A 115076-nucleotide genomic window follows, 5' to 3' on the forward strand; every position below is an offset into this window, starting at 1 on the left:
GAACATTAACAAATAATAATAGAGGAATTAATAGATTAATTAAGTTGAAAACATGTTTTCATTATGTTGAATTGACTATTATTAATTTTCTAAATCACAAGAAAAAATAAAATAAGGTAGGCATAAATTTTTCGTGTATCCATAATAAAATCTTAGCTATTCTATACCAAGGTTAATTGAAAATATATGATACTACTTAACTAAACTAGAGATCACAATATGTAAGTGTATAAAATCAATTCAGTACCCTTTTTTATTTCTTTTTAAGTAATACATTAAGCAATTTGCATACATTAAAAATACGTTCTAAAAATATATATTAAATTCGATTGTTTTCGACTATATATATAAATATACTTGAGCTTACAAAGTCTATTATCAAGAGTACAATTTATTTCTATACAAAATGTAATGGAATAATAAAGTAGAAATATTTTTTGTTAGTTTTTATTCAGTTAAATCCAAGGAATATGAATTCTGGTCAGTAACTAACTGCAATTTATCTTCTTTTATAGTCTTCTTTGTTGGAAGAAGCTTACGTTTCCGTCTGTTTGTCACACCCAACTCTTCATCCATCATACGAACAATTTGAGCAGAGTCAGAGAAATCAATTGGTGCTATTGATATGTCTCTTACTGCTCGGAACTTACCACAATTGTTTAGATGTTCATTTTCTAAGCGGAAGAAATTCCATACAAATCGTCTGTAAAAAAAAAATTGGTTGATACGCAATACACAATGCGGATATTTTATAAAATTTGATTCCTTACCTAAAGACTTCAAGTGGTGATAATAAAGAATTAGCCATTTCAGTAGTTAAAATACCATGACTTGTAAGTAAGTATTGTGGAACCCATAATAATCTAATCACGAGGTCTTCAACAATTGCGAAATAATAATAACCCTAAAAAAAAATAATTGTATTTTATACGGTAAAATATTAAAATAATTTTTTTTAAAGTTACAATATTGCAATAAAAGACAAATGTCATAACTTAAATGTATTTAAAAGAAAAAAAAACCATACTGAAATATTAAAAATAAAATAAAAATTATCTCACTGTATTATCATATACAATCTCTTCCCTTAAGAATGTATATTCTCCAGAATTGTTATTGAATAAACCCCAGTCCATTTTTACATCCCAGGTGTATGTATAAATCGAACTTATCACAGAACATATGATCCAAAAAAAAAAGAATGGATTGTCATAACTACTTGTATAGTTACCTATAACAAAATAAAAAAATTCTCACTCATCTGAGCATAGCTAAAAGAACTAAATATACAGTTGAAAATATTTATTACTTTTTGTTTGTTTCAACAATGTTCTTGCAAACACAACAAAAAATGTTGTTGAATACTTCCCAGCATTAGCTAAATGTGGAAATGTTTCACCAGTATCCCTGTAACGTCTAATACATTGAGCAAACCGAATCCAAGCAGGAATACAATTGACTATCATTTTTGAAATAAAATATTCTTCAACATTAAATTTAACCTCTAAAATTATTAAAATACACAATCAACACAGACCAAAAGGTGTAAATATTGTTCAGTCCAAGAACAATATTTTAAATATAGATTTTGCCTAACCTGAAGTTTGATACCAATTGTTATTGTAAATGTAAAAGCAAACCAAATAGTGAGCATCGAGCAGAACAGTTACCAAACTGTTCAATTGATCTGCGAGCCAAAAGTCAGCAAATCCAACATAATAAAATGGAGCACAAGCCATTCGCCACTAAAATCAAATTTTTATACTTTCCAAAAATAAAAAAACAACATATATAATAAATACTCATAAAATTAACTTACTACTATACGTAACAGCCAAAATCTTGCTTCAAAGTAAAATATCTTAATTGGGTTAATCATGAGCAGTGTAAATAAAATTATTAAGGACAATGGATTTATATATGCAGGTATACTCAGAGCATCAGAGTATAAATAACCTAAAATACTAAGAGCACATACAACACCAAGAATTCCTGCAATTTCAAACAGGTGTTGTTCAGTGACATGCTTTCTTGGATCCAATTCGAATATCAAAACATGATTAACACCAGAAGATCGCCATCCATAAACATTAATGCCCATCAAAAAAAGGAACTCTATTACAAGGAATGGTCCACGATATAAACGGAATGCTTGTTTAATGTTGGTATTTTTTTCAAAAGTAGCTATAACAAATTAAATATTTTTAAAAATAATTTGGGTAATTTTTTTTATACTTATAGGTACAATGTACACTTACCAGAAATGAAAATTGCAACTAGCAAAACAATAAGACATCCTAAGTATAATCCCACTTTAAAAGTGGTCCAAGGACTTTGTGTTTCGCCCAGAGGTGGAACTCTAAGTCTTTTCATAGCTTTTTGACGATCGCCAGATTCCAGATCGTGAGTAACAGTATGTTCAGTTTCATTAATTAAACGTAGTATGTCTTTATTTGTATAAAAATGAGATATTTCTACTTGCTCTTGACGCCACTTTGCACCACTTTCTTTATTCATCAACTAAAACATAACATTTTTTGAAACTTAATAATTCAGTAAGTTTTAAAGATGTATATTAAAAATAATAAAATACTTTAGCCACAGTAGTGTATCTGAAGCTTGATAAAGATGGGGATAGGGGGCAAAATCATTTAATACAACTCTTAATATTCTCTAGATTTCCTACATTTATTAATTTATCAAATTTTTATTTATAATAATATTTATTTTTTATTGTATTCTAATAAATACAACTTAGGGGGAATAGCGGTGATCCATTTGTCCAACTTAAATATGCTTTTGCTTAACCATTATAAAAATCCGTATTTAATGACAATTATATTTTTTATAAATTGCCTAATATTTTCCAAATTAGTATTGTGGCTTATGGACTAAAGAATTATAAAGATAAATGTATAACAAAAAAAATAACAGATTTATATTTTAAAAAAATTGTTGGATTCCAAGTGTGTCTTAATATTGCAGATGGTTAACCAGAATCTACTAATCCATATCTATACGATATTCAACATTAAATATGTGCAATAAACTAAATAATGTATAAGTTATATAACTTAAATATGTATATTATATTATAATTATGTATATTAAGATTTTTGTTTTTGACTATAAGATTGTCGAGCTCTTTTTTTGTTAAAATATAACTAAAAAAGACAAAAAAGAAATTAAATTAATTTAATAATTTTAATCAATGTATATTGATCCATATTATTATTCATTACAGAAACCTATGATAGTACCTATTAAGAATGTTATGTCTAATACAATATGCAAATATTACACTTAATATCAATAGTTAATAATAATGAAAATATGAAACATGACACAAGACAGATAAACCAATCGAAGTTAAACAAAAAAAACATTTTGATTGAGTTTTATAATGGTTTAAAAGATAAAATCTAAGGACAACTATTAAAGTTACTGTTACATAATGTATTTAGACTTATTTAAGTACTAAAGAAAAAAATGTGTAAAATTTAAAATGAGTGATAAATGTATTAAAATATAATTGTTTACTCTGGATAATAATAATAATTAGTTATTAAAACTGTAATAGTTTAATGTATTAATATATTTTAGTGTAAAAATCTATAAAAAACAAATGTAATTAAAATTAATTTAATATAAAAAAATATCTGTTTTGAAGATTAAATAAAATAACTCAATTAGGTATTGAGGTTTATTATATAATTTAAAACTTGAATGAGACACATAGCTGCATAGATGGTATAACTATGAAAATATTTGTGAATTATGCGGATCTTCTTTAGAAAATAACAACATAACATTTTAATTCTTAACCTATTATAATAATTTAAATATGTAAAAGTATTTATTATCTTTAGGAAAAAACCTGTTGATTTTATAAAGTTTAAATATTACAGCTACAAAAATGAGTCACATATGATTCCAGTAATTTCATCATATAAATTATATTATCATATACAATACAATACAATAATAGTATTGACAAAAAGTTAAGCAATTGAAATTGTACAAATGCAATTAATTAGTAGATTAATTTATCATTGACATAGAAATTAGATTTGTGTACAAATAAAAGATTAGACAATAACTAATGATTTGTATTATTAAATATAAAAGGAATGTCTAAAATAAAAAATACTGATAAGGCAGAATTTGAATAAAACTAATTCATCATAAAATTTGTTAATCAAATAAAGAAAGGCAAATAAAAAAAAAAATAATAAATGGATTAAATTTTAGATTGTAAGAAAGTAATTAATTAGAAGCTAAATTATATGGTATAATTGGGTGTATACAAACTGACGGCAGAAAAAATATTGGAGATCACAGTTTATCAATTTAGTACCTATCAGATTCTACAGAATAATACTACATTCAAGCACAAGAAATAAGAAATATTTTTTCACAGGAAATTAAACTATATGGGTAGTATTATATATTATGAATTAAAAAGGTCAAGTTAATACCTCCTAACTAAGATATTATTTATAAAAATACAAACCTTGTCATGTTTTTTCAAAATTTTTTTAAAACCCGTATAGTTTAAATTTTGGTAATTCTGCAAAAGTATTAAGCTCAAATAAAACTCGCTGAAAGCTAATTTGAGCTCTTGCACTTTGCGTTGAGGTAAGTTCAGTTTATTGGAATCAGACTTTTTACCATAATCTTTCATTTTTATTGCAGTGGAAGAAAGCAAGTCAAGCTCATTCTTTAAGGTTGAAAACTTACGCATTGCTTCGGCAAGTTTTTCTGAAAAATCATCACATAGATAAAAAACAAGTGAATGTATATTTTTACTATTCAGCATTACAAACCAGAGTAGAAAACATTGATTTTAGCCAATTCCTTTTCGCAATACTGCAAAAAGTGTTCGTCGAATTGAATGAAACGGCGGTGCAGGTTTTCGGGGTCTGTGGACTCTATCGACGGTGCTTCTTCTACGATTTTGTAAAGCATCTCTTTCATGTCCTAGATGAAAGCAACAGTAAGATAAGTGCGAACCGGACGCTGTGCACTCGCCAGTGGGTTCTCGGTGTACATACCTCGTAGTTGATGTACTGTTTCCGCCATTCTGGCGTGATGTGGGCCTGGAGATGTTCTGCGAACTTCATTTCGGTGTAGACAATAAGAGCGTAGCTTGGGCGGGGCGTTGGGACAGGAACCGAAGACGACGTGAAGCGAATGCAAATAAAAAATGAAAATAGTAAGAATGTAAACGAGGAAAAATGAGGAAAAAGAGGAGAAAAGATGTTAAGTACCTAAGATCACAGAGTGTTCAAGTCATGTGTGTAAGTATATCGGAAGTACTAACCGTCGTAGCACGACCGATCGTGTGCAATGCTTGACGGCCGTCGCGCCAGTCGATGACGGAGTACGGAGATAAGGAAAGGATTTTGAAGTGGTGTTTTTTTTTTCCGTACCGTCCGCGATAACCACGGCTGCCGCGCTGATTACGATATTGTACTGTATAGTGATGATAACCGTATGTTTTGCGTGCACGCGGTCGACGCGGACAGAGCGCTCGTGCGGACGAAACCGCAACCGCGATAACCGTCCGCGTTCCGCCGCCGCGCCCGCCCACGGCGCAACCGAATGCGCCGCACGCGTGGCGCGTCCGGCGACGGCCGTTCTGTGTTTTTGTCGGCGGCGCGCTATCGTTGGCCGTCCGTCGTCGAGCGCCGTCGTTTTCCGTCGGCCGTCGCTGTGTGCGCGTTGGTTTTCGCGTCCGTGGCCCGTGCGAGATAACTGCGAGTCGCCACTCGCGACAGTTTTGTTGCGCGCGCGCAGTGGGGGGCCCATGTGACGTTTTGAATTATTTCCGTTTTTATTTTCGTTCGCCGGGCCGCCGCGCGCCGTGGGTTTTTGCGGAAGTCTACGCTGTCCGCGCTCGTCCGTCCGGGACCAGGAGATCTATATTTAATCGCATTCCAGCGGGACAAGTCACCGGAGTGCCGGACGCGTTTTTTCGCTGGACCGTTTGGCTTTGGCCTAGTTTCAAGAAAAAATAACAACACGCATAGGTAGGTGGTGTATAGCTCTATACATTATCGCACGAGTTGTAATAATAAATCGTAAAAGGTCGACGACTTGGGCGCGTGTGTGTGCGAGCGTTTATGCACCGCTGCAATCGTCCCGCGTTTGTTTATTGCCCGTGAAACGACGACGGCGACGGTGGTTCTTGTCCGGGTGTTACAAGCGCGCCAACACCGGAAATGGAAAGAAATCATTATCTGTCCGGTTCGTACGACGGTCTGTCCGACGGCGACCGCGACCAGCACCACTACCAGCGGCAGTACTTCAAGAGCTCGTTCGCCAAGTCGATGGCGCTGGAGACGACCAAGTCGCTGAACTTTGCCGACCTGGACTTGACCGGCGGCGGCAACGGCCGGTACAACACCGTCGGATCGCAGCGGCAGGTAATAGTTGTGAAAAATCTGAGGAAAAACCGGGTTCTCCCGATTTTCGTCATCCCGGTCGGGATTTCGATGATAATAATTTATCATCGAAATCCCGACCGGGATGACGAAAATCGGTGGAGAACCCGGTTTTTCCTCAGATTTTTCACAACTATTACCTGCCCGCTGCGATCCGACGGTGTTTGTACCGGCCGTTGCCGCCGCCGGTCAAGTACAGGTCGGCAAAGTTCAGCGACTTGGTCGTCTCCAGCGCCATCGACTTGGCGAACGAGCTCTTGAAGAACTGCCATTATTATTATCCACGTACGTGACGGACAGACCGAGATGGGTTTTGCCCGAGGCGCGGTGCGATGTTTACCTGTGTTGACCGGTTGCTAGGGGGGATGGTGTTAATTGGAGCTCGGTAAACATTTTTCGTCATTATTGCATAGGAGGTACCCAACGTTCCGTTTTGTTGCGTCGAGAAGAAATATGTATTAATACGTGGATAAATGTTGATGAGCTTGGTGGAAACGTGGTTAGGTAGTAGGTTTGGCACTACATGTGCTGATATTAAATTTTTTTTCGCCGGACGTCGGTTAATAAAAAAAATTCAATTTCCGGTGGGTATATCCACTTACCGGCATGTTTATTATAATTTTTTCGCGAGTCCCGTCCATCGGGTGGAGAGGGGAGGTTGGTTTACTCGTGTTCCTCACGATCTCCGTCCGCTATACAACAACAACTATCGTATTATTTATACCATTAATCATTATTAATATTATTACAATGTCATACTTGTGTTATAAAGTTATCGGTTAAGGTTCATGGTTTATTAAAAAAAAATTACATTTCATTTTTCTGTGCGTAGATGTGAGTCCCAAGTATCCTTTTATACCATTATGACTAAAGTACACAGCGATTCTCGTCGTGATAAATTTTAATCTTAAATAATTAGAAACTCCTAATTCTATTTTTATCAACGTATTACATAATATTTTGTTCAGTTTTATATACCGAAATATTATTATTGTCATTATGTTTTACGACATTTCTTAATTACAATAAAGTTTAGGAAAATGTATTTTAGTATGTTATCTGAATTATAGATAAGTAAATTAGAGGCCTTCGAAATGTGGTGGATCACAAAATGCTTGAGATTAAATGGACTGGAAGAATAATAAAATATGAAGCAGTATTAACTAAAATGAAGGAAAAACGAGAATTGTGGTGCCGTATTAAAGTTAGACGAAATTAGAAGACACTAAAATGATACTTACTTCGCCATAATAATCCAACGAAAAGAGTTATGGAAGCAAACACGTCGTTTAGGGGGGACATGGTGCTAGGTGCTCCCAGACATCATAAATTAAATTACCTATAAATAAAAATTTCTTTCAAAAATCTGTATAGAAGTTCAGAGTGTTTATAAGTTATAATCTAGACAAAATTTATTTTTGTTGGATACGTGTGCTTGTCTCTTTATAGGCCTACGTGGATAACAATTTTGAACCTAAAAGGATACCCCTCCCCCCTACGAGGACGAATCAAATCCGCTACTGTATAGATTATAAAAACGTAGAGGGCTATATTGGAAGAGGAAGACTAAGGATGGAATACATGGGACAAATCATGATAGACATGGGAAAGGATAGCTATAAAGAGCTGAAGGAAATAAGTTACAAAAAGGAAACACTGCGGAAAAACAATCAAACGATTGAAAACGCAAAGAAGAATAATATGAATTCTGAACTTTTTTAATATTTTTCCATGACAATCTATCATTTTAAACGAGGTTAAATTTAAATTATGAATGTATTGGGTATTATTATTATCAGTCAATTTATTCAGTGGTGGACCTAGAAATAAAAAATCGGCAGGCTAGAGACGTGTCTCGATATATTATGAACAGTGTCATATAAATGAATTAATAAAATAGTTACTCTTAACTTAAAAAGTTATAAATATTAAACGTGATAAGTATAATTGTACCTATTATACAATAAAATGAATTTTTCCAATAGTACCTACAGTGAAGTCTCGCTGTCCCTTGTATCCGCTTTTGTATTTATTTACTTTACTTAATAGTGATGTAAAGGGTTGAATCTTGAAATATTGTCGAAGATGTTCGATCAAAGAACCATAAAAGGCTTGATTTGCTTTACCATGAATCAAATAAAACCGGTTTAATTCACTACCATTTTCTATGCGTAGTCACAAAATATAAATACTTAAATATTATGAACGAATTATTGATATATCTACCTATATTTTTAAAATGTTGAAGGTGTATGCAAATGAATAGGTTATATTATTTACATAACAATATTGTTAATAACCGGGAATTATTTATAATAATTTTAGTTTTTGATATTTATGATGAACTTTGGTCTACTCCATAAACAAAATAAAAAAAGACTGATTTGAGATTTTTTGATTTTAGATAATATGGTTAAGTCGTTATAGAATCCAGTGTTAGTTTGTAGAGTGATTCCTGTTGAAAATAGGAGCTTGTTATATATTATACAGTATATAAGTTCATTACTAATAAGTACGCATATAATATAACATAGGTACTAACACTAAGTACTAGTTTAAAAATGCATACTTTATGAACACTAATGTTTGTACTGTTTTATAGTGAATACGTATAATATATAATTTTATAATATGAGCCATGAGATCTTGAATTAGAAAGTCCATGGAGTGTAACGGTTTAAAGGTCAATTTTACATTCGGTTATTGTGTCAAAAAAGTTAACAACGATATGGACACTTAGGTACAATTATATATTAAAAAAATGTTATTTGGTACTAGGTAGGTGGTGTATGGTAGTTACTACTTACTAGTTTACCTACATTATTTCATACCTATTATTCATAATATTTTAGGTGGTCTCTTGTGTGTACTATGTAGTAGTTACCAGTTTTTTGTCCCTAGTATTTTTGAACATTTTTCCCCAGACTTACCTTACTATTTCATTTGTCATTCAGTACTTGTTCACGAATTGATTACGTTTGCAACCTGGCATACACAGTAAACTATGTAAATATAATAATTAATAAAATAATTAACGATTTTCGAAATAGGTACTTTAAATTATTGATAAAATATTGTCTCTGCCGTCAAATAAAATCATAATATCTGCATCAATACTTACAAAATTTTTGCTATGTTTTTAGATTAATGAAAATAATATTGTCATAAATTAGTGGTTACTCATTTAATCATTTCGTTCTGCCCATAACGAATTTCGTATAACATCCAGAGTGGCGTACTAAACACAAAAATAGAACCTGTTTATCATACGCTAAATATTAATATTTTAGTATACCTTATGGCTTATACCTACCAAGTATAGTTTTATTCCAAATTTTCGACCTCAAAAATTAGAAATATTCATGATTTCAATTATTAAATCCAAACAAGATCAAAAACATTTATCTAAATTTAAAATTGTATTGTTATAAATTAAATTTAATAATATTATGTTGTTACTTTCTAGTTAGCTGATAAAAATAATTCCTATAATTTCTCAGTGTTTGCCGAATTGTATTAATATTTGTATTATTATTTATTATATTATTAATATTAATATTATAGTATCGATGTGTTGTTAACATTATAATATTATTTTAATTTTAAACTAAGTATTACTAAATTTTAGATGGATTAAACACAAAAGACCCATCCAATCTTGAATAAATTTATATTATAAGAGAATTATTAGAAGTGGTGATTTTTCTGTCTTTGTCATTCGTAAGTTTTAACATCGAAAAGTAGACGTTTTCTATTTCCAACGTACCGATTGATCTATAGTAAAGCGTTAAATATTCTGAAAACACATTTAAATTTGTCGTTAAGTCTACTTAAAATCGAATTCCCACTTTTTTGATTTTATCCCCCTACATTTTCTTAATGGGTTTTGTCTGGGATCGTTCATATTAGTAGCGTATTGTCGGATTATTTTTACCTACTCTACTTTATTTGGGTTCAATTTTAATGTTTAGGCTAGTAAACTGAGATGAATTTATGACGACACATTTATGCACTTACTTCATATAATTCATATAGGTACCGTTTACGTTTGTACAGAGTTATATATTTTTATTTTTCTGTAGTTATATTATTTTTAAGAATTAGAACATTTAAAATATTATGTTGTTAAATATGTAACCAATATATTAATGTACAGATAACGTTAAAATCATGAAATAATCGAACATTTTTACCAAAAATACAACGGGTGGTGGTATTAGCGGTAAAATACAGTGGGACACAATAAAATTGTATCAGCACCACGGCAGTTTGCGAGTTGCTTTTTTTTAAATGTATTTAAAATCTTGAAACACTATCCACATAATTTATCGGTACTACCCAGGATATCTTGGTACAACTATTATTATTAGAACGGATATAAACTTAAAATAATCGTATTCCATGGGAATTTTCTAGCAAGAAATACCGTTATAGTAAAATTCAATTTGAATTAATATAATATATAGTTGAAAATTGTTACTAACATAACTACCTTAAACAAAACTACGATGAGTCAAAACTTAAAAGTATTTAGGTAAGTTTCTTACATATGTTATAATAATTGTTGGGTTTATTTCGTTGTTTCATTAAGGTTATCTCGTTCTCACGAGTCACGAGTACTTAGTTTATTCAAGTTTTTTTGCTGTGGTAACACTACAAATATGTTGGTACCTACGCCAAAAATATATTTCTTATTTAATTAGTAAATGTCGTGGTAGTGTATGTGATGTATTGAGTTGCGTAATAACTAATAACTAACAAGTACAAAATATATACAATAATTGATATTATGATCACGACAGGATCACGATGTGTTCGAGGTCTATAATAGATTACAGGTAATATGCCGGTGTTTTGAAGTGTTAAGAGGAACCTAAGTATTATGTAAATATAATAGAGTACATTATAATACACGCAGAACAAGTAGCGTTTACACATGTGAACAGTTATCCTCTAGTGTTATTGTTATACCCATGTACAAAAAAGCACAATAATAACGATAGTCATATTATTAGCCGACTATAGTAACTCTGAATGAATTAAAACTTCAAATTAAAATGCTGTTACTTATATAATCTTTACACTCTATATTTATTGAAAACTGTTTAATACTTAAACTGTTTTCTTTTTTTTTAATTTCTGTAAAAATTATTAAATTATCTTTCGTTCCCGTTTAATTAATGCGATGAATAATTAGACCATAAAATTATCACAGTTTTATTTTATTATTATTTTTAACGCGTTTTATGAATGTGTTCAGCCCGCAGAAATTACTGACGCGTCCTCTAGTCTAAATTGTACGGACAGTATACTCTGCGACCTGCGTGTATTCATTTCCACGCTAATTTCCTATATAATGCCCGTATGGTGTATATTATACAATTTTCTTCAGTAAGAGCATAATTCAAATACCTATGACATACAAATGAATAGTTGATGAAATGTGATTGTTACGTCAGACTAAAAAACTGTTAATACTCGAATCGTCTTTACCATTGTAGATTATTATTACTGGTATTGAAATTATTTTGTAATAATTTAGATAACTTTCTCCATAAAAAACTGTCAAGTATTCTCTGTACTATTCATATTTCTGGCGCTACTATTAAAATAAATTCCATTGTTGACGGTATATATAATATTTTGTGTTCCTACCTACCTACCTACCTACATAATATCCTATTTTATTTAATATATTATGTTAGTGCATTGTAGATATTAAATATGTATTATATGTACCTATTCTTTATAAAATATTTATTTTTTTAATATTGATATTTGATGATTTATGTTATATGAAAATATTGTTCTACTGAATACAACTTGATTAATATATGAAATATTACGATTTCTAGGTAAATAGAAGACTTTCTCAAAGGTTTGAAACAAATGAAAACAACGAATCATTCGAATTTATAAGAAAAGAATACAAACATTTACAAAATGTAAGTAGCTTCATAGTTTGTTTATAGTTACTTAAAAATATTTTATTACCTAGTTATCCAATGGATATAAGTAATTTTATGTTATTACCTAAAAAATATTTATTTTTTTCATTCGCAATAATGATATAAAAAATTGGAAATCCAGTAATCATAGATACTTGAATGATATTTATAAATAAATAGGTTGAGTTTGTTTTTTTTCTACATAAATCCACACTAACAAAATTATTTTAAAATTACCTGCGCGAGAGAACAGTTTTTCATTCATTTATTATGCAAAAAAAATCTAGATTAGTTACAAAAAAAAAAATCGTTGGTAAAATCTCTAGCTTTCCAATTGTACAACACATTTGTTATTTATATTGTGATTTAGGTATATTATACAAAAAAATAAGTACACACATGTATTGATTCAGTAACGTTTTTATTTGTCTGAGTATAATAAAATAATAACTGAAATAAAAGAGGTAATATTATACTAATAATTGTGCAATCTGGCCAATTTGTGGTAGGGGGAGCTGGGAGGTCCGTCGGTGTGCGGAATTTCACAGAATTCGCCATAGTAGTAAATATATTTTCTTATCGTTTATAATCAAAACAAAAAAAAACCTCGAACGTACAATATGACCATTGTAAAAATTGGATTTTTAACCTTCGAAAATTTTAAATATTACATTAAACCGAAAAATATGTGTATTAGTTGCTGCATGAAATTACACTCGACGAATTAAATCAATAGGTATATGCGTTTCTTTGAAAACTAGAACACTATTGAACAATCACCAACAATTTCCCATTATTTATCACTAAAGTGTAACTTTTTCTACTTCTGCATTGTACTTGCTAGTCGATATTAGCAAGGTCTGTTGCATCAGATCGTATTATGTTTATCTGGCCGAAAGTGAGATTGTTATAAAATTAATAATTATCAGATAATATTATAACAATAATGGCACATTAGTGAAAAATAACTTTTCTAAAGAAATATACTTTCACTGAATATTATTGGCTCTTTGTCAATTGTTATAAAAAAAAAGGTTATAAAATATAGCCTACTTTTGATGTTGTTATTGTTATTGCGGAATGCAACTTGATCAATATTTCTGATTTCAAAGCGTGAGAAATTAATTGATCATAAAACAAAACAATTTTGAATAATACTTCAGAATACACCTGCCGTGGTGTGGCGATGATTATTACTATTATTTTAATTATTTTTGTTAAAGTAAAAAAAAAAAAAAATGCTTTCTCTCTAACGTTTGATCAATTGCCCGACTTGCATGGTTTTGTTACTCATGATGTCAGTCTGTCACAAATTTCATGTTCATGCATATAGACTATAGAGTGTATATAATTACACGTATAATACAGCCAGAGCATAATTCCTTTAAATGTTGTTTGGCCATTGTTGTTTCATAATAGTACGCCTCAGTACATGGTAAACCATATATTATTATTGTGATTCATTATCCGTCAAATTCTTTGTGGTTATTTTTTTATATGTTTTGCTGCAATGTCAACCGTGTTTCAACATTTTTATTAATGGTGGTGGTTAGGTGAGTTTTTGTCGGGCTCGTATCTATCTGTTTATGATACTTAAAATGGGCATTTTATTATTTAAATTGATTCCAACGATCTCGACATGAAGGTAATCTTCTTTAATCCGCATACCTTTTTTTTTCGTCTTGTCTGAACTAATTTGAAATTATTGATCTAAAAGCATTACATTAATTTTAATATTTATATTTATCTGAGCACTTGGAACAAATACTTTTTGTTTGTTGTGATAAATAAATATGGCAATGGCCAATAAGTATACTTCACTAATTAATTAGTAATTTTTTTTTATATGCGCACTTAAATAAAATATTGTACACTCACGTGATAATCGTACTATCATAATATTATTTTATTGTGTACTCGTTTTAGTTAGAATATTAATAATACCGAGTACCCTATATTATATTTTTAAGAGAAAGTCACGTCTATTATATCATAGATCACGTGCTCGATATTAGGTCAAGATTATTATTCATACTTAAGCCATTTCGTTATATTTTATCCTACGTCCTATAGCATTAACTAAAATTTGGATATTTTGCGTTTTGAAAATTGAGTAATCTGTTTAACATTTTGTGCGCACAAGTAGTAAACCCAGTTTCGGGACGGTACAGGATTCACACATGGTTTATCAACCATGACTGCCCGATGATTTTGTCTTTTTTTTATTCCTACATTAAACAAAAACTAAATATGTAAATAATTCGTCGTCCTGCTGTATAATCGCCCCTCGAAAACCATTATTGTTAGGTACTTATCATGTTTCCCCTTGTTTATTTATAATAAATTACCATTTGGCCTTTTATTCTTGCTAGCTTTACGACGACTTGCGTTCAAAACATGAGACACTGATGCAGAAAGATGCCAATGACCACCAGGCGCCTTGCATCGAGTTGACATTGGCAAAATCCCAAGTAGACACTCTTCAGTGGCAATTGAAGCAGGTGTGTGTTATATACATTTATTATAATATATTTATACATAAATTTTTTTTTTCCATAATCGCATATATTTTTTTGTTACCACAAATAACTTTTGAAATTTTTTTACAGGTCGAGGCTAGTAATCAAATGTATAAAGCAGTGTTGGAACAAGTGTCTAAATTCTTGGAAAAAGCGCACACGTCTTTAAACACGAACCACGACAAACCTAGTCTACCCATTAAGAATAGGTAAACTATATAACAAAAAAAAATTAAATTCTTCAACAAGACAACATGTCTATATTAATACCTATATCTTGAATAAATAATGTTAGCATATTATTCTTCATTTTGATATTCCTGATTTTATTTATTTATTATTATCTTCGTCTAGAAGACCATCACTAAAGAGTAACAGAGGAGAATATACAGAAAAGTTATCGCTAGAAGCATATAGATTGTATCGCACCGTTCAGTCTATAATTCATACCAAAGAACCAGATCTAGTCCAACACTTAACACCATGCTATAGTACATTGTTTGAAAAGAACAGCAACTCTTCAGTAAGTGTTTGTTTGTCACTTGAATGTAACATTATTGTTTTTCTCATGTTCATAACATTATAATTAATTGTTCCCCAATCCATAGCTTTGCAGTTGTGATTCTTTACCGGCCGTTTGTAATGGTGTGAAATGCTTGGAAGTTTCTAGTAGCAGTTCAAACCACAGTGAAACATCTATTAAGGGATCAGACTTTTTCAAAAAAGAAACTAAGCAGAAAAATAATGTTATTGAAGATGAGAGTGGTTTCTCATCAATCAGTTCACACGATAACAGTAATTCTCCTACTTACCCTGAATTGGGATTGCCACCAACCGGACATTTTCCAATTGATAAAGTTTCGAGAAGGTGGAGTTCTGTGTCCACTACACCTATTAATCAATCATTTAATTACCACACGACTGGAAGTTCAAACACTTCGCCGCCTATTAAAGTTTGTTGGGTATAAATTTAATATTAAGTGTACAATAACATATTGTACATATGAAAGACTTATGTATTCAGTAATTTATTTTTATTTATTGTTTTCATTAATTTGTTTGAAAGTATTAGCTGTAATTGGCATTCTTAAATTTTTATATATCATGTTTTTCATAATCTTAGTAGTTAATTTCTAATGACTGTCACATTTTTTATTTAAATTTTTTATTTTGCCGTTCTAATTTACATATTATTATAGCTTTATCCTTCACTGTGTTTGCTTCATAATTTATTATTAGTTAACCCAGTGTAATTTTATATTTTATTTTCATGATATAATTTATTTCTTCTGTTGTACGCAGGATTTGTACATTAATCAATAATTCTTTTTTAATTTAAAATATAAATATAATAATATTATGATGTATAAACATATAAATATAATATATATATATATGTTCATATATATATTCATTTATGAAGTGTATTATTTTTCTTTTTTAAATTATTCCACGCAATAATAGTTTTTATATAAAATATTTAATAGGTATTCTTTATATCTGTACCACCTACTTTTTCAAATTAAGTATGTTATTCGAAACATTGCTCCAATAAATATTATTCAAAACAATAAATTAATAAATGAAAATTGTTTGCTTTTGTTATTTGACTTGGAATTATTAATCCTAAAGAATCCTAACGATTTCTAGCAAGTACTGGAAACATTGTACAGTATACTACATTTCTTCTATTTATCATATATTTATTATTATTAGTATTCAGTCTTGGTACAATTATGCTCCAGTCCTACTGTAAATTATTAAAATATCTGTTAGATGAACACTAAATACTAAATTTGATAATGATTTGTGTATAGTATAGGTAACAAATAACAGTACCTATAAAGAACGAAAAAAATAACTAATGTTGGACGTTGTTTGGTTTATCATAATTTTCCTGTTATTTCGATGGGTTAAAATTGATGCATATCAATGTAAGCGTTCTCGCCGACTTCGATATTTTACGTTCTCTATTATATATTTTTATCATGATGCTATAATTCGTCCGTCTCTGCGATTTACACAGTGTAATGACTGTTGTATATTATATTTTCCTCCTACGCACTGCATTATTATTTCGGGTTAAAGCGTTCTCCGTTACATATTTTATACGCTGATGATAAAGTGTGAAAACTATTTATGTTCGATTTCTCCCCCCTCCATTTGCGACCGCAAACAAAAAAAAAATCGTGTACCAAACATCATCGCGCCGAGCCTTATGCGTGTTTTCCTTCTTCCGCTCTCTCCGTTTCTGACGATCAATCGCCGCGTCCGTTTGACCACTGTTTCGTATTATATGCGACTATTCAAATCTCCATCATAGACAATACTGAAACAACCGGCTTGCTCTCCGTCCCACATCCACTCGTGTCCATCGACGACCGTGACCAAACGTAAACGAAAATACCGCACAATAACTGATAAAAAAAAATATATTATATATATTTTTATATACGTAAAAAATTATATTTTTTAAAAAAAATGGCATTATTTACGTCCCAGGTTTTTCTTACATGCGTTGTAACAGGTATATGTATATAGTAATAATGAAATGTATAGTCATATTATGTGCTATATAATATACGAAGGTGTAGATTGATTGACTAACCCGTCGTTAGGCGACAATCAGACTTTGTTTGTTAAAAACCCGTTTTCGAAATTATTGTTGTGGTTGTTAAGTGGAAAATTTAAATTGGATGACTGTTATAACTTGGTGCTGGAAGAGGATACGGCGTGCGTATGCGGCGTGCAAGCCCGTCATATCATGTTGCAGCGGCGGAAACGTCGACATTATGGATCACATCCATCAAGTAGATTTACCAACAAGAGGTATATTTACGATTTTGCATGTTTACCTAATTATTAACTATTAAGACTTATGGTTTTGACGTCGGCGAGTTGGTCTACTGGCCACACTATTTTTCTGAGCCAATTTTTTAAGTCCCTGCAGTTTGCACGATTACGCCATTACAATTTTTCAGAATAATCCAATTTATATTATGATGGACAAATAACTTTTAGACTACGTGTAGATTTGTTATTTTAAAAATCATTTGATAATGATTAAAAAAAATCGAACTGCTTTTGATTGTTACCTTGAAAGTTCATATCTACAACCTACTGTCAGAGAACAATACTTTAACTAATGAAATTACCTATGTGAAAAAGAAGATAACAATCATATTCTTGACAGGTTTTTTAATATATTATATTTTTCTTATTTTAAAAATTTTAATCTTAATGGTTTTGCACTCTTAACTTTTTTTTGCGTATTAATTTCATTGCGCCGAAAAAACATTTATAAAATAATAACTAATTATCGTAGTACAGTACACCTTCTGACAAATTCGTACAAGTCGTACAACTAATTCAAACGACAGTGTTTAAAATTGTAATTTCATTATAATAATATGAAGTAGATCCATATTTCATGACATCGATTAAATTATGTATTATATATTTAATATATTATAGCTTATTACTATCATTCATCGTTTGTATCTATATAATCCCAAAATGATATCACGTCAACAGAACGAATTCAGTGGCTTATGTTATATTTTTTGTTGAATTATGATTTTTGACGTGTAATATATATAATGTATGGTTATTATTTTATTATGATTACCGTTAAAATAACGATAAATAAAAATAATAATATTCAACTAAACAACATCAATTTTAACGGTTTTCTCTGTACACCCTTGAAACAAGCTACGGATTTTTAAACGTTTAATGTTAGCTGTGGTATTCAATCAAACCTCAATAAATTGTTACTTCATCTCGTCAAATATTAATATTATGTTATACCCGTATCATTTTTCGATTTATAACATGACAATCTGGCTGCAGCAATTTAATTTTGTTTTAAATGTCACATAAAAATGAATTCGGTTCCAGACATTTATTATATCAATCAGTTCTTACTTGTCTTATGAACCGCTAAGTAGGATTAACGATCGTTTGACAAAGTTCAGATATAATTAAGTAGGTAAGCATCGTAATATTATATACAACTAAACAGATATTAATAAATAATATTATTATAATAGGGTACTGCGGAACTGTCGTGCTGTCCAGCCTTGTACATTAAACAATTGAGATTGATTGGTCGATTAAACTATTAGGTCTATAACATTTAAATGTAAGCGATATAAAAATTTTAAAAAAAAAATTGGTCGGAAACGTTTGATACCTATAGGTATACCTAAATATAGGTCGGGTCAGACTATAATTTATAGGACGCGCATTATATCTAATCAATGTAGTTGGTCACACAGTGGTTTATGCTCGCATAATATACGGCGGATGACGTCTTCGTTGGTCTGATTGAAATATAATGTCTTTGAACTTGAATAATAATAAAATGGGTAATACGGCCGTATACCTAGGTACTATAATATATTATAATAATATAAGATACCTACAGTTGTACATGTACGATAATATAGAATATTATTACGTAAAGTCACTCGCCGTAAAGTCTGCGTTTGATGTAACAATGCAACAAGTGCGACCTATGCCATACGCATTGGATCAAAACGAAGCAATTATAATCGTACGCGTACACATTTTGTAGAATGTTTTATACGATATCACAATACGTATACGAATATTATAAATTATGATGTACCTACCTATAACTAGGATTCGACTCGTGAACGACAGGTACGTTCAGACACGAAAACCCTTGAAAGTTGAAGGCCGTGTGCTAATTAATTCCGGTTTATCGATAAATTTATAGCCTCGGGGTATATATGTTTTGTACACGCGAATGTGAATTCACCGATGCCGTTACATCTGTGGTTCAATCGACGCTGCAGCACGGCCCTGCAGGCTGGGTTGATTTTCATGCAAATTCTGGACACAACTTAACCACGCACGTTTTTAAATTATTGTTATAATATACGATCATGTTTATTATGTTAATAGATTATATCATAATATTATTATCGAATCGGTATGGCATTATCCATATTAGGACAGTGGGTATATCCGATATTCATTTCGCCCCATAAATTATTCATTTTCAACCAAGTGCCCTATAGGCTATATATATTACAAGATGGGTACTTAACGTTACACACACGATTTCCCTGTGGTAAATACATCATGACCACACAAAATATTAATAAATTGAGTTTAAAGTATAGCCCTATGGTTTTTGAGAAAAAATTCCTATCATAAAATCTAAACAGTGCAATTTATAATAACTACTTATAATTTATTAATAAACCAGCTTTCAATTTTATATTTTATTATAATATTATTATTTTCTTCTTAGTTCTTAGTTATATAGGAAACGAGTGGTTCCGAATGTACGATCCGTAACTATAAGTAATAAGTAATAACTTTAATAACTTTTCATACATAAGTAGGTGTATATAATAGTATAATAATAATAATGTTATTGTAGGGCGAGTATGTATAGTTGATGTAATCGTATGAAAAATGTGTGATTGGGTAACTTTAATGTTTTATTTAGTTTTAACTTAAGTAGGTATGTATGGAGGAGGCAAAACCGTTTTAATTTGACATTTTGAATTGATAAATGATAATAAATTGATGCATTAAAGTACAGATAATATTATAATCTTGATAAAAAATATACAATATAATATTTAAATATGTCTAATAAACACATTGATTAGGAGAGCCACGAGCAGTTTGCTAAATAAAAGTATTACCTTCGGTTAGTGATTTCAGTATCTATTTTTTTGGTTTACTTGTGAACATAAGAAAATTATTTTAATATAAATTATTTTATTGATATATATATATATATATATATAAGTACAAACAATATAATAATACCAAATAGCAATTATTTTTATTCTTTTTTTATATACCTATATGTATATATGTGTATATTAAAGACACCACATTAGTCATAAATCAAAAGTAATTTTTCAAAAAAAGTTCTAGTTTAGGTAAAAATGTAAAACGTTTGATTATTTTCCAGTTGAGTAGGTATATAAACCAATGACTTATGAAGTATGGAACTATGGAATTGCCTATACATGTATATATATTTATGGGCAAATGCCAAATGGCTGTATAATTATAATATTATGGTTGTGCATGACGTACTTTTTTGATGGATAGTTTTTCTTTTTATATTTTATTTTTACGTGAGAGTAGTGGACAGTGGTGCACCGTGTACACAGGGTTGGTTATTACTTATTAGTTATCAGTGTTTACTTATGGAATTCCCCTGAGTAATGGCATAGACTCATATCATAATTCCGTGTCAATATTAAGTAGAGCATAGGTAAGTATAGCGTAAAAGAAACATTGATGTTAATTAACGTTATTTTTATTATTAGATATATATATATATGTATGTATTAATAATTATGCTTACATTATTCGTTTGTTATAATAATATATTACTCGTATTATCTTGAATTATGTTTATTGAGTTATTTTGTTAAATGGTATTAGAATTTTTTTTTATTTTTCGTTTAATTTTTTTAAAACTTTTGCGTTATAACGTTATAAATGGAAAGTTTCAAACTTTCAAAGTCTTACTTATTCTAGCACGTATATTAAGCTCATATTTAGGGCTGCAGACCTAATCGAATATTATTCAAAAAGACTAGTTTTTGCTATTTTTTAAATAATAGAATTAAACAAAGTATATTAGGTACCTGTACTTGTTTTCGACGGATATGATAATTATTATTCTGTTTTAGACGTTTTAGTGAAATTGAAAACGCATTCACTGGAAATAATTTCCTTGTACCTACCTACCGATGCGTATATTTAAATTATAATATAAACAAATAACATATTATTTTAAACAATATACCTATTTCAATATTTTTATCTTACCACAGAGTTTCAAATTATTCTCGTGGCCTATATAGGTATACCCAAAGTCTTTTTACTGTTCGAGTTATTGACAGTGTTTTCGACTCGTTAAAAGTTCATCTCGGTACATATAACATTATAATATAACAATGTATAATAATTAATATATAATAAAATGCGTCTCACAACAATGAATGAACATACGAAGTACAAGACGACTCTTTCAACAGTGATCTCGACCGTTTTTGGGTGAACCGACGTTTGACGCAGTCGACCCTGCTCCCGGCTATCCTTATTATTTCGTTCGTGGTTCGTTAGTCAGTTTTACTTTTCCACCATATTATATATTGTTATTAACATATTATTATGATTTATGTCGGACGACGGACGTGTGATACGCCTGCATGCAGCTATTATTGCACAACACGCCACTTCTATATGGACCATATGTCCATATTGTGTTGTGTGTGCGAGACCATAGGTATAATATGTACAATGGATAGCTGCAGTTAGTCACCGTGACCAAAACCTAAACAGACTACGCGCAGCATTATAAACAAGTGTAATACGTCAACACGTGGTCGAAATTGTATTGTTTTACATTGTTAATCTAAGACCAATCGAAATTTGTAAATTGTTTCTGCATTACAGAGCTCGACCTTTTTTTTTGGTTTTTTACGTGATATCGATGACCGGCGGAGGAACTGCTGTTAGCATTGCTCCCCCTCGGGCCCCACAAAAATAGCGTCCGGCGGACACGCCCACTCTACCTGTCAGACTTGAGACTTTCGTGTCCGCTTGTAAGTATATGTCTGCCAGGGAGCCATGGTCGGAAGGCTTAGGTATATTCAAATATAAATAGGTGCTTAAGCTAGGCGACGGCTAGAACTAAAGCCCGCCGGTCTCGGGACACGTACTGACGTACAACAGCGCTCGACCTAGGAACAATAATAATATGTAGGCACAAGGCAGGTCGCAGCGTGTCTAAATCGTTTTACAAATCAAATGTTTTTTCTATACGTAATACGCATACCTAAATCTATTAAATTATAATATAAAGCTGTATTTTCACGACTGGTGAATACTTTACCAATATATTTGCTACTGGTGGTTACTATATATACTTACTTGCCACTCCACGCCGTCGGAACGGTGTAGGTATTACTTGCACATTAATATCACTGCTCACAGGTGTCCATCACTGCCCTTCTCGATTTTCGTCGGAAAATGTGACACAAGTCAAATGAATGGCAAATATGTACTAATAAATATATAGGCACCTTACTTGACAAATATACCGGTTTTGAAACACTATATATTATCGTACCATAACTACTATAAAAATATATACCTAATTATTATTGTAATTTATTATTTGCCGATTGGCCATTTGATTATTGGTGTACTTGGCATTTGCTCAAGTCGCTGTAATCCGGTTCAGTACTCTGCCCCCTGCTCGCATCGGCCACCAAGCCCACTGGGTTCATTGACCCCTATCAACCTCTAAGGACCCATTGCATCTTAAATTTTAATATCAAAATAAATAAAAAGTGAAAAAACAAAATGTATACCTACAAAACTTTTTATATAATGGAGAGATGATTTCTTAAAAAAATAAAAAACGTAGTTGGTCAATTTATTTAAAAACAGTAGGTATTTATACCAACGTCCATCACTTTCAACATTTAATAAGGCATTTGTAAGAATAATTTAAAAATCGTATACATACCTTATATTATAATATAATAAAAAAACAACCGATTTTAACGGCTCTAAAAAATTTAACGGGTTAGGTAAAAAGGAATATAATTTTATTTTCTTAATAATATTTAATGCCGTTTTAAACAGCGGGAGAGCAAAACCCGTCGAACCAGCTCCTGCAGAACGTCGGTCCGTTGTCGCAACATCGGCGCCGGCCGGACGTCCAGCCGATAAGCATGCGACGATTCGCCGACCCGGAAAAAGGGGCAGCTTTGTTCAAGGCCTGCAAGGAGCTACAAGTGCCGATCGGCGAAGACGGCTACGACGATGGCAGTGGTCCTGCATCAGAGACCCACCAGAAAACAGCGCGGGTCGAACCGAAAAAAAATAAAATCGATAATACCACCGACCCGCAGCAGCGATAATATCGGCAGTGCATAGTATAAATTACCAAATTTGCACTGCACATAATATACAATATACAATATTATAACAATATGACATCGTTATTTTATCTAAAGTGAATTTACGACGTTATGGGATCTCGGGACTCAGGGTAGTGGCGGTCCCCACATCTAGTGTCATGTTTATATTATCATGCGATTCTAATTCCCTATAATTATTAATTGTAAGTAATCCCTTAAGATATACTACTGATCATAGGCGTGTCCAGACCTCATCCGCAGGTCGTGCACAGCAGTGGCATATCTAAGGAAGGGGTTACTTTACCACCCCTCCAAAAAAAAATAAGATTAAGGTTTGGGAATATTCCTCCTCAAATTTTGAAATAGGCTTTATTATCTGATAATAATTAAATCAGTTTTACTTTTTATATTAGGAATAAAAAAAAAATTCCTTATATCAGATAAATAAATAACTAGGTAGGTTATATGAAATTGTATTTAGTAATTTTAAAATATAATTTTAATACTATGATAATACTTTTTACAAATATTTATTTTTATAACTACAAATTTTCTCAATATATATTATTATAATATTCTAACCGTCGTTTTGTTGGTATCATCACTTTAAATTCCTCGATTACTTAATATCTATTCTATGATTCTGCACCCGTCAGACGACACCCATGCTTATTGCTTATAATATGCTACAATAATTATTAATTACAAGTATATAATATTATACCAGGGCTTAGCAGGGACGGATCCAGCGGGGGCCTAGGGGCCCTGCCCCTCCCCCCAGACATATTTTTTTATAAATATAAATATTATATATTTAATAACAAATAAACAAAATCTAAACTTCTTATCACATTTATCATGATTACTTATATAAGTACTTACTATTATGACAACATTTTTAAATTAAGAAAAAAATATAATATTTTATTATAATTGTATTTGTGTTGTTAAAAAAATTGTTGCCCTCCCCCCTCCACAGATCTTTGCTATGGATCCGTGCCTGGGGCTCAGACACTATGTGTTATGGCCAAATCGGGTGACCGTGGTCTTGAAGACGATCTCCCGGGGGGCGCGCACGATTTCAGATGTATCTTAGTCCGTGGGCCGCGGTATACGTTATCAATTAAATATTTCATATCAATATTATAAGTTATTTGAAAAATGTCAAATAACAATATTATAATATTTAATTCATATTTCATAGCAAAATGTATAGCATTATACTGAAACTGACAATACCGTGCATAAAAAACTTTGAATAAATTAAAACTGTCGTCGTTAATAATTAAGACGGCGCTAGTAATGCAAAAAGGAAAATATCCCCCCCCCCCCCCCCCGAACTCCACCTGTAGTTGTACTACATTTCGTAACCACAATATTCATCTCGTGTCCGGTCCTGTATGTCTTAGGCCGGGTTCACACTTCACCGTGTCGTGTAAAATAATCACGCTTATTACCACAGTTACCAAATGATACCGCATAGTGGTTGGACCAATCAGTGCACGGCAACATTTCACGACACTGCAGTGCGGTGTGAACCCAGCTTTGCTCTATTGGGGAAACAGATTAACAGAACGCGGTCTGGTGGAAGACCCAAAGCCGCGTATTTTGGAAACCTGACATGTTTGGAGAACGCCTGCCAACAAGAGTTTCAATTGGATGTGACGAGCCACCCTGCGTGAAAACTATGACTGCCTAAAATACGCTGTCGAGAATGGGTGCCCATTAGATCAACCATATCCCGCCGATGCGGTGGCGGCGGTTGTTGGCAACTTGACAATAATAAAATACCTCCGTGAACATGGATGCCCGTGGTCAGTAAGAACGTGTGCCATTGCGGCCAAGCACGGACGCCTGACATTTCTAAAATATCTACACGCCAACGGATGTCCCTGGAATGTGCTTACGTCGTGCACTGAGGCCGTTGTTTACAATAACTTTGACTGCCTACAATTTGCAGTTGAGAATGGGTGCCCAGTACCGCCCATTAGATCGACCATATCCCGCCCATCATGCGGTGGCAGATAATGGCAACTTAACAATATTGAAATACCTCCATGAACACGGATGCCCGTGGTCTGCAGAAACGTGTGCCGAGGCGGCAGCGGAAGGACACCTGGAATGTCTTGAGTATTTACAGGCCAACGGATGTCCTTGGGATGTGTTAACGTGCACTATGGCCGTACAGAACAGACACTTTAACTGCCTAAAATTTTCGTTTGAAAAAGGTCGCCCATCAAGTACACTGTAAAGGAATAGCTTTACGTACTAATATATAATATGCATAGGTAATCGATTCAGGTGTTGGTATATAATTGTTACTCAGGGCAGAAGCATTTCTCCTTGAGATGTTATGATCTCGTAGTTGCAAAATATTCCGTATAAGGAACATTTCGGCGAACCACTTAAATGCACTTTACAATTAATCAAACTGAGCGGGCATAACATAATTGCCATTGCGAGGTGGCAGTTTCGTTTACTGTGAGAATAACAACTTCGAGGACACCTAGGTCCACGCGCCAACCAGATCAAAGGAGCCGAGACCATCGTATATAGGGACGCCAGGAGTACAGCGCAATCAGATGTACCTGGACCAGAGCCGTTAACAACAAGAGCTACTTCACTCCACACTCATCGATATTCTGGCACGACAAACGACGATATTATACATTTTATTCTGGTCTAATAAATAACATGGCATTTACTATTCTAATTTGACCATCATTTTATTTCAAATCATCATCACTCTGGATCCCTGAAGGGGCAGCACGTAACAATATACACCACTGCCCGCCATAATGGCAGCAGCCCTCGGTAGCCTGACTTTAGTGAAATGCCTGCATGGACATGGGTGCCCGTGGACCGTGGTAACAAGTACCTTCGCGGCCTCACGAGGGGGACCTCCAATACCTGAAGCATGGACGGGCCAATGGATGTCCTTGCAGGGAGTTGGGACTCATCGACTTGCACCAAAGCCTTGACGTAAATGTTTGAATTTTAAGAATCAGCATAATTTTTCATGGGACAATTATTGGATGTTTATCAAGGCCATGCACGGCTGTGAACAACCAGAGTGTATAAACTATGCACGGAGAAACGGTTGTCCGTGGCGTGACGGGACGTGCTTTGCGGGATCAGGAGATGGGCGCATGTCTGCTGTCCGAGCCTGACCACAATTTATTGTAAGTGTGACGGTGAGAGTTTCCATGGTTATGCGGCTATACCACGCAAAACAAGATCAATCAGCTCGGCACAAATCACATCCCTGCTTATCAAATTGTGATCTAGGGCCAACGGGTTTCGACTTGTGAAGTATTTGAAAACAATGTATTTAAATACATTTTAAACTAATTATTTGGACAGTAATTTACATAAAGTCTTGGACGTATTTGTATTTGATAATCAAACACTTTTATGTAAATACTTTTCAAAATTAAAAAAAAAATAATTTGTCTAACTTCATATTGTTTTTTGATAATCATTATCCTTTTTTATTACTAATCATTATTTTGAATATTTAAATATTCATTGTAATTAATACCTAAGTAAAACAAATTTGTATTTATTTTCATTTTTGGATAAGAATACTATTAAGTAGGTAGTTCAAAGTTCTACATTTTTGCTACCTACTTAAAAATGACATTTCAATAATTTTAAATAGTTAATAACTAATTACTGAATAATTTTTTTTACTTACTAGTAAAATTAAACAAATATGTAAAATAAATACATCCTAAGTAATTGTATTTGTTCTTAAAAATATTTTAAATACTTTCTGAATGGATGTATTTGTACTTATATCTATATTTAAATATAATTTGAAAAGTAAATTTTACAGGACTCAAAAAGTTGTCCGGTGATAACCTAACCATACCATAAACACTTGAAATTTACATCATATTATGTTTATTTTATCAATTTATTCATATACTTCATGACATTTTCAAAATATTTGACTCGTTTTAAGTTGTTTACAGACTATTTAAAATTTAAATTTTAGATTCTGAGCGAAGCGATGAATGTACTGATTTTACAATGATGTATGTTTTTTTATTTTTTTATTTTGTTTTGTGTCTGTCATAAGTCATCACCAAAAGGTTAGGTTAAAAAGGACAGTAAAAGTGCTTGGATTTTATTCAACAGTAACTTTTCTGATAGGAAAGTGAATCTAGTTGGTACTTTGGGGGGTCAAAAGTAAAAATTTCCCAGTAGTTTTCAAAAGTGACGTGAAAAACAAAAGAAAAAGTAAGGAAAAACGGGAATTGTTAAGCAAAATCTGTTTTCGAGAAAATCAATTTTGGTTTTTGGTGCAACTCTAAAACAAATGACCGTAGGTACATGACATTTTGACTGAATGTTTATATTAGCATTTTTTATACAGCATAACATTTTCCAAATATTTTAACTTATTTTGAGCTGTTTACGGACATTTTCAGTTTCCTTTTTTTTAGTCTTTTTTTTCTATGAATAAAACTTTACTTGTTGGATAAAAACTTGAAAATTTAATACAAGGCTCCTAGATTATTGTTTCAAAGGCAGATGAAAAAAATTAAAAATTCTTATTCACAGTTTTTATTTATAAGCATTTAATGTTCAAATCTTGACACAATACGGAAAAAATCACGAAAATTAGCAAATAATTTTGAGTTGAGAATTCATAAAAAATTTTCTTTTTAAATCTAAGTTTTGAAAATGTAATACATTTATCCATAAGTTTGTCTATCTTTATAAAAAAAAATGTCTACAAGAAAATCAAATTAAATGTTTATGAGCGTTTGAAATTCATATTTTTACAACATTTGATATTTACTCGATTTCTCATGTAACAATTTTGCTATTTTGTTGTTATTCAAAAACGAATAACTGTAGATATATGAACATTTTACTGAATGTTTATATTTTTATTTTCTATACACCATACAATTTTGAAAATATTTTGACTCTTTGAGCTGTTTACTGACATGGTCAGTTTTCAACTTTTTTAGTTTTTTTTCCTATAAATATCAATAAAATTGTTGTTGGGTAAAAAAGCGTGAAAATTTAATGCAAGGCTCCTGATATATCGTTACAATAGCAGTTGAAAAATATTAAAAATACATAGGCACAATTTTTTTTATAAGCATTTAAATGTTGACAAAATTTATCAAATTTATAATTTAGTAGGTAATTATTTTGTAGTTAAAAATTTATAAAATGTTCAACTTTTATAGCTAAGGATTGAAAATTTAAAACAAGGCTAATCAAAATCAAATTATTAAACATTCTTTAGTATATTTAAATTCTCATTGTAATTAATGTTAAAGTATAACAAATTTTTATTTATTTTAAATTTTAAAGAATCAGGGTTGCCGGTCGGGCATATCATAGTTAAATGATACTAAGTTATGTAACTCCGTTACTTTTGTAACTTGTCACATGTTACTCATTTACAATTTAACTTGTAACTTTTAACTAGTTACAAATTTTCCTGAACCGTTTAACTCAAGATTCCTCAGAAGTATGTCTACCTCCATAAAAGAAAAAAAATGTCCACCGGAGAGTCAAATTAAATTTTGAAGTTGGGCAATGGATAATTGCCCGTAAATTGACAAATACTAATAAAACGATTTTCTTATTTTTAATTTATTCGTTAACTATTAAAGTAATAATCGTAAATACTTTAAATTTACGCCATATGTTTATTTTATCATTTTTTATATAATTTTTTCAATTTTCTCACTTATTATTACAATACCAGTTTAAAAATATTAAAAATACATGGTCACATATTCGTTCATTTTGGTTTTCACAATTATTCTGGCCACTGGATATTCAGTAGTTATACGATTATAGTTTTTAAATCTTTTTTTCCTATCATAACGACCATAACGTGATTTTACCTATTCCCTGGCCTGTCAATAATTCTCTATACATATACTAATGCAACTTTTAACTTTAAACGAAATGTAGTTACATACAACTGTAACTTTACTTGTATCTAGTTACTTGTAACTAGTTTCATAGTTTTTGAGTAACTTGTAAAAAAATCCTGATAAAAAGATAAAATTTAGTAGGTAGTTCAAAGTTCAAAATTCTAATGATGAATACTTACAAGTGACTTTACAATTTTAAATAGTTAGTTACTAATTTCAAAGTTATTTTTTTTACCTTCTACTGCAATTAAATAACCAAAATTAATACAGCAATTAAATGTAACCTTTGTATTTGTTCTTAAATACTTTTTCACAGAGTATTTTAAATACTTTCTGAATGGATATATTTGTATTTGTATCTATATTTAAATATAATTTGAAAAATAATTTATAAATTGTCAACAACTGCAGTCTGATGATTTGATTATTAAAATATTTAATCATTATAATAAAGTCAATATTCTATCTAAGATTTTTTTTACATGATGTACAAATACTGATCAGATGAAGAAATATTGGTGAAAACATAAGGTACATCACCGTCTTCACTTTGTATAATTTTAAAATTTGTTATACGCACTACCTATTGAAAAAGAATACAGACCGTCATACTTTTGTCATAAAATGGGCTCACTTGAAAGCTACACTATTTGTTTGTCTGAACTTCTCAGTCTTGAAGGAAGATGTCGACCTTTAGGTCTAGGGTATATAGGTTTTAGGTATAAATGGTCAACTAGTTAAAATGTATTTTAAATTATGTCTACTAATAGTATATTTTAAAAAATTATAATATTAATTTAATAAATCAAGTTCTTTTTAGGAGTTTAAGGACACTATTCACTTGGAATGTTATGTTTAAATACGATTATAAATTAGATGTATTATGGTTCTATATTATATAATAAGAGGGTTCTGTCCCTGGACAGCCTGCCTCCTCATACTCAGTAATCATGTAAATTAGTCTCATTATACTATATTTGCTTATTGTTCCATACTGCAAATGTATAATAGGTAAGACATATAATATGACGTAAGATGATCAACAGTTTAAAACTATGATGAGAACAATAATTTATTGTTCAAAGAACCATTGATAAGTAATAATAAAAAACCGGGTTTTTATTTTTGAAAATTCAAAAGCAAAATCGTTGACGACATTGCAGTCTATCGGCGAAAGTAAGCGGTAGTCGTCTTTGAATAGTTGGGCGCGCTTTGTCGAGTGGTTCTAAACTACAACTGTAGATGGCGCTAGCGTTATCATCCAGAATCATTGATCCAATAAAGGTCACACACACTGCAATGGTGTCTGTAAAATTCTTTTGTCTTGGCGGATATTGTCCGAACTCATTTTAGGTACCTACTTGTGGGCGTGCTCAAGGGGGGTTTAGGGATTTCAACCCCCCAGCCACCCCCACCCTATGGACACTTTACGGATATAATATAATGTATTTACATAATATAGGTAATTATAATAATTTATTGGGATCAAATTTAGCTATTAGCATCCATGCTAATTTTTAAATTTTATTTTTCGAAACCGATTTATGACAACATGTTAATAAAAACAATTTAATTGTTAAATCAAAACATGTTACAATTTTTGAAATTGTCATATTATACCCGGCGTGGTCACTCGCTCGCTCGGACAATTAAAATCGAAAACATCCCTCTACTTGTTATGTAAAACCACCATAGGTGAGTGTCAGAATTTTTTTGCACCATCATTTTTAAAACGTTGATTTACCTAGGTTTCAAAAAAAAAAAAATTGAAAATTCGTTAGCACAAAACACCGAAAATCGTGAACTTTGTAAGGCCATACCATAAAAACGATTTTTAGCAATTCATTTTTGACCCATCGTTTTTCATTGGTTGTAATAATACCTAGGGGCCTCGAAATTTTTTTTAAAAATTCGCGTGGGCGCTAAACTAGATTTATAACGCTAAATTTAATAAATATTTTGTTTGAAAAAATGTCCAACCACTCCCCCCCCCACATCCAAAAATCCTGAGCACGCTTCTGATTTTATCGGCACCACTGCAGTGGTTAACTAAAAATTGAAATAGGTATTATTTGCCACCAAAACTGCCGAAACAATTGCGATCATCGGAAGAAACTGAAAAACGACAATCGTGTAAAGACTTTCCAGTGGAACAGACAGAAAAACTTTCCACAAGTCACAACCGTTTGTTGTATAAGTTAAAGGTGCACTCGTGCACTTATCATATTGTGGGAGGTTCCACGCGTGATTGGAACTAAAAAAAGTCAATAGTATTACCTATTACAAAGTGCTCAGTTATCGTCACTGTAGCTTATTACGGATTTCATAATTTAAAAAATGTATTCCTTGTAACCGTTCCTATATGATTCGATAAGAACAAAAAAACTCGTGTACCCGCTGATTTTCACTTGCGTAAATCTTGTTAAATCAAAGCTTTTGATTTAAATAAAATGTACAAAAATCTCGAGTCCACGGAGAAAAACTTTTGAACAGTGAGATAGAACACATGCACTATAACACCTGCACTGCTCTATATAGAACGGATATTATTTTATTTTATTTTATTTTATTTTATTTGTATAATAAACGGGTAAAGACCTTTTTGTGTAAACAATACAGTACAGGTTTAACATTTAAGTATTTTACAATTAACAATAAACGACTCGATTTAAAACAATAATAATAATAATTAGACAAGTTTGAATAATGAAACAATAATGATAATACAATAGGAGACAACTCTAAATCAATACCTAATAGTATAATGATAGAATATTACTTAATTTACAACATCGTTTAAGACTAAATATACATTTCTTTTGAAAACATTACGTGACATGAAGAAGAAATCAACATGATCAACAACAAGATTTGCTAGTTTCAATGCTCTTGGAAAGTAAGAAGTGGAGCTGTAATTATTATTATAAAATGGAACATGAAATAAGTTTGATTTTCTTAAACAGTGATTCGCTGTATTAAATGCTATCATTGAGAGCAAATCTGGGGAAGAAATGTGACCATTTAATAAATCATATATAAACATAATATCAGCAACCTTTCTTCTTACTTCACAAGATATAAAGCTTAACTCACTCATTCGCATATTGTATGAGTTCTTTGAAATAAGTGGAATATTTAATTTGTAACACAATAACTTCAAGAATTTAAGTTGTACATTTTCAATTGTATTAATAAAAGTGGCGTAACTAGGTGACCAGACTATTGATCCAAACTCAACATGAGATCTAACTAGCGCAAAAAATAATATTTTCAAGGCATTTATATTTTTAAAATTAACTGTGTTTCGGTTGATAAAGCCAAGCATCTTAAAAGATTTCTTGGTAATAGTATTAATGTGAGTGGTGAAAGACAAATTGCAATCAATAATAATCCCTAAATCTCTAATAGAAGTCGCTCTTGTAACGGAACAATTATCAATTTTGTAATCAAAGCTAATAGGATTATCGATGCGTGAAAATGTAATAACATTACATTTGTTTATATTTAGAGATAAACTATTTTGGTGAGTCCATATTACAAATTTATCCAAGTTAGCTTGCAATTTTAAAGCATCTGAAGGAGAATAAATTGTAGAGAAAATTTTTGCATCATCAGCAAATAGCAGTATATCGACCGTGTTATCAAAAATAGAGGGTAAATCATTAATGAACATTATGAATAAAAGAGGTCCTAAATGGGAACCTTGTGGTACCCCAGAACTAACTGGGAAGTAAGGAGAGATACTATGTGATACTTTAACCGCCTGAGTTCGACAGTTTAAGTAGGACCATAACCAATTTAAAAAATGTCCATGAATACCGAATGTAGATATTTTTTTAAGAAGTAGGTGATGATTAACCTTATCGAAAGCTTTCTGAAAGTCAGTATAGATTGAATCTAACTGAGCTCGATTATTTAAGGCTTTAAGTATTTTGGATTGATAAAGTAGTATGTTAGTGGAGATTGACATATTAGGTCTGAAACCATGTTGGTTTTTGCAAATAACATTATTGATATTATATTAAGCCAGGAACTAAGATTATTTTTAGTTTTAGTCGCAGCTTATGATTTGTAGCTTTTGATTGACCTGGGAGGGGAAAATTGGAAAATCCCCCACCCCATCGAAACTTTTCACTTAAGTAAAATATTTAACAATAAGGAACAATGAATATAATTTAAATTTATCAAAATTCACATCAAACACAATAATATGGAAGATTATCCACTCCAATACTCCATATAACGTCAAATCTTCTATATTATAAAATGCTACATCATTAAATGTATAAATTAACAAATCTAGTTTTCCCTTTTTTTTTCCTAGTTCGTCTAAAAAGTTCGTGTAATTGGAATATTTCTATAAACTGCCATTAAAAAAAGCAAATGGGAGGGGATTTTACCCCAACGTCCCCCCCCCTGTATACGCCGCCACTGGACGGTATGATAAGTCTACGGTCTACTTATGTTTTATTCTTTTTTATAGATTTGAATAAAATTATTAATTAAATATTGTAAAACGGCGTAGTGGATAGGCTATTTAGGGGCACCACATCATTTGCGAGCCTATTTTTCAGGTATCTCAGTCACGACTACATCAGTCACAATACAATAATATTATATTATGACATATTTTATTCGTTTAATCGTTTACACAAAATTGTTATCCAACGATATATTTCATGTTTCGAAACTTGGTGTAATTTATATTTAAAATACGTATTCAAATACTTTAATATTTTAAAAATATTTCTTTATTTTTTAATAAATATCTTTTAAAAGTATTCAAAATACTTACACAAATAATTTTTTAAGTTTAATAAATGAATAATGAAGGATCAATTCAATGACTAGTAGACTAACCACCAATACCCACGCCATGAAGTACTTTTATTGAATAGTTTCTTTAATCAAGCCAACCAAACCCTCTTATGTATCCCTTCATATATTGTGCTTATTGTAAAAATATTTTATACGGATTGTACAAATTAAAATAAAATAAAAAAATTTTCGATAACATTAATACGAATATCTTATATTAAAATTATAAACTACTACCACGGTACGCCCCATTAAATAAGAAGAAAGACTATTTAAAGATTCAAGATAAAAGCCAATCCAACTAGTGGTGGACAGTGTCTTGTATGCCATGGTATAATATGGCAATGAGGTGCCGACGGGGGTTTCAGTGTCCAGTAATTCTGTTATCTGCTTGTATTTTGGCGAAACCTTATTTATAAATTATCAGAAGTTAGAACCATTTTAAAATAATATTTTGGAAACAAAATTTAAAATAGTACATTCCGAAATATTAGCAATTGGAATTTAGAGTAGACCACGATAATGAAAATAAGTATTTAGTTGGTATTCTAGAATAAAAATATAAATAAACATTTTTTGAGTATTTAAAATACATTGGTCACAAAGTATTTGAAATCCAAAAAAACTATTTAAATACAAGTATTCGAATACTTAACAACACTGATGTATTATTACTGGAGAGTTTTTGTTATGATGATAAGATTTACTGCGTTAAGGTGCTCTCACGTGTCATAGACACGCTTTTACAGATATTTACGCCGAAGCCCTTATCGAATATTATATTAATAAATAGTAGACGTATAAATCGAAGTTCACGATGGTCGTATTAATTTTAAATGAAACTTCGTATTATTATTGTCAGTATACAGTATACCTAGTCAATTAGTGATTCAAGTACACAATTCGAAACGATCTAGTTTTAAATTTTAACAGTAAATATTTTAAAACTTTTAAGTGATTAAAGCATTTTTTTTTGTCATTTTTGGTATCTTTTCTAGGCCATTGAGTTCAGAATATAAAACAGATTTTAAAATTCGATTTTTTTTAAAATTCTTCCGGTTTCATACAATTTCCTGCGACTTGTTGAATCGTCAAGTCGAACATTACAATATGTACATAGGTAACTGTTTTAATCGATTTCAAAACATATTTTTAGTAACACGCGTAGGTATTATGTGCTAACCGCTATGCCGTACCTATAATAATTGTGATCTCGCAATAGTGATAGGTATTTTTTTTTTTTTTTTGTTGGTTTTTTGCCGATTACTCAATGGTTTTTCTTCATATTAAACCAACTACGCGTCGTGATGATGAGCGTCTACGTCATTAAACCGGCAAAGTCAAAATAGCTCGTTGTGCCGCTTTGGACTGCGCATAATATTATTACCGCCCTATACCTCGGGGTATTCATTCCTCGATAGCTAATAGAATAATATTCTATTCCAATATTATGTATCCGTATACTGCCAACCAGCTGGTATGCACGCACTGCACTGCTATGACGCCTATGATTATACATCCATCAGCCTCCTTTCGAATAACCAGTTTTGAGGAGTATTCAGAGCAACTGCAGCACCGCGGTAGACCGACGCTGCACATTGCGCGGAACATTCATTATTGTTGTTTCGATATCGCAAATCTCGGCCGTGTCTATTCGTAAATGAACATACGACCAATTAAAAATTTTACTTTACATTGCACCACGACCTCATAATATTTTAGTGTACTCATTGTTGCAAAACGATAATATTATATCACCAACGCATGCTCCACGAAATCGTCTGTACCCATGTGTAAATCTTAATTAAAGGGCGTCTCACCGCGGCGTGTCTGTCCCGGTCAACCCAACTCGGTTGGTAAAAAATGTATCGAGCGCCTCGAGTGTATTACTCGGCCGGGGCCACGCAACTATACACTGCTGTCGCGTATTTCGTACAATTATTATTTCTTGACTCGCCTATTTCATTCGAAATTTAATAATATCACAATTTTTGCAAAACGATAATATTATATCACCAACGCATGCTCCACGAAATCGTCTGTACCCATGGATAAATGTTAATTAAAGGGCGTCTCACCGTGGCGTCTCTGTCCCGGTCAACCCAACTCGGTTGGTAAAAAATGTATTGAGCGCCTCGAGTGTATTACTCGGCCGGGGCCACGCAACTACACTGCTGTCGCGTATTAGTTGTATTTCGTACAATTATTTCTTGACTCGCCTATTTCATTCGAAATTTAATAATATCACAATTTTTGTAAAACGATAATATTATTATATCACCAACGCATGCTCCACGAAATCGTCTGTACCCATGGATAAATGTTAATTAAAGGGCGTCTCACCGCGGCGTCTTTGTCCCGGTCAACCCAACTCGGTTGGTAAAAAATGTATCGAGCGCCTCGAGTGTATTACTCGGCCGGGGCCACGCAACTATACACTGCTGTCGCGTATTTCGTACAATTATTAATTCTTGACTTGCCTAAACTCGAAATTTAATAATATCACAATTTTTGTATTTGCGTCGCTCAGAAGCACTTATACCTATCTTTATATGAGATATATTATTATTGTTACGCAAATATTTAGAATTTGATTTATAGCTGCTACGTAAAATATAACTTGCCACCTGTTCCTTAAATAAATTGATACCTACGCGCGATAATAGATATTATGCATATAACCGAACAAGTAGAATATTTTATACATATATTATAATATACTCGCCCAAAGAATGCACCGGTATTTTGCAGAATACATTTTCAAAATGTAACATTATATTAATTAACGTTTTTGAATGGTTTACTTTACTTTTTGCATAATGGTTGATAAAGACCCGTACGTTTGACCGCTGGGCCAGAAATACTTGGATGCTTACAATAGTTAATCTATTTCAGTACTGAAAAATACATTGGAATTTAATGTAAAAACACAAATATTATATATTCGTCATAATTTAAAAATGTATCGATAATTTATAGAAGTCTAAAAGTCTAAATATACTCTGTATAACCTAAGTATTTACTAATCACATCAATAATTTATAGAAGTCTAAAAGACTAAATATCCTCTGTATAACCTATGTACTCACTATACGGACTGGTGTGGGTTGATTATCAGAAATAATGGTTTTTGTTTGTCACAGACGTCATGTCTGTAAGTCCAAGTCTGGGTCAAATTCGAAGCTGGTGGGTAAATATACTATATTAGGTGCTATGACTTTAGTTCGTTTCGCAACGGTTTCTTTGACACAATGCATGCAGTCGTCCATCTGAACTTGCTGTTGATTTTATAACTCGATTTTTTAACGTCAGGAGCAAAAGGTGTCAAGGGTTTCTTCACTCGTCGTTGTGTGTATAATTCTATTTGAGTATATTATTTACGCGAGTAATACAGCGCACCTATCGACCTTGTTAAATGCACATATATGTCTAGTGTCTATGTATACGCGGTATCTGGTATATATACCAATATAATATATTATAGTATATGTGCACGTGGATACGTGACCGTATCAGCATCAGCCATCACACATAACATAGTTTTATCGTCGACTTCACAAAGACCTTCGGATCCTTTACATAATGGATTTTTAATCCGTACAGATCTACCATATTATATACGCGTAGGTATGTAAACGTACATAAAAAATACTGCACCAATTAAATTACTCAAACTTCGATTGAATGCGTTATACTTAAACGAGCTATGTAGGTTGCTTTCGTGCGGTAAATTTTCGCAGACGACCTGCCATCTTATATATAGACACTCGAGCGGTTAAAATAATCTAAGCATATAAGCTATACAAACTTAATATTCGCTTTATTGCAAAAATATTATTGACAACGATTTTAGAAAATTTTTGTTCACATGAGACACAGAAAGTAATAACATATATAGGTTTGCGTAGGCACACTCATGTGAGCTATTTGTATTTGATGTCTTAGCAGGTTAAAGGCGTCGTCATTCGCGTATATTATCATATACAGATTAAATCCAGAGTTAATATTAAAATATAGGTTCTTATATGAACACACACGATGTCTAATAGCTATAATATTTCCGTATATGATTCACACGAATGATATTATGGTGCTGTAATAGTATTTTAATAATAACGACTATGCAGTGCACACTGTGAATACGAATCCATGCAAAGAAAATGTCGTTTTTCTGTCGAGAAATGTGTGGGACGCATAGAGAAGCTTTCTTAAACATATTTATATGATCACTGTACATATTAACAGCATATTATTATAATATTATAAATCATATCTATAAAGTACAATATGCACGATGTATCGCAGACACGTTTGAACTTTGAACCGCATGCCTATATATACATGACAAAGTATTCAAATTTAAAATGTTCGTTTGAAAAATTCATAAATATATGCTTGGATTTTTATGCGTGAATAAATTTTTAAAAATATTTTTTATGTAGCTCAAGATTTTTTATACCTATATATTTTAGATTAGAAAATTTTAAGTACAGTACCTATAATTATATTAAAAATTGTAATTTTTAATTTTCCAACAAATACTAATTGTACCTATATACATTTACATGTTTCGGTTATGGTCGATATCTTTCGCAATTACGATATCGTTTATGAAAATGATACGATATTAGACATTTTCATTGGTATTATTTACTATTTTCAGTTCAATAATAATTTGTACATACCTGCATAGTACCATACATTCGGAAAACACATCAATCGGCGCCGTATACAATAATATTATATAATATATATTATTTGGGCTCCTATACTGGTCAATAATACTGTTTTAATGCAGTATTAGTCATGGCAATTAGTTATAGAATTAAATTCGTAGATTCCAATCGATAACTCTACGAAAAAAAACCGAAAAATTCGCTCTGGTGTACAGTTGTAGGTTTTGAGTGTACCTTTTCGGCTCTTCATTGAGTATAGTTAACTGTAATCAACCAACTAGATTAGATTCCATATAATTACCATTAATAATCATTTTCAGAGTCAAAGGTTGAAGAAAAATTTTGGCTCTAAACGCGTTTGAAAACTGGACGGACTAAAAAAAACAAATGGCGTTGTTGAACGAAGAGATTTTTTTCCTTGCCCTAATTTAGTATCTGTAATAAAAAACGAGAAATATTATTTTCTAGAATATTGCAATAAAACATACGCAGCTGTCATAACGCACGTTAAAAATTTTGCCGAATGTAGGCCGTTAATATATTTTATGCCCAACAGGCAATGAATATAGGTATATAAGAACTCGGTGCTATGTGAAAACTAAAAAAAGTCTTAGACGAAACTGACAAATCGTTATTGTTGGGCAAGTTAAAATGGTTTGAAAATATTAGATTTATCCACTGCCCAACCCAATCGCATTTAAATCATTAAATTCACAAGCCATAGCCGATATAGGTATATAACTCACGCAGATACTTATTGTACAGATATTAATATGTTGTTATAATGTTATTAAAAATGAATAAATTATTATTATTGTTCGTGTATTGAAATCTAGTCGCTGTTTTTCGCAAGTGGGTTTTTAATATTACTAAATGATATTTCGGTGCAAATTATTAACAGTAGGTATACGTCTTATAAAATATATAAACACTATCTATGCTTGTTAGATAATACTATAGTGACCTATAGCCTATGTAATGTACCAGTGTATATACTGTAGACTATTTATTTATCTATTCCATTTTTGTTGTACTTCTTTATATTATATATTATATTTATTGCAGTTTATCTTTTTATTATTATATTACTAATTAATAACTTCTACTATAGGTATGTCTATTCATGTTTTTGAATTATAGTCAAATATGACGCAGCTTTTACGAAAATGACAAAAATATTATAAAATTTATAAATTCATACATACTTATCTTTTAATAGTACTCCATCATCACCGATAAGAGGTTACCCTCAGTGGCCATTTAACTATGTTATGTGTATAATCATTGATCACTTACTGAAAATTGTAATTTTTTTGGCCAATAAACATTATTATTATTATTTTACGCCGGGTTTCACATACAATCACTAAACATTTAATGAATCCCATGTATGTATAGTGAGCTCTAACAATCCTTCGGACGTGATTTAGTGATTGGTCCATTCAATTTTAGTGAATCACTCAATAATTAATATTTTTTTTTATTTAACCCGGTATTAGCACGCGGTTGTCTATACGATGCACGGTGGTCTCAATAAAAAAATTTTCTGAAAAGTCTAAACTTTCATATCGGAAACGCGTAAATTGATTCAAATTGATGTAAATATTATACACCTATACGGTATGTTCTTACCTACTTCATAATTACATTCAAAATATTTTTATTTTCTTACGATCCATACAATTTATGTGAGTACACAGTAGAGCATACAAAATATATAATTTACTATCACACAATAGGCGTTTTGTAATTTATTGCCGTTTGTTGACCACATGCCGTATAACTTTCATAATAACATTCGAATTATATTTTACAATATTTATATTTACACGCATAATTATTGGAAATCGACAATAAGTCATAACTCATAACTATTACCGTAAGCATATATTACGATAAATTATCCCTAGATAATATAGGATGTTGATGACCTAAATAACACACAAAACTGCCCTAAAAACTCTTAAAAATGAACTTAAAATAGGTGGGTAAGTGGATTTCGCTCTGTTGTACAGTAGGTTACAAGCGGGTCGCTGTAATGGATGGTGTTAAATTTAAATTTAAATATCATTGTATAAGAAAAACGATTCTGAGCGAAAACGGTCAGTCAGCCTATGATATTACCAAGTATATTTGATGATATTATTGTGAATAAAGTAATTTATATATAACCTATTTACGAGGAGCCTTGTTTTAAATTTTCAATCCTTAGCTATAAAAGTCGAACATTTTATAAATTTTTAACTACAAAATAATAACTAAATTTTAAATTTGATACATTTTGTCAAAATTTGAACTTTAAATACTTATTAAAAAAAATTGTGCCAATGTATTTTTAATGTTTTTCAACTGCTATTGTAAAAATATATCAGGAGCCTTGCATTAAATTTTCACGCTTTTTTTACCCAACAAATAAAATGTTATTGATATTTATATGAAAAAAATAATATATAAAAAAAAAAAACACAAATCATTGTAAAATCAATACGTCCATCGTTTCACTCGGAATCTAAAATTCACTTACAACTAAAAATGCAAAAGAAAATTAGTATATTCTGAATCAAGAGAGCATGAAAGTATGAAACTCATTTTGACCTAATATAGCACTTTATAGGATTAAAGGGGAAAAATGCAAAAGTCATCAACATCCTATCTCTTAAAATCACACACGTTTCGATACTGACGAGTATATTTTCCGTATGCTTAAAACTTAAAAAGTTAAAACCTCGGCTACGTGTGGTCTATATCAGTGATTTTCAACCTTTGTGTGTTGGTGACTTGAGATATTAGCCCAATTTGTCATATGACCTTTTTTTAAATAATATTCAACGGATGGGCTACTTTACCCCCCTCCCCCCTTTCGCACCCTCAATTTTTTCAATGATTACCACGACTTAAACTTTAGAGAAACGGTGTTACTCTTCATTTATTTATTTTTACTCATATAATTATTATAACAAGTCATAATATTAATTACATTTTATTATCTTATTACATAATAATAATGTCTTTAATTTTTCGGTGAACCATTAAAAATTATTCGCGACCCGAAATTGGGTCACGACCCTATATTGTCGAGAAACGCTGTAATCTATATATGTAAGTATCGCAGGATCGATTTCGGCGTCCCTTTGCCCTAAAAATGATTATAATATACAATATCAAATAAAAATAAAGTGTTTCGACCCGACGCGCCATTCGAAAAACGCGATCATCGCGACAGAGGAAAAAAGCTATTACTTCTGTAATGTTATGTATGCATATACTATTACATAGGTATCGTAACCATATAAACTCGCGTTTTGACAGGAAATCGATTATACGCCGCGCTCGCGTCCATATATAGAGACTATATCACTATACTGCGGTCCACTTTAATAATAATATAATGTTATATGGTGTATACGGCTGGGTCGGACGGACCTACAATGACGAATCGTAAAAATAATAATCGTCAAACGATCGCGGAGAGACCCATATATTTTATTTCACGCGCTACAAATTAATGGCACACACTTGCAGCCTAAACCGTAAAAGACTTACGCACGTGTAAATGCCGTTCCCCCGATCGATGTTTACATAATATACATTTCAGCCCTTTACTGCACGCACAGGTGTTATTGGGTGCTTGAATGCTATAATATAATATTAATTATTTTTTTTATTTAAAATCAAACGAACCATATGAAATACAAGTACCAGTATAGCGCATGATTGTTGTCTGCAGTCATATTTCAAAGGGATCGATTGTTGAAAGTCACTTTAAGTCACTATTAAATACCTGATAAAATATATAATGTTCGAAATTAAGTATAAGCGGATTGTTATTTTAACAGCAAGAGCGCTTGTGGTTTAGAAAAGTATTGACTTTACTAACATTTTTTGGAAAATTGAAGATGTACATTAACACGTAATATATAACATTTTATACCGCCCTCCTTGTGTCTGGGAGTGATTTAAGTACTAAGAGATAAATTAGTGGCCTAATTTATACATTTTTATACATATAAGTATCTCATAACTTAATATTATGAAATAAAAATAATTGTAGGTTGCAATTTGAAACCAAAAGTGGATAGCCGTAGTGGTTTCAACGACGAACATTATAACAAGAGGGGGGGGGGGGGGGCAGGACAACCTAAAATATTACAACTGTATAGGCTTTTTACAATTTTCAAAATCATAAATTATGCAAAACCAGCTACACCTTGTATTTAAAGTCTAAATAATATAATATATTATTGAATATACTTTTTCGAACAACGAGTGTTTTCTGTTAAGAAAATCACTCTGTATATAATACAGACTTATATGATTCCGGAAATTATTTTACGGTCACATAACACTACAAAGGGTTTATAAAAGCATCGCACATAAACGGACACGTTTACGTAAAAACAGATTATATTTCACGTGTTCCTAAGAGTTTATTAGTGTATTAAGTATAATGGCGCCGTATGTAATGGACACCTATACATTTTTTTTTTTGTAAACATAAAATGATGAATACCTGTATAATAATAGCAATCGATGTTGCTTGCAAATCTGTTGGGTATTAAATATTTAGTACATACCTACCTAAAATTAAGTACAATAATAGTTGATATTATATTGTACAGTTTATCTATTGGAAATGAAAAACTCGAAAATAAGCTAATTTTTTTTAATAGGTTAACACGACATACGTATATGTCGCGTTTGACTTAACCGAGTTACTTTTATGGCGTGGTCCGACGGTGCATAAATAATAGAACAACAATGACGTGATTGATGATCGCAAATGCACTACGATAGTACGATGGCACACTCCTGCAGCGGCTGCAGCCAGTGGCGTGACGAAGGACTTTATTTGAGGCACGTACCTCAGCTTAAAGGGCGGTGTGTGTCCTGGAGACTAGGGGCATTTCACATACAATAAATAATTTATTAAGTACACACTGAGACCAAGCCAATCATTCTCAGTAACCATTTAAGTAAATACGTAATTATTTATACAAGTATTTATAATTACTAATATAAATTATTGTGCTTCATAAGTTAATGAAGTTCGCCACGCCACTGGCTGCAGCTACACTTAAACAATTTCATTCTTGACATGTCGTGGGGCCGTGAATTAACCATACTCTATACTATAGAGTCTATAGCGTCTATAGCTATAGAGTCTATAGCAACGATTTTAAAACTGGGGGGGGTCTCCATTAATTTTTTTAGGATCATCATTACATAGGTAGGTATACTTTTTAATGTTATCATAATAAAAGGGTCACCAAAAACGTCGGTGACATTACAGGGGACCACGGCATCAATAAAATTGAGAACCACTGGTCTGCTCTAGTACCTAAACCAGTATAGTGTTTGAAGTATGAAATATTTCACAACATTGAATTTTTTTTAATACAAATATTAATTATATAATATTATGGTTATATTATTATTTATCAATTATTTAGCTTCCAATACTTAAATTATTATAGCTCAACAGACATCAGTTATAGATAGGTATTAGAAAGGAAACATAATTAGTGAACAAAAGGTTAGGTGTAATTAATATTTCATGAAATTCTCAAACACTACCTATACATATATATATTATAGTAAACAAGATGATTTTAATAATTTGTATTCTTAATAGAACACAATCATGTGTATGATAAATGCATGTTTTTTTTTCGTTAATGATGTCTAGAATCTGTATACGAGTATACCTCCATACGAATATAATATATGTATATAGGTTCAATGAGAAAATTGTTTAAAAGAAAATACACGTGACTTATTTTGTAGGAAAAATCTGATGACGACACTGAAACCGATTTGAAACTATTAATAGTTAGTCAAATCGACATTATTATAAAATATAATATTATCGTTTGTCACAATAATATTATATAAGTATTACATTTCTTGGGTACCTCTGAAACAGTGTGCTATACGGATAATGTCAAGCGTGGCACACGCGCTTTGTGCATATTTTGGAAGTCAGAGTAATAACGTCTTTCGTTCGTGACCCAACCAGTATAATACCTACGCAGTTCGCCTACAAAACAATAATAATATGGTACTTACAAAATATTTGTTGAGCCGATCGATCGAGAACGCCACGCCACGGACGCGAAAAGAATTCGCGATGAGAGACTTAATCATCTCTCGACTCGCGCCCTCCCGCCACAACATTGTCCTTAACAGAGGCCTACATACCCGTGTAGAGCGTCTGTCCGTGAAGTGCCAAAGTGTCGGGTACCACACAAGAGTCTACACGACAAAGGTCCGTCACACAGCGGTGGTGGTATAGCGGTGGCGGTAAAATGCGCGGCCGGACACTGCAATTTACCGCTGCGAGACGACAGGGTTTTGCCTATGCGCCACTGCAGCAGCGGGTGCCGCGGGCGTCTTAAATCCTTTTCGAACGGCATCGCACGCCCTTGCCCCTCCCCCGTCTGGCAAACCCGCGACATAGACCCGCTAGCCGATCGCGGCAACGCGCGCGCGTCCGAGGAGGTGCCGGTACCGAAATTACCAGACAGTAAAATATTTTATAATATGTAAACGCCGCTCGTACGCCACCGCGGCGTATAATACGCGCGAGGCACGAGAAAATATATAAAACTACAACAATTGCGTAACGTCCAATAATTATTACTATGCACACACAGTCGGCCGTCGAGCATGTATTATATAGTCGCTGTGTCGCAACTCGCGAGAGTGTAATATATTATTATTATTATGATTTTCGTTCTCTCTCGCCCCTCTCGCCCGCTCTCACTCACTCTCTCTCTCTCTCTCTCTCTCGCTAAGATCGACCGCCGTCGATGCCGACTTGACCCACTGGCTCACATTCACGCGCACGCATATATTATTATCATTACGAACGAGCGCCCTCTTCTCGATCTCGATCCCGTCCACAACAACATCTGAGATCGTCGTAAAATCATCATTATTATCGCTCGCGTCCGTATCAGTGTTACACGTGCGGGGCAGACGTCTTAAGACTCGTAACATATTATCACCATCACGCACGCCGACGATGCGCCCGACCCCGGTTCTGCTAACGGTGAGTCCGATACACGGTTATTGTTTGTTTCCCCCTGTTACTTTTAAGTCACCCCGAAAACGGTTTACAAAAAAAAAAACAATACCGAATACGGTGAAACTTCCAATGTATAACGAAGTCTCGTGGGCATAAAAATAAAATTCGTGTTATAGAGATGATTTCGTTGAATAGAATTATTGAACAAATTTTGTTCCGATTTGGTTTGGTTCTCAAAAAATATTTCGTCGAACAGAAAACGTAAAGAATAGTAGAGAAAATGGTCGTTATACGGAAGTTTCCCTGTGTTTTCGTCTCCTCTCTCAGAAGCGCAATCGAGTTGAATGTATTTTTATCGATACGCGGTGCATGCGCTTTTCACGAATTAATTAAATAATTGTTGTGATTTTTCATTATTTTATAACACCGATTATACTCGTGTCCGAAGAAATTGTCTGCAAATGGTTTTTTATGCACTATTATTATAGATACGTCCGAACGCACGTGGTCGTCATTTTTTTTTTTTATTTCATAACATGTAAACAATATATAAACAAGAGTGAAATTATGAAATACCTCCTTTAAGTTTTAGATGTTTTAGCTGAGATGTTATGATGACATGTACTTTAGTTTAGATGTCAAACGCGAATATTGTCGGTTGCGTTTGGCTGATAACCCGTCGCGGGGTGCAGATATGAGATCAAATCTCTATAAAATTAGACATTTGGACTTCCTCCATCCATTGAACACCTTTAACATCGCAAAATATATATGTTTAGGTACATTTGACGACACGATTATAAAATGTATAAAACAGGTGTTATTTGAATTTCACATGTCTATAGAAATGTATAGTATTGCATACATTTTAAATCGTCTCTTACAAGCAAAACACGTATTTTAATAATGGACAACAATCTATCGATCAATTTTAAAAACATCTAAATTCTTTTGTATATTAGTCATACGCGTACGTCGTACATAAGTACTCCATAAATTTAAATTGTTTTAATAATTGTACATCATAATATTTAGTGGGCACACAAATAAGTATCCTAACATGTATTGCTCAGTCATAATGTCGATCAAAACGCCGTCATACATTAGAAAGTATTGAGTACCTAATAATTATTTATAAATATTATTATGACACGGTTTACATTATCGAGTTCGTATTTAATCTATTACATTTTAATGGCAAGGCAGGTACTTATGAAAACTATAGTACCTACAATACATTTTCGTCGGGTTTGTATAACAACTGTTTTAACGTTTTTCTAGATAAAATCGAAACCAACTTATAAGTATAATAATTATATATTATTATAAAATATTATAATAGAATTAATAGCAAATTTCAATCGACTTAAATCAATGCATTAAATTGTTATGTCTGCTGAAAACGTTTCTCAATAATTGAACATAATATTTAAATTTATAATTTCGTAAAATCGAATAAGAAACCTAATTAGGCACCTATATACTACATTGTCTACATTATATAATATGTACGTGTAAATCGGAATTTTTTGTTATTGTAGGTTAACTGCGTTAATCACGATATGTCCATATATTATGTGACGGTCACTATAAACTCTTATAAAACTATAAAAGTATTTACTTATGTATACGATGGTAATTTTAAAGGTTGACATTAAATTGTAATTACCTTCAGTATAATAAAATTAGACATGGACCGTATTTCATTAATAATTATAATTATTATATATGATATGTATATGATTCGTATATGATAAATTCGTATAAAAATAATATAAAACCCAGGATGATTCATTGGGTTTGTCACCACCAATAACGTTTTCTCAATAACGTTCTTGAAATCTGATTTAATGTAATTCTAACATTACAGTACGTCCGTATTTCATATTTTTGGAGGTCAATTTATGTAAAGTAAATATTTTAAAAGTCAAATCATTTATTAATTTCCATTAAACATTTAAATAAAATTATTTAAGTTTTAAAATATGGGCTGCAATTGGAGACAATTATACATTATATTACATAAATGTATAATTTATAAACTATACCATAAATAACGACGTATGAATTTATTAATTTATTACATTTATTAAAATTGTTTTAGTTTTGATGCAAATATTACGATTTATCTGATATTCAATTACATGCTTTGACGCAAATGATCATCTTCCTACTATGATAGGTACATAACTTATAGACAGCGATGACATTGCAGGAACTCTTTTAAGGAAGATTTAAAACGCCCTTTGATAAGAAACAAACAAAGTAAACAATTTTGATTTTGACATTATTAGTTAATCTTATATAGACACCTCCTTTTGCCGCCGGAATGATGTATAACATAACAATTTGTTCCTATACTCAATATTCAATTGCAAACAAAAATCTGCCAAATAACATGCTACCTATGTATAACTTGCCTAAAAGAAGTTTTTAGATTTTGGTTTCGAGTAGGTACGAGGTTTTTGGAATAACACCCATGAACTCGGAAATAATTCAATTAAAACGTGAAACAACCGGTTTTTTTTCATACATCAACAATGTATTGATATTACGCCATAACAGGTTCAAAAAAAAAAAAAAAAAAAACTAACTACCGATTACACTTTTTATTTTTTTGTAGTATTATTTTCAAAAAGTCTTAGGTCAATGTTCTCCCGTTTGCATGTTTGTCCCCACCGATTTGAATACAAACACGTGCACCTATACAATTTGTAGGTGATCAATATTAAAAGAAATTTTCTGAACGCAATGCAATGGGAAATCCGATGACAGCAGCATACATTAAGATAACATCGAACTATATAATGTATTATTCGGCGACTAGCTCAACAATGAATGAATGCATAATATAATATGTGAATAAAAAAATTCTGGTCTCTATAATAGAGTCCATAATAAATGTAGTATGCATGCATGATATACCTATACGGTTATATACCCTGTCGTCGTATAACATAATGTCCGAAAATTATGTACCTACGTACCTATTACATGTTTGATAAGATAATAATATAATATAATGGCATACAATATAAAATATATACATTGTAAGTAATAAAAACAAAAATTCAGAATGAGAATTTTACTCATTTCAATAAGTAATGGTTTTGGTGAAAAAAAAATACCATTTGTTTGACATGATAAGTATACCTGTATAATACAATTCAAAAGCATTATTATGGGTACTCAAATAAATGGATAATAATAAATAATAAAATATGGCACCCCGATCACGGATAGGTATATAATTAGTATATTAGGTATTATACATAATTTTATAAAGTGACACGCTAGTAGCAAAACCTAAAATAAATAATTTTATTACGATTTACGATGTCATTAGATGGGAAAAAAATGTCCTCCACCTTCCAACAACTATTTTAGCTCCGTTAGGCTATTTTTTTGGTTTATTTTCTACTTTTAAATTATAAGATAGCAATTAATAATCATAATTTTAAATGGTATTCGGGATGTCAGAATAAAAATTTCCCAATTATACATTATACTACCTAAATTATTATAATATACATATATATTATATATATATTATGATTACTTTTTGCCGATGATATGAAAGTCTTTCGTTTAATTAAATCACATTCTGATTCAGCTCTCCTTCAAAATGATCTAAATACACTAACTGTTTGGTGTAATTTAAACAAATTACCGTTAAATATTGATAAGTGCAAAATAATGTCGTTTACTAGGTCTCGATCTCCAATTATTAATGATTATACCATAAATAATATTGTACTTAAACGCGTTTTTGAATTTTGCGATTTGGGGGTTACATTTGACTCAACCTTTTCTTTCAATAAACATTATTTAAACATAACAAAAAAATCATCAACTATATTAGGTTTCATTAATAGAACTTGTCAAGATTTTACAAATTCCGATGCCTTAAAAATTCTGTATTTTTCACTAGTGCGTTCTTCTCTGGAATACAACTCGGTCGTATGGTCACCCTCTAGTGTTGTTCATATACAGAGTTTAGAAGCTATTCAAAATCGTTTTCTTCGTTTTATCTCTTACAAATGTAATATACCACGTAAACCACACTCTCAATATACTCCGTTATTAAACCAATTAAATATGACCACTCTAGCTGAAAGGAGAAAAATCATCGATTTGAAATTTCTATATAAAATAGTAAATGGTTTTTTAAATTGTCCCGAATTACTCAGCTGCTTAAATTTTAATATTCCTCATTGTCGAACTAGATCGGCAAATACTTTTTACATTTCATTTCAAAGAACTAATTATGCACTTTGTTCACCTATTAATAGATTAATGAAAATAACTAATGACGTCCAGATAGATCTATTTAGTTTTCCTTCTTTTGATTATTTTTGTAACTATATTGCGCATCTTTAAATTATTTCTGCTACCTATATTATTATTGTCTATATTATATTTTTATATTGTTTTTATTGTTTTTAATATTATATTTTTATTATACATATACTATTTACTGTATTTCTTAATAGATTTAAGTCTACAAAATTGTTATTAAATTATAAAAAATTGTAATTGGGTTCTACCCGTTTGAATTAATAATAAATAAATAAATAAATATAGACATAATATAGTAGATATATAATAAATGTATGACACTCAAGTACATTATTGTTATAGATTTCATAAAAAGATAGAAAAATCTATTTTAATGAGATAAACACTGTAGTTAAGAGGAGTGAACGGATCGAGAATGATTGTGTACAATTTTCAAAAAAAGCAACTCATATCAAGAGTAAAATGTTACAAAGGAATCCGCCTGTTACACTCAATTTACAAAAATATTTGCCATTACTCTAAAGTGTAGGCGACATAAACATAAATATATAAACTGTAAACTTAATAGGTATATCAGTAATTATCAGTGGTTAGGTTAAAGGAATATCGACAAGTGACCATATTTTCGCACAACGATAAGTTGGGGAATAATTGTATAGGTATAATGTATATAAGTTTGATGAAGATCTACACTTGATTTTTATTGATTTTAAATAAGTCTGTGACTGCATAAAGAGGAATTAACTTTGGGTGGTACTTAAAATTTCTGAAATCCCCTTAGAACTTGTGATATTAGTCAAAATCTGTAATAAAAATACGATGTGTCAAGAACTTACACTACCTGAAGGGTAAAACGTCCGAAAGTTTTGATGTCAAAACAGGTCTAAGAAAAGGGGACGATAATTGTCTCCAGTACTACTTAACTTGGCATTATATCAAGCGATAAGAGGTGTGAAAGACAACATGTACACATAACTAGTTGGAAACAGAACCTGGGAGAATCCTAAGACCAGACAACCCCAAATACACCAAAGTTAATATAGAAGCTAGCCAACGAATAAGGCAAAATTGAAGATAAAACAAAGTACATTATTAGGCACAGACGTTTTATCAACAAACAACGTTTTTTATTTAAGTAAGACAATACACTTTTGAACAGGTGAACAACTTTAATTGTTAATCGTTAATGTGAATATAAACGTAAATAATAATATTCTTCATATTGTGATTAATCTCAGAATAACGGCAAAATATCGATATTATTTTACCATGAATGTCCAATTCAAGTCAAGATTATTTTTAAAAGAACCCTAAATAAAACTCTGTATACTATACTTATCTTCGTCCAATCACCGTGTTTAGATGTGAAACATAGGTCAACAACAACAATGAGTGACAGAGGTCACTTTTAAGGTTTAAAATAAAGATTCAGTCGATTCTGTGATAGTGTGATAATGAGTCTATGGACCTATACAAAACTCTAAAAAATAAGTCGGAACTTGGAGCAACAGGATTCGGGTCAATCTTTAAATGGTATAAAACCCTATAAGTATTTGAAAATAGAGTATTTAAGTATACTAGAAAATTCCTATGATAAAAATTTGAATTTTGAATAAACGCGATATTCGATGATAAAAAATATGTAAGCAATAAGCACGCAGGACGAATCACTCTGTGTAATATAGACCAGCGGTTCCCAACCGGGAGGGAATTCCCCTCAGGCGGGGATTTAGAGACTGCTCGGGGGAGGGGGGGAAATATAATGATGATGGAATTACGAAAATAATTATGTTATTTTACAATGTGTACAATTGAAATCACCATTTTAGTTAAATTTACTTATATTATTTATATTTTATATCAATATTTTTGTTTTTATATTCAATATTTTTTTCTTATACTCAATATTACTACCTACTTCGTAAGTTGATTTAGAATAAATTTTTAAAATGATGAAAAAAAAATCAAAATAAATAGTTGTTGGTTTTTTTTTACCGAAAAAATTCTCCTAGACTCTAATTTAAAGGGGGGGGGGGGAATAAGATTTTAGTGAATTTACAAGGGGAGCGTAGAATGAAAAATGTTGGGAGCCACTGATATAGACTACAGTAATATACACTATATACAGATAATTATTTGCATTTAATTATTAGGTGTGTACTATGAGGTGGTCGGTAGAATGTGGATTAGTGTGTACCTATAATTAGAACTGACAATTTATATACCGGGTGCAACAGAAAGAACAGACAAATTTAATTAAACCTATATGTAATAATTAATGACTATTGTTCTGAAGACTAATATATATATATAATATGTATTATTGTATTCATATAATGTGGGTAGTGGGTACTAGCTCTGCAGTTAATCCTACAGTTGATTAATGGATGTACGCGCGTGAACAATTGTTTTGTTGGGGGAGGGAGGGGGGGGGGGGGCAAGTGGTCTGTGAAGTGTCGTTTAATTATCGCAGGAGATGTCTTTTGAAAACTGTTGAATGGGATGGCAATTTATAGAATTGATTTCGAGCACGAGGCCAAAGCACGGCAAAATATGAAATATGAAATGTAATATTGTCTATTGTTTCGATCACTGCGTACCACGTAAATAGGTCCTATTTCGTCATATAATTTTGAGCAGATTGTGCACATTATACACAATCGCGTTCGATATAATATTATACAGAGAGATTCTTTTGGCATTGTAAAAGCTCGTTTAACTCGAAAAGTGATAACGTTTTTGAAAACAAGACGGATGTGGGGGGTGTACATTTTTTTCCATTACTTTCAAATAAAAAACGGGAAAGAAACAGTATAGACATACTTACCTACAAATTGACACGTGTACAACGCGTTCGAGACCGTATACAGTTACACTAGTAGTTAGAGTTTTCGGGCATTTGTCGGGACAACGGGGCCGGATGTAACCCTGGAAAAATGAAAATCCCGTGTCTTGTATACGCAGTCACCCCAAGTCCTGGCCGGCTACCGTAATGCCTGATAACCATGGCTCGTATAAGTTCATGCACTGAAAAACGCTAAAATGCGTATGCAACCATGTTCTTCTTTTCTATTGCCTATGGGACCACAACTGAGGCGGAAAACACGATCGTATTTACTTCCACCTCAGTTGCATAATCGTTTATTGCACAATAGCTAAAAATTATACGAAGTCAACGAACAAATAAATATATATATATATATACTTAAAGTATCATGCCCCTATTAAAAATGCTCAAATATAATCTTGAGATTTCCAAAATTAAATTTCATATATTGATTCCCTGTCACCTCGAAGCGAATCCCTATATTACCCCATCTAGCGTTTAATACGAAGATTTAACACATGGACTTAACTCCTGCTAACAATCGGATGCGAGTTATAATATTCATAGTCGTTGCTTACTGGACTCACGGTTAACGTTGACTCATTCGCCCATTGGACTCGAACAGAATGGTCTCAATATTTACAAATATTTACATCCCAATACCGCACTATACCAACACATAGGACAATGTTAATCTATTGGATTCACTAAACTGTTTGATGAGGTCAATGTGTATGTTCCCACACTGTTTGGTCCATTTCCCCCGATTTATTGCATATATTTTGACGATTAATACTATAATACCTCGACGTTACACATAGAAAAGTTATTAAACGATTTTGAAAATATTTTTCATATAATTAGAAGTCTTTACAAAACCGAGTTTTCAAAGAAAAAAATCATCGATTTTCTATTTTCATCGTTACAAATTGTCATGTTTCTTTGTCGTTTATGAATGACAAAACAATAAAAAATACTTATGAATTAGAAACATACATAATAATGAGAACATTAGTTATTAGTACATGGCCAAATTGAATTGTTTACGCATAATATGCGTATAAATATCTTTTTTATTCTTGGCGCTTTCGCCTTGAATTTATACTCATTCCGCGGTCAATGGATTCAAATGCTCTGCAGGTCATCCCAAATCGAGTCCAACAAGCCGTGACTATACTGCACTGCTTTGCGATTATATTAGTAACACTATAATATATTTTATTACTGTAATTTGTTGTTGTTGTTGTTATCAATATTACTATTGTCGTTGTTCTGCAGGCGTTTGCCGCCGCAGCGGTGCTACTGCAGCAGGCTCCCGCTGTCCACGCGGGCATCATCGGGCTCATCCAGAACAACGTGTTGGGCTCGGCCCAATTCCACAGACAACAGTCGTGGCCGTTCGACCCGAACGTGAGCGCCCGCCGGACGCACGAGTTCGTCGCGCTGCACGGCGACAAGTCCGAGAGGCTGATCGAACGCATCGGCCTGGGGCTGGACGGCAGGCAGCAGGAGCGCCGGGAACAGCAGGCGGTCAGGGACATCTTGTACGACCGGCAGCAGCGAAACGACGGGCCAGCTTCCGGTGCCGGCGGCGGTTACCAGCACCAACTGTCCCAGCCAGTGCAGGCGTATCCGGCCGGTTACGCGCGAAGACGATGACGCGCGGCGCCGTGTCAAGGTATTCCGTCACCGATGTCCGTCGAACACGCGTCCTTGTCCGTCGTTCTACAGCGTAATAGGTTTTATGATATTATGTTGCTGCGTCGACGACCACCGACGCTGCGGCTGCAGTTTGCGCCGGTTTCCATCCTATATATTGTAATGTTGTACGACGCGATGCACTGAAAACCATGATGCACGCGACATGCATTTTTATAATTGCATAATATTATTATAGTTTTAAGTTTACCAAATGCGCACCTGAACGGCGATGGTAATAATTTATAATCTAGATAAAAACAAATTGTTTTAGTCATTATAGTATTGTATCATATAAATAAAATGTATTATCGTGTACCTGCCTACCTATATTATATCGTGAGTCGCACCGGCGACAACAATAAATTATAATAAAAAAAACTGATACGTATCGACTAGAAATCCTCTGTAATTAATACCAACTATAATAACGATTTTCTCGACAATCGTTTCTTAGCTTCGCGAAGCACTGCACTATAACCCATAGAGTAATAACTACTCTATGGTATAACCTAACCTAACATTACCTCTATGTGATTGATCATTGATGACACTGCAATATAATATAGACTTTTTCCGTTCAACTAAGAACATTTTCAAAAACATGGTCCTTTTTTATAGTTAACTTTTCTAAATGTCGGTGTACTTTAAATTGTATTTAAATTTTAAACAGTCGAAAGTATGATTGTCGTGTAGTGTAAAATCAACATTTAATTTCACCTTTACCCGTATTTTTGGTGGAAGATTAAAATTGTTATCAATATGTGGATCAGATAAATAGTCATGAAAAATAAGCTTGAACTTTATAGGGTCAATTATCATAATTTTCTAATAGAGTGTTATGTAATTGACATGCAGATACCGCAACTTTGAAATTATTTTTACCATATATTCACAACAATATTATTTTATCGGTATAGGTCAATTATTTTCAAAATATCGGTACGCCCCAATTAGTCTGCAAAAAAAGGTAAGAATTAAAAAATTCGTCATCCTGGGACCAGGATGAACCTATAACTACGTTTGTTTCTATATGTAATATAATTATACTATGATTATAATTTGTATTATATGCGGTAAGTAAAAATAATACGAGTTTAAAATTCAAAATATTAAAATATCTCAAAAAGTCCATAAGATACATTTTACAAATAATTATTATACTTGTTATGTTAAGTCATTAGTATGAATTAGTCAATCGTTTGTCGATTGATAATAATATTAGGTTCGGAATTGTAAATTTTATTTTTTTCTCAATCGGTAAAATATATGCAGTAGTGCTATTCAATAATAAATTTTATTCGTATGTTTTTTTACAGAAAAAATACCGATGAGTACATTAATTCATCCTATTATATATACACAATAATATACGCATTACTTGTATAGTTATTAAAACGACAATATACCTGTAAACGCGGCCTTTTAATAATTTTTTTTTTTTAATAAATTTGTTATATTTATAGGTACATTTAACATAGTATATACTTGCAATTTGCATAGAATAAATACATAAAAGTTCACTTCTTTAAAATAATTTTCTTTCAGATAAAACGTTTCATATACATGTGGAACATATAACAGTTATAGGTAGAATTCATAATATTATTCTATTATTTTGTTTTTTATATATTCGCCTCGACTGATGCTAAGGTTATTGACGTTTCTGAAATACATTACAATTTAAATATTTATACAAAATATTTTAAGTATGATGTACACGAAAGGCCAAGGTATTTTAGTTACATGTGATATATCTGTGTGCATACGTCATATCTTCTGGACCCGGTTGGGAAGGATATGAAGCTTTTATGAAAGTAAAGATTCCTCCGGTCTGTTTGCGTTTGCTTTTATTTCGGTATAAGTAAGCTGTGTATCATTTTAATGTGTTTTATCTGTGGCATGTACGATTTGTTACTTGTACAGACATAATGTGATTTCGGGACACTATTTGTTTATTATTGTTTGAAGTTCGCTGATTCTTTTGTAGAAACCATTTAGATTCCTTTGTTATATGTTATAATATGTATTCTATTATTTTACTTTTCAGGTAATTGGATATTTATTTTATTATTTTAAACAAATATTTATAACGAAGACCTGTTAATTTATTTTATTTTTTATGATTTCCCGTCGAATCGCTAATATATTTTCTTTCGCATACATAGTATTAAAATAATGACTTATAATCACCAAGTATAATTGCAGGTGTACATGAGTAGGTACTAGTTAAAATTATGAGTTTAGACTTTAGACTTAACATAACGTTATTCGGACGCACGTAAATCGTCAATGAAGTATTTGTATATAATTATAAGTTACAAAGAACCTAGTGCCTAGGTATAACGTATTTTGTTTTAAAAATTATACATTAAAATCAATGATTTATTTAAAACTGTATAATACCACTAAATATAAAAAACTACCAGTTGCCAACTGATCAATTATAGCTTCAATTTGTAAGTATTGTTACAGCTGGCAGTTTTTACTTCAAACAAAGAAAAAATATGATTTATTTCCAATAGAAACACTTATAAATAGTAGTTTATTAGCAGTAGCGAGTGTCTCGATCACGTTTTTTGGACAATAATATTTTTCTAACTAAAGTATAAATACATTTATTTACAAGAATTACAATTTTTGATTAAGTTATTTTATTTTTTCAATTGAAAATTTTATCTGCACAATAATTAAGATGATTCTATTAATGCCACTGTAAACGTGTCATTTTTAAGGAGTTGTGCTTAGGCAATTTTTCGTGGGTCTGAATAATTTACTTGCAGAAATGCTTAAATAGAGATATCTTATAAGCGTACCCTATTCCCGATCAGTAAAACATTTATGATTCATATCTTCGGATACGTAAATTTTTTGCATCCCCCTTCTGTTTTTTTTCCAATTTTAGCACTGCATACCTTACATTTATTGAATTATATTAACTTTTTGTATGCAAATTATATGATTCGAACGTTTCGGAGTAAATAAACGATAGGTATACCTACGTGCTATTTATTTAGATAGTTGATAATAGTTTCAGTCAATCAACAGAGAAGGATTCCGCTAATCGAATGGCTGCCTTATTGATACGTCTTAACCTTTACTCTTTAGCGTAATTTAAGTATTCGACATACCTAAGTTGGTAGAATATCGCTGCAGGCGCCTCCTGCAGCTGCAGATCTGTGGCAAGCAGCTCCAAACTTGGTAGTTTTCTTGTTCGGCCTATTCACGCTGTTGATATAACAACCGTGGTTGTGGTACATTTATGTATTATTATAACTGTTGAGTCTTGTCAATTTCTCCTGTTTTTGGCATTGTGCTGTATAAAGGTATGATGGAGTATAAAGCGTATAAAGCCAATTCACCTGGATTAAATAATATGAATTCAATGATGAATTATTGTACACGAAAAACAGTCGTGAGAGGAGACGGGGTTAGGTTTGTCAGCCGCGTCTCACCGAGGCGTTCGGAAAAAATGCGATTTGCATTAAGATCCCCACCTCCTAATAATTATGACCATCGTCGCCGCCCTTTATTCCATATAAATTATAATGATAAAAAAAAAAAACCCCGATAACATGGGTATATATAGGTTAGGCAGACAATTATTGTAGTTGTGTAGTAGTTGCAGTAGGTATAATTATGTTATAGTTACATATTTTGTTACTGTAGGGAGGTGCGTAATAAATTAGAGTCGCCCAAACGCACATTTTATAAACATTAAACCTACATGATGTCATTTACTATTATGCACATACATAGGTATCCCGAAGAGTAAAAAAAAAAAATCGTGTGCTATACAGCTCGAATGCGTAATTTGGTTTACATTTCGTCGGAATAGCATTTATTCGCCACACTATGATGTTATATTATGTACATTACGTGTATAATTCTGTCGTGTTTACCCGTCCACTGTTTCGCGCAGTTGAAAGCATAATAATAATAATAATAATAATAATATAAATGTTCGTTGTTTGCACATGTCATTGGACCGTTTGTAATTAAAAACTTTACGACAGTGTCAATTAACATAATATATGCCGTACATACAATATACATATATCATGTATATGGACGGCTATGATATAATAATATGCTTGTGTGCACCTTTATATATATACATACTACCTGATACCTATATAATATATATATTATGCTCCCGAACAATGATGAATTTGAACTAAACGCGGCATGAATGAAACAAAAAAGGTTCACGATAAAATGTCAATTTTAATTCGTACATAATGACATATAGGCACCATAAGTACATAGGCAGGTTGTGTGACGATGATGTTTATGTATAAGCTCGAAATATAAAAGTCGATAGTGTAAGTGTCATTGTACTCGGTTTATTAAAGCGCTTTAAATTATTTATACTATGCAAAAAATAAAAACACATCGACGCTTAATTCGTTACATAATCGAATTACAATATCTCTTCTCTCTTCGCATATTATTATTCATATTTACATATATGCACATCTAGTATATTTTTTAGCAGGTGCGCCGAATGCATTTTAATACCACGATAATGGGTTACCGCGGTATAATGGGTATAATGTAGGTACATATATATGGGTAGACGTATACCTGCATAATAAATATTAAACACTTGTATATACTATACCTATATATAGTATGATATAATGTGCGTTTTAAACGGGAACGTTTGCAGGTGGCGCATTAATCTTTCGCCTTTACGTGTATCTAAATAATATTTAATATTATACAATATCACCTGCGATGATGGTCTCATTTTATTCTAGACATCACTGCTTTAGGTATATACACGCACACGTGCAGAATGTAATGGACATATATGTATAGGCACTAACGTTTTAAGGATAAATAAAAATCATGTATCGCAAGACTAACGAATTATAATAATATCTCAAAATAAAATATAACCAAAAAAAAAGACGTTAAAAAAAAATAGCCTAATTGATTGACTAAGTATCGTATTATTATACTTTTATAGATTATTTTTATTTCTGTGGATCCGAGCTCGGGTATATTAGAGCGGGATAAAATATGCCCCTGAGCGTTTTTTATTGAGTGGGTGTGCCACGCGTCAGTGGCGTAAATCGGCGTAAATTTCTGTGCGCAGAGAAATATTTTAATTCCTGTGCCCACTAATACTTTAAACTCGTTTGGAAATTCACGACGATAAATCGTTTACTTAGTGTCCTAATTGTACCTAAAAATTGATATAAAAAAATATTGTTATTTTTCAAATAACGTTTTTGAAAAAAAAATTTAGAAATTGTATTCATCGGATGTTTAATTAATTGATATAGATACATCATATTTGCTATAGCCTATAACTGTAAATATTTATATTATGAAACACTAGACAAAATAATAAGGTAGGTACCTACCAAGGAGAATATTATGATTTTTTTAGTTGTAATCTGTCTGCATAGTGATAGTGTAGGTGTTTAAATACTATCGTTTGCGAGTACTGATTTAATTTTGAATAGTTAATTTCTTATTATCAAAATTATAATTGAGTAAACTATCATGGATATAGTACTGTATAAACAAATTAAAAATAGATTATAATATAGCTATAACGGATTTATCACATAAGTTTTAGACTTGTATTTTACCAGCTAAACCCAAGGGTCAGTCCGGTCCGGATGGCAAGGTAGAGAAGTCTAACTTTATAAGACATACATAATATGTTATACACTAATATTTTTTATTTTAAAATGCATGTTGAATATCTAAGTACTATATTGGGATTAAACGAAATGGTGATCGTGAAGTGACGTAAACGTAAAACGCTGCTCGATATTTTCCACTTCCAAGACAATTTATGAAGCAAAAATTTGTATTAATAAGTAGGTAACCATTAGTTGTATATATATATACCTAATTGAAGTTTGGTAATTTTTTACATTTTATTCATTTCTATAGTGATCAACGAAGCGTTAGAAAAATAAAACATCTGTACCCAGCCCAAAAACACGTGTTTATATTTGAAGAAAAAAAACGATGGCAATACTATCATACTCAAAAGTCAAAAATTTTAGTCGGAAAAAAGTTGTTGGCAAAGACGAACGCGATGACATTATTTTAATATCTGCGTTCTGTATCTACCGATTGTCGACGTGTAAGCGAGTAATAAAATAATACAATAAATGATAACATACATATTAATTCTGGTAGCGCACATTGTCCTATATATAACCCATTCGTGCCTCCTTCGCGCCCGCAGTGGTGGTGACCCACTGATACGATTTCGATAGATGCGACGTGTATCATATCTAATATAATAATATAATTAAATATGTGCATAAAACATAACCTGTAAAACCTACGCGTGAAACAAATCACGTACACTCGCGAGTCGTCGGCACGTAGAAACTGCATATTATCGTATATAGAAATCGTCGGAAACATATAACACTTGATATTATATTATATAGAGGTACCTACACTAACACTATATCACATTATATATACCTAGGTACACTTGGGTAGCGGGTGCAGATGCAGACGCGGTTTGAATGGTAGGTAAAAAAAAAAAAATTATATTACATCAACACAAAGTCATAATAATATTATATATTTTATCCGATATGATAGCAACACGACGTGAAGATGGCGTGTGTCGAAAACGGGGCGAAAAACGTATATTACGATATAATAAAAAATTTAGGGAACGGATTTTATTGTAAATACATATTTTTATTGAAATGAGATATTTTTAATCTGATAAAAAATGTGAACGATTTAAGACCGTTCTAATTAAAATAAACCCCAATTTACTTTACATATTTTTACATATTTTGGTATAAATACATATTTTTACATATTTGGTAAATAAGTAAATAATTTGTACGTATTTTGGTAATTTTTGATTTTTTCATTAATTTTCGATGACTAAACATTATCTGCTTCGATTAAATTAACAAGATTAGCAATTTTGGCATTTACCTAGGTACTTATTTCCGGCACGCGGCATGCCACTATATACATTAGAACTATTTCAGTTATATTGTCGATCTTGGTAATGCCGGACGATATAAATATCAAATAAGGAAGTGGTAGTTAAAACTATAATTTTAAATCTAAATATAGAAACTGGCACCGCTATCGATAAAGCAAATAATTTGATAAAAAATAATAATTTGACATATATTTCTGATAATTTTGGTTTTTTGATTTGTAGGTATACAATAAAACAACTGAAAACTCGAAATTTGAAATGTAAAAATGTGATAGAAAAAGGACTGAAAAATTTTAAAAAATAATTAGAGATATACTCCAAGGACTAAATCCAACAGCATTATTGGATGTCGAACTTACACCACTTGATATATTTAATATTAAGAAGTATGCTATCATTACGTCAGTCGATGTGGAACGTTCATTTTTGTCAATACAAAAACATTTTACGACCAAATCGCCGCCATTTTCCATTTTTAAATCTTAGACAACATGTAGTTTCACATTGTTTTAATAATTAGATAAGAGATAAGATTTTAATATTTTTATTTTTTGTCAAGCGGTTGTTACATAATTTGATTTTTTTTTTCCATATTTCAATAAAAATAAGTACATATTTATGTACATGTTTTGATTTTTTTATTACAATAAAATCAGTTTCCTAATAATAATATAAGAACCTACAAAGTACATACACTCGCGGGATTTACATCGGACAGCGGAGATGGCGCCGGTCTCGCTCGAATAGAATAAACAAACGGCAGATAGTTATGTGTATATTATGTGGTAGATGCCCATGTGCGAGACACGGAGTGTTGTGGTATAGGGCGGTTGAAACCATTTTCGAACAGTTATTATCGCGGTTCGCCGTAATAATAATATGATATTGTCGTTTCGGCATATTGCGTCAATTCCATCCGTAAATCATTCGCCCGCGATCCGATTGAACGTACATGTCCCCAGCCCCGCCCAATAAAAATGTTAACATTTTTTTCAACTCAACATTTAGCAGTCAATTTGCAAGACTATTTTCACAATTTGCAAGCCTTTAGTTGTGCAAATTTCGGAAATGCGTACAACAGACGAGATATTGGTTTGCAAATTTCGACAACTACCTTGCAAATCGTTGCTAATTGGCTGCTAAATGATGGTTCAAGAAAAATTTAAAAATATGTTTTCGATGATATGGGTGGGGCAGGAGACACATGTCCCCAGCCCCACCCTTAGTTTTTTTTATTTTATGATTCAACTAAAGGCTTGCAAATTGTGAAAACGGTCTTGCAAATTGTTGCTAATTGACTGCTAAATGTTGAGTTGAAAAAAATGTTAAAATTTTTATTGGGTGGGGCTGGGGACATGTACGTTCCGATTGATGACATATTATAATTATTATATTTTAGAAATGCTGCTCATGGCCGACTGCTTTATTTACGTCCGGTTACAATAGTTGTAGGTGTACATCGAATTATAATAGTTTTCATCGGGGTTCGATATCCTGCCACGTGTAAGTGCAGTGGCATGCACAGATTTTTCTAATAGGAGAGGGGGGGGGGATATTTTCCGAAAAAATTGTGAAATTGTTATCATAAAAACAAAGATCGATACAGTCAATTTTCTATAATATTTTGATATATAGTATATTATTATACGATCTAAGCATTCTAAGCAAACAACAATATTATATAGAAGTTATTTAATTTATATGTATATTATCATAGAATGGTTAATGATTTTTTTTTTTAATTTTTGGATCCATGGGGGGGGATATGACACCCTCTCCCCCCCCCCCCCCGTGAGCACGCCCCCGTGTAGGTGTTATATTATATTATACTTCAGTATATTTAACTCGGTATTTTATATGTCGTGTGTCCGATAAATTAATATTTAATCCTCATCGTTTCGTCGGTGAATTTATTTTACATTTTATTATTATACTACAGGTATAGGCATATATTTTTTTCAGAAATAAAATGAACAGTTGTGTGACAGTCGTGTTTATGCGTACAAGACAAGCACCAAGGTATCAATATAGTTATTGTATAACATATGAACACGCATCCCACTCGTTACTTATTTATTATACCTACCCACCCACATATCATATAATATTATGTCCGATATGATACTGTACTATTTTATATGATGACATTTACATTATTGGTGGGTAAAATGTTTAAAATTGTCTGTACTGACGCGCAACGGTATTTTTTTTTTCAAATCAACTTTTAACCAATATCATTATTGTTTCGCATAATGGTGTCCCGGTCGTCCCAATAACTATTATGTGCAGCAGGACCTAGTTTACTATTAACATTTTTCTTTAGAAAAAAGAATAACTATTATAAAAATTGTAATAGTTGAGAGACTACTTGTTCGAATTTTGAACTGAATAAACAATTGAATCGACATTTTAAAAACAGTGATTCAATAATAATAGTTTATAGAAAAAAAAGAGGGGGGGAAAATATTCATTTGAAAAAACAGAAGTTTGTATCGTCACGGGACACGCTGTAAGTATAGCATGAACGATAACTTTTGATATGATGATATATGTTCGAATAAGTCAGTATTTTCAGTGTTTTCAATAAATTCATTATTAAAGGAATACAACGGGGGTAAGAATGTTTGGCGAATCCCCCTGTGTATAGTATTATATAAATTATGACACGCAGATACCAAGATACAGGTACTGCGGTATATCTATATACCTATATAAGTAAAGTATGAGCTATATAAGACACTTTCGACTACAGTGCGTTGTGAAAGTAGTTATACTGCACGTGCATGTGCTTTGCGCGGCGTGTAAAATAATTGTGTTGCTTCGGTCTTTCGGTTCACACTTAGGCATAGTGCGATACGATTCGACCCACCACCCACGCCAATAACGGCGGTTGCGGGTCGGAGCGATTTCAATGAAATATTTCGTTTTGTTTAGGGGTTTTTGTTTCACGCGCGGGTATACGTCTGGACAGACGATCGCGTCACGACTCACGATGACGATGATTGTTGAAAAATAAATAGACCGCGAGGGGCGTTCGCTTTCCATTCGGGTTCATTCGCGATGCTCTTATTCTCGGGAAATTCGTTTCGTTTCTTAATGATATTGGCTTTAGTTTTGCCTAATGCCTATCATGATTCAGTGATCGGTGCTCGGTAGACTAATACTTGATGACAGCAGTAGACCAAATAACTACGTGTCCGACACAATATAATAATATGTTTACCGGGTGACAATTGGTATTTCAAAAAAACTATATTAACGTTTTTGAAAATATGTATATTCATTCAAGTGGTTACAAGACTTTTTTTTATGATAACGTGTAATTTTAATTCTTTGTTTCAAAACGGTAATTTTTTTGCAGTTAACTTTGGAAATGTATGGAAATCGAATTTCGGACGAGTAGTTTATGAGTTATATAACCCATAAGTATGATTATTTTAAAGTTTAGATGAGCTGAGTGGAGTGGTAAGTACTGGGATACCCCGCAAAGTGTCGGTCTACTGCACTCTGCTCGTCAAAACTTAAAATACTTATAACTAAAAGAGTAATAACTACGCACTTGTTCGAATTTTGATTTTTAGAAATGGAGATAAGTACTCCAGATAATATTCTTCTTCGGAATATGTATTTAAAAATAATTTTCGTCATTCAAACGGAAGTAAACTTTCAAAAAATATAATTTTTCCAAAACTGTTGTTTTGTAAAATATGTAAAAGACATATTTACAAAAAACGTTAGTGCTTTCTGAAATAATGACAGTTGTACATTAAACGATCACCCCGTACATGAAATACATCAAATCAATTGATCGTAATGGAGTTATATCTCTTATATCAATAATATTACTATCAACACGATAAACAAAACCGCAGCAGCCAGTGCTTATTTCAGTGGGGTTACAATAATTATGTGATGCGATAGGTACTTGAAATGAGTCGGTAGACAGATTGTGAGTACCTAATTTTGTGATTCACGGTCGATAATAAAATAAAATAAATTTAATAACTTGTAATCGGGTTTTGTCTTTTCGGATATCAGTATAGTCAATTAATGTGTATACCGATTAAAGATCGAATTTCAGTCGTATTCGATGAAACGATATTTTTACTACCCTTTATTATTAATTACTCCTATGGCATACCCCCTTGAAAATGCGTACGATACCCCCCGTGGTAGAAGGTCTAAAATAAACACTGGCAGCAGCACCACAGTCGTAATTGAATCGTGCATTAAGCTTGAAACAAAAGTAATAATTACGTCCCGTATAATGGATTTGTTAGTTCCAGTACGGAAAACAAAGAAAGTGTGTGTGATGGAAACAAAATATGAATCTACAATTATAAGCCATATATAGATACTAGCTGAACTTCGTTGCCCGTTAAATGTGCCAACTCTATACGACTCAAACTTTGTTCAATTCGTTATTTAATATGCGGTGTATGGTGTTCAAAATTTATCTTAACTTTTCTGTTGCCCGGAATAAAAATTCTGATTCGCAGCAGTATAATATTAGGTAGGCAAACTACCTGCGGCAGATCGCGGACCCCGTGCTGTCTGTACGCGAGTGTATGATTTAACTCTAAAGTATCAAAGTTATACCAAATTGAATATAATACGGTGGATCAATATAATCAATTAATATATAAACCTAACCTAACCTAACCGAACCAAAATCCGATGAATAAAAAAAACCAAATTTAACCATTTTTAAATTAGCCTAATCTTCTTCCCACAGGTCTAATCTACACACAAACATTCATTTTTATATCTATATATGCAAATCAACAAACATGCCCGATCAACCAATAGCAACCAATATATAATACACTATTATCATTTTAATCTGCAACAATAAACTACATTTTTATTTTATTATTTAGTTTATTTTATTCTGGACAGATGATGCGCCTTTGTTGTATTCTTGACATCCAGATTTTCCGGTAGATTTTCCTAAAATTTTCTTTTATACAAACCTTCTCCGCGAAATACTCCTTCGTTTAAAAAAAAGATCAAGAAGATCTGATAAGTAGTTTCATAGTTTACCCTGTACAAAGATTTTCATTTCACATATTTTATATAGATGGATTAATTAATTAATAATATAGGAGCTCGTAATAATTTTAAAAAGTTTTAATCCATATAAAAATAACGTATTATATTTTTATTATGTTGTGTTATATTTTAGGTACAGATAGAGTCTAAATATTATGTACCTATTACACTTTTTATATAAATCAAATAATAAAATAAATTGACTTGTTGGGTATTGTCTTTTCGTATGTCAATAGTCAACTATAAATGTGTACCGATAAAAATCGGATTTGAGTCGTCGTATTCGATAAAACGATATTTTTACTTCCCTTCATTATTCATTACTCTTATGGCATACCCCCTTGAAAATGCGTACGATACCCCCCGGGGTGGAAGGTCTGAAACAAACACTGGCAGCACCACAGTCGTAATTGAATCGTGCATTAAGCTTGGAACAAAAGTAATGATTATTTTCCATAGATTGTTAGTTCTTGTAAAGAAAACAAAGAAGGTGTGTGTGATGGAAACAAAACATTAATTTACAATAAGTCATATATCAATCAATTAATAATATAGAAGCTCGAAATAATTTTAAAAAGTTTTAATCCATATAAAAATAACATAATATTATATTTTAGGTACAGATAGAGAGCCTAAATGATAACAAAACAGAATGATATTTTTGTAAAATTATATCCAAAACGCAGCCTGCGCAGACCACGTCCCTCGAGGATGTGACACACGAAAATCATTTAAAAATACCATCGGTTTAAAACGACGATATGTTATATTATTATTATTATTATATTATCTTGAGTCGATAACATGTAGTCGCAAAATAATTCGGGATAAGATTTATACATTATTATTTTCTGTTCGTCTTGTTGACTGTCGCAGAACGCGTTAATAACGTCAACCCGTAATGACTATAATGAGTAATGATGGTTGGATTTAAGTACATGACATTGTTTCAATATATATATATGTGTGTGCTTGTATAAAGTGCATTAATCGCCATCAGAGTTTAAATTCGATTTACCAAAATTCTAAATTTCGATAATCGGCGTGCAGACGCGTTTACCATGACGCGCACTTTATGTTCGTCGCGAATGGATTGGGAACTATAAAGACTGAGCGGTTGGGTATTACACATAAGACATAACATTACTATGGTCACCGTAATAGGTATATGTTACATTGTCCTATACCTACGCACAGACAGCGATCGTCCGCACAGTATTATACCTGCAAACACTTCAAGATGATGATGGGCGCATGCGTCATTTAAAAATGATATTATTTTGGCCAAACGAATGCTTATCGGCCGTGTTTAATAAATGTTGTAACACACTTTCACAATATTCCCTAACGACATTCGCAGTGTAATAGGTAGTGCGAAAATTATTGCAAAAGTGTGAAAACCGCCGCCACGATTCGATTGGGACGACGGCGAATATTAAAATATTATATCTTATCTAATAGATCGATGGCACTGTTGCACAATATATCATATACCTACTATAATTGAGCCTTTTATGGCGTTGATCTTAATAAAATTAAAATAGATAAACTCTATATTAAATAATAGTATACACACCTACAACAGAAGATTGAATGTTTCGCGTTTATTAAGTCTTATTAACCTCAAAATTAATAACTCTCGTGATAATTATTATGAGTGATCCCTGTTAATTTTACATTCCACATTCCTCCCTTGCACACGTGTTCTTCTCCCCTATAAACACACTATTAATAAATGGTAATTCTGTTAACACTGAAATTGATATTTATCTTAAAACATAATATTATATTGTAATAGTTATTAATTATTGTTATTTTTTATAAAATGATATAAAGTTATATATAATTTTCCATTGTAAATTTTATGACATTTTAGTTAAGTTTTTTTTTTTTTGTAATTTCTATTTTATCGGACTTGACCAAAATAAATAAATCAGTTAAATTCAATTTCAAACATAGTAGTGCTGGGGTAACGGACCTAAATATTTCGATATACGTGCGATGTAATTATACCACGCATTATCATCGTCACGCGTAAAGTTGTGATCGATATATATTAATATCGCTTCGATTTGGCATCGATATACCTAGGTACAAAAACGTTCAGCGCTGTCCAGGCATGGTATATTATGTACTTTATTGAACTTACTTCGGGTTAGGTCATCGGACTACTGCGCATCTTTCGCAGCGAAAACGGTATAGGTAGTGATGGCATTATTATTCTGCGCGACAACACGACGTATGCACTGATCACCATCACTATACGCATACTTTTATGTACATAATGAACATTAATATAATGTATTTACTGTACATTAATATGCATACATATCACATAATATGTATGTAGGTACGTCGAGGTAAATAACTCATCTATATATACATGTTAATATGTATATCATATAATGCGTCGTAATTTTGTATGTTAATGATTTTGTCAGCCCCACAAAGCCTTTCGGTGCACCCACCTACAAAATCATAATATTTAATATAATATTATCAACCGAAAAATGATAATATAAATAATGTCCACGCGCATGACAGAAATCGGCTACGTATACCTGATATTAACCTAGACAATATATCAACGGTTTTTTGAATTTTTAACAAAGCGTTTCTCCGAAGTAATAGTTTGCAATAAATTGTCCTTGTATTTTTATAATCAATATAACCGATGCGTCATTCTACGTCAATGCGTATAATTAAAAATATAACTATTATATTTATGCAATTACATACATATAGGTACGCTAAATCGCGGATCGCAATTTTTGTTTTCGTGTTGTTTTAATCGCCGATCGCATGCAAAACCATTGAGATTCTCGTACGAATTATATTATAAGTAGTACAAATTATATTATAAGTGCCAAGTAGTATAATTATTATTACAACGATGATTTATCTATAGAACACGATATTTGAATAAATTATTGATAATGAATGATAATATTATTAGCGCTCATCGCAAAACATATTTTTTTACAATATTTAACTGTAGGAAACCTCGACGAGACGTAACTATGTACAATATATTTGTGAAAAATAAAACGGTGGAAGTACGAAGTACCTTATAATGTCAAAATCAAATTTTAGATTCTGAGCGGAGCGATGAATGTATTGATTTTACAATGTTGTGTTTTTTTGTCTATGTTACGTGCTTGAAAGGCAGCCGTGACAAATCCAATTGCAATGTTCTATGAAATAGTAAAACAATTTTCGTTTTGGGAAAAAAATACGAAATTAAAATTATTTTTTATTTTTACTTCAATAGTTATTATTTTTTAAAGACAGTATCGCAAAGTAGAAAGAACGAATTAAGATAAAGGATTATTTGTTGTTTTAAAAAAAGGCAATATTTTTAATTTTTCATTATTATTTTTCTTATTGGTACAACATCAACAAGTGAGGTTATTGGCTCACCACAATGGTATAATATTAGCAACATATGAATGGACACATTGAATTTCCTAGATTGAGTTATACGATCGTACATGTTCGATATATTCAATATAAATAATATTATATAATTAATAATGGTTTTTGCTGATTTCTTCAATTATTGTACTATTATTATTTTGTTTGATTCAATCAAATTGGTTTTGCCACGGTCGTGTAAAACTCAACTCGAAAGCTCCACAACCAAGAATTTTGTTTTCTGAATTTTAATCTTTAACACCGGCTTATATTATCCATAAAAATACACTTTGGGAAAGTAATCATATGGTCTAATTTCTTGATGTCAATTCCAGATGTAGCATAATATGCGCCCTGAAAAAATTCAACTATAAATAAATTGTCACTATAACATAATAATTTGACGGTGAAGCGTACACAGAAGTAAAGTGTATTCTTATTTACAATGTTTTGAGATTTGATTGAACTGTAATCCGATCACAAGACGTCAAACTATTATTTAAGAGGACGCTACGTTTGTCGTGTCCGTCTTACAAACGTTCACTAGTTCCAATAATAGTGTGCTGTTAATTTTGATATCATAGTGAATTGAAACTTTGCACAACTAATACAGTGACTTACCCACTCAATGACGGATTGCACTCGATACCTAGCTATACTGTAACAACAAAGTGGTTAGTGGTTACCTGTATTTGACAATTTTTTTAAATTAATACATTTTAAAATAAATTGTCTTTATTCTTTATTTACCGCTGACCGCCGGTATAGGAAAACTAGTTGTGAGAATGTTAAAATCATTAAATAATGTATTCCATGAATTTCCTAGGATAAATTTCAATGAACTACATAAATTTTTTGTTATATAAACATATTATGAATTTGGTGTCCAACCACCGCAGTCAGTCTCCAAGATGCAATATTTAATTAAAATAAAAAAATTAAAATAATATGTAAATATACATTATTAATTAACGGTTATCACAAGCGTTGACAATTAAGCAGATATAAATTGTTTTCTAACTTAATTCATAATAAAGAAATTGTACAAAATCTTGTAACTATTCAGACATTAATTGTCAAAATAAATACAAAAGCCGGCTTTCTCCCATTTTGATGATCAACCAAAAAAAAAATTTCCATCCAATCGTTACTGCTATAATAAATTATAGTGACCTCGGTCATTTCAGATAAATAAAATATACACTCCTTATAATCTATAACTACCTATACTGAAGTAGATATTATTATGTTACTAAAAACATACTAATCAAAATAGTCTTAACTCTTAAATCATTCAATAGGTACTTTAGTACTTATGTATATACAGGCACTTACTGTGAAGGTATCGTCAAATGGAATCTAAAATGTTAAATTCCTTTTCAACTCGGTTATACTTGATGATTTTTACTAAAATAATAATTAAATTGAATTTATTGGTTTCTTGTCGACTTACAAGTATATGCTCTTTTAAAATCAGGACGAAATTCAACCTGCAATACAAGAGTAATGTACAAAATATAACTAATGCTTAAATCTCTTAAACAAGATAACTCCAATAAGTACGAACATTTTTACTGCTGCATTTAATTTGTCTACGACGGTTAATTTCAACAATGATAATTTATTTCATAAGTTTTCAACTGTCAGAATAACAACATAGTAATAATGAATAGCAGCCATGGCCCATGAGTTATAAAATACATTGGTATACTTAGATTAGGTTAGATTTTGATACAATACATTGGCATGATTGAGCTGTAACCTCTAAACGTTGATGTAAATATTTATATAATTGAATAGAAAAAAGATAACAAAAGAATTCCGGAAATGGGGAGTCTGCATTTCTCACCAAAATAAAGATAACAATATGTAATTTACACCACTGCAGGTAGCCGAAAATGTTGTTTGTAAATTGTACCAAAATAAGGGTATGCGCGTAATGTACACCCAGGCCCGGCTCAAGGGGTAGGCGACATAGGCCCATGCCTAGGGCGGCACTTAAGCTGCACATTAGTAAGAGGGCGGCATTTTTAAAATACTGATAATATTCTATTGTTAAGGGCGGCAAAATTTGATTTTGCCTAGTTCACTATTTTCCCTTGAGCCGGTCCTGTGTACACCATTGTAGATACTATTCGAAAATATAATTTAAAATTTGCACCAAAATGAGTGTAGGGTATATCCATGTATTTGAGTATCATTTATCAAGTATTCTATAATTTTCTCGGTAGGTACTCTCGTTGACATCTAGACTCGACGAACTTGAAGGACAATTTATAATAGTTTTTCTGGATTTTTAACTACCGGCCGGCACTACGGTAATCATCTTTCTAACTGAAAGTCGTAATCGCGTTATAGTAAATAGTCGGATGGTTTTTATTGATTTTTGACAAATAGAATGCATTTGTTACTATATTATTAATATATATAATATTATATAATATGTTTTTCATTAGGTGTATAATGTGTTATTAATCATAATTACCTAACTTTAAACTCAATACGGACGTACCGTATAACAATATGTCGGTGTGAATAGGCTGTGAAATAAGAAACTCAAATACTAAATAGTATAATATTCTGTGTTATTATTTATTACTATTATAGCTTCTCAGTGAGCAACTTCGCAATATTTTATACTGTACTATCGAAATGTGAAATGTATAAACATAATGTCGAAAGAATAATCGATTTGAATTTTGATGAAAATGAAAATTTATATTTTTTATTACCTGAGATGGTGCAATAATTACATAATATCATAATTTCGGTGTAAATTGCAAACGGATTTCAAAAATGTTATTACAAAATGCAAATTACATGCATAATGTTGTATTTTGTGTGTTTGGGTCATTTTTGATGCAAATTGACTACAACCCGAATATAAGGGGTGCCGGGTGGTCGAGTGACCAAGTGAAAATGAGGGGGGTGCCTGGGTTAATGACTTATAGACCTAAAGACTATTAATCTACCAAAGACAAGTTGGGCATAAACTGGTTTAGGGATTTAGACAAAAAGAAAAATCCATTGAAAACACTTTTCTCATCATCATTTTTCCGATGAAAATTTGTTTCAATTATATAGTAGATTATTTTTTAAGCTTGACACAGTAAAACAAATTATTAATAACAGTCTTGAATTATAAAATATACGGTTACATTGATATGCTTGAGCTGTAACCTCTAGAAACTACCGGAAATATTTATATAATTAATTATATTTAATCGGAAATCGGAAAAGAGTAATAAAATAAATCCGGAAATGGTGAATTTAACTGAATGGTAAAAAAGAGCTAAATTGGTTAAGTATTTGTGGCTTAACATCCTCAAATAAAAATATCATTGTACGTTTTCTATAACAATTACTTGTTTGTGAATACAGAAAATATGGTAATCTAACAAAACCTATAATAAAAAATAAATTATGATGTGATTGAGATTAAAGCAAAATTGAATATGTGATAAAAAACCAGGTGTTGGGTATCATATATTATCTATTTTCTATCTGTTTTTTTCCATCATGTACTACGTAAGTTTCAACTATAAAATTTAAAACGAGATTGAAATGCATTAATTTAGTTGCCAAAACATTGGGTTCAAAATATAGCGTACAATATATACACACAACAACAATTCCGAATTCAATGTTTTCAGTAAAAATCAAACCAACCTGTTGTATTACTACTATATTGGTAAAATAAATTGCTGAACAGCAATATAAACATATCATATTACAATATATTGTTGAGTAATATTGGCTGCCTTCGTTCATAATCGTTTTTTGTGTACAGTGATATAATTTCATTGAATTCAAATTCAACGCATCCGTTACAGTGACTTACACGACACTTGATGCAAGTACACTACTCTAGTGCGGTACTGCACACTTGACCGGCTTTTTTAAACTTTAAATATGTCAGCACAATACGGACAAATAATATCTATTGTATTTTCCTGGTAATTTGCTGGGCTTATTAAATGGGTGATAAACACATAATACAATATATAGGTATTGTATATTTTTAACAGTACGTATCTCATATTTTATCGGTTGATTTTAGATATTTATTTCGAAATTATATTCAACTTCTATGGTGGCATAGATTAACATATTTTTACATATTGTTATACATGGGATAAAAAAAAAAAGTAGGTCAGCGCATTTCGGCGGTGGATGTTTGTCCACCGTCCCTTCGGGCCTCGGACAGGATAGTGTAATTTCACTGTATTCGATTTGAATGCAATGATTGCATTCGATAAAAAACGATTCCGAGCGGACGAGGGAATCTTTTTCATTTAATTTTATTCGTTTCCACGGTGATAAACAAAACGTTTTAAGAACTGTTTAAGAACGATATATATAAATAAGTAATTTATATAATTATAATTAGGAAATATCATAAAAATGAAAAAAAATATAAAATAAAATAAAAAGCTCATAAGTCGCTCAAATGTTTTAACATGTCTAGGTAAGTAAATAACCCAAATTTCAAGTTTTTACGAATGTTTTTAACCTGATTACAACAAAAAACTCCCGAAATTAAAATGTCTATAAATAGCTCAAAAATGGCTAAAATTTTCCGAACTTTAAACCACGAGGAACGAAATCCAAAGTAAAACAAAAAATATCTCTCGTCATTTTTCATTTGAAGCAATATTTCTGGTATAAAACGACGTTTTTCCTCCTTTAACCGCTTTTATTTTGAGTAGCGTTTCGAAAATCGAAAAATGACCTCTCTAAAGTACCAGCTCGAGAACATTATCTTTCAGAAAAGATGGTATACTTGATACTTTTGAGCAAGCTTAGAGGGAGAAAAAGTGTTTACAGAATAAAAAAGAAATAAACATCATTGTAAAACCATTGCATTCCTCGCTCCACTCAGAATCTAATATTAAAACGTTAATATCAATATTTTAGCAAGTTTTGTCCTTTTACTCTCGTAAAGTATTATGTATATAATATTAAAAAATAAATAACAAAAGCTTCTTTTTAATGTCTGCGCGATTCTTAATTTCACCGCAACCATTTGCTATTTGTATGTACAGAATGAATGAATACATAAGAACCTATTAATCTATCGGGGTATAATACTTGAACCCAAAAACCAATACTTCAAAAATCTTTTTCATAAAACTATCTATTGTGTTTATAATTTAATAATTATATTATATTATACGTATTATAGGTATGCTATTTATACTGAATTTTATTGAGGTTTTTACTATTATTATATATGTATATATAGGCATACAGCACTCCGTTGTATTGATATTTAATATTAAACATCAATGGATAAAGCTATACAGGTAAAAAATAAGTTTATAAAATATTTAAGTGTCGCATTTCAAATTTAAATACAATATTGCTTACCATATAATACGCGCCTACCTAGTACACGTATATAATATATTACTGACTTATTTATTTCAATATGAAACTTACTGCATAATATTTTGTCGGAATAATTTCGATCGATAAATACGAATACGTATTTATTATTTACCATACATTTATTAGTATTTTACCATGGGTTATAACTTAAATTATATTGCATAATATAATGTATTCAACTAAGCAACAGCAGCGAACATATTAAATACTTTTGAATCACTTGATTTAAAGTCTTGTTGACAATTTACTCACCTGTATGTACATGCAATATATTCGCATGCACTATATTATATACTCACGAGTATATACGGAATTGAGACTGCACCGCGACGGTGAATATAATATTTAAGTATATAATAACAGTCGTTTTAGATGGACTATAACATTGTATAGCTTGGGAGTTTGTCATTTGAGTCTAATGTTTTATGTTATCAATAAAAAAAAAAAATTTTATATGCACCGTCAAACGCGTTTTCTTCCTATTATATCGTTCCTAATCAAACACATGTTATGTATATTATGTTGGGCATACCTATGTATATACAAGGTGATTTATTAAGCGTAAAACACTCATTATCTCAAAAAGTATTAATGTTTTTGAAAATATTTTTTTACATAGTTTCAAGTTGTTAAAAAACAACATTTTTATTAAAAAATTATATTTTTAAACATTTTTTATCCTTATAAATTTTTAAGTTTTTTACTTTTTTGAATGACAGCATAGAGTTTTAATTTCATTTTCCAAAGCAGAATATTTTTTAAAGTATTTTAATACATAAATATCGAATTTAGGACGAGAAGTTTATGAGTTATAAGTATTTAAGGTTTAGACAAGCGGAGTAGTGGACACACATTTGCGGGGTAACCATCTAAACTTTAAATGCTTATACCTCATAGACTACTCGCCCTAATTTAGATTTTTATGAATCAAAATACTTAGAAAAATATTCTGCTTTGGAAAATGAAATTAAAACTCTATGCTGTCATTCAAAAAAGTAAAAAACTTAAAAATTTATAAGGATAAAAAATGTTTAAAAATATAATTCTTTAATAAAAATGTTGTTTTTTAACAACTTGAAACTATGTAAATAAAATATTTTCAAAAATATTAATACTTTTTGAGATAATGAGTGTTTTACGCTTTATGAATCACCCTGTATTTATACATATATATATTATGTATATAGTTTGATACGTATGCGCGAGATCACAATATTATGCAATAGTATAATAGTATAATATAAAATATATGTGTACATTATTACACTTATACTACACTATTACACAGTATTTATATATGTAGGAGGTATATTAGGTATATTGTAGTTACCTATTATTGAAGGTTACGCACACATAGTTTTATATAAAAAAAAAAAGGGTAACTGGTGGCTGCTGGTACCTAATATAAATAGTACCATAATATACTTCGTTCTTTGCATTTAATACATATTATATTTTACGAGTATACCTATACTTAACAGGTTGGTATTTCATGTTTAAATCAATTCTTCAATAATCCAAGTCAGTGTACCCACATACGTATACAGAAGTCAGCAGTACCTATAACTAATGGGTACCTATGACCAGGGTTGTTAAAAACTGCGTTTTTTTTAAAAAAAAACAAATAAAACGTTTAAAACAAAAAAAAACTGCGTTTTTTAACATTTTGTAAAGATGGATTTCTTTACATGTTTTAAACTAAAAGGACACGTTTTAAACATGTGAAAAAAACCTTTATTTCAAAGTAATCAAAGTTCAACACAGTATTTCGGTTCAAGTAAGATCTACATCGTGATTCGTGATTATTATAATAGAACAAAATATAGAAGCAAAACTCGATCTCATTAGTGTTGTTATTATGTTAAAGTCTTATTTTACCTATTATCTAATCTTTAGCTATGTTTTAGGTACTTAGTACTTAATGGTCAATAATATTTTGTTTATTTATTATGAAATTAAACACCAAACAGCTTTTTCAAAATATGCGGGGGTTGTGCTTATTTTAAGTTATGGAGTTTTATCTACAACAATTGCTTTGGATGCTTTGCCCAATTGCTTTGGATGACACCGTTTTTATTGTTAAAATCGTTGAAACTAAAAAATAATTTAAAAAAGGATACCTCGCAGAGTAGAAAAAATCCATAGGTTATTTTAATTTAAAATTTACTAAAAATATTGTTTTAAACACATGTTTTTATTGATATTTGAAACGTCTATTTTAAACGTTTCAAACAAAATCAATATGTTTTTTTTGTGATATTTTAAACATAACAATTAACAACCTTGCCTACGACCGTCCTTTATGTTGCATAAAAATATCTCTGACAAGCGTTATTACTTATTAGTAATAATTATGGTTATTTTTAGCATTTCTGGAAATTTAATAAGTACCTTACCTACATTTATAAAATATGAAATAGGGGCATGGCAGAAACCTACGGGTGCCCCATTAGAAATTCTGCCAAAACACAACACACACGTGTACCAACATACCCAATTTAAAAACCTACAGTGCCCTCTCCCACACCCAATGGCCTATGTTGCCGCGGGTTACCTAATAAAAAAAATAAAAAAATATGAAATACCTATTTGCAAAATATGTACTTATTAGTATTTACATCCAAATATGTGAAAATATGTAACATGAAAAAGTGTCATTTCATTCAGGGTGTTATGAAACGTGCTTATTTTTAATCAGAACGAAGATATCTGCATTCAATAAAAATATGTATTTACATAAAAATCCGCACCCTAGTTATTACTTATTAGTAGGGAGCGGATTCAAATGCTCTGAAAAACAAGAATAATGCCTTAAAAATTACGATTTAATGCAGTCATAATAGAAACTAAAAAAATTCTATTCAAATTTTTTTTTTTTTTTTGTTTATATGTTTTTTATTCAATCTGTTACAAAAAAAGAAGAACAATAAGAACAATTTATGGATGGTTTATAGGTTAAAATAAATAAAAATAAAAATAAAAAGGCAGATTAGACAGACTGTAGAGGCCTCCCAGCGGAGGTACTACGACATGAGTAAAAATTATTTTTAAAATTGAAAAATTTGCTTTGTTATTACTATTATTATATAAATTCTTATTCTTATTAATTATTCGTATCATTTTATAATTCGTCTTCTTCTATCTTCTTTTTATCCTGAGAATTTTATTATTTCCAGAAAATGAATATACAATTTAGTACGTTCATATTATACTTTTACCTTGTCTGTCATAATAGCGTTCAATAATTTTGTTTGACACGCCGTATTATAACTGGCTTCACACTAGGCAAATTAAATAATATTTTATTTTATTCTTTTAGAATGAATTTTAATTCATATTTTATCCAATCTTATATAAAAATGGGTTAAAAACATAAAAACGCGCTAAAAATGTAAAAAAAAAATACTCTAAAAAGTAAGTCTTAAAAATGCAAAATAAATGTTACATTTTTATATTTTCCTTGGCGTATGAAATCAACTTTGTTCGGAACTTTGGAAAGCAATGTTTTCGGACATTCAGAAAAAAATGCAATTTCCGTTCAAATCCGTTCTATACTATTATTAGGTTTTGGCTTAGTTTATGTAAGAAGACTGCAAATTATTTTTGTTTTTCGGTTTATTATTATTTTTTTTACACATTTCGTGTTATTAAGTCATCCTTCCCACATACAGCAAAATCACATTTTCAATATATTTTATTTTTTTTGTAGGTATAATACATATTTTTTTAAATCTAAGTTACTATGTGAGTTCTGCTGCAGTTATCACATGTTATGTACCTACTATATTTTTTCGTGCATACAATAATATATTATATACAACATACATGATATAAATATAGACGCATGCACATACATATATTATACAGTACACACGCGTTTAATATATATTGATATATTTATGTTATCGGATGATCGCGATGTGACATATTATTAAGTCACGTCCATTCTTGAAGCGTGTGGCGCAGGTACACGGCGGCAACGTTTAGATATTTGCGTGTACGGTGTACTTATACATCATAATATATACTTGGTGTGAGTATGTCATACGACGAAATATGTTTTGGACGATGGAAAAAATTGCACGAGCTATATATAGCGTGCATACTGTAGATTACTGCAACTGTGCAATACGTTTGAAATATCGCGAAAAAAATTCCTTTCAACGGTTGCCTGCATGCGCAGCAATTTGACGATTGCGTCGAAGCGAATCGTCGAGTGACGTATATGAGCATAATATATTATGACGGACGTATTCAATAATAATATTCCCATATTGTATAGTACCCATATCGTATTCGTGTTTAACTACTATTTTGCATAGATGTTCTTCGAGGGTCGGAGGAGCGGTTTTAAGGGGCTTGCGCTCGACGCGTTTTTCGGCCCACAGGAAAAACTCACACGCCTCGCGGATTGGTCAGATTTCCGTAATTTTTTTTTTTTTTTTTGTTAGACAGAAGAAGACTTGTTTCAGGGGGAGATGGTAAACTGCCGCAAAATTAACCTTTTTCTAAAAGTTGCAATGTACACTGCTGCAAAAAAAATTTTACATCATACAATCTGCGACAAAATCGATAAGATACATTTTACAAACTGCGGCAATTTATTTTATATACAGTTACCTATATACATATCGATACGACAACCTGTAAATATATATACGTTTATATAGGTTCACAAATATAATATGAGTTATCATTAGTCAGTAATAATTGTGTATCGTTTCCTAGACTATTAAGTTATTTTCTTATTATTTTAGATAGCATTTCGTTTATATTGCTTTCAGATATTTTTCGTTTGATGTTAATATACTTACTGCTTGACGTTCAATTGTAGAATCCGCTTCATGGCTATATGATCCAAAACTGATTTTTTTTTGTAGTAGAGTTTTTTCTTGTTGAAGACCAATTCGGCCTCGCATGTTTCATTAGCGCATATCCACGTTTTGTTACCGCTTAATTTTGATTCATACTTAAATTTGAATTTAAAAATGTTTAACACTGTTAATTGTTCGCCATTATGGCTAAACATTGTTGTAAGTTCCGTCACGTTGAATAAATATTAAACTTTTGACTACTTTTACTAACATTTAACACTTGTAAATAGGTAGGTAATAACTAGTATTATCAAAAGTAAAATATTACCGATATGTTTCGTTAAAACTTAAAAATACATTTGGATTTACCTTACCAATTTCTATACGCAAGGCGTAACATCACATAATTAATTAAGCAATATACATATAGGTATATAGGTACATACTAGGTACACGATATGTATATGATTTAGGTAGTATATATAGAAGGTATATAAAATAAATTACCGCAGTTTGTATATAATGTATTTTATCGGTTTTGTCGCATATTGCGTATAATGTAAATTTTTTTTTTTGTCGCAGTTAAAATATTAACTTTTAGAAAAAGGTTAATTTTGCCACAGTTTACATACAGCCGTTTCAGGGCGCATTGGACTTGGATTTTCAAAATTATTTTTCTAAATCTTATGTTACAAGTTTGAATTCAATCCATTTTCACAACTTTTTTATTTTTGTATTATTTTTTGTTTTTAGCAACGTAATCAAAAATCAAAGTCCAATGCGCCCTGTAAAAAGTCTTCTTCTATCTAAGAAAAAAAAAATTACGGAAATCGGACCAATCTACGAGGTGTGAGAGTTTTTCCTGTATAGTGTGTTTTGATCGATATAATACACCCTATCACCCCCCCCCCCCTAAATAGGTATCGGGTAGTAGAATAGTAGAAAAGTATTATAACTGAGGTGGCAACTAAAGTATGAAATTTAATTTTCAAATTGTATAGAATTGCGGAAAATTTGAAAAACTGGCATCAGAACCTTATTAAGAACTCTGTAAGTGATATTGCGTCACACGAACGAAATTCGAATATTCGTACGTTTTCCTGTTCTTTTATTATAAAATACGCACACTAAATGTACCTAACCTAAACCTAACCTAAACCTAACCTACACCTCATACCTGTGTCTCGCACCAGTGCACAGTCACATTTTTTAATACGATTTAATAATAATAATAATATTACTACGTACGACGTGCGTACATTAATTATTATTATTATTTTCGCGAGTAGGTACTATACTAATATAAAGTTCTTCGTGCCTCTTAGCGCGTTGTATTATATCATTATTATTATTATTATTATTATTATATTATTATAATGTCGTCGCGCCCGTCTCGCAATCTCGTTGTCCCGACTGCAATATTATATACCGAGTTGTGAAATCGCAGTCGGTCTGGTGATGGAGAGTGAAGACGTTGTAACGATTTTGAAGGAAACACAACGTATATTAAATATCCTAAATATAAGTACTATAAGCCTATAACTACTTATCATTATTACCATGCATTATATTATTGTTGTGGCGCATCTGTGTTGAAATTATAATTACATATTGCAACACACGCCATAATCATATATTATAATGGCAGACCTTGCAAGTTGCATATATATAGGTACTCAACAGCGCGGTGCTTTGGGTTGTAATTTGCATCCATCGCCGCGGTGTGACATTTTACGCCAGTCACAACCCCTCCCACTTTCAATCGAAATATTAAATTTAGTATAAACAACAGTTGAATTTCATCCTACGTATTAAAAAAAAAAAAAAAATTAATCAAAATTAACGATAACAAACTATTTGACGGTTAAAAATTGCGCCAATATTACAATCACGGTATATACCAGCTATATATTATACAATAACATCACGTATGACCGTAAAAAATTGATCTCGGTATGGGTGTGGGTTACCTACCGAGAATATAGAGTACGATAACCACGCAAAATTTGCCACATTCTGACATTCATTGTACAAGTGTTCTTATATCTACAGACGTGTATTTACTGGAAAACAATAATATTATATACTAATATGAGTTAATAACATATATTATATCTATGTATAATATGATAATATAAGATTTTAAAAACACTATTGTATTGTAATCGTAAAAATTATTGATAAATCTCGCTGTTGTAAAAAAAAAATTTCTCGGTATTACTTACTGAAAATTAACCGCAAAACGAACAATATTATAGATTAGGTTCATGCAATACACTATATATTAAAATATTATTATGTACGTATTAACGTATATAATAGTATATGAAAATAGTATATTCTCACAACATCAGTGGCAGATTTAAGGGGGCCAGAGGAGCCCCCATCCCCCCTCCCATTGGCCTAGCATCTAGGTTAATAAATTGGGTATGGTTTTTAAATATTTGTGTCGTACGACTTGGAAAAGACGATGCCCCCAACCCCCCCGCAACCAGAAAAAATTCTAGATCCATCCGCCACTATACGTTTTAGAATATACTCATCGTGTGTATAATAATACGCGAGTCTCACATATGACAGTAGAACTTCGATTAACCGTCACTGTCGGGACCGGGGCTTTGACGGTTAATCGAATAGACGGTTAACGGAAATTTTGCAAAAAAAACGTGTAAATACATATACACATTTATTATATTTTATATTTATATTATATATTTATCATATTTTACGTGTGTACTTTAAAAAAAAAAAAAAAAATACTTACATTGTAACAAATTATAAACATACATACCACACATATTATAAAAAAAAAATCTGTCATTTCAGTTTGTTTTTTTGATTCTCTAGCTTTTTTAGCAGCGATATTACGTATTCGACGTAGATGAAGTACATACACACATAAGTTTATAGTTCGTTTATCACGTTTATCGCTTATGTTGGATATGTACATAATATTACAAACTATTTTTATACACTTGATAGTTACTGTGTTGTGCACGAGTTTATCGCGATCGTCTAATCATTGTTTTTTTTCGGCGGTGACCCATGACGGATAACAGAGAGTGACGGTCAATCGAAGTTCTACTGTACTTTACTCCAAAACTTATGGTATGTCGACAGTAATCCATACGCGTGTGTGTTCATTCGGCCTGGGTATACGTACACGAATGTTGATTATACTTGTTATAACATTTTTCACCGCAATGGCAATATGACGAACCGTTGAGCTATTCGCGTGAGGTTGTGCGGAATATTTTATGTCCTATGTTTCCACAGACAGTTGTTAGAACTGCAGTTTTAGAAAAACGTAATCAATACAAGCATACCTAATACATGTGTGTAAAAAATAAATGCAGTACAAGTCTCAGTGCAGTGCGGTTATGAAATTATATATTATTATATTGCATAGTATACGCGTTATGTACGTAGTAAAATAATGTATTGTTTGTTTACGACGAAAGCGCATAAAATCAAATCGATTCTATTTTCCTAGAAATAACCATAAATTTATGAATATAATAATACGACGTGGGTAGTCGAAATGTGACAAAATGTATTGCTGCTAGGGAAAGTGGGATTTCGAAGAACCGACTGTCGAATTCTTCATCTCGGCTGATCGGGTGATAATATTATGATAATTTTATTTTACGATGATATTTTGATATTACGAAGAATGATAAAAACAAGTTGTGGACTCCTCTTTTACGCACACGAATACGAATAATATGTATCTATTATGCAACTATTGTATAGGTATGTTATAATATGATTTTATGATTTGTGACATTTTATGAAAAATATATTGTATTCAGCATGGAACAATATAGCTGTTAATTGCACGCTATTATCGAATAACCATTAAACTTTCTCTGTATTAAAATGTTTGTATTATAATCTATAACATGACAATTGTCATTTAATGTATGTTTAACAAACAATATATTATATATTTTATGTTACTACTTATGACGAAAAAATATCCAACTACACCTAACCGTATTATTATAGCTTTATACACGCGCATAAAATATATGTATTAAGTTCTACCGACAAAGTTTTTCTTTTTTACAATCTTGGTACAACATCAAAAACTAAGGTTATTAGCTTACAACAATAACAATACATAGTTTGAAATTCAACTGCTGGTGTATAAGTGTTTCATAATGTTTATAATGTAGATACAGTGATATTCTTGAACGCGTAAAAACTACGTAAGTTGTATGCAATTATGAAATGGACTTTTTCAAAAATACATAATAATATTATACAAATAAATCTCTTGAATTTTTTTTATTTAATAAGATTCTAACATAAATTATTGTATCTCAACTATAAGAAATATAAAACAATAAAACGATTTTAAGTATTGATAGAAACGAAAAGAATGCGTGTAAAGCTCATAGTGTTACGTTTTTAAACCAATGTAAACAATTAAGGATGGCTTGTATTAGGAAGAAGTTTTTGGTAGAAAGAGTATTATTGTAGGAAAAGTTAAGACTTTAAATGAAAAAATGTAATTTACATAAGATCGATCACGTAAAATATAAGAACTAATGAGTTAGTGAATGAACATTAGTGAGTAGATGTCGAAGGTCGCGTAATATCTAGAGTTTAATCCTAATTTTTAATAATATATATATACGTGTGTGGTATGTAAGTATATGAAATATATATAATATATGTATTTGTTTAATAATTATTCAATTTGATTAATGTTATGTTAATAATAATAGGTATTGAAATATTAAGTGTGGTGAGTCATAATGTGTCTTGTAATTTTGAACCGACCTAAATGTATAGGTACCTATTATATTTTACCACCAAACACTTTGATTTTGGATCGATAATCTAGAAAGTACTCTTATAATGCCAATATCCGGGTATAAATTTATTATTATTTACATTATATGTACATAATATACGATATACCCGTACATGAGTACATTGTATAGTACAATGTACATGTTTATATGTGCAGTGTGTTATCTATTAGAGTATACCTAACTAATACAATAGCCAATATATAGATATTGCAATTTAATGTTTAAACGTGTTTAATACAATATGAATAAAATAAATAGGTATTATATACGAACAATTATTATCAAAAAATAATATTAATTAAAAAACTAAAAACAATGTTTGAAGACAACGACAAAATAATTCATAAATGTGTAGAAATTTATAGAAATATATGTCATTGTAAATTTGTAAACATTCTAAGATTGCAACTTTTTTTTTAAATCATGTAGCTACAGCCCAAATTACTATTTTTATAATAGTATTACGAATTAAAATTATTCAATTTGTAATCATTTTTGAGAATTTTAAAATGATTTTTCAAAAACAACTTTTTATGGGTGTATTGATACATCTACTCGAATATGCAAAATGTAAATGTTTACATAAAACCCAGTATACAATCATAATTCATAATATACACGCACCTATTGGTTATTGTTGGTATATAGAATTATAATAACCAAATAATATTTTTCATAAAAACAAAAAAGTATAATATGATTTATATCCGTTAAAATGTTTTTCCTTGGTTATTATTACTACTAAGCGCCTGTAAAATATAAATTATCATTATATTAAAACAAAAATGGAATTCAATTGAATTGTAAAGCAATTTGAATTAAAAACTAAAATAAAGCTCAAACATCAAATTGATTAGACATAAAAGATTTTACACGATTTATAAAATTAAATAGAAAGTTTCAAAAAATCCGTTTTTGTAAAATACGAGCGAATGAGCCTGCAGATTTATTCAGTTTTAACGCATTTTGTAATGAACTTATATAAGAAAAAAAAACGAATAAGCTTATTCGAAAATAACTAAGCATTCTGAAATCGAATCAATAGGAGGCAACTTATACTGGTATAAAATTACATTTTATTCAATCAATATATTTGTTGTTTTTTTTTCATGTAATTAAAACCTAAAAAGTTATTTTAGAAAGTATTGAAATTTATACAACATAATATATCACTTTGAGACAAGTTCAAACTCCCATAAATGTATATGTAAACCTAGGTTTACGAATAAAGTTCAGATAATATATATTTTATCAGTAGAGTACGGTGGTGAAGCCCAACCTTTTTTTTTTTTTTTGGCGGGCCAAATCGGTGAAATTCGCGCGGGCCACCAATAATAGACATTTTTAAAAATATATATATAGAATAGAATATATATTATGTTTTATATATTTTGTTTCGATCTAAGAACTGGCCGCGTCCCACTTTTAAGGCCTTTGCAGACTTCACGTGGCGTACAATACAATAATATTTTAGTATAGGTGCACCCACTCATTTTATGGATACGTCGCTATCTCTAATCAATATATTATGCTATAAATTATCATATGATTTATGATTGAAAGTAATTTTCGTTAATTACTCAAATGCAGGTAAGTAGGAAAACGCGTGACGCGTCACATTATTTAGACTGATAGATGGTCTATTTTGTATGAAAATAGGTAGGTACATAATATTATTATTTTGTATTATTTATGACTACCCTTCGATAAATATTAGTTTTAGATGTTTTTTTTTTTGTTATATTTTATACAATTAAAAATCCATTCAGAAAAACGTAATACGAGCGGGCATTAACTGCACCATTGAGGAATCATACATAACACAACGGTATAGAAAGTTTTTGATGTTATTGAGATGATATATATTATGATATATAATAGACGTTAAACACAAATCAAGTTATTTTTAACTAAAATTAGTAGTTTAGAGTGGTATATTCCATGAATTTATCGCCAAGCGATTGAGCGACGGAGAAAATAAAATATAAAACGCATAATTTATATCTACCTATAGGTACATATTACCCTATAGGTGAAAAACAAAAACGTAACATCTATTCTAATATCCGAGATTATTGATGATAGTAGGTATCCGGTATATATCGTGATAAAGCCATAAAGGTGCGCGTGTTGCGTATTGCACCGATACCATGCGCATTTTGTATTATTTATGATCACCCTTCAATAAATATTAGTTATGGATGTTTTTTTGTTATAATTTTATACAATTAAAAATCGATTTCATTCAAAACAAGATAATACGCGTGGGCAATTGATGCAGCATTGAGGAATCATGTACATAACGCTGTGACGATAGAAAGTTTTCGATAATATTATATGTGTGTGTCGTGTGTGTGTGTGTGTGTGTGTGCATGCATAATAAATGTATAATAGACATTAGACACAAATCGTATGCTATTTTTTTCAACTAAAATCAGTAGTTCTAAGTGGTTTTAAATTAATTAACGGCCGAGCGATGGATAAAATAAAATATAAAAACGCATCATAATAATATTATAATGCCTACTTGTCCGATATGAAAAAAACCAAAAACGTAATATACACCACTGCACACATATTATCGCCATTGCGCTATCCGAAATTAATGACTATATTATAATATTATTATAGTTGTTGTGGGTATAATATATCGTATAATATAAATGGATGGCGCGAGTGTTGGCCATAATATTATAGTACAATATACGATAAAAATACGTCTGCAGTAATGTATGCACCGATAACCCGCACCTTTTGTACGTACGTGGAGAACTGGACGCGCATAGAAAGTGTGTGTGTAATATACATTTTATTTCAGATGACGTGTGTCTGGTGTATTTTGTGTATCGTAAATTAATAACAATCGTGCGGGTATCGAAAAAAAATTTAACAAAACCTACGAGGAAAAAAATATATGAAAAATCGTGTTAACACACACGAATGACGTAGGTACAACGGCGGCGGCGGCGGCGGCGGTGTCTTAACGGCGCTGTAAACAACAATAATAATAATATCATCCCGAACAGAGTATCAAAGTCCCACCCAGAGGACCATCGCATTTCGTGTGTGTAAAAAATAACGAGCACTGCAACTATAATATGCTACGACGAGTACAATAATATTATTCGCTCTTGGTCGGCCCGCACAATGCGTTTACGACGATTTCCCTCCTCGGAACGACTACCTATACAGTTTTGTTTTTTACTCATGTTATGATATTTTCAAATGTCTTTTTTTTCGAGCTCTGGGGCGGGTGCGAGTGGGAAATACCAGTTGCAGCGCGACGTCTCCCGCCGAAATAGAAAACTCGAACCACGGCAGTGTCCATTCGCGTGTATCATTATTATCATCGTACAAAATCTAACGGTACAAGCCAACCGTTATGTACCGTTTCACTTTTACTCTCAATGTCGCGAAATGGCACTTTCTCCGCTCCGGACCTAGGCGCGTGCGAACATTATAAAATTGAAATACAGTAAATCTCCCATGTTACGAATATAACATACGGTATATAGTCCCATGGTGGGGGCAGCAGAGAAAAAAATCGTATTATAGAGAAATTCGCGGCGTTAAACAGAATGAAATTAATTTTGTTCTATAAATTCGTTTGGTTCGGACAAATATTTCGTCAAACAGAAAATCTTGTCAAACGGGAGTTTGCTATATTATGGAATCTTCACAGTGTAATATAATGTAGGCACACCGCCGAGGTAGACAGTATTATATACCTAATATCGTCCGTCACGTGTCCAAAAAACAAGCGCAGAAGGTTTGTCATCAGCTGAAATATCATAAATAATATTATTTTTTCCTGACGATGGACATCCAAAGTCAGCGCTGCAGCATTTATTTTTCCAGGGGGGGGAGGGATTTTAACAAGACTTATAGGTAATAATATATAATAAGTTTTTCAATAATTTACAAAGAGTAATTTAATGATAATTTATATTGAATCACGACTCCCAAAGTCCCGAGTACCTATATCGTTTTTATAATTATATATTAACATTCAGATGACGAAACGAAAAAAAATGAACGATACGTTATTTCCGACAAAAATTATTTAAAAAATAACGATTTTCCCGGGCTTTTTTTGTTGCCTGACCAACAACGTACCGCGCCCGCAGATCACAACTTACACTTCGACAGGTGGTCGCAGCGCGCATAATATGTATATATGGGCGAGTTTTATCGGACTCGCGGGGAGAACAAAAACAAAAATCACCACCCTTGGCAGACATCGCATCATCGTACATCACCGGCTCGATATTCTGCGTTAGAACATGCACCGCGCATGTATATATACTACGACGCACAGCACTATAATATAATATTATACCTGCTGCAGATGCGCGATATTCATTATGATATTATAATATGTCGTTATTTGTGGGTTCGGTATCGCCGCGGTTTCGGAAACAACAATTTCGGATGCCCTCGAACCGGACAGCCGAGACCGAGTGAAAGTCACTTTCACACGTCTCCGTGTGTGTGTCCCCCCCCGCGCGAGCTCGCGCGCTCGCCGAACCGACTGGCGTGACAGCAGCTCAGTAGCCACCGGACGGCGATCATGCCAACAAGCTGCTTTGCGCCATCATGCCGTCTCTGAACCGACTGGTAAGTACCTATACCCGAACATAATATATTACACTGTGAACGTTGTGCGCGATACCGCGACCGTGGTATAATGACGCGCGTAGGATGCGATAAAAACTGCGCGCGTGTTTCCGTATAATATATTGTTACATAGCAGGTAGGTAATATACTGTCACTCGTTAGGTACCTATATAATGTATACAGTCGAGTCTCGATAACTCGAAAATCTCGAAATTTTTTCTCGCCCCTTGAAGTGTTTTTTATAGGTATATAAACTCGTAACATGTATAAATAAGTCGAATTTATTTTGATTCCCCTTGATATTCGACTTATCGAAAGATGTAGGATATAATATACACAATAGGCACATATGTATTATATATTATAATGTCATGTGTAGGACTATGCAGAAGTGCGGTTTCAAGAACCTAAAATTTATCGCGTTCCGTAAATTTGAGGTTTATAAAATAGATTGTGGTAGATCGTAGAGGTGTTCGCGATCGATTTCTAAAACCAGTAGGTAACCTACCTATACGTGATTTTGCATAAATATGACATTTCTCAAAATCTTCGTCCCATAATTCTTCTTTCTGCGGACTTGCCGCGCCGTTGTTCTCTTTGAAACCCCCCTCGGCGCACTCGGCGCAATAACGATATAATATAATACCTAGGTTAGGTTATTATATTATTTTATATTATAAAGGTACGATAGGTATTCTGGGTCTGCGCAGGTTTTCGGAGGCCCAGCGTATTTTTATATGCAAGAAATCAAATACTTAAATATTGCGCTTTATATGGCCAAACCGTATCGAATTCGGCAATCGTAAAACCGCCAGAACAATATGATACAGTCGATCTATTAGACATGTTTATCGGGATACACAATTTTAACATATTATATTGAATCTTGATGCTCGCTTATTGTGATTAGACGACGCGTAAAGATTGTCGCACACCGTGGTTCGGAACGGAACGCAGTCGAAACTTTTCAATCGGAACAGTCGACACATATTTTATCATCACAATATCGGAAATATTTCGGAATATTGCGCGACTGAAATTAGAACTTTATAGTTGAACGCTTTTATTGGGACGTTTTAGTTTTTAGTTGCCGCAGGTTGTTATAAAATATATTTCAGTAGTGTTCGTGTACTTCAGAGTTCAGAGTATTATTGTAACAGTTTGTGTAGTTGTTACGTTTTTACAATTTCAACTTAAAATACAAATAAGCTAGTATTTTTACAACCATTTGATACAATAAAAATTATTTTCGCACAATGTGCACACTCGGTACACGGGTATAAACAACAGAAAGTTCAAATAGATTAGAATTTAGAACCGCGAGCTCTATTAACAATATATACGTGTAAGGAGTACGTACAAAGTTTTGGAATCCTTCAATAGATATAATTTTATATTGTTCGATATCATTAATTCGATTGGATTCCGCTCCGTTGCGATGTGCCTCTACCGACTAAAGTATAAGAGTGAACATTTTTTTTCGTCCGGTCGGTTCGGTTCCGTTCCGAATCGATAACAATTTATAGCATCATAACAATAATATATGTAATCATATATTATATTATTCTAACCTGTTGCGTGAAACTGTAACACTTAGATAATATATATTATATATAATGATAACGCGCACGACTCAGCCTCGACGCGAGGGGTAGACCCGCAGACGACCGGAAAGTTGCCGCAACCCCCGGTCGGCGGCGGTGGACGCAAATTTCACCCTTATTTTTCCACGTCTTCGTTCCGGGTGAATTTCCAACAGACTCTGCGCGAGCTTTTCCCGCCGTCATTACAATCACAATATGCGCCCGTATTACCGCACCGTCGTACAAAATAATTAATAATATAATATAAATTATAAAGTATAATAATAATATATAATATTATAATATGCTATATAACACATTAACACACGTCACACGGGCGGCGGCTCAGTGAAAGTGATCGGCCGCCGCCGCCGCCGCCGCCGCTGCTATAGAAGCGCTGCCTGTTGGTAGTGTGTGTGTGCGTGTGTGTGTGTGAGTGTGCGCGCGTGTGTGTGTCGGACGTCGCGATAGCGCGCGTGTGCATGTTCTGCGCGGCGGCGGCGGCGGCGGCGGGTGACCTACTTTTGTTACGGACGCGCTGCCGCCGCCGCCGCTGCCACCGAGTGAGCGACTTGACGCCGGCCTGTCAAGTCGCCCGACCGTTCGCGGGCGGTCCCGCGGAGCGCGCGAAAAGAGAATTTCGCAATAATGGTTACGTGAGACGTCTCGCCGCCGACACAGCACACGACAGTAAGTCTATTTTTTTTAATGTGATTTATATATATATATATTATATGTATACAGCACGTTATGTATTCTGTTCAATTTTCGGGAGGGAATTTTTTTTTGGAACGGTTTGAGTATTTTTTTTTTTTTACCTACCCAAAGTTTTCGCGCCCGTTTGTAGGTCATCGCGGAGGAGCGGGTCGTCCGTCAAGGTCGTCGTCAGGTCCCTTCGCAAGCAACCGCCGTCGCGGGAAAGGGTACATAATAATACGAACTCGCGAAAATAAGTAGGTCAAAGAATCGCGCGTGCGGGGCGGGTGGTGAATTTTCGATTAAGTTCAATTTTTTTTTTCTTTTATATCTTTCCGTTTCCGCGCCCCGATATTCTCGAGCCCGTGTGCTGCCAACTATTATGTAATATATATATATATATATACCTACAGTCAATATATAATGGTATATAATATACCTACGTTACGGCTGATGTTCAACCCCGTACTCGGTCCAACTTTGTACTACTTTGCACGACCTATGCGACAGAATTTTATACTGTGTACCTATCTATGTAATATAAATACACACGAGCCGAGTAATAGTTTTCGGAAATCCGACCGGGAAACGCTCGCAAAATAATTGACCCTAATTATTATAACTGTGCGAGTGTAGGTGCCTATACGTGTTTTCTACGCCTAGTGTTATTCGCGGATTTTTAATGTGTTTTTTTTTATTTATATTTACCCGTTTGACGACCAACCGGCCACCGGTCTATTATTGCATATTATTATACCGTCGTTATCGAGTGTAATCAAATAATAATATAATATCGTACGCTGACGACAGAGTATATCCATATGTGTTGAGTTTGTACCGAACGCTCGTTCCAGGATTTTTTCGTGTTGATTTAACCACCGTCCAACTGCATATACCTATATGGCTATAATATACGCTATAATATATTATATAGCATACTCTTGTACAATTATGTTATTATCGTTTGAAAAATGTAAATAAAAGTATCATCGGCACCAAATGTCGCAAGGGCCGTGTTCCACTTTTCCTTTCGTAACACGGTTTTCTTGACCTGACCTATAAAAAGAGGTCACGCGACTTTAATACAGATATAATATAATATTATTATAAGTACGTATTATATCATATGAATATCGATTCTTAGGTGACAATATAAATACTTTCAACAAACGTTCTCATTTCTAGATACGTACCTACCTTCATTTATTATTATACATATTATTATGTTATTCGAGTACGAAATAGGTTCACATCAATTAAACCGATGCTGCGGTAACAAGAAGACGGTATAGAATGACGTGTAGAATGATTTAATTTAAACTATTTTAATATTACGTTTTAGATTAAACGCAACTCGTCATATTGCTGTTAACATTTACGACGCACACGTCTACATAGTGAATAATATATATACTAAATAGGTAGTAGGTACCTATTTGTAAATTTGTTTTCAACGCGTATTTGAGTGTCTCACGACGTTTATAAATATATCTATTTTTTTTTTTATCAATGAACCCGCGGCAACTTAGGCCATTGGGTGGTTTTTACTGTGGGGGAAGAAGGTACTGTAGGTTAAAACGCGTTCACACAGTTTGGCAGATTTTTTTAGTGGGCACCCGAAGGTATCTGCCATGCCCGGGTGCAGGGGTGGAGGGGGGGGTGGCACTTCTCTCCGGACACCGTGACTTGCCCGAAGAAAAATGCCACCCGCGGCCGAGGTTTTAAACCGGCGTCGGTGCACGTCCTCATTTATAAATATTATACATATTTTATACGTCGTATCGTTAACATTACATTTTATTTCTGTTTCGATGGTTTTCATACCATAAATTAGTAGGTACCTAATTAATAATCTACTCATTACCCACTCAAAATGTACAAACTAAATCGCAAAAGTAATTATTATAATTTGCACACACTATATTATATTATGCGCATTATTGTAACACGTACCAGCAAAATTGTATTATTTAATATGTATGTAGTGTACAGTAGTTTACAGTCATATGATTTACTCGTCATCCGCAGAATAAATGTAATCTAGATTTCCGGATTTTACATTCGGTTACATGTACGCGTATACAGGGTGATTCAGTGAACATTCGTTGTTTCAAAAATTATGATTGTTTTAGAAAATATACTTTTTACATACCTAGTTAAAGATCATAATAGAACACGATTTTTTATGTTTTATAATTTTTTCAATTTTACTTTTTTGTTGATAACATACGTTATAATATGATAACCGTAATATTTTTTCCGAGAATTTTTAACGATCGATAGTATATTTAATTAGTTACAAGTAAAATTTTAGATAAGCAGAGTGGTAGAATGACATTTAGAGGGATACCTCAGAGCCGCTCGTCCAAAACTATAAATACTTATCGATTATATTAACTATAAACTAATAATTCGAAATTCGATTTTCAGATATCAAAATTCTTAGAAAATATTCTGATTAGGTAGGAATATGATACTACACACGTAAGTAGTCGTTCAAAAAAGTAGATAACTTAAAAAGTAAAAACGATAACGATAATAAATATTTTCAATGAGTATTTAACTTTTTGAAATAACGTGGTTGATATTTACTGTTAAAACAATGATTCGGTGAGTACCTACTGTACTTGTTCATAATAATAATAATAACAACAATCGATTTTCGAACGCTATGTTAACATATTATTATTTATTATCGATGCCATTTCGGTTTCGTGACCATTTTTCGTAAACGCTCGTCTTCGACTGTATACACAGCCACACACCGTACTCGGTACGCGGGAGTGGTAATCGCTAGCAGCTTTCATCGGATTTTCAATAGACAGTAATAATATGGAATCATCTACGGTCGTATTTACAGTTAACACATATTTACAGTTGTCACTATTTCGCGTGTGTATAGACAAGTAGTACCTAAGTATAATATTGTGAGAGAAAATAAATAACTAATAAATTTACGTAATAAACAGACATAAATAATATTATGTACTTATATAGAACGGGCATAATATTTTATATCGACAAGTTAAAACCTGAAATGTTGCGACTTCGCGTGTGTCATCTACATTACTATGTACGAATCGGTAAATTTCCAAGAATAGTAATAACAAATCTACACTAAAATAACAATTAAATATAATAATTAGTCGCGTATTATTCGATTTCAGAACGGTTCGCTTCTAAAAAATCGACTGATTTGTGAATATAATAGCATTCGTACTGCGTGTTTCGCACCTCAACCTGCACCCGCGTTGTACGGTAAGATAATTATTGTTTATTATCTATGTTACAATACCGACATAAACCACCGCCGCAACCGCGGTATAGGCGCCAAGAGTCGGGGGGTGAATCGGTAAACCGCGAACACGCAAGCGCGGGCGGGCCCGTACGTTGGCGGTATACGCGACCTGTTGCTAATTTAACGTTCCGCGCTGAAATGAATACGCAAGTTGTAAAATATTGTAATGCCATCATAATAATTATTGACCTCGCCGCGGATTCGCTGCGTGATGGCAGTCTGTCAACCGGGAATAACAATAATAATCAGGTATATGGTTATCATTCGTGCGATTTTCATTTTTTAAGGCGGCGTCACGCACTTTTCAGCACGAAAATAAAAATATTTTACAAGTGAAATCGTATATTATGATATAATACCGCGATCGAAACATATTATACACCATTGTACTATAAGCAAGTTTGACGTCGTGTTCACCTATTGCGATAATGCCATTAGATTGTGTAGGCAAACACAGGAAATGAAATAATATATATATACCTCTATGTCTGTATAGTATTCGGTCAGCCTATACGCATACAATACAATATATATATATGTATTACATTCGGTTGCATAAAACAATGCTGCACGACCATGTTCCACGGACTGTTGTACGTCATCATACAAATATAATCATTTATCAATGTTCGGTGTACTGGTGGGAATCGGTGAGGACGGACGCCGAGGAAAGCGTGTGTAGGTGCTACCTATACCCGTTAAATTTTTTTCCTCTGAATGACAGATCGTCGTCAGATGCTTGGAACCGGTGAAACCAACACGAAAACCATACGTGAATACCTCACAAAACATAATGATATATTGTGAACGTGTTCTCGAATATAACCGCAATGAGATATGGAGTATGGACGTTGGACACAATCTCATATCGATTTGAAATATTTATAATTGCACATCTTATGTTTTAAACGGACAAAATATTATGATGCATTGTTAGGTTCTATATTGATTTTATTTTGGATTATGTATTTGAACATTGGTTTAGGTAATATCGTGGTAGTCTTATGTGAGTTTTCAATTCTCAAATCCATAATTAACTTGTAAAAATATATAATAATATTTAATAGTACCTATATCTATATGTACCTCTACATAATTTAGCGTCATTTTGCGTCCCTTCTACTGTTGCACTTGTCATTTTTAACGTGTGTGTATTATACATTATTATGTTTTGCGCCGCAGATAAAGGCCATACAGTAACCATTACTACGGACCAGCCACAAGTGGCACTCGGTGACGTTTGAGTGTAAATAATATATTATATTAGGAGATAATAATAATAATATAATATATACATACACACGCGCGTAGCTCGTTTTGCAAAATTGTCGATTAGATAAATGATAATACATTTTAATAAGACAACTCGTCAAAAATCGTTGTCGTTTTATAATAATAGGATTACACATTGTGCAGATTATAAACTGCGCAGTGCGTAATGCGATTGGTCATTGGACACTTTAATATAAATGCTTATAATATATGTACAAGATTTATACAATTTTTTTGTTCGTAAAAATTAGGTTACCGACTTTGTGCGCGTACAATAAAATCCTTAAATATTTGTTCTAACCGAAAACGGCACGTTTAGACACGCGACGATAATGACTGAAACGTGTGATAAGAAAATCTGAATTGTTACTGTTAATTTCACTTTCTCCAGCCGGCAACGATGGCTCTGTTATATAGAATACATAATGAGATCGAAAACACTATCGAAAGTCGGCGAAATTTACATTAGATTTGTTAATTATTTTTTTCTTTCTTTTCACGGTTCGTAATTTATATTTCGTTTGTATAAAATTATGTATAGGTACCTACTACCTACCTACAATAAATTATTTCCTTCCTACCATCATACGCATGATATAGTGTGTCCCATAATAATTGCCCTTCATCCCGTCATCGATAACTTTTTTGCAAACAATTTTACTTTTTATATTTTATTTTCGCAAATTATGTTACTGCATAAATCATTGGCTGATTAAAGTAAAAACAAAAATGCCAACAATACGCTATTAGATATCAACCAGACCGGCAGACTGCATCATCCTTGAAAAAATCTTGTTATTATAATTTCCATCGGTTATCAGCATTCGGTATTCCATCGTAATATCATATATAAGTATGTTGTATAATATATTGATATGTTCCTACTATATATATGCGCCAGTGTACAAGTCACACGGTTTCGAGCGATTTAACGTTTCAAACACAAAACTACCATATTATACATTATGACGTGCGTATACCCCAAACCAAGTGACATGCATTATTATAGTTGTATGACTATAATGTCTACGACTATGACATAATACAGCCTGCATCGTGCAGGGACAACGATTTCCGCAGTACATCCGCTCGACGAGAACAAATAACACGACTTTTAAATATTTTTCAGGAACTTTGAGTATATTACAATGTATAACGTAAACAAATTGGCCATCTGCAAAAATGTATAAATACGACGCAGGAAAAAATAATATATCAGTAAACGCACACGTGGCCCAATTATAATGAGCGCTCGATATATTACGGTCGTAAAAAAAAAGTTATGATTGACGGGACACACACTCTGTATAATACTCTGAATACACCGAGAAAATATTATAATAATATATACAAAAATATGGATGTCGTATACTATACGGGTCACGGGCCAGCCGTCCGTCCGTCCGTCCAAATGTGCATATTATTCGGTTTGAGCGGGTGCCGTTCGCACCGTTGGAATATTTTATTTATGTATGCGACAAAAACGATAGTCGTTGACGAGTTCTTAGTCGCAGACGACGATCGCAGCGATTTATGATGTCATGTAAAATGCGGCGACGAGAGAGAAGTGCACGCGGATAGCGAGTTCGAGCGTGAGGGACGGAAAAAGAGTCGTCAAGAGCGAAGCGGAATATCAAAATTTTAAATAATTATTATAATATATATTCCGAATCCGACGTCGAGATTTCGTTTGTGACGATTGGGCAACTCTCCACTCTTATATATATATATATATTGGCGATTGGCGAATAATACGTATAAATTATTAAAATTTGACATAATGTTTCAAAAGAAAATACGATTTAAATACTCTTCCGATCGCAATGTTATTCGTAGGTATGTTATATATTATTATACGTACCTATATATGTGTCATAATATAATAATACAACGTGATAAACAGCCGATCAATTAATATTCAAAACCTAGTCGATAACGATAATAATTATTATTGTATTATAATATTATAGAATTATAATATAGGCTTTCTGTCATATTCTAATAGTCTATAGATTATATTAAAATCGCGAGCGCAAATAAAATAAATACTTAATCAAATCTCAGCGGTTTGCACAGTTATACGCGTAAAACGTGCCTAAATATATTATACATCCATAAATATAGATATAAATTATACCTACATACCTATATTATAGTTACCGTATATTGTGTAGCATTTATAGGTCGCAGCTAAAGACTGTTGCGGGAGCGTGTACAGTGCGAGCATAATGTGAGGCAGGCACTTCCCATAATAGTGTGCCTTTTCCCCAAGTCGAACCACTACATTGAATCGGAATCAATGTTTTTACATCAATACATATTTTGTCTTATATTTTTCGTTATATTTATAATACCTTCTGAAAGCGTTATCGGTGCAAAAAACAAATGACACGTCGATAGCCGCTTATATAGCCAACTGCGCTTTTACATTGTCAATTATTAATTGTACAGATTTATATACAATTTATAATATAAATATATTATTATGATGAAAATTCAAAACTAATTAATAATAAATAATGATACATGCGTTATTGTTGCATTATCTCATAATCGCACTGCGACATAGACGGTGATAATAATCGTCGAAACTCTAAAGCATTGACGGCCGACATGTCAAACTGTCACTCGTCAGTCCGCTTTTGATGTTCAAGTGTAATTTTGGTTTACGCCGTCGGAACATTATTTTCGTTTATATATCGCGTTTATGCTTGCGTGGTTATATTGTTCCTTTGTCATTGCGCGTTGTTTTATCTAAATATTTTTTATTTTAAATACGAGTTGATAACATTTTAAATAATATGTCTGCATAGATTACGTAAAAAGTTCAAAAGGAAAAGACCTATACTATAATATAGTATACGCGGAAAATATTTTTAAAAAACAAGCGCTTTGTCGTGCTTGGTTTGGGGGAACAATAATATTTTACTGGTCGATTGTTGAGACGTAAAAACAGGCGTCCTGCACCCAAAAATCGGGCAACGTTTCAGAATAAAACATAAACTATAATATTCTCAAAGTTAATATGCGTTGCGATCGATCAACGCTTGTGTACGCGGTGATTCAAATCTTAACCAACGATGTAGACACAATATATTATTATGTACATTAAACATATTATTATTTAATATAATAATATAATCGAACGACGTGACGCAGAATATTTGAAATTTCGGATTATGACAACTTATATTATAAACCTTATAATTATTATAACTGGTGCAGTACAAAATCGCAAGACACAATTGCGATACATGTTATAATGTTCAAGATCGTAAATCATGCACACACTACAATGTAAGACATCGATGTCAAACATTTTTATGATAACGTCAGAACGATAAATCAACAATATTTTGTTTACTAACGATAAGAATGTTTAAATTTGGTATATTTATGGTGCCTCTCCCCCCCCCCTCAAAAAAAAATGTATTTCTATATTCATACCCGACTATTATACCAGCTATATCCTACTTATACAATATATTATAAACTACAGTCTACGGCTATATTGTAACATATGCTCGTCGTATACCTATTATACCTATAATTATTAATTTACCCCGGCACGTCTCTCCTATATGCACCCCATTCCGTCACTAAACGAGCGGTGACAGGTGCATATAACTCCTTCGAGACGACCTGTGCAGCATATTATTAATATTACATATTATTTCAGGTCATATTACCTTTTAGCAATAAATATATCGCGTGTCATTTACACGCGTCCCCGTGATAGTTTTACACGTAGTATACGGCGCGCATAAATTATTTTCACAATATAATAATATAGTGAATATTTTAACTTATAATACTTAATTGAATGTATAAACTGTATTATAATCTTACCATTTTTTTATTTTTTCAGATTTTGCTGGCGCTCGCGTCGGTAGCGTTGGCCGTCTCCATGGTCGGCGCGACATTGACGCCCAAAGCGCCGAACTTTCAATACTTCGAAAGGTACGTATATGTATATACAATATTTATACATATATATTTATAACTGCAACTGCGGTATTTACACCTGCAGACAATATACAATATTGTGAATGGGTATGGTGTAAATGGGACTCGGATTTATGTTGGCAACCTATACGACGTGCCTTGTAGTAGTCCCCCCAGTTCGCCGCATGAAAACCTAAACCATCTTTTTGTTCTTTACATTTGACTTTCGAGAGGGCCTAGATATAAAAAGTCCTAGAATTGTGTTTGAAAAGTGCCGTTCGAGAGCTGATGATAATCGTTCAGCCTCTCAAAGCCGCGCGCGCGCGAGTTAAACGGGGTGAGGGTGAAAATCCCCTACAAAAGCCCAACGCACTGCATGCTGCACATTTCTGAAACTGCAGCGCGCTATAATATATATAATACGTACACCTACGTATATTATAATAAATTATATAATCGTCATTATAATAACATTGTGCAAAATTTCTGATTTTCCAGACCAAAGTATAGATATCCGTATTACGACGAACATGGCCGCGGCCGACTTTTGTACGGATACGGCGGACAGGACCTGTACCAATACAAGTCGTACTCGCCCTTGGAGGGCATTCACTGACGACCGCATTAAATAAACTCACCACCGCTCCGTCACCGACCTGCCAGCCATCACCGTGGTGGCACCGTGATGGCGGTCTTTTCGTTTCACCCGCCGTTCAGACGTGTCCCAGTAGTAGTGTTTTCGGTGTTTTAACAATAAGCGTGTAACTTTTTTGAATACACAATATCATTAGACGATGAATAGAGTGTTTTTTTTTTTTTAAATTAATTTTAAAAAAAAAACAAACTTAAAAAACCCTTTAAATTTAATTTAATAATAATAATGTCGGTTTATATAAAATTAGAATATTGTAAAACTAAGAGAAATCCTCTGACGAGGCTCGCTGGTGGTTCGAATGTTACCAAAAATTGGCAGCAGACGCGTTTGCATTCTTTTACGAATTTGATATAAACATGTTTTAAAAAATAAAATCGATGGAAAGCTGTAAAAAAAAAAAAAATACAAACGCCAACATCGGTTCTAGAAATTCGTAAACGAATAGCCCAATAGAAAAAATAACGGTCTGCCGTCCGGTTGTATCTTAATAAGTAGAATCGTATATTATGTTAAATTTTAAGCAAAATAAATAAAACGACGATCATCGTAAATGATCGGTATTTGTTATCTTTAATTTTTTTTTTTTATCTATTTTATAATATACTCTCCCTATATATTCTAATAAATATAAATACCTATGTATATGAATAATTTTAAAACTTAAATATATTATCTCTTAACGCGTACGTATTATGTTATACACACGCGGTGTATATATGTCGATAATATTATAATGTCGATCAATTAGCTTAAGAGGTATTGTGAGAGGTAATTTTTAATACCTATATACCTATACTATATTAGCAGTAAATAAAATATGTATAATTCACCGAGAAACGTCTAAACGGCTATATGAAATCAAAAACACCGCCACAACAAAACTCATACACATAAGTCATACCTACACATACGACACACACTTACGATAATTATATAATTATTGCCCTGAACATGATCACAAAAATAATAAGAAATATATTATAATAATATGTATATCTATAAGGTAAAATGTCAATTGTTAATTTTATTAATATAAAAAAAAAATTGTTTTTTATTTTTCTGTTCTCACGAAATAAGATAAAATAATTAAATGTTGTTATAATCCATCAATTTATTCTATGAATAGTTGCATTGTGTGTTATTGTAATTATTTTAAGAAACAAAAAGTTTGTGTAAAAATATATAAATATTAAAATATAATATACAATTTGTTGCAGTTTACAAAAAATAAAATTTGATGTTTTTATTTCAATTGAATATTGATTAGGTATTTTGTATTACCTATTTACATTGATACTACCATAACATATTATCTTTGTAAAATAAAATTATGATAGTAGTCAGATAAATTTAAGAAATCGTACAACTCAAAGGGAAAATCGAATAATGATTCAAAATTGGAGACTTGAAGTGTTGCAATTCTGTGTAGCTTTTCCGTCAAATACGTTATACGTAGGATACGGGATAAAACTAAAATGAGAAAACTAACAACTTTTAAAGTTGGTACCGTCTTGATAACATCTTCAATATCTCTATGACTATATTATGCGTGTTACGTGTAACGATGTCATACCTACACACAACTTTCGATTTGCAAAAATGAGTCATCACTCCTCAGCAAACAGAGATGTGGTAAACCAAAATCTAATTCATGTATGGTAATAAAGTTGGCCCTATAGGATTGTATACAATAATTTTGTTATTATGTTATATATTGAGTTTCTAGGTCATATCGCTGAAGATTGTCATCATCATGCAAGTAGAACAAAACCAAATATAAGCTAATAAGCTTATATAATCAGAAATGTTTGGTTTTGTTCTGTTTACTAGCACAGTTATCATTAAAACTGCAGTAATATAAAGTGTCAAATCACTTATAATAAAATATTCAATACTTGAATGTGGATTTAGTACAAGCAGTGGCGTAATACTGGTTAAAAATCTAGGGGGGAGGAATAATTTCAAAGCCAAAATCAAAATCCTGAGCCCCCCCCCCCCCCTCTGCAGTTTTAATATCTTTTTGACTTTTTATTCTATTTATGCCTAAATGTTTGTTTTTACACAAGTCTTAAGACTCATCATTTTGTGGTTTAGAAACAAATTGTGGGTAGGTACCCATATATTGATAAATACAAATAAATACATAAGAGTTCATTAAGAAAAAGGTTGGGATATCTGGGGCGGAGGGGCAGAATGATACCTTCCCAAATACTGCCTCCCATGCAAGTATGTCACTGAGTATAAGTATATACAACTATAACTACCTATATACTCTTTTTAGTGTATAAATGATATATGATAATAACTAATATTTAATAAGTATATACATGTTAAGTATATTATACCTATTTTATTTTTATAATTTAAAAACATTCAATTCAATAGTATTTGCTAAGTATTTATTTCTACAAAAACAAACAAAATTAGATTAGGGAAATATGAAAATTTTTTTAAGATGGGATTTTTAAGCGTACTTATATATATTTAAAAATCAGAAATGGAATAAATATACATTATTTTACAACAAAATAGGGTGTAATGGTTGGTGAATCGCCTCGTATTGTTGAATTTATCATACCTATATAATATTCGCAAAGCCTTAAGCTATATTTATTATATTCGTGGCTTTTAAAACAGAAGTCATAAAGCCGAAAGCAAAGTCCAAATTGTTATTAACATGCATCATACAATATAAATCGCTGAATTGGCGTCGACCCAAAAGTTCGCGTAGAAAACAACAATATAATAATGTAATGGAACGGTATATAGTTTAAACCGTTGAGAATATTCAGAATTGAATTCTTTTATTCGTTTCAGATGGTATAATACACTTAAAATAAAACTGTTGAATGAAAAAACACGACGCTGCAGTTTAAGGGTATAGCGTATTATAATATATAATATAGGTACGTGTGAGTTAGTGTGTTTTATTTTTTTCACAGATAATAGCTGTAAGTTTAATCTCACAATATCAATTTACTTCAAAGTTTAAATCGAATATTTTTGCTACAAACATGTGTATCCTGTATTCCTGTGTGTCAGTGCAGAATGAACGTTTTTATGTTTTTTTTTTAATATATATATTAAGTATTTAGGTAGGTACATACATATTATATTATAATTTTACTCAATCGTATAAAATCGTTTCTACAATAATATGTATGTATATGTATTATGTACCTACCTAAATACTTAATATATATATTAAAAAAAAACATAAAAACGTCCATTCTGCACTGACACACAGGAATACAGGATACACATAGGCAAATACTATATATATGTGTGTGTGTTTGTAGCAAAAATATTCGATTTAAACTTTGAAGTAAATTGATATTGTGAGATTAAACTTACAGCTATTATCTGTGAAAAAAATGAAACACACTAACTCACGCGTACCTATATTATATATTATAATACGCTATACCCTTAAACTGCAGCGTCGTGTTTTTTCATTCAACAGTTTTATTTTAAGTGTATTATACCATCTGAAACGAATAAAAGAATTAAATTCCGAATATTCTCAACAGTTTTAACTAAATACCTTTCGATTACATTATTATATTGTTGTTTTCTACGCAAACTTTTGGGTCGACGCCAATTCAGCGAATTGTATAACTATATATATATATACACATATTCTTTATTCGTGTATTCAATTATTGACAACAGAAATAAGTAGGTACTTCGAATAATCGAATGCAATATTCATATAATGTTTTTATAAAAATCTGTGCCGTTTCCAAAAAAAATGTTCAAGCCTTGAAGGAAGTCAGTAATGTTTTGGTCTGGTATAGATTATACCTATTAATTATTATGACTCAAATATTACAGCTGACAATTCACGAGAAACCAGGTAAACACACGACCAACTCTTTATTATATACAGTACCTATACTATACACAATGGATAGAGTAAAAGTTTCGAGAACGGTATATTGGTCCGTTAAATCTTAACTTGATGAAATACATATTCAACTGATAATTAATATATAATATTATAAGTATACTTATACGCTATTATATATAATATTGAATTTTAACAAATTACCTGTTATAGCACGGAAAAACAAAACAGTTGTTTGTACTATAAAAATAGTACAATATAATAATTGCTATAGGGATAGCTATAAGATTAATAAGATTTACTAAAATATTATAGTCAAGTTATTATAGTTATTCGAACTGAAATATGCTATTTTAACTATATTTTTTAGTAAATTCAAACATTAAAAACTGCATTAACTATAAAATATAGTAAACCTAACCATAACTAATAACTATATTTATATAGTAATAATAAGTAAATCATTTTAGTTATTTTACCTATTAAATAGTTATAGTTTGTTTAACTATAATATTATAGTAATTTTTTTTCAGTGATGAGAGTGTTCTTGGGAAAAGTATGTAAGACGAAGTCATAGTTGTTTTTATTATTATTATTATTATTATTATTATTATTGTATATTGTGCATCTATGTAATAAAAATTAATGATATAGTATTTATGGTATTATATTTTATGAATATTACTTTGGACAAAATGCACTATTGAGTAGTGAGTGTGAATTATACAGCGTGAACCAGATGGTCCTGACAAATAAAAAAAAATTGATACTAATTAGATGTATATTATAAAATGTATGAAAACTTTTTGGATAATACACAACTGGAGGGATATACTTGTGTCAGAAAATTCCTAAAAAGAATTATTTTATACTTTAAAAAAAGTTATTACGTTTACAAGTAATTTATACTTCAAAAGAAATTATTGATATTTTAAAAACTGTAAAATATAAACGATTTGACTTAAATAAACGTTTATACCATCAACATTTTTCTAAAAATAAGATTTACAAATTGGCTGTTTTAAACAAAAAAATTTTTATAAAATTTAATATTTTATTTTCAGTATAAAAACAAATGTGTACTGGCCCTAAAGGTATCCTATACTTACTAGTTGCGCAAGCGTCTTTAAGTTATTATTAAAAAAAAAAAAAAAAGTTTGAATATTGATTAGAACAAGTTATTTAATATTTTGTCAGGTTTAAATACAGTAGCTATACTGCACATCGGATAGAATATAAGTTTCAAGTACGGTATTGTTCCGTGGTTAAATCTTAACGTGATAAAATACATTCGACTGATAATTAATATATAATATTATACTTAACTATGATATTAGAATATTTAATTTAAAAAAATTAGGTACTCGTACAGTTTATAGGAAAGTTATGTAGGACGAAGTCATCGTTGTTTTTAAATTACTATATAATATTATTATTATATACATTGTGCATCGATCTAATACAAATTAATGATATGGTATTATTTAGGGTTAGGAATATTACTGTGAAAAAAAAAATGTAATGGCGAGTAGTGAGTGCAAATTATGTATCGTCGAAAAGATTTTTTATAATTAACTGCAATGTGTATAGGTACATTTTTAATGGCACGTCTTAAAATTTTGAAATAATCAAATGTTGGTACTTGAGCTAAAAAAAATTTCACTAACCTTGAAAGGTATATAATAGGTACTCATATAAAAGAGGGTCGTCAGATACAATATTATGTACTTACGCCCCACACTAAAATATATATATCATCAATCATCATAATATTAACTATTTATCACTATCAAATATCATGATGTATCAATGCATTTTTTGTTTAATGTAGAACCAGTAGTACCTACCTATATAAAATATGATTCGATGAAAAATTATAACAATTTTAAATCATAACACCTATTGAAAGAATGTTTTATTAAACAGGGTCATCAGAACTGTTCATTACAATATTGGTGTGGATTGTGGATTACATAGATTAACATACAAAATGTAATGTATTATTCTCTTTAATTCGTGAATAAATACAATAAATACGAACAATTAGTATAGGTATTGGTACTTGTTGATTAATGCTTGTCGAAAAGTACTTGAAAGATAAAATACTACCGTAACGATTATATTACATTATTTTCCATAATACAAGTTTAATTTATAAACTCGTAGTTCTTTTATAATAAACTTAATCATTATATTTAATAGTTTTATAAAACTTTAAGCAACCCCGTCTTAATAATACTTAATTATTAAAGTTTTTTTATTTTTTTTTTTAACAACAGCTACATAATTGTTTTATAGTTTCTTGTTTAAAACAGAATATTTTTTAGACTTTGTGATAGTTAATATCATATTATTCGGGATAATCTGTCATTTATTTTTATTTTATTTTATTTATTATCATCAATTGTTCTTATTGTTCATGTATTGAAACAGATTGAATAAAAATACTTTAATAACAAAAAAAAAAAAAAAAAATATCATATTATATAAATGGATAACCTAACCTATAGTTTTTATTTTCTTTATCTACAAGCATTTAAAGTTGAGTAGAGTAGTTTGATCACCTCACATCAACATATTAAACATATTTATTAATTCAACGTGTCCATAAAAATATGATATTCTGCATTTTTGCTTAAGAATAGGTATATGAAATTAAAAATACTTCCATGCGTGCGCGGTTGTCGTTCAAAATCTCAAAGATAAGAAAACAATTATTCATACCTATTTTAGAATAAACTAGACATTGATTTTATAAGTAAAAATATGCTTATAGGTAGTTACGTAGTGTAATAGTAAAATTACTATAATATTGTTACTGTTTTGTGTTGACTTACTTCAAAATTGTCCGAAAACCTTTTTTTTATATAACACAAAAATTGATTGAAAAGAGATCACGGCGATCGAGTGCGTTTAGCGTTCAAAAATAATTGCTTCACACTAATTTACAATTGTACATTGTGATTCACCAAACATGCTCACCACCATTTTTTTACGATAGGTAATGCAGTTATTTAAAGTTTTTTTGAACTTTCGAATTCTTGAGATTTTTTGTACTACTATTATTAAGTATCCTGGGGAGATACTATCTTATGTTTATCAAAGAGAACCTACCTTTTCTATTATAAATTATTTATTTTTAATATTTCTGAATATATGTTGATGTATAAAATTCAAAATTTGAACTAGTAGTTATTGAGCTAGGTATTTAACTTTGTGTAGGTACCCACTAGTAGGATAATAAGTCCGGTCCGTAATGGATTTGGAAGATATGATGATATAAAAAAGTTATAGTTATTAACATTTCTCTATCAACAATATTAATAATAATATGTACAAATGGTTATTCAAGTATCATAAATATTAAATACTATTTTCAATGAATATTATCATTAATATAAATAGTTTAATAACGGAGAAACTACACGTTCGAATTTTTAACTATAGGACATAGGTATATCAAAATGTTCAAAAATGAAAAAATTATCCATCAAATAATTTATATTAAAAAAGATCAGTCCTCGATTAAAAAACAGAAGGTTGTATTGTCACATATGCCTGCAGACACTGCTCCTAAAGTATTACATCAAGAGGATGTCAGCGCACTATTTGTTTTCTCTCTGTGACTCACGTGAAACACAGACAAAAATCATTTACGCAGAACCATTTTATTTATGTTTCTAAGTAATCTTAAACATCATTCAAATTTTCAAAACTTTTGATATGTCATTCACTCACGCCCTTAAAAATATTATCCTCTATATTATTGCAATAGTTGATTTTACTCTAAGATTCCTAAAAATCATAAAAACAGGTTGACACGCAGTGTATACCCACTCTGTATAGCGCAAGCGTTAAGACAGTCAGGTCCCCCTGGAAAATCACCCCTAACGATTTCCGTACCCATCGTGTGTGCTTTCGTCGAGAAATCGAGTGTCCGAGTGTAATCAAGTTTTTTTTATTATTGTATTTGACGGTCTTGCGGCCTACGGAAGGGAGGGGGTGGTTGATGTTGTACACTCGGTCCAATAATATAATAGGTATATTATTTGAACCCTCATTGTATTCGGAGTAGTCACTTTTATAACTACATTGTGTGCGTATATATATATATATATACATATATATTGTCACATCATAAACGTCGAGAGAATTTAATACCGAAAACGCGTTAACAGTCGCCGCAGTATACCGACCAATCGATAATATTCGTCTAATAATAATTTATATTTCTACGTCGCAGTGTTTGCGCTGTATATATGCCGGTTCGTCGGAAACGTCTGTTTTTCCTCCCGGCGGATAATAATAATAATAATATAATACGACCAGCGGCGTCGAGTGACGACAAGTGGGTTGTGGCGTGGTGCCTTGATTTTTTTTGATTTTCCTACGCCAGCGTTATTTCTATTATTGCTTGTTATAATATTACGATCTATTATTGTGTGAAAGAATCCGCGAATACTACCTTATTATTATTTTTGTCGTGGTTTTTTGAAATCGAACTCCATGGTGGCGGGAGGACGTTGAGCGATTTTCTTCGCGGAGAACCGGAAGTGAAATAATAATCATTTGTTCGCCGTCCTACCTACCACGGTCGCACTCAAGAGCTGACGCCGTTGACTGATCGGAATACACAACAATATGCACTGGCCGCCACGACCCGCAAAATACCACTATAGAATATAATATGAGTACTTCAGTGATATGTATTTTATGACGGTATATTTTATTTTACAATAAAGGTCTTATTGTATTTTGCATTGTTTGACATGGATTGTATTAGAACTATACCAGCTGTATATTATTATTTTGAGAGAGAAATGCTGCAGAGGTATTGATATAAAATGTATAAACCTATACCTATATAGGTATATTCTCATTGAAATATATTAATAAAATTACTTTTCATGCGCGTCTTGATCGGCGATAACTGAAAAATGCATTTTATTCTATTGTATTATTTTGTGGTAGATATAATTTTTTTGTTTTTCCATTTCAGAACTATATAGGGCCGCTGCAGCCGACTCTTATATATAGTCAAACTCTTAGAAAACGGCCTCTGTTATACCTATGGGAAATAAAAAGATAATATATTTTATTATTTCAACAAACATCATAGAAATATATGACTAACCTATTTACAGAACATTTTCAAACCATACTTGTATAAAACAATTTGTTTTCGTTTCGAATGAACGCGCCCTGGTGTAAAGGCAATGTAAATACTAAATTTGGTATGTATACAGTCATGGAGTCATGTCACCCTTAGTATAATGCTGCAGAGTCGTTCACCCTACATGCATAATATATAGTGTGTCAGTTCTTCCACAACTGATAAGAGAAATAAAATATTTATATTTATAGATGTCAACAAAATATATACAACGAGAAAAAAAAATTGTAATACTTTGTATACTTTCTATTTATTTACTTTTTGTATAGTAACAGTACCCAATACATAAATGTATACGCCATTGGGCATTGGTATTATACGTAAAATATACTGTGTGGTTGTTATTGTTTTCAACAGTTCACGTCATGTAAATTATTATTTATTTTAAAAAGTATTGACTTTTCAAATAAAGAATAAATAATGTAGCCTTTGTTTTTTCCCACATACACGTTTGTAATCTGAAACCATGATTAACTTTTAACTTTTAAATCATAAGCCTATTTACCTATATATATATATATTTAATTGCATAATCTGAAACGGAATACCTACTTTTCTAAACAATTTTATGTACCTATGTAGAAAATATTATCTAGACTCGTAAACAATATATTATATATAGTAATAGTCAGTTTTATTATACTCACACGCGTGCAAAAACACGTTTACAGACGAATACGAATATATATTTTCTAAATTTTATTAACATAAAAACATATTAAATGTAATATACCAACAAGTCATAGACAAGAATTGCACAGTCAATTTATAGTATACCTAGTTTATTATACCTTTACTCGCAATAATGCTATAATATGTTTAATATTCACGCACAAAGTTTAATAGGTATATATTATACATTTATAAGTAACCTAACTGAAGAAAATCTTAAGTATTTATAACGATTATTTGGGGGAAGTAATCACTCCTAAGTTCTATGTAATCTTCTTAGAGGTAGGTTACATTTTATTAAAAAAAAAAAAAAAAAACTATTTCATCTCAAGGCGGTAGGCGCAGGCGTACAGCGTACAGATGTCAAGCAAGTGAATATACAGAAAAGATTATGTATTTATAAAGCCGATGCGGTTAGATTCTCCCACCACTCATGTCAGCACGTATGTGCGCTCACGTGTGTGCGTTTCATTATTAAATAAATTATTGGAATTATTCGCATCATCCCGAGCCTATATAATCATGAGCCCACCTTATAACTGTCACAACTGTAATAGATATAGAAGCAGCCGACGGGGTAATTTAACAGTTGAATAAAGAATTTAAGATGAGTGCGTATACGTCAGCATCCCGTCAACGTAAACCTTCCTAAGTCGGTTATTACCAGCCCAAATCCTCTCAGTCTCGCCGCACAGTGCACACACATACATACACACACCCACACACACACACACACACATTCACACTCGTATTGAGATACGAGTGCAATACACTGTAGTTATAGGTACGTCTTACATTTGAAATAAATTATTATAATATTGACGATAAAACAATAATATATAGTGTAGAATTCATTGTTATGCGATATTGAACGGGTTTGGTTCGTCTATACCTACTCGTCGTCATCTTCAGTCATATAAAGTAATACGAAAGTTTATATCGTCCTCTTGTATTGGTATAGTTTGGTATCGTTAAATAATATAATACCTATTATCTCGGATATGTTATCGTGCAAGAGCAATGTGGAAGATTGCCCCCGTACATTCTTCATTATATCCGTACTATAGGTAGGTATACAGCAATTCTGTTGGCCAACAGAAGTAATGATTGCTGTCGAGACTCGAGCTTATATTGACTCTTTCAAGCTCTTCTAATGGAATTTAAAATGTCAACAAAAGGATAACATATAATAGGTATCTGGTATATACATGTATGTATAGGTATTATAATAAAATAGTGTAGAAGATAAAAGTATACATCGTCCGGCAACTCTTGCAGTGTATTGTTAAATCTGTTATAATCATCTCGGAACCCCTTATTGTGCATGAAAGCATGATGGGTGATGTGGAAGATTGCTTCCGAACACAGCTCTTCGTTATATTCGCACAGCTGATGGCTAACAGGCCCAGTGGCGTGCTCAGAGGGGGGGGGGGGGTGTTGTGTTAGGGGTTGTATCCCCCCCCCCATTGTCTTTTTTTTACCGAGCTACAGAAAAACCACTTATTAGTTATTACTTATTACAGCTGTTAAGAGTCATTCATTTTTCTGAATTATTAATTTTATTCGTTGAGTCAACAAGCTTGAAATTTAATACGAGGCTCCTAATATATTCTTACAATGGCAGTTGAAAAATATTAAAAATACAGTCACAATTTTTTTATATAAGCATTTAGTTCGAATTTGGACAAGTTACGTAAAAATCACGAAAATGTGCAAATTATTTTGAGTTAGAAATTTATAAAAACTTTTATCTAACTATCTAAAATTTGATAATTTAATACAAGATTCCTCATAAATTTGTCTACCTTTATCAAAAAAAACTTGGTTTACTGGAAAGTCAAATTAAATTTTTATGAGCGTCTGAAGTTCAAATTTTAACATCATTAGATATTTACTCAATTTCTCATGTAGCGATTTTCTTATGTTGAATTTCTTTTTATAGAATATTATGTATCAATAAATTTTTATTTATTTGGTCAAAAAGCGTGAAAATATAATACATAGCTCCTTATATATTTTTACAGTTGAAAAATATTAAAAATACATAATATGCACAATTTTTTTTTATAAATATTTAAAGTTTTAATTTTGACAAAATTTATCAAATTTAAAATTTAAAAAGTGGTTAATTGGATGTCACTCTGCTGTACAGTAGGTTACAAGTGGGTCAATGTATAATGGATTGTATTAAACTTGAATTCAATGGTATAATATTATTGCATAAGAAAAATGATTCTGAGCGGAGACGGTTTGTCAGTCTGGATATTTTATATTGTTATTATTTATTACCTATAGCCCTTAAGTTGAATTAATATTATAATATTATTATTTTTTATTCGTTTCTATAGTGATGAACAAAGCTTTAGAAATTAAAATCATGTTTTTAGCGGTTTTTCGTAATTTGTCAGTGGTTTTTCCGTGGCATTAAATTACTATTGAGTAAATCGAACAATTACCTCTTTAAAGAACCATCTTGATCCAATTTTTTAAAATGTAAGATACTATATGTTAAAATCAAAGCACTCCTTCTGGTGGAAAATGTGTATCCAGGATAAATAAAAATAAATAAATAAATACCATTGTAAAACCACAAGCTTCTAAAATGATTATGTAGTTAAAAATGTATATATATTAATAATAACAATTTAAGTATAATATAAAATATCCTAGGCTGCCAAACCGTCTCTGATCAGAACCGTTTTTTGCACACATGATATATATATAATTGAATTCAGATTTACAGTCACCCACTGTACAGCAAAGCGACTTCCACTTACCCGCTTGTTTTTTGTTGTTTATTTAAAAAAAAAAAAATACTGTCCCCCCCTCATTTTAATAGCAGTGGCATTACGTAACCTAACCTAAAGGGGTGTTTTAGGTGTTAAAACACCCGGGATATAAACACCCCCTCCCCCAACACCGTGTATATACCGTCCTTATGTACCTGCCATATGATTAAGATTTCTACAAAATATGTTGTCGTATATGTAGTTCTATTTCATATTTTTAATTATTAAGATGAAGATAGATAGATGATAGATGATTACAATGGTGAGCCTCTCACATGTCATATTAAATATAAAATTAAGACACCTCCCAAAAAAAATTTCTGGCCACGCACCTGACTAATTATCTAGTGATGTATTACCTACAACAGCAGACGAGCTTATTGATTCTTCCGATCGTATTTAAAATTTCAATGAAAAAAAAACCCCCGAGATTGTGATATAATGTTAATCTAAATGTGCAGTACACTTAATGTTATCAATTGAGAATAATATAATACGCACTATACTCGTATGGTCTGCTTCCTCGTTTATTTCATCGTCGCTGCACTGTGCAGAATTGCTGGTATATTATTTTTATGATGTGCCATTTCTGCAGTCTGTTATTATACTTATTGTGTTACCTCATCATCAAAATAATGTGCAGTGGGATCAGTGGATCACATAATCCGCGTTGTACCGTTTTGGCGATATTACCGGTTAACTATATAAATTACTTTTAAAATAATTTCTGACCAGTTTACGCAGGTACATACCTAAATATATCATAGTATCATACACGGAATTCTATTCCATTTACAGGTTTAAAATCAATTTTTCGATTGACTTTTACTTTTCAACTCTTGACAATATATTATTATGTAGTACAAAATATATGTATCTATTTATCATTTTGATTAGGTTTCCTAATATAGGTACCGTATTATAGATGTTGCTAACTCATAGTTACTAATTTTCTATTTTTTTAAGACTGCAGG

General features: G+C 31.6%; 6 protein-coding genes across 7 annotated transcripts; 5 read left to right on the top strand and 1 right to left on the bottom strand.

Moving 5' to 3' along the window:
• Positions 1-228: 228 nt before the first annotated feature.
• LOC132950266 (solute carrier family 53 member 1-like) lies at positions 229-5411 on the bottom strand. Its single transcript, XM_061021613.1, has 10 exons — positions 5055-5411; positions 4827-4980; positions 4514-4761; positions 2259-2520; positions 1820-2184; positions 1598-1745; positions 1310-1504; positions 1062-1231; positions 771-904; positions 229-703 (listed from the first exon to the last, which is right to left on the bottom strand). The coding sequence occupies exons 1-10, from the start codon at positions 5121-5123 to the stop codon at positions 448-450; spliced, it is 2001 nt and encodes a 666-aa protein (XP_060877596.1). The 5' UTR covers positions 5124-5411; the 3' UTR covers positions 229-447.
• A 269-nt stretch (positions 5412-5680) lies between these two features.
• Positions 5681-16211, top strand: LOC132950267 (uncharacterized). Of its 2 annotated transcripts, XM_061021615.1 has the most exons (7): positions 5681-6032; positions 6091-6428; positions 12302-12391; positions 14767-14895; positions 15004-15122; positions 15268-15436; positions 15522-16211. In XM_061021615.1, exons 2-7 carry the CDS (start codon positions 6225-6227, stop codon positions 15879-15881), a joined length of 1071 nt encoding a protein of 356 aa, XP_060877598.1. In that variant the 5' UTR covers positions 5681-6032; positions 6091-6224; the 3' UTR covers positions 15882-16211. The 2 variants fall into 2 exon arrangements, with proteins under 2 accessions (XP_060877598.1, XP_060877597.1); XM_061021614.1 differs by having other exon boundaries at positions 5681-6428.
• Positions 16212-17609: 1398 nt separating this feature from the next.
• On the top strand, positions 17610-23852 carry LOC132950181 (uncharacterized). Its single transcript, XM_061021454.1, has 2 exons — positions 17610-17742; positions 23575-23852. Exons 1-2 carry the CDS (start codon positions 17610-17612, stop codon positions 23850-23852), a joined length of 411 nt encoding a protein of 136 aa, XP_060877437.1.
• Positions 23853-46133: 22281 nt separating this feature from the next.
• On the top strand, positions 46134-55427 carry LOC132951209 (uncharacterized). The gene is made up of 2 exons (XM_061022979.1): positions 46134-46309; positions 54690-55427. The coding sequence occupies exons 1-2, from the start codon at positions 46283-46285 to the stop codon at positions 55068-55070; spliced, it is 408 nt and encodes a 135-aa protein (XP_060878962.1). The 5' UTR covers positions 46134-46282; the 3' UTR covers positions 55071-55427.
• On the top strand, positions 47886-51443 carry LOC132950803 (uncharacterized). Its single transcript, XM_061022377.1, has one exon. The coding sequence runs from the start codon at positions 49859-49861 to the stop codon at positions 50663-50665; it is 807 nt and encodes a 268-aa protein (XP_060878360.1). The 5' UTR covers positions 47886-49858; the 3' UTR covers positions 50666-51443.
• A 34593-nt stretch (positions 55428-90020) lies between the features above and the next one.
• On the top strand, positions 90021-102854 carry LOC132950307 (uncharacterized). The gene is made up of 3 exons (XM_061021706.1): positions 90021-90172; positions 100890-100981; positions 101465-102854. The coding sequence occupies exons 1-3, from the start codon at positions 90152-90154 to the stop codon at positions 101580-101582; spliced, it is 231 nt and encodes a 76-aa protein (XP_060877689.1). The 5' UTR covers positions 90021-90151; the 3' UTR covers positions 101583-102854.
• The last annotated feature ends 12222 nt before the right edge of the window (positions 102855-115076 follow it).

This window comes from Metopolophium dirhodum, chromosome 8 (assembly GCF_019925205.1).
Source record: "Metopolophium dirhodum isolate CAU chromosome 8, ASM1992520v1, whole genome shotgun sequence".
NCBI lineage: Eukaryota > Metazoa > Arthropoda > Insecta > Hemiptera > Aphididae > Metopolophium > Metopolophium dirhodum.

Bases quoted from the DNA above. Each gene is read 5' to 3' on its own strand.
- LOC132950266 (XM_061021613.1), bottom strand. From the start codon at position 5,123: ATGAAGTTCGCAGAACATCTCCAGGCCCACATCACGCCAGAATGGCGG. The intron at 4,762-4,826 runs GTTTGTAATGCT...ATGATTTTTCAG, and splicing joins AATCAATGTTTTCTACTCTG to AAAAACTTGCCGAAGCAATG. The intron at 905-1,061 runs GTGAGATAATTT...ATTTTTTTTTAG, and splicing joins AGATTGTATATGATAATACA to GGTTATTATTATTTCGCAAT.
- LOC132951209 (XM_061022979.1), top strand. From the start codon at position 46,283: ATGCGCCCGACCCCGGTTCTGCTAACG. The intron at 46,310-54,689 runs GTGAGTCCGATA...GTTGTTCTGCAG, and splicing joins CGACCCCGGTTCTGCTAACG to GCGTTTGCCGCCGCAGCGGT.
- LOC132950181 (XM_061021454.1), top strand. From the start codon at position 17,610: ATGACTGTTATAACTTGGTGCTGGAAGAGGATACGGCGTGCGTATGCG. The intron at 17,743-23,574 runs GTATATTTACGA...CGTTTTAAACAG, and splicing joins AGTAGATTTACCAACAAGAG to CGGGAGAGCAAAACCCGTCG.
- LOC132950267 (XM_061021614.1), top strand. From the start codon at position 6,225: ATGGAAAGAAATCATTATCTGTCCGGTTCGTACGACGGTCTGTCCGAC. The intron at 14,896-15,003 runs GTGTGTGTTATA...ATTTTTTTACAG, and splicing joins TTCAGTGGCAATTGAAGCAG to GTCGAGGCTAGTAATCAAAT. The intron at 15,123-15,267 runs GTAAACTATATA...ATCTTCGTCTAG, and splicing joins AGTCTACCCATTAAGAATAG to AAGACCATCACTAAAGAGTA.
- LOC132950307 (XM_061021706.1), top strand. From the start codon at position 90,152: ATGCCGTCTCTGAACCGACTG. The intron at 90,173-100,889 runs GTAAGTACCTAT...TTATTTTTTCAG, and splicing joins TGCCGTCTCTGAACCGACTG to ATTTTGCTGGCGCTCGCGTC. The intron at 100,982-101,464 runs GTACGTATATGT...CTGATTTTCCAG, and splicing joins AACTTTCAATACTTCGAAAG to ACCAAAGTATAGATATCCGT.
- LOC132950803 (XM_061022377.1), top strand. From the start codon at position 49,859: ATGAAAGTCTTTCGTTTAATTAAATCACATTCTGATTCAGCTCTCCTT.